The sequence below is a fragment of the Phocoena phocoena genome, chromosome 19 (assembly GCF_963924675.1).
Source record: "Phocoena phocoena chromosome 19, mPhoPho1.1, whole genome shotgun sequence".
Taxonomy (NCBI): domain Eukaryota; kingdom Metazoa; phylum Chordata; class Mammalia; order Artiodactyla; family Phocoenidae; genus Phocoena; species Phocoena phocoena.
This window is the reverse complement of record NC_089237.1, coordinates 19,149,478-19,254,314: the sequence shown is the minus strand read 5'-3', so window position 1 is coordinate 19,254,314 and position 104,837 is coordinate 19,149,478. Positions and strand designations below refer to the sequence as shown.

Here is a 104,837-nt window from a genome sequence, read left to right as displayed (position 1 = left end):
GGGTTTACAGGGTGCAGCCTTCCTCCCCACCCCACCCCCTACCCTTCCTGCAGTGACGTGAGGTGTGAAAGTACAGGCCAGGTGGGTGGGAGAGCAGCCAGGCATTCTCATCTCTTATCGAGGTTCTGCCTTAAATCTTACCAGCTTACATTGAGGGAGCCTCCAACAAGGTGTGAGGGGTGCAGCGTGCAAGTATGTTCCATTCAGTTTTGGGTCGTGCTGGAAGAGACCCTAGGGAGACAGTGTGTTTTGTTAACAATAAATGATTGGGATGAATGACGTGTTGTCACATCAGAGAAGCCATCCCGAATGGAAAAAAAGTCTTCGGCAGCTGGCTTACAGCTGCCAAAGACAGCAGAGATGTTTTTCTCCCCAGATTTATAAGCACTATTCTTGCTTCTCTGACATATAGGAAAAGTGCCTATAATATTTATATATTTCTCTTCCTCAAAAATCCCTTCCTTTCTTCTCCTTCAAACATTAATATATAGGGTAGCTTTCCTGAACCAGAAAGCAATGAGAATTATTTATTAAGTGCTAATTTATGCATAGCGTGGTGCTTGAAAACATTCAAAGAACACAGGGAATTTGCTGCAGGGTGAGAATTTTCGTCTCAGGGAAGCAGTGAGTCTGGCTGATAAACAGAAAAGTCACGAAAATAAGGGAATGGAAATGCCATCAAATCTCTTTTCCTCCTCTACCTTCAGCATGCACTCGTCTCTTATCCTAAAAATAAAAAACAAACATAAACAAACCAAAACTACAGTCTTAATTGGTTTTACCTTCCTGCCTTCCCAAGGCTGGGTCCATCCATTTTCTCCTGTTCAGATTCATTGTTTTTTAGAACTGCTGCTACATATCCCTTACCCTCAATTCAGTCCTTAAATTTCTGCAGTTAAGCCAAAAAGGTGGCTTCCTTTCTACTAAAAGAGCACTTAAAAATCACCAATAAACTCCATATTCTACCAATTATCTCTCCTTTTCTAATGTGACTTGAACTCTCCCCAGGATTTAGCACTGCTGACCAGTTTGCCCTTGAGACTCTCCCTCTTGGCCTTTGTGAGGTTGTATTATTTTTATTTACAGTCTTTCTCGTTCTGCTTGCTAACATTTTTCTTTCTTTCTTTCATAGTCTTAAAAAAACCCAACTTTTGAAACCGCTCAAAAAATAAAAACGACAACTACTAGCTTTATTGACATATAGCTCACATACCATACAATTCACCTATGTAAAGTGTACAGTTCAATGGTTTTTAGTACGAAGAGGTGGCAATCATAATCGATTTTAGAACAGTTTCATAACCCCCCAAATAAACAACCTGTCAAATAAAGAACAAATCCAGAGTTAGTAAAGAGAGACTTTATTAGAAAGGATTATTGCAGGGGAGGAAAGGGACTATGGCAGTCAGGGGAGGGGTGTCTAATGTAATAAAGAGAATGCTGTGACCATAAGATCTGCAGGTGTCTCAAGGGGTAGGCAAAAAGGGGTTTTCTTTTATAGAGAGGAGTAAGCAAGGCTAGAAAGAACGAGGATCAGGGAATGGGATGAAAGGGTGGCATGATGAGAGAGCAGAGCAGAGAACGCTTTTCCCTGAAGCCAGCCTATCCTCAGGATGGGTTGTGTGTTGGCTCAGGCTAAGAGTGGGCCAAAGGTCAGGGGCCTGGAAGGAGATAAGTTTAAGCAAAGTTTTGATAATAAGCATTTTGTTCCAAGTGATCCGTGGGGACAAGCAGTGTGTATCAGTACACAATGGCTGCATAAAATCCTATTGTATAGTTATGCTACATGTCTGTATGGACAGTTGGATTGTTTCCTTTTTTTTTTTTTTGGCTCTTATGAAAAATTCTATGAACATTCATGCTATTTTCTTTTCTATTTTTATTCATAATGCTATTTTCTTTCTTTTAAATTTTATTTATTTTTTTGGCTGCGTTGGGTCTTCGTTGTGCAGTCTTCCTCTAGTTGCAGCGAGTATGGACTACTCTTCGTTGCGGTGCACAGGCTTCTCATTGCAGTGGCTTCTCTTGCTGCAGAGCATGGGCTGTAGGCATGTGGGCTTCAGTAGTTGTGGCATGAGGGCTCAGTTGTTGTGGTTCACGGGCTTAGTCGCTCCGCGACATATGCAATCTTCCTGGACCAGGGATCAAACCGTGTCCCCTGCGTTGGCAGGTGGATTCTTTTTTTTTTATCTTTTTAAATTTTATTTATTTATTTTTGGCTTTGTTGGGTCTTCATTGCTGCGTCTGGGCCCTCTCTAGTTGCAGAGAGTGGGGGCTACTCTTTGTTGCGGTATGCAGGCTTCTCATTGTCGTGGCGTCTCTTGTTGCAGAGCATGGCCTCTAGGTGCGCGGGCTTCAGTAGTTGTGGCTCACGGGCTTTAGAGCGCAGGCTCAGTAGTTGTAGTGCATAGGCTTAGCTGCTCCGCGGCATGTGGGATCTTCCCGGACCAGGGCTCGAACCCGTGTCGCCTGCATTGACAGGCAGATTCCTAACCACTGCGCCACCAGCGAAGTCCATGTCATTTCCATTTCTTTGTCTCTAATCTCTTCCCTTCAATTCACCCGGCATGCACAGTGCTGCCTATTAATCTCCCTAAAAAGTTACTTTGATTGTTGTCTTCCCTCTGCAAAAAAAAAAAAGCCTTATGGGGAATTCCCTGGCAGTCCAGTGGTTAGGAGTTGGACCTTTCACTGCTGGGGCCAGGTTCAATCCCTGGCCGGGAACTAAGAACCCGCAAACCCTGTGGCATGGCAAAAAACCAATCACCTTCTATGGCTCCACTCAGTATAGTGGAGATTTATTCGTTTTTGGCTGCCAGATTTTGTACGATTTAATACAAGTGGATTATTATTGTTAATTCGTTCTATTCCTTTACATTAACTTCCTGCTATTCCAGTTTGCCTGATAGACCCTATTCCAAAGACATGCCATGAGCAACATCCCCTTAGACATCTCTTGCATTAGTATTTCTTTCTGTGTCTGTTTGCTCTCTTCAACTAAATTCTTATAGGCTTGGACTTTTCTGAAATCTATGCAGCACCTAGCACATTTTGATATATTCAGAAGGCACTCAGTTTAGAATTATGGCTTGAAATCAGTGAATTATAGAATGTTGGCTCAGTAAGGGATCTCAGTAGTACAATGTTCTTTCAGGATCATGAATTACCTTAGGGATCATCTGATTAAATGTTTTTCAGATGAGGAAACTAAGGCCTGAAGGGGTGGGATACATAAATGGAAACTTGCTTCAATGTGAATCATTTTAGAAAATGAATTAGTAGAGTTTAAATTATGGAATAGTATACAATTTTGAAAAGAAATTCAACTTTATTATTTCCTGCTGTGTATAATTACTCTGATCGCAGAAGTTTTCCTAGTAGAGTTAATGCTTAACCCTTCTGTGATAAACAAATAGATGGAATTTGAAATTAGAACTATCTATTTGCATGACAGCAATACTTAGCACAAATCCTTCTAAAAAAGGTTTTTTTTTTAATTTTTATTTTATATTGGAGTATCACTGATTGACAATGTTGTGTTAGTTTCAAGTGTACAGCGAAGTGATTCAGTTATACAGATATTTACATGTATCTATTCTTTTTCAAATTCTTTTTCCATTTAGGTTATTATACAATACTGAGCAGAGTTCCCTGTGCTATACAGTAGGTCCTTGTTGGTTATCTATTTTAAATACAGCAGTATGTACATGTCAATCTCAAACTCCCAAGCTATCCCTCCCCCCACCCTTCCACCCGGTAACCATAAATTTGTTCTCTAAGTCTGTTTCTGTTTTGTAAATAAGTTCATTTGTATCATTTTTTTTTAGATTCCGCATGTAAGTGATATCATATGATATTTGTCTTTCTCTCTCTGACTTACTTCACTTAGTATGATAATCTCCATGTCCATCCATGTTGTTGCAAATGGCATTATTTCATTCTTTTTACTGGCTGAGTAATATTCCACTGTATATATGTACCACATCTTATTTATCCATCGTCTGTTGATGGACATCTAGGCTGCTTCCATGTTCTGGCTATGGTAAACAGTACTGAGATGAACACCGAGGTGCATGTATCCTTTCGAACCATGTTTTTTTTCCAGATATATGCGCAGGAGTGGGATTGCTGGATTATATAGATCTATTTTTAGTTTTTTAAGGAACCTCCATATTGTTCTCCATAGTGGCTGTACCAATTTACATTCCCACCAACAGTTTAGGAGGGTTGCCTTTTCTTCACACTCTCTCCAGCATTTATTATTTGTAGACTTTTTAAATTTTATGTTATTTTTTATTTTTTTGCAGTACGCAGGCCTCTCACTGTTGTGGCCTCTCCCGTTGCGGAGCACAGGCTCCGGATGCGCAGCCTCAGCGGCCATGACTCACGGGCCCAGCCGCTCCGCGGCATGTGGGATCTTCCCGGACCGGGGCACGAACCCGTGTCCCCTGCATCGACAGGCAGACTCTCAACCACTGCGCCACCAGGGAAGCCCGTTTGCAGACTTTTTGATGATGGCCATTCTGACTGGTGCGGGGTGATATCTCATTGTAGTTTTGATTTGTATTTCTCTGATAATTAGCATTGTTGACCATCTTTTCATGTGCCTCTTGGCCATCTGTATGTCTTCTTTGGAGAAATGTCTATTTAGGTCTTCTGCCCAGGTTTAATTTTTTTAATGCGCCCAGTGTCACCTATAGGCAGAACTGATGGTAATAATGAGTTTCTCCTAAATAACTTGGAAATATAGCTATCCTTTGAGAGTTTAACAAATTTAATTAACACATAGTATGAGTATCTCCTAGACACTGGAGATAATGACTTGCTCGAGTTCAATCTGAGCTACCAGCAAGTTAAAGAAAATAAGCCTTGGGCTTCCCTGGTGGCACAGTGGTTGAGAGTCTGCCTGCCGATGCAGGGGACACGGGTTCGTGCCCCGGTCCGGGAAGATCCCACATGCCGCGGAGCGGCTAGGCCCATGAGCCATGGCCGCTGAGCCTGCGCATCCGGAGCCTATGCCCCGCAACGGGATGGGCCACAACAGTGAGAGGCCCGCGTACCGCAAAAAAAATAAATAAATAAAAAAATAAGCCTCCCTGACCATGATAACAGCAAAACTTTGTTCCAGTTCAAACTGAATTATAATAAACAGTCCACTTATCCAAAAAAGAGGAGGGCTCTTGTTAATTTAATAATTGGTTAATTGAATGTATAATCTGATTAGAATAGATTGTACATAATCTATTAGACTAGAAGAAATCCATTTTACACTACACATCTGATGAACAGAATATTTATTCACATCTGTCTCCAAATTGGTGTGATTTCAAGCAAATGACTTTCCTTCTCTTAGCTTTTCACCTCTCTCTTAGTTCTTAGTTTTTTCATCTACAAATGAAAAAAATAGGAGTATCTATTAGGATACCATATAGGATATCTGTATAGGAGTTCTAAGATTCCTTCCAGTTGTGATATTCTATGACTCTATGATTCTAATCTCTGATAACTCAGAAAGCCCTTTGGGATCTTATAGTACTTTAGAAAAAGTTCATTTTGAACATCATTAATTCAAGCAAACATTTAGCGACTAGTTACCAAGTACCTGTAAATTGCTAGTTCTAGTGCTACGAGTTGGGGACTCAAAGATGGAAAGACATGGTCTTCGCCATCAGGAGCTTATAGTGTAACATGGGAGCTAGATATGTAGCTCAACAATTACAATTTAGTGGGATAACTGCCATAAAAGGCAACATATACAAGGAGCAATGGAAGCTTAATTTCATATTTAGCTCCCATTGATATCACCTCGCACCAGTCAGGGAAAAGAGTGATTACGTTTGCATCAGGGACACAGGAGACATTTCAGAGGAGTTGAACTGTGGCTTGAAGAATGAATAGGCATTTGCTGAGCAGAAAAAGGGAGCTGGGGGTTGGGATTCTAAGCAGAGGAAAGATCTTGGTAAAGACATGAGGACGTCTGAGCCTATGGAAAATAGCTTATTGAGGCTGGAGCATGAGGTATTTGGAGGCAGAGAGGCTAAAGGTGAGGCTGAACGGGAAATGTTGTCCAATCACAGAGCATCCTGAAATCATGCTAAGTAAGAGGTCTGGACTTTATCCTCAAGGTTATAAGGCACAATTTAAGGACTTTAACCTAAAGAGGGAGAGGAACTGATTTTCATTTTAGGAAGAAAATTGATTTGAGGAAATGTAAATGATAGTTTGGAAGAGGCTGAGATTAGAAGCAGGGAGATCCGTCAGGAGGCTACTGCAGTAGTCCCAATAAGAGAAGATGATCATTTGAACTAAAGCAGTACAATGTTCATAGAGGGAAGAGGCCTGATGGGAGAACTCTATAGGAGGGAAAATCAATAGGGCTTGGTGACTGATTTCATGTAGAGAATGAAGGAAAGGGAGAAGTCTAAAATATTACAATTTTCATTAATTAGGGGTACAGATGTAGAAACTATAGAAGATTGGATTATATATGTATTAAGCCTGCGCTATTCTGTGGAAATTTATTTTTTTATTGAGGTATAGTTGATGTACAATATTATATAAGTTTCAGGTGTACTACATAGTGATTCACAATTTTTTTTCTTTCTTTTTTTTTTTTTTTGCAATATGCGGCCTCTCACTGTTGTGGCCTCTCCCGTTGCGGAGCACAGTCTCCGGACGCACAGGCTCAGCGGCCACAGCTCACGGGCCCAGCCGCTCCGCGTCATGTGGGATCTTCCCGGACCGGGGCAGGAACCCGTGTCCCCTGCATCAGCAGGCGGACTCTCAACCACTGTGCCACCAGGGAAGCCCGTGATTCACAATTTTTAAAGGTTATATCCCATGTATAGTAATTATAAAACATTGGCTAAAATGTTGGAGAGAGTGTGGAGAAAAGGGAACCCTCTTGCACTATTGGTGGGAATGTAAATTGGTACAGCCACTATGGAGAACAGTATGGAGGTTCCTTAAAAATCTAAAAATAGAACTACCATATGACCCAGCAATCCCACTACTGGGCATATACCCTGAGAAAACCATAATTCAAAAAGAGTCATGTACCACAATGTTCATTACAGCTCTATTTACAATAGCCAGGACATGGAAGCAACCTAAGTGTCCATCGACAGATAAATGGATATAGAAGATGTGGTACATATATACAATAGAATATTACTCAGCCATAAAATGAAACGAAATTGAGTTATTTATAGTGAGGTGGATGGACCTAGAGTCCATCATACAGAATGAAGTAAGTCAGAAACAGAAAAACAAATACCATATGCTAATACATATATATGGAATCTAAAAAAAAAAAAAAGTTTCGGAAGAACCTAGGGTCAGGACAGGAATAAAGACACAGACATAGAGAATGGACTTGAGGACACAGGGAGGGGGAAGGGTAAGCTGGGACGAAGTGAGAGAGTGGCATGGACATGTATACACTACCAAATGTAAAATAGATAGCTAGTGGGAAGCAGCCACATAGCACAAGGAGACCAGCTTGGTGCTTTGTGACCACTTAGAGGGGTGGGATACGGAGGGTGGGAGGGAGCCTCAAGAGGTAGGGGATATGGGGATATATGTATACGTATAGCTGATTCACTTTGTTATACAACAGAAACTAACACAACAATGTAAAGCAATTATACTTCAATAAAGATGTTAAAAAAATAGATAATAGGACTTCCCTGGTGGCGCAGTGGTTAAGAATTCGCCTACCAATGCAGGGGACACGGGTCCGAGCCCTGGTCCGGGGAGATCCCACATGCCGCGGAGCAACTAAGGCCACGGGCCACAGCTAGTGAGCCTGCACTGTAGAGCCTGCAAACCACAAGTACTGAGCCCACGAGCCACAGCTACTGAAGCCTGCTCGCCTAGAGCCCATGCTCCGCAATAAGAGAAGCCACCGCAATGAGAAGCCCGCGCTCCGCAACGAGGAGTAGCCCCCACTTGCCGCAACTAGAGAAAGCCCACACGCGGCAACGAAGACCCAACGCAGCCAAAAAGAAAAAAAAAAATTAAAGAAACAAAAAAACCCCTATTCTGTTGCACACGATAGGACCCCTCTTCCTTTAAACTTTGCAGTTGGAACAAAGTCTAAATCTATAAAACAAGACACTCTCAATAAGCACAGTAAGTGCTTAGCAGCTGTGCACATTTAGGCAAAACCATTTCATTTGTGGAATCTGGCTCTTTTCCCAGAAAACAATGTTTCTGTTTCACAATGTAACAGAACAGGAAGAGTGTGAACTCCTGTTACATGTAGATTCCTTGTGCTCCACTCAGATTTCCACATTTCCATTGTGGTCTGGTGTGAGAGTCCAGCTGTGCGTTGGTGGAGTGACTCATTTTTCCACCAAGATGCTTATTTCTTTGAATCCCAGGGGCCATTGATTGGTGTGAAAGAGCAGTCAGCACAGACTTGGTTCCTGGATCCATCATATGACTTAAGAGATATGATTTAGTTTTTTTGCATGGGCTTAAATTGAAAGAGGCAATTCAACTTTACAGATAATTCATGCTCCAAAACCTTTAGTGTTTACAAGTGGTTATGAAGAGCAGCTACTTGATACCACAAGGAAATATAAAGGAAACAGAGGCAAAATTATGTCCTTTGGGTGTTTAATAATCTCATGAAGGAAACAGATGCATAAGAAGTATAAAGATTTCCAAATGAGTAGATGATATATAGCACAAATGTAAGTAAAATATATCCATCAATGTTGAGCCCTAGAATAATAGAGTGATCAAAATGGAAAGAGGCTATCTGGAAACTTTTTTTCTGTAATTTACAAAAAAAAATTTTTTTTAATTAATTTATTTTTGGCTGCATTGAGTATTCATTGCTGCACGCAGGCTTTTCTCTAGTTGCGACAAGCGGGGGCTACTCTTCGTTGCGGTGCGCGGGCTTCTCATTGTGGTGGTTTCTCTTGTTGTGGAGCACGGGCTCTAGGCGCACGGGCTTCAGCAGTTGTGGCTCACGGGCTCTAGAGCGCAGGCTCAGTAGTTGTGGCACACAGGCTTAGTTGCTCCGCGGCATGTGGAATCTTTCCTGACCAGGGCTCTAACCCGTGTACCCTGCATTGGCAGGCGGATTCTTAACCACTGCGCCACCAGGGAAGTCCTACAAAATTTTTAAATTATTTAAAATTTACAGAAAAGTTTCTTTTAAGTACAAAAAGATTATTTTTTTCTGAACCATTTGAGAGTAAATTGGCATCCTGATGTTCCATCACCCCCCAAATACTTTAGTGTGAATTTTCTACAAACAAGGACATTCTGATACATAACCACAGTACAACCATCAAAATTAGGAAATTGATATTGATACATACCACCATCTGGTTTTCAGCAACCTATCAAATTTCATCATTTGTCCCAGTAGTGTCCTTTATAGCTTAATGATCCAATCTAAGATCACACTTTGAATTTAGTTGTCACATCTCTTTTGTCTCCTTCAATCACGAGAATAGTTCCTCATTTTCTTTGACTTTCATAACATTGATGTTTTTGAAGATTACAGGACAATTATTTTGTACAAGATTATTCAATTTGGGCTTTCTGATTTTTTTTTTTTTTCATGATTGGATTTTGGATTTTACCTTTGGCAGGAATAGCATAAAAGAGAGGCTGTGCTCTTTTCATTGTATCCTATCAGATGGTACAAAATTTTGATTTGCGTTTTGCTAGTACCGTTAACTTTGATCGGTTAAGGTGATGTCTTTCAGACTTTTCCAGTATAAAGTTACTCTTTTCTTCTTTGTCATGCGTATTTTGTAGCGTGGTATTTTGAGATTAAGTAAATATTCCATAATCCAATTTCTCAAATAGTACCAACTACCAGAACTCACCCTATATGAAATAGATAGTTTGGATAATTCTGTAACTGTAAAGAAATTTATTTTGTAGAAGTCTAAAAAAAAAAAAAAAACAAGGTAATATCCAGGTCCATATGGTTTTGGTGGAGACTCTACCAAACATATAAAGAAGAATTAACACCAATTCTACATAATCTTTCCCAGAAAGTAGAAGAGAATCCTTCCCAACCCATTTTATGAGACCAGTATAATGCTAATATAGAAAACCAGACAGGGACTTCCCTGGTGGTCCAGTGGTTAAAAACTCCCCTTCCAATGCAGGAGACGCGAGTTCAATCCCTGGTCGGGGAACTAAGATCCCACATGCCGTGGGGTAGCCAAGCCCGCACGCCACAACTAGAGAGAAACCCATGCTCCACAATGAAGAGTAGCCCCTGGACTTCCCTGGTGGCACAGTGGTTGAGAATCTGCCTGCTAACGCAGGGGACACGGGTTCGAGCCCTGGTCTGGGAAGATCCCGCATGCCGCGGAGCAACTAGGCCCGTGAGCCACAGATACTGAGCCTGTGCGTCTGGAGCCTGTGCTCCGCAGCAAGAGAGGCCGCGATAGTGAAAGGCCCGCGCACCGCGATGAAGAGTGGCCCCCGCTTGCCACAATTAGAGAAAGCCCTCGCACAGAAACGAAGACCCAACACAGCCAAAAAAGAAAAAGAAAAAAAAAAAAGAGTAGCCCCCGCTCGTCGCAACTGGAGAAAGCCTGCGTGCAGCAATGAAGACCCAACACAGCCAAATAATTAATTAATTAATTTAAAAAACATGAGGGGGAGTGGCCAAGATGGCAGAGCAGGAAGACCCTGAGTTCACCTCTTCTCATGGGTGGACCAAAATTATAACGATTTACAGAAATTCACCTCTTCTCATGGGTGGACCAAAATTATAACAATTTACAGAACAACTATTGATGAGAAAGACCAGAAGACTAGTAGAAAAGATCTTCTACAATTAAAGATATAAAGAAAGAATCACAGTGAGACAGGTAGGAGGGGCAGAGACACAGTATAGTCAAGACCCATACACCTGGGTGGGTGACCCACAAATGGGAGGATAGTTACAACTGCAGAGGTTCTCTCCAAGGAGCGAGGGGTCCAGACCCCACATTGGGCTCCCCAGTCCAGGGTTCCTGCACTGGGAAGATGAGCCCCTGGAACTTTTGGCTTTGAAGACCAACGGGGCTTACTTTTAGGAGAGCCAGAGGACTGTAGGAAATAGAGTCGCCGCTCTTAAAGGGTGCACACAAAATCTCACACCCTCTAAGACACAGGGAAGAAGCAGTAATTTGAAAGGAGCTTGGGTCAGGACCACCTGCTGATCCTGGAGAGCCTCCCAGAGAAGCAGGAGGCATCTGTAACTCACCCCGTGGACATAGACACTGGCGGCAGCCATTTTGGGAACTCATTCTCCCATGAGGACCCCAGTGCTGGCAAGATCCATTTTGGAATCCTCTCTCTAGCTAATTAGCACTAGAACCTCGACCCATCCGTCAGCGTGTCCGCACCAGTACTGGGACAACTCAGACCAAAGAGCTAGCCAGAAGAAGACATACACCCACCACCAGCAGGACAGCTTCCTTAAGACCCTGTGACCCCCAGATGCCCCAGGACCCAGCCCTGACACCGGTGGGCCGGCACTAGCCCCAGGACCAGCCACATCCACCAATGAGCAGGCACCAGCCCCAGGACCCCTGGGCCCGGGCCCCACCTACCAGTGGGCCAACACCAACTCTGGGACCCACAGGGCCCTGCAGTCAGAGACCCCAGGACCAGCTCCACACACCAGCAGGCTGGCAGTAGCCCAGTACCCCCAGGCTGATGCTCAAAGCTGCTCAAAGAACTCAGGAGGAGGACTTCCCTGATGGTTCAGTGGCTAAGACTCCAAGCTCCCAATGCAGGGGGCATGGGTTTGATCCTGGGTCAGGGGACTAGATCCCACATGCATGCCGTAACTAAGAGTTCACATGCCACAACTAAAGATCCCACACTCAGCAACGAAGATCCCACGTGCTGCAGCTAAGAACTCACACAGCCAAATAAATAAAACGAAATGAAACAAAAAGAATTCAGGAGAAGAAAGGATGAACAGAGTGAGAAGTTAGAAATTTTTAACAAAGAGAAAATATAAAGAGGAACCAAATAGAGATGACGAAAACAATAACTGAAATTTTAAAAATACGCCAGAAGGAATCAACAGTAGATTAGATAATACAGAGGAATGAATCAGCACACTAGAAGACAGAGTACTGGAAGTCACTTAAACTGAACAGAAAAAAGAATTTTTAATAAATGAGGGCAGATTAAGAGATCTCTGGGACCATAGCAAGCCTACTAACATTCACATTATAGGGGTCCCAGAAGGAGAAGAGAGAGAGAAAGGGTCAGAGAACATATTTGCTCAGCTTACTAATCATCAGGGAAATGCAAAGCAAAACCACAATGAAATATCATGTCACACCTGTGAGAATGGCTATTATCAAAAAGGCAACAGATAACAAGTGTTGGTGAGGATGTGGAGAAAAGAGAACCCTCGTGCACTGCTGGTGGAAATTTAAATGTAAATGCAGCCACTATGGAAAACAGTATGGAGATTCCTCAAAAAGTTAAAAGATAGGGACTTCCCTGGCCGTCCAGTGGTTAAGACTCCAAGCTTCCACTGCATGGGGCACAGGATCAATCTCTGGTCAAGGAAATAAGATCCCACATGCTGCGCAGTGCGGCCAAAAAAAGAAAAGGACTACCACACAATCCAGCAATTCCTCTCCTGGATATTTATCTGAAAAAAATGAAAACACTAGTTAGCAAAGATCACACCCCCGACGTTCATTGTAGCATTATTCACAATAGCCGAGATATGGAAGTGCCCATCAATAGATGAATGGATAAAGAAGATGTGATATATATATATATGTCAATCATATATGATATCTCTATATAGATATATATAGATACATAGCTCAGCCATAAAAAAGAACGAAACCTTGCCAATTTGCCACAGCATGGATGGACATAAAGGGTATTATGCTAAGTGAAATAAATCAGACAGAGAAAGACAAATACTGTATGATTTCACTGATATGTGGAATCTGAAAAACAAAACAAATGAGCAAACGTAATATAATGGAAGCAGAGTCACAGATACAGAGAACAAACAGGTGGTTTCCAGAGAGGAGGCCGGTATGGGGAGGAAAGAAATAGGTGAGGGAGATTAAGAGGAACAAACTTTCAGGTGCAAAATAAATGAGTCACGGGTATGAAATGTAGTGTGGGGAATATAGTCAGTAATGATGTGGTAGCTTTGTATGGTGACAGATCCTAACTAGACTTATCGTGGTGATGATTTTGAAATATACTAAGCTATCGAACCATTATGTTGTGTAACAGGAACTAACAGAGTGTTGTAGGTCAGTTATATTTCAAAAACAAGCAAACTTATAGAACCACAAAAATAATTTGTGGTTACCAGAGGTGGGGGCTGAAAGGAGGGGGAACTGGATGAAGGCAGTCAGAAGTATAAACTTTCAGTTATAAGATAAGTAAGTGCTAGGGATGTAATGCACAACAGGATGAATTTAGTTAACACTGCTGTATGCTATATATGAAAAAAAAAAAAAGATTGATCTTTAACTCAGCCTTGAAGGAAACACATTTGCAGAGAAGTGGTGGAATCACTACCAATGCAGGCAGAGAACAGACCAGGTTCATAGTCTGTTCACAGGCAAACACGTGCTCATCCTTTAAGACAACTCAAATTTCATCTCCTCTGTAAAGGTTTTTTGTTTTTTTTTTTTGCTGTACTCGGGCCTCTCACCGTTGTGGCCTCTCCCGTTGCGGAGCACAGGCTCCGGACGCGCAGGCTCAGCGGCCATGGCTCACGGGCCCAGCCGCTCCGCGGCATGTGGGATCTTCCCGGACCAGGGCACGAACCCGTGTCCCCTGCATCGTCAGGCGGACTCTCAACCACTGCGCAACCAGGGAAGGGAAGCCCTCCTCTGTAAAGGTTTCAAAGTATACTTAGTGATACCTTTATCAGTGCATCCATAGGACTATCTATATATTACTAATAAAATCCGTATTGTATTATAGATTATGAGCTCCTTCAGGTTAGGGCCTTGTCCAATTTCCTATATCTAGGCCTGGGTCATATCAAGCACAAAACCTTGTATTGAATGAAAGAATAGAAGAGAGGCATATAGAAGTTGACTGAAAAGCTCCTTCACTTCACTTACTTTGCAGATTTTACTCAAATGCAGTGTTGTCAATAGCTATTCATATTGCCAGAAAATTTTAAGGGCCCAAAGTATATTTTTTTCAACAGGAATAATTGTTCACTTGTATTCAGAATCTCTCAAAGTCTAAGCAAAAAGAAACTTGTAATGGGAATACAGCTCGAGGCAATATCCAACTGAAGGTTCCCTCCTGGATAACTTTCTGCTTCCCCTAAAAAAAATTTCTCCTCTGAATATGACTCCCTCATACATCCTCCCTACAAGTTTCCTGCAGGCTTCCTTCTCCACCATTCTCCCTCCTTGAAAATACCACAAAAGCCTGGTAAGCTGCTTTTATAAAACAAAAACAACTGAAGTGTAAAGCATAGCGATCTCCAGCCTTAAATAAGTACGTGATTGCAAATAACCTGCACCAGTTTGTCACAAGTTAAGAAATTCCACAGTATGGAAGTTCCTTAAAAAACTAAACATAGAACTACCATACGACACAGCAATCCCACTACCGGGCATATACCCTGAGAAAACCATAATTCAAAAAGAGTCATGTACCACAGTGTTCATTGCAGTGCTATTTACAATAGCCAGGACATGGAAGCAACCCGTGTCCATCGACAGATGAATGGACAAAGAAGATGTGGCACATATATACAACAGAATATTACTCAGCCATAAAAAGAAACGAAATTGAGTTATTTGTAGTGAGGTGGATGGAACTAGAGACTGTCATACAGAGTGAAGTCAGAAAGAGAAAAATAAATACTGTATGCTAACACTTATATATGGAATCTAAAAAAAAAAAGGTTCTGAAGAACATTGGAGCAGGACAGGAATAAAGACACAGACGTAGAGAATGGACTTGAGGACATGGAGAGGGGGAAGGGTAAACTGGGACTAAGTGAGAGAGTGGCATGGACATATATACACTACCAAATGTAAAATAGATAGCTAGTGGGAAGCAGCCACATAGCACAAGGAGACCAGCTTGGTGCTTTGTGACCACCTAGCGGGGTGGGATACGGAGGGTGGGAGGGAGCCTCAAGAGGTAGGGGATATGGGGATATATGTATACGTATAGCTGATACAGTTTGTTATACAGCAGAAACTAACACAACATTGTAAAGCAATTATACTCCAATAAAGATGTTAAAATAAATAAATAAATGAATAGAAAATAAATTCCCAGTTTTGCTTTCTTTCTTTCAAAAATATTAAGTGTAGGGGCTTTCTGGTGGGGCAGTGGTTAAGACTCCGCCTGCCAATGCAGGGGACACAGGTTCGAGCCCTGGTCCAGGAAGATCCCACATGCCATGGAGCAACTAAGCCACACGCCATGGAGCAACTAAGCCCGTGTGCCACAACTACTGAGCCTGCACTCTAGAGCCTACAAGCCACAACTACTGAACCAGCATGCCACAACTACTGAAGCCCGTGGGCCTAGAGCCCGTGCTCTACAACAGGAGAAACCACCACAATGAAGCCCACGCACCCTAAGGAACAGTAGCCCCCGCTCGCCGCAACTAGAGAAAGCCCACGCGCAGCAACGAAGACCCAACACAGCGAAAAGTAAATAAATAAATTTATTTATTTCTTAAAATTTCATTTATAAAAAAAATATATTAAGTGTATATCGAATGCCATGCACCAAGATAAGCAGTGAGAATACAAAAGTTCAAGGTGAATCTATCCCTTGACCAGTAAATCAACCAGATTCAATGAACCTACTGGAATTTTCCCATGTATTTCTTTACTACAGATCTCACCTCCTATCTCCAAGTCACTAGAAACTCAATACAGAAGCATTTGCTAGATTCTCCACTTCAGAAATCTTGAGCTAGTTTCTTGTTTACCTGGGCAAATACTTCAGGTCTAATGTCACAGAGAGGTGTCTCTGCTCTCTGACACTCAATCCTTCCCATCTCCAGTTTTCTCAATTTGATTTCTTTAAGAAGCCTCTTTCCATGGCATTCTTTTTTTTTTTTTTTTGACTCGTGAATTTGTTTTTATTTTTATTGGGCTATAGGGGATGGGTTGGGAAATATCTCTGTAATTTATGCCCTACTAGGGAAATGTCCATTCTGATTTTCCTGGGATAGCTTTCGGATCTTTTTCTTTTTCTTGGAGATGCTACTCTTGCTGGCAGCAGCCTCTTCAGGTCCATTGCTGAGAGGCTTCTCCTTGGAAGAGAATTTCCTCTTTTTCTTGGGGACCCTCTTGTTTCCTGACTCTTCAGGGTCACTATCTGGTTCCTCTTTGGGGAAAGATTTCTTCCTCTTGGTAAGACTTCCACTGCCAGCTGTCTCTTCAAGATCACTACTAACCAGCTCCTCCTTGGAAAAAGATTTCTTTTTTTTGGGTTTGGAGGAGACAGATGGGTCTTCCATTCCATTTTCCGGAGGAGCCTCCTGGGGCTTTTGCTTTTTCTTCTTTTTGGGTCTTTCACTTGTCTCCTCACATTCCTCCGGGGTCCTACTGCTGTTTTCTGAAGACGCCAGGGCAATCGCAGCCAGCCTTTTCTTTGCCTTCTTCAAGCGTTTCTTCTCCTGTTTCTCCAGCTTCCTAGTAACCTCAGCAGCTGCTTCCTCTGCCTGAACCATTGCCTCCTTCATGACATCCAGATTCTTTCGTGGAATCTCTCCAGTCTCATAGAAGGACAGCCGCTCCTCAACTTGTTCTCGAAGCTTCTCCCCAAATACACTGGTAGGTACCTCTGAGAAGCAATCAATTCGTGAGGCAATACTGCATTTTTTTTGCCAGGTATCGGGAGATGTGGCCTTTGTTCTTGGCAGCTGCTCGGCCAATGAAGGTAGAGTGGAAAATGAGTCCATATTTTGGGGTGTTGTCTTCAGGGCTCTGGAAAGTTGGTCCCTGTGCTGGACCCAGGGAATCACTCAGACACCAGGACTGGCCATCCATGGCATTCTTAACTCCCACAAGTTAAGAGGCTTTTTGCCTCGTGTGGGTCACAAGAGTCTTAAGGATTGCATAAAATGTCACATGCCTTAGTCTCATTCATATCCCCTTGTGGATGTAATCATTACCAGAGCTAAAGGAAGCTGACATTGCCTGAGCTTCAAAGGGAGCCTCAAGATCTATTATGAATAGATTTTTACTTAAAGACTTTTATTTGAAACATTGACAGGCTTTGCAAGTAAAAGCGCAGTGTTATGTTGAGGAACTCAGAGTGAAACTGCAAAAGTAATTACATGTTTCTGTGGAGACAAACTGCTAATCAGTATTTCAAGAACAATGGTCAAGGTCATGCCAGGTCACCAAAAGGTTGTGCAGGAGAAATCTCTCATCCAACACTCAAATCAGATCTTTGGTAGAATAGTTTAAGAATTAGAGTTCATTTTTATATAAAAGGGAAAAACAAAAAACTTATTTGACTGGACACATACAATCATTACACTTCACTGCTGTCACCTCAACGAATGCAGACAAGCAGAATTAACTTTTATTTATTTATTTTTATTTTTAATTTTTAAAATAAATTTATTTATTTATTTTTGGCTGTGTTGGGTCTTCGTTGCTGCGTGTGGGCTTTCTCTAGTTGCAGCAAATGGGGGCTACTCTTTGTTGCAGTGAGCGGGCTTCTCATTGCAGTGGCTTCTCTTGCTGTGGAGCACGGGCTCTAGGCACGCGGGCTTCAGCAGTTGTGGCTCGCAGGCTCTAGAGCACAGGCTCAGTAGCTGTGGCACATGGGCTTCGTTGCTTCTCGGCATGTGGGATCTTCCTGGACCAGGGGTCGAACCCGTGTCTCCTGCATTGGCAGGCGGATTCTTAACCACTGCGCCACCAGGGGAGCCCAGAATTAACTTTTAAATCAAAATTTTAGCTGCTAACTGCTTGCACTATTATGCAGAGCAACATTTCCTTCCCCAAATTGGTAAGGGAAGTGTACTGGGTTAAATAGTACTCCCCCCAAATTTATGTCCACCTGGAATAGGTGAATATGTCCTTATTTGGAAACAGTACATTTGCAGATATGGGCAAGTTAAGATGAAGTCATACTGGATTAAGGTGGGCACTGATCCAATGACTGGTGTCCTTATCAGAAGAGGGAAATGTGGATGCAGATACAGACACACAGAAGGAAAAATGCCATGTGAAGTTGAAGGCGGCCATTGGAGTGATGTATCCCTAAGCCAAAGAATGCCAAGAATTTTGCACAACCACCAGAAGCTAGGTAGAGGGAATGAAGGATTCTTCCCTAGAGCCTTTAGAAATATCATGGCCCTGTGGACACCTTGATTTCAGACTGCTGTCCTCCAGAACTATGAGAGAATAAATTTCTGTTGTTTTAGGCTACTTGGTTTGTGGTAATGCATATGGCCATTCTAGGAAATTAATACAGGAAGCATATGGCAGAAAAAGACATGAGCAAATATGTTTTTCAAAACACTTGGTTTAATTTAACACTCTCATCTAGGAATCTAAGTTGGATGAGCAAACATGAGGTGACCTTTCACTGGTGGAAATTTAGACAATTGCTGTGCATTCATTCAAACTAGAAAAGGAAGGAAGAAAAAGGAGGAAAAAACCATTTGTTTTAGTCATGTCACTACAGTGACAATTCTTGTAACTTTTTGAGACTCGGTTAGATCATTGCCTCTGTTCTCTCTTTTGTCTTGGTAGTAGAACTGATTTTTGTAACAATTGTTTAGACATTTTCACAGATGCTAAAAAATAGCTCAGTTTAGACACCCAGAATTGCATTAGAGGCTGCGCCTCATATGGAATTTCTCACGTCTTCTAGGGCTGTGTGGTAACAACCTGTTTATACTGGATCTTGTTGGACATATGCTGTACTTGTTCAAATTACAGAAAGGCATAAGCACAACTTATTTCTTCCCTAGAGAAGCATACAGGTAACTCTAGATAAAATCAACGTAAATGCCTGATTATTCTGTATCAAAATATTTTAGTCAGTTTTGGGCTAAGTTGATGTATTTGCTGACTGTGATGAAGACAACATCTGAATTTAGTTTGATATTAGTACTATTTCCGTTCTATTAGCCTTTGCCTCCTCCTCTGAACAAACTTCTATTAATCCCTTAATACCCATCGCAAATGTCATGTCTTCTTAAAGCCTCCTGCAAGGCCAAACAGGATTAATAACTCTTTTCTCTGGGCTTACATAGACTTCTACTTCAATTGCTGCTATATCATGTATGTTATATCACAGTTAGTTATTTGTCTGTCTCTCCTGATAGACTGTGAGCTCCTTGCTCCTCTTTGCATTTCCAGTTTCTAACATTATGCCTGGTATAAAGTGTGCACTTAATAGATGTTTGCTGAAGGAATGATGGATTTTTTTTTTTTTTTTTTTTTTTTTGGCTGTGTTAGGTCTTCGTTTCTGTGCAAGGGCTTTCTCTAGTTGCGGCAAGCGGGAGCCACTCTTCATCGCGGTGCGTGGGCCTCTCACTATCGTGGCCTCTCTTGTTGGGAGCACAGGCTCCAGACGCGCAGGCTCAGTAGTTGTGGCTCACGGGCCTAGTTGCTCCGAGGCATGTGGGATCTTCTCAGACCAGGGCTCGAACCTGTGTCCACTGCATTGGCAGGCAGATTCTCAACCACTGCGCCACCAGGGAAGCCCGGAATGATGGATTTTTGATGACTGAAAGCTATTTATTAAAGTACCCATCATTGGGGAATTCCCTGCTGGTCCAGCGGTAAAGACTTGGCACTTTCACCGCTGTGGATCTGGGTTTGATCCCTGATCGGGAAACTAAGATCCCGCATGCCACAGGATGAGCACCCCCCCGCCAAAAAAAGTGCTCATCATTGAAGTTAGAGTATTTTCCTTATAGGAATGTTCCAATGTAGAATAACTTTGGGAACTTTACATGGAATACAAGCATCAGCAGTATTAGTGTGCTGAACTTGATGACTCTGTAAAAGTTTTCACACACAGTTTCTGATTCTAGCTTCTGCTTGGAAACTTTCCCTCATATCTCTGTTATAAGCGTACAAGCATCTGTCATGAACTCTGTTCCCCACAGATAAGGAAGTCCATAAAACAAAGGGGACAGAAAAAATGCAGGATGTGATCATATTCCTTTTTGTCTGATAGCTGTGTTCTTTTGTTGATAGTAGATTTCTATTAGGAGGTCCCCGTTTCTTTCAGGATCATCTACCCATTCACTATTCATTCAAGAAATGGTACTTACCATTGAATGAGTAGGCTCAATGCTAGGGGAGAAAAATCAGGTAGAAACTACTACTGTGTTTGGGGGAATCCCCTGGCAGTCCAGTGGTTAGGACGCCACTCTTCTACTGCAGGGGGCACAGGTTCGATCCCTGAATGGGGAACTAAGATCCCGCATGCTGAAGGGCACGGCCAAAACAAAACAAAACCAAAAAACTCAGTGCTCTGTAGTTACCTAAAGGGAAGCAAATCCCAAACGGAGGGGATATATGTATACATATGGCTGATTCACTTTGCTGTACAGCAGAAACTGACACAGCAGTGTAAAGCAACTATACTCCAATTAAAAAAAAAAAAAGAACACACTGCCACAAGGACCTCACTACTGACCCTGTACAAACCTTCTAGGCCTCTGTACAAACCTCAGAAGACAGACTTAGGGCAGATTTATTTTTAAGCTTAATATCTATTCATACTTATTTAAAGTTTTATACTCTCTATACAAATTTTGTTCAAGAGAAAACTCAAGGGCTTCCCTGTGGCACAGTGCTTAGGAATCCCCCTGCCAATGCAGGGGACACGGGTTTGGGCCCTGGTCCGGGAAGATCCCACATGCCGCGGAGCAGCTAAGCCTGTGCGCCACAACTACTGAGCCTGTGCTCTAGACGTCGCAAGCCACAACTTCTGAGCCCGTGTGCCTAGAGTCTGTGCTCTGCAGTGAGCCCGTGCTCCACAACAAGAGAAGCTACCGCAATGAGAAGCCTGCGCACCGCAATGAACAGTAGCCCCTGTTCACCGCAGCTAGAGAAAGCCCACGCGCAGCAACGAAGACCCAACGCAGCCCAAAATAAATAAATAAATTTAAAAAAAAGAGAAAACTCAACACATAATGTTGACCAATTAGACATTCTTAGACAATTATTAGAAGAAAACATTCAACTGAAAGTGAAATTTTTACAAATTATAGAGTGGTTGCTTGATTTTTCACAATATAAATAGTAGAAATTGTTCTCAGAGATATTTTAATATCCAACTTGTGTTAATTTAGCTTGTGTTAAAGTAAACAGTGTTAGATAGAAAAAAAAAGGATGGCTTAAGCTTGGAGCCTGGGTAACTAGGAAAACAATGATGCCATTAGCAGGATTAAGGATCTCAGAGGAAGAGACGGTTTTTATTCAGTGAGAGCGCTAAGTCTTCAAAACTCGTGTCACCACCTCCCTGTAAACTTTTCTGATGTCCTCAGGTCCAATACTGAGATATAGTGTTTCGTATCTCAACAATAATAACGATGATGATGATGGCTAACAGTTTTTAAATGCAGACTGAGTGCCAAGCGTGTACTAAGTTCCTTTTCTTCCTTACAATAAACATATAAGGCAAGTACTATTATTAACTCTATTTTATAGAAGAGGAAACTAGGGCTTAGAGAGTCGTAAAGCGAGAGATATTCAATGACAGACCAAGATTTGAATTCAGGTTGGACTCAGAGACAGCACTCGTAGCAGAGTCAGAACAGTGCAATACTCAAGAGCACAAGAAATGGGGCCAAACTGGCTGAGTCTGAATCCTGCTCTGCTATTTATTAGCTGAGTGACTTTTGGCAGATTAGTGTACCTCAATTTCACCATAACATCTGTTAAATGAAGACAATAATAGTGTCTGCCTCCTAGTATTGTTGTGAGGATTAAATGAGTTCATATTTATAAAGCACTTAGAAAAGTGCCTGGCACATGGGAAGTATTAATCTCATCTCACCTTTCTCTCTCTCTCTCTCTCTCTCTCTCTCTCTTCTCTCTCATAATTGTTGGAACTTTATTTCTCACTGAGCTGTGAGCTCCTCTAGGATAGGAAGAGTGTCTGTTTCATTTTACTATCTCCAGCACCTAGCACCATGTCTCCGATATAGCAGACTGCCTCGGCAAACGTTTATTGCCTGAATGGCATTATTCAGGCAACTTGAAATTCCATTTCTGAGACTTGAAGGAATGAGGTGGATAGAAAAATAGGTATGTCTTACACATAGACATTTACGCCTGACAATAGGCAAGACTTCCAAGGAAGAGAGCATGGAGGGAAAAGAAATAGAACACTGGAGAAAGATTGATGGTGGGAAATGAAAGGAGACAGAAAAGGAGCTCCGAGAGAATATACTTTCAAGGAAGCCGTGAAAAAAGGGAATTCAAGGGCACTGATTTGAGTCCAGATGAAAGGCTGTCTTAAAGGTAAGAGTATGAAAATTTGTGGTTAGCGAGCAGCTGACCCTGAGGTTAAAAAAATAACTTTCTTTTAAGTCTCAAAGGAAGGAAATGAGTCATTGTGTAATAGTTTATAAAACTTGGCAGGCTTTCTAATGTGGGACCCTATCCGCCTTGCGGGGAAAGTTGAGAGAACTAGGGAGCAATTAAGCTCACAGGGAAAGGGAGGGCCTGGGGCTCTCCAAGGTGCTGCTTCTCAACAAAATCGTAATGAAGTCGTTATATCTTCATTCACAATGTGAGATGAAAAATGCAAATTAAACGTCAGTATTTGCCCTTTATTTCCTTTAGGCTGGTAAAGCAAGATTGATGATGTTTTTGCCAGGTAGACATAACTCCGTCATTACATTTGAATCTCAGTAGGGTTCCACCACCCACGAAGTATGAATAACCAGTTTTCTGAGTTTTCCTGATACGGTTCTGGTTATGACAAACAACTTGGGATCCCCACTCTTCCTTAAAAGAAGGGCAAGAAAAAGGAATCGACATCAATAGTTGAGAAAGGCGTTTTTATAAATAATAGGTAGATGTCACTTAACGCGTTTTTAAAAACTTATTCTTTTACAAATTTTGAGGAATAGAAAACTTTTAAGTGGTCAAACGGGCGCACAGGAATCCATCAAACAAGATTCGAAATTAACTTTCACAACACCTGGTCTAATAAGGTTCCTGACGAGGTCCGAACGCGGGTTGGAAAAGAATTTCCAGACACAAGGCAGAATGTAAGGAAGATAGAATTTATTAGAGGGAAGGGTCACTGCCAGAACAGCGGCCAACTTCCTAATAGCCTGGGAGAGTCAAGCCCGAACATGTGCTATTGATCAGTTTTTATAGCCAGAAAACAAAAGAAACGGTCCGAGGTGAAAATTCCCTTTACTGATTGGTCGAGGCCCATATACCTTCCTTCTTAGGGTGGGAGTGGGACAGGGCATATGCCTTTCATTACTTGGGACAGGTCCCGTTGCCCAGGTAGGCATCGCCCAGGTGGTCTCACAAATTTCGTAACCATCGCAACATGGTGGGGAGGGCGATTAGGAGTCCAGTAGGGGGTGTAACGCTGACACTTTTTCAGGCAGGGTGGTTCTTTGTCCTTGAAGCACCATCGTCCTTGGAGCACCACAGTTTCTCCCACTGTTAACTGGAGAAAAATAGAACCTGGACAGTTGCTGGAAGGACCGAAGCAAATACCTTTTTAAAGAGGGGTTCTCTATTCTTAAATGAATGAGCCCCCTGATCAAGGCTCCTCTACAGGATCTAGCACCTTTAGCAAGTCGTTCTCCACTCTAGGGCTCAAATAAGGAAAAAGGGTGTGTGTGTGTGTGTGCGCGCGCGCGCGCGCGCGCAGAGCAGATTGGGGCTGGAAGCCCTTTAAAGCTCCGCTCGAGCTCTCCAGTCATTTCATAATAATTTCTCTCCTTCATGCTACTTCCCTCGAGGAGGAAAAAGTTGTGAATTAATTTCTTGGGTATGAAAATAAAGAAAGCAGGCAGCCTGGCCTCAAGGATACATATTAGTGAGAAAGGATTCTGAAGGGCTCAAGGACTTAAGGCCTAGAGCACCTGCACCGCCCGCCGCACACACCCGCCCTCCCGGGGCCGGCAGCCGAGGCTGCGGGAACAAGATGGCGTCAGCACGCAGGGTCTCGCCCACGCCCCCGCGACTCCGCAATGAGGCCTCCGGCCGAGTCCTCACCCCATTGGCCAACGGCAATGAGGTCATCGTGGGGGCGGAGGCCGGCGGCAGCGCGGGGGCGGGGCTTTGCGGACGCACGCACGTCGAGGTGCTGCTGCCGGGAGCTGAGGAGGCTGCGGCGTTGGTCTGCGGCGATTGCTTTGGCGGCGGCCGGCCCGCGGCCGGAGGTGAGCTGGGGCTGTAGGTACAGCGCGGCAGGGAGCGGCCTCCGAGGGGCACAGCAAACCCTTCTAACGGCCCCCTCGGTTGTCAAAGGAATTAGCAGGGGCTTCAGGTCTCAGAGGAAATGGGGTTTCACCCCTCTTAGGGCACCCCTCCTCTGGGCAGAGAAACAGGAGGTTCACTCCCTTTTGGAGGCCCCGATCCCTTACCCCATCTAAGTGGAAGGTGGAGGAACTGAAGGTTATTGGGTAGGCTGAAGAATCGGGGGGCTTCTTAAAGGGGCTCCTCATTTGAGGATTATCCCCTTTTATTCCCCACTCCGGGAGGTAGGTGTGCCTGGGCTCAGAGAATTCCTCCTTCTCACTAGGTAGACAGGAAACGAGGCAGGTGAATTCGAACAGCTCGTTAGGAGGCGAGGACTGGATGACAGTCGTGAGGCAGGGCTCGGGAACACTTTATTTGGACTCCTCTTGCGCAGGATTACTGTTTCTTCATATTTTTTTTTTTGCGCCCCCCACGCTCCCGAAGTGCTGTGGCCTTTTTAGTTTTCTCTTTGGTTCCAGTGGGATAGAGATGTTCTAGGGAGACTTGTAATCATTAAAGAACAGAAACAGGGAGGCAACTCATTGGAGGCTGTCATTATCGGCAGCCTCTGAACTATGCTGATCTGGCATAATTTTATGTGTTTAGAGGTTGTGGAATCTATTCTTGTTGAGGATAGTGTGGGATCTGTTAACAGCTGTTCTGGATGATTCAGGTGTAGGCAGTCTTAAAGTCAAGCTACATGATCTCTTGAGAAATTCTTGCTTATATCTGAATGCGTGGTTTTGCTGCCTTGAACGTCAAATGCACAAAGGTTTTGTCATTCAGATTTCTCAAAATGTCTCCCAGGCTTCCGGAAGAATAGCTCTTCCTTTGATGCCAGTTTCACCTATCATTAGGGATGCCCTCATTTTGTTGAGTTTAGATTCTGTACAGCCTGTGCCTTACAATAGCTGATTGAGAATAAATAATTGCAGTTTCAGGACCACTGATAGCGCCAATTGTCTTTCCTACCCGGTAACGGTAAGACCGACTGAAAAGGAAATCTTTATTGGCTTATTCATGCGAAGCTTTAACAGATGGAAGAATGTAGTTAATCTTGAAGGTGGGGATAAGAAACAGAAAGCTGCGGAGGTCCAAAGCTTATTCTCTGTGACTTAAAATTGCTTTGTCATTACCATGTATTCCTGTCATGCTTGACTTGAAATTGAGCTTAATGTGTAAGCTGTTAATGTGTTTTTCTGTTTTTGTTTTTTAAGTTAATGCTTATGTGTTTTGATTCTTTTGGGAGAAAATGGTGTTTTCCGAGGAGTTTGGAAAGTTAAACCCTTTAAGGTAGCCGTAACCTTTAGGGCAGTCCTGGGACTTTGACTGTTAGAAATTAGCAGTAGAGGATAGAAAACTAGATGCAACGGAGACATGCTTTATGACAGGGTAACCGAGGTCTCTTCTGTTTGTTTCCTGATACAGGAAAAAAAAATGTCAGCTGCCTCATAATATTGTGTCCAAGGTATTTAAAGAGCTGTTTCGGATTCCCAGTTTCTGTTTTTAATCTGAACACATTCTTATGTATTGAGATGTCCCAAATTATTGTCATTCAATCCTGACGTCGACTGCAAAGGAAGTGACTGTTCATCAGGCGCTCTTTGGGAGAAGATTCAGTAACAGCCGTTGCAATTTCTCCTTTCTGTCTTTCTAAGAAGGATGTCAAAACAGTCGTTAAAGACCTGTCAGCATGGAGTGGAAGAAATGAAATGCAAAACGGAAGAGGCTTCCTGGGGTGTTGTTTGCTCTCAGTCCTCTTGATAAGTCCAAGGTCATATAATTTTCTCCTTTTGCCTTAGGTTGGAGAGAAATCCAGGTACTCAGTCGACCGGTCCTTTCTGCTGCCATGGGGGAGCTTTTCCGGAGTGAGGAGATGACACTGGCCCAGCTTTTTCTACAGTCAGAAGCTGCTTACTGTTGTGTCAGTGAATTAGGAGAACTCGGAAAGGTTCAGTTTCGTGATGTAAGTAGTTATGGGGCTGCTTCTTGATTACCGCTGAACTCTATTTTTCCTGTCATATCATGGCCAATTTGCCTTAAGACGAACGTTTTGCTTTTTATTTTCAAAAATAACATTATAGCACTGGCTTACTATTGGAAGAATGTACATTTCAAGTTGTCTTTGTAGAGATGAGAATGTTTTGTGCCAATCCTTCCATACTTTTACTAGCTACCGCTTTGAGAATAATCTTAAGCATTCTCAAGGTAATTGCTTGGGACGCAGGTGGAGGACACCAGACTAACCTGTTCAAGGCTTGCACTTTGCTTTTGGGCTCCTTAACATCCACAGTACAGTATTTTAAAAAAAGTGTCATAGCTCTTCCATACAATAGGACATATTTATTACAAAATCTGAAGCATCCAGTTACAGATGTGTAGTATATAAGTAAGCATATACTGAATGCCCATTGTTCTGAAGCATTATGCTGGGCACTTGGAGGAGATATCAGAAGAAAATGGACAGTCTAAGAATATAAAAAAAGTATGACCTATGGGGCTTGCAATCTGAAGGCACAATCTACGCTGCTGAAAGGAGGGGGCAGGTAACAGTTCCTCGTGATGCAGTCTCAAAGCTCCATGTACCTCTCATTTATAACAGTCATCATAGTCGTGATTTTCCATTCATCGGTGCGACTGGCTGATTAAAGAATCTCTCTTCTACTGTGATCTAAACACCAGGAAGACAGAGACATTCGTTATTATATCCTTAGTGCCCACATAAAAGATAATATTTGTTGGAATGAATGGATGGATGAAAGAGGAGTGGTCAGAAAGGGATGGAATTAATCAGTTTTGGCTTCCTGGAATTGGCAAGCTTTCAGGAAGTTCTCAGTCTGAGCCGAAATTGCACAAATATAATCCAGTGATGTGGTCTTATTCCCTATTCGCTTTGAACTCTTTTATATCAACTCTCTTCAAATGTTCTTCTCCCTGACGCTGGTTCCTTTTCTTACCTTTCTCAAAACTCATTGTTATCTTCCACCAACCACTCTCTTATGTTCCTTACTCCTGCCATAGGTGTCAGTGTTCCCAAAACTCTTTTCTTTGCTCTCTCTGGCTAAGCTTCTCTGTACCCACATCTTCCCTATCACTTTTTTTTTTTTTTCCTTTTGGTGATCTCATCTATCCTCAAATCTTCCATCTTTACTCAGCGAGTCCCAGATCTGTGTCTCTGGTCCTGACCTCCCAAACACCATCCCTGAATTAACAACTCTCTAAGATTTCTGTCTAACACTACATTGTAAATTAACTGTACTTCAATTAAAAAGAATAAAATAAAATAGCTCAGAAGGCCTTTGTCCCCCCATCCCACCTCCCCCCAAAAAAGATTTTTGTCATCTCTGCTTCTCAAGCTTGTTATGTCTAAATCCCAGCACCTTGCCTTTTAACAAACTATTTCTTCATCCTGACTTTCTAAAGATGAGCTAATGCATCAATATTCTTCCAGTTTTCTAGACTTGAAACCTGAATCAAACCTAAGTCATCCTTAATTTGCAATCCTTTGTCTGGTACTATGGTGTCTCCCTACCTAACACCCATTGTGTCTATTCAGTGTTCTTAACTTTTACTTATGTTGTATTTCAGTCATACAAAACATTATAGGGACTAATACAATGAATATTTATTTTAGCTCCAGACCACTACAGTAAAGTGAGTATCTCAATAAAGCGAGTCACACAAATTTTTTGGTTTCCCAGTGCATGTAAAAGTTATGTTGGGAATTCCCTGGTGGTCCAGTGGTTAGGACTCCACGCTTTCACTGCCGAGGGTACAGGTTCAATCCCTGGTCGGGGAACTAAGATTCCCACAGGTTATGTTTATACTGTAGGCTATAGACTAAACTGTAGTGTATTAAGTGTACAGTAGCATTATGTCTAAAAAAAGATGTACATATATTAATGAAAAAATAGTTTGTTGCTAAAAATTGCTAACCATCATCTGAGTCTTCAGCAAGTCGTAATCTTTTTGCAATCAAAAGATCACTGATCACCATAACAGATAAAATACTGGAAAAGTTTGAAATACTCAGAGAATTACCAAAATGTGACACAGAGACACGAAGTGAGCAAATGCTGTTGGAATAATGGTGCTGATCAACCTTCCTCAATGCAGGGTGCCACAAACCTTCAATTTGTAAAACAAAGTGATATCTGCAAAGTGCAATAATGTGAAATACAGTAAAACGAGTTGTGCCTGTAACTATGTTTCTACTATCTAATTAAGAGAAACATTCCACAAAGAATTGAAAGCTCCTGTGTATCCTTCTTCCCTGCCATTCATGTCTCTCTCCTCCCTCACAAAGGTAATCTCTACAATCTTTGCTTTTATCATTCCCTTGTTTTTTTTTCCACATTGCTGCGTATGTATGTATGTATCACTAAATAATATATAGTATAATTTTATATGTTTTAAAACTATGTATATGGTTTCATGTTGTGTGTATCCTTCAGCAAGTACTTTTTAAATTTAATGTTTGTAAGATTTAACCACGTTGATACAGATAGTGCTAGTTCATTCCTTTAAATTGCTATATAGTTATTGTAAGAATATACAGTTTATCATTTTTTCCTTTTGATGAACATTTTGGTTGATTGCAATTCTTTGCTCAACAGTGGTGCAAGGAAGATTCATATCTATGTCTTGTGGTATACATGTGTGATAGTTTCTCCAGGGCAGTGGTTCTCAAACTTTTTGGTCTAAGGACCTCTTTAGACTCTTAAAAAATTGAGGACCCCAGAGGGCTTTTATAAGAGTTACAGTTAGCGATATTATTGTACTGGAAATTAAAACTGAGAAATGTTTGAAGTATTTACTTATTAAATCATTTAAAAATTATAATAATAAACCTACTACATGTTATCATAACATTTTAATGAAAAATAGCTGTGTTTTCCAAAACAAAAAAATAGTTTCGAGAAGAGGGATATTGCTTTTACGCTTTTGAAAATCTTTTAGTGTCTGAATTAGCAGAAAGCTGGATTCTCATTTGCTTCTGCAGTCAGTCTGCTGTGATGTATCTCATGAGCCTCTGGAAAACTTCACTGAAACACTCATGAGAGAATGAGCATGAAAAAGGCAAATGATGTCCTAGTGTTACAAGAAAAGGGTATTGATTTCATGGACCTGCTGCTGCTCCAGGGATTATAACCAGGAGGCGCACTGCTGAGCATCATGTGCATCCCTAACTGTTAGATGTTATCAGAGTGAACTTCAGAGTGAATGTACCTGTTCATGCTCCCATCGCTGGCAGAAAGAAATTTGCCAGTCTGATGGTTGTGAAGTGGTATCTTGTTGTTTTAATTTGCATTTTCTAGATTAGTACATTTAGTATCTTCTTATTTGTTTATTGGACATAATGGGTTTCATTTTCCATGAATGTCTGTCTATATTATCTGCCTGTTTTTCTATTGGGTTTGCTTGTCTTCTGTATTGACTTGTAGGATTTTTTTTTCAAGTTCTTCATGTACTCTGGAAGCTAATCTTTTTTCTAATCCTCTACTGATAACTTCTTCCAGGCTGTGGCTTGTCTTTTCCCTCTGTTTTTGGTATATTTTGTCATATATATAAAGTTTATTTTTCTTTTTTTGTTATCAGTATTTTCTGTTTTCCTAAATTTTTCTTTTTTAATTTATTTTTGGCTGTGTTGAGTCTTTGTTGCTGTGCACAGGCTTTCTATAGTTGTGGTGAGCAGGGGCTACTCTTTGTTGCAGTACGCAGGCTTCTCATTGTGGTGGCTTCTCTTGGTGCAGAGCACAGGCTGTAGACGCATGGGCTTCAGTAGTTGCAGCACGTGGGCTCAGTAGTTGTGGCTCGCGGGCTCTAGAGCGCAGGCTCAGCAGTTGGGGCGCATGGGCTTAGTTGCTCTGTGGCATGTGGGATCTTCCTGGAGAGGGATGGAACCCACATCCCCTGCGTTAGCAGGTGGATTCTTAACCACTGCGCCACCAGAGAAGTCCCTCCTAAATTTTTTTTTTTTGCGGTACGCGGGCCTCTCACTGTTGTGGCCTTTCCCGTCGTGGAGCACAGGCTCCGGACGCGCAGGCTCAGCGGTCATGGCTCACGGGCCCAGCCGCTCCGCGACATGTGGGATCTTCCCGGACCGGGGCACGAACCCATGTCCCCTGCATCGGCAGGCGGACTCTCAACCACTGCGTCACCAGGGAAGCCCCCTCCTAAATTTTTATCTTGAAAAATTTCAAGCCTAAATACTCTAATGTAGATTCACCAGTTGTTAACATTTTGCTACATTTGAAATAATCTTTTTTACTGCACTGTCAGAGAGTGAACTGTTTCTTTCAAATCCTTTTCCTTTTCTTTCTCTTATTTTACTGTATCCATTGGGACCTTTAATAACATAACTTTTTTTAAATTTATTTTTTAATATTTATTTGTTTATTTTGTCTGCGCCAAGTCTCAGTCGTGGCATGCGGTGGGATCTTCCTTGTGGCATGCAGGATTTTTAGTTGTGACATGTAGGCTCATAGTTGCAGCATGCAGCCTTCTTAGTTGCGGCATGTAGACTCTTAGTTGTGGCACACATGCAGGATCCAGTTCCCCGACCAGGGATTGAACCTGGGCCCCCTGCATTGGGAGCTCGGAGTCTTACCCACTGGACCACCAGAGAAGTCCCAATAACATAACGTGTGGATGAAGAGTAAAAGCAAGCTAATACTGGTTAGGATTGTGTTTAGCTGTATGTAACTGAAAACCCAAGTGTTAGGGGTGTACTTTTCTCATGTAACATGAAGCCCAGCTTCACACTGTCATCAGTGTCCTAAGATCATTCTTTGTTTCTTTTTGGCTATCCTTGAGCATTTGGCCTTTGTCCTTATAGACGACCACCACAGCTCCCAGCATTTCTTCCATATTCTAGGCAGGAAGAAAGAAGTGCAAGGAGAAGGGGGAAGTACTTACATACGGAGGAAAACAACTTTCCCAGAAATCCTCAGCAGACTTTGCTATTTATCATTGGCCAAAATTATGGCATACTCTAGCTGCAGGGGAGTCTGGGAAATGTGGTGGTTTTCTTTTTTTTTCAGCTGGGCAGTTCCTGCCCTAAACAAAATTGGGATTATTGTTAATAAGGAAATAGGGCAAAATGCTTTGTATCTATTATGTATTATGCCTGTCTTGCTTCAAACTTTAAAGGGAATCTTTTAAATTTTTTATAATTTAAATAAGACATTCTTAATTTTTTGGAAAATTCTATTAGATTATGCAGATTCCTTTCAACTTCTGATTTTCTGAAGTTACTGTCACAAATGGTTGTGGAATTTTGTTTAGTGCCTTTCCTTATTGAGGTTGCCATGTTTTTTTCTCCTTTAATCTGTTAATTTGGTGAATTACATAGCCATATTTTTTCCTACTAATTTTTTTAACAGCTTTACTGAGATATAATTCACATACCATACAATTTATCCATTTAAAGTGTACAATTTAATGACTTTTAGTGTATTCACAGAATTGTACAACCATCACCACAATCAATTTTAGAACATTTTCATCACCCCAGTAAGAAACCCTGTAGCCATTAACAGTCCCTCCCCATTTCCTCCCAACCCCACTCCCCACCCCCAGCCCCTGGTAACCACTAATCTTCACTGCTGTTTCTGTGGATTTGCCTATTCTTGGACATTTCATGTGAGTGGAGTCATACAATATGTAGTCTTTTGTGTCTGGCTTCTTTCATTTAACGTAATGTTTTCAAGTTTCATCTATATTGTAGCATGTATCTGTACTTTTCTTTCTTATTTGTATCTTTTTTAAGTATGAAAATATGCAGCATATTAAAATGAGTGGTTTCAGTATAAGAAGTGGTTTCAGTATAGATCTAGTTGTTACTTATCTTCTATACAAAAGATATTGCCCTGTTTTTTTTTGGGTTTTTTTTTGCGGTACGTGGGCCTCTCACTGTTGTGGCCTCTCCTGTTGCGGAGTACAGGCTCTGGACGTGCAGGCTCAGTGGCCATGGCTTACAGGCCCAGCCACTCCGTGGCCTGTGGGATCTTCCCGGACCGGGGCACGAACCTGTGTCCCCTGCATCAGCAGGCGGACTCTCAACCACTGAGCCACCATGGAAGCCCTGCCCTGGGTTTTAGAGAGACAAGACATGTTTCGTTGCTCGACTTGTTCAAAATCTTCTGTGGCTTATCTGTCCCCTCATTCATTCTTCTCTTTGACATACTTCTTGTCTATTCTTCAGTCCCTTACTGTCTAACGTGTAGGATCATAAGGACAATTTACATTTTGTGAATAGATGTCATGTTGAACATTTTACATTATTACTGCAGGCATTCCTACAGCAACCTGAGAAGTAGAACCTCCTTTTGAATAGTGGAACCTACCACTCTCATTTTACAGTCTAGGAACCTGCAGCACAGATGAAAATACCCCAGGGACACACAGATTTGTATCCAGGATTGTCTGATTCCACTGCCTATGTTTTTTTCAATTGAGATATACCAAAAAAGTCACCCTTTTATAGTGTACAGTTCAGTGGTATTTAGTGCATTCACATGGTTCTGTAACCGTCACCACTATCTAATTCCGGAACATTTAATCGCCCCTGCAAAGAAACCCTGTACCCATAGCAGTCACTCCCCATCTCTCCCTTGCCCCAGCCCTTGGCAATCACTTAATCTACCACTGTCTTTCTGGATTTCCCTATTCTGGATGGACATTGTATATGAATGGAATCATATGACACATTGCCTTTTGTATCTTGCTTCTTTTGCTTAGCATATTGTTTTCAGGATTCATCCTGTTGTAGCATGTATCAGTACTCACTCCATTTTATGGCTGAATATTTTCCATTGTATGTATATACCACCTTTTGTTTATTCATTCATTAGTTGCTGAACATATTTGAGTTGTTTTCACATTTTGGCTATTGTGAATAAGGTTGCTATATAAACATTCGTGTACAAGTATTTGTTTGAGTGCCTATTTTCACTTCTTTTGGGTATATACCCAGGAGTATGTACCCGGAATTGCTGGGTCATGTGGTAATTCTAACACTTTGAAGAACCTCCACACTGCTTTCCACAGCAGCCACACCACTTTACATTCCTACCAGCAATGTATGAGGGTTCCAGTTCCTTCACATCCTCACCAACACTTGTTATTTTCCTTCCTTTTTTTTTTTTTTTTTTTAATTATAGCCATCCTAATGGGTGTGAAGTGGTATCTCACAGTGTTTGGTTTTTTTTTTGTTTGTTTTTTGTGTTACGCCTCTCACTGTTGTGGCCTCTCCCGTTGCGGAGCACAGGCTCCGGATGCGCAGGCTCAGCGGCCTTGGCTCACGGGCCTAGCCTAGCTGCTTTGCGGCATGTGGGATCTTCCCAGACCGGGCATGAACCCGTGTCCCCTGCATCTGCGGCAGGCAGACTCTCAACCACTGCGCCACCAGGGAAGCCCTCACAGTGGTTTTGATTTGCATTTCCCTCATGGCTAATGATGTGGAGCCTTTTTCATATGCTTACAGACCATTTGTATAGCTTTTTTTAAACGTAAAATCATCCTTGTAAGCCTGGGAAACTTGGTCATGAGGTGTATTCAAAAGAATTTTAGGGTTCAATTTCCTAATAATTTTATTAGGATTTTTTCATTTATATTTATAAATGATATTGGTCTGTAATTGTCCTTTCTCAAACTATTCCTATCTTATTTTGGTATAAAGATTATACTGGCCAGTCTCACTTATTGGTTGAGGAATGTTCCTTTCATTTGTCTCCTCATTGGAATAGTTTTTCTTAGCTTTGGGCTTATCTAATCTTTGAAAGAACCTATCTTTAAACCTTCTAGGCCTGGTGTTTCTAGATGGGTATATTTTAACTATTAAAATTTCTATCTGTAGTGAACTTTTTCTATTCTTATGTTTATTTATGCCTTCTCTCAGTCTTATAAAACTTTGGTCCATTTTGTCTTTTTAAATAACCATCTTTTAAGAAAAAATGATAACAAATGATAAAGAAAAATAAAAGAAAAAAGTCAGCTTTTGACTTTGTTCAGGAACTTTTATTCATTTCTGCTCTTTTTTTAAATTTTTTTAAGTCTTTTTATTGAATTTGTTACAATATTGCTTCTGTTTTATGTTTTTTGGTTTTTTGGCCCAAGGCATGTGGGATCTTAGCTCCCCAACCAGGGATCAAATCTGCACCCCCTGCATTGGAAGGCGGAGTCTTAACCGCTGGACCACCAGGGAAGTCCCAATTTCTGCTCTTTGTTGTTTTCTACTTCCTGTTATCTTTTTTTTAACTTCTTGAACACTTGACACATTAATTCTTTAGTCTTTTCTATTTGCATCTAAGTCTATAAAGTTCCCTTTAAATACCACTTTAACTGCATCCTACAAAGTTTGATCTCTAGCATTTTCTTTATCATTCCATTCTAAATATTTTAAGATATTTCAGGGAATTCCCTGGCAGTCCAGTGATTTGGACTGTGTGCTCTCACTGCCGAGGGCCTGGGTTTGATCCCCGGCTGGGGAACTAAGATCCCGCAAGCCACGTGGCATGACCACAGGAAAAAAAAAAGAGAGATTTTCATTATGACTTCTTCTTTGTGCTGTGAATTACTTAGAGCTATTTTAGAATTTCCAAATATGTTAAGTTGTATTTTTGATACGGATTTCTAACTTAATTGCATGATAGAGAACATTTTATGGTACCAATTCTATACTGAGACTTGCTGTGTGACCTATTTTGTGGTCAGTTTCTATAAATGAACTCTTGAAGAGAGAACTATTGGATGCAGTGTTAGAAAATGTGTGTGTGTGTGTTAGATTAAGCTGATTACATTGTTCAAATGTTCTCTGTCCTTTTATAATATTTGGTGGACTTGATGTATCAATAGTTTTAAAATTATATTAAAATTTCTCACTACTTAGACAGATTTGTCAGTTTTTTCTTGTAGTTCTGTTAATGTTTGTTTGAAATATTTTGAGAATGCCTTGCCCATATATTTCAGGACTTCTTACCCAAAGCAGGCCATGGTGTGGCTACAGTTGAACCTTGGCTCTTGATTATGAAACCAGTAAAGTTACCATGAGTCTTGTGGCTACTTTCACTTCAGAATGTCTTGTTTATTGAAGTGGAAATTTCTGAATGAGAGGCTGAGTAGTGCCTGCTCAGTGAAAAAAAACAAAGCAAAACAAAAACAAATAAACACTTTATTAGGGACACACAAGTTTGGAAATTTTCCTTTTCCTGGGAATTGTTCTTATTATCATTATGTAGTGATTCTCTTAATCTCTAATAATGGTTTTTACTGTAGATTCCATCTGTCTAATATTAATGTAGTACATAATACCAATAATCTTCTTGCTAGGTTCTCTGTTACCAGTCTCTCTCTCTCTCTCACAGTTCATTCTTTTTTAAAACATTTATTTATTTATTTATGGCTGCGTTGTGTCTTTTTTTTGAATTTTATTTTATTTTTTTTTAATAAATTTATTTATTTTTGGCTGTGTTGGGTCCTTGTTGCTGCGCGTGGGCTCTCCCCAGCTGTGGCAAGCGGGGGCCACTCCTCGCTGCGGTGCGTGGGCCTCCCACTGCGGTGGCCTCTCTTGTTGTGGAGCATGGGCTCTAGGCTTGTGGACTCAGTATTTGTAGCACATGGGCTCAGCAGTTGTGGCTCACGGGCTCTAGAGCGCAGGCTCAGTAGTTGTGGAGCATGGGCTCAGCTGCTCTGCGGCACATGGGATCCTCCTGGACCAGGGCTTGAACCCGTGTCCCCTGCATTGGCAGGTGGACTCTCCACCACTGCACCACCAGGGAAGCCCTATTTATTTTTTTATACAGCAGGTTCTTATTAGTCATCCAGTTTATACACATCAGTGTATACATGTCAATCCGAATCTCCCAATTCATACCACCACCACCACCACCACCCGCCGCTGCTTTTACCCCTTGGTGTCCATACGTTTGTTCTCTACTTCTGTGTCTCAATTTCTGCCCTGCAAACCAGTTCATCTGTACCATTTTTCTAGGTTCCACATATATGCGTTAATATGCGATATTTGTTTTTCTTTTTCTGACTTACTTCACTCTGTATGACAGTCTCTAGATTCATCCATGTCTCTACAAATGACCCAATTTCGTTCCTTTTTATGGCTGGGTAATATTCCATTGTATATATGTACCACAACTTCTTTATCCGTTTGTCTGTCGATGGGCATTTAGTTTGTTCCATGACCTGGCTATTGTAAATAGTGCTGCAATGAACATTGGGGTGCATGTGTCTTTTTTAATTATGGTTTTCTCAGGGTATATGCCCAGTAGTGGGATTGCTGAGTCATATGGTAACTCTAATTCTAATTCTTCGTTGCTGCGCTCAGCTTTCTCTAGTTGCGGTGAGTGGGGGCTACTCATCGTTGCTGTGCGTGGGCTTCTCATTGTGGTGGTTTCTCTTGCTGCAGAGCACAGGCTCAAGAGCGCAGGCTCAGTAGTTGTGGCTCATGGGCTTAGTTGCTCCACGGCATGTGGGATCTTCCCGGACATGGGCTCAAACCCACGTCTCCTACATTGGCAGGCAGGTTTTTAACCACTGCGCCACCAGGGAAGCCCCCCTCTTCTTTTTTATGGAGGTAAACTTTATATTCAGTGAAATGCATAGATCTTAGGAGTACAGGTTGATGATTTTGGTAAATTTATATACCCTTATAACCACCACCCAACTCAAGGTATAGAATATTTCCAGCAGCCCAGAAAGCTATCTTGTGCACACTTCTGGTCAGCCCCTACCCATCATAGGTAACCACTGTTTTGATTTCTACCATCATAGATTAGTTTTGCCTGTTCTTGAACTTCATGTAAATGAATGATACATTACAGACTCTTACGTCTGACTTCTTTCACTCAACCTTGTATTTTTGAGATTTAATCTTATTTATATATATATATCTGTAGTTGATTCTTTTTTATTACTGGATAGCATTCTATGGTACGAACATATCACAGTGTCTTTATCCAGTCTCCTGTTGATGGCATTTGGATCATTGCCAGTTTGGGTCGATTATGAATAAAGCTGCTGTAAACATTCTTTTACAAATTTCTGTGGACATGTTTTCATTCCCGTTAAGCGGGTGCCTAGCAGTAGAATGCTCAGTCATGAGGTAGGTAGATATATGTTTAACTGTATAGGAAACTGCCAGCAGTATTTTGCTTACTCTTTAATAACGTTTATCACAAAAGTTGTATTGATTGGTTTGTGTCTCTCTTCTGTGGGGCTGATAGCTCTTCAAAGCTAGGATATCTCTTATTCTTTATATTTATGCCAGTGCCTAATACAGTGTCTGGGACATATTTGGTGCTCCACAAATGTTGAGTAACTAATTCTTTCTTTGTATTGCTTTTATGGAATTTATCACATGCTCTCTTATTGGTTGATATTCATCTTCTCTATTAGTTTGCAAGCTTCTTAATGAGTAGGAACTTGTTTTATTCTTATTTGCATTTCCCAGAATATGTCACGTTGCTTTGAAAATTACTTGTGATGTATGATTGAATAAACCAGCCTATCACCTAGAAGGTGAAGACCCTGGGTCAAAAGAACAAGAGAAGTTTGCCTTCTGTCTCTTCTGATTGGGAAGAAGGAGAGAAGGAAAACCAGGCAGAGCTTCTATTATATCCATTACCCAAATGTGGGAGGTGGTTGTGCTCACTGAGACTTTTGGCCTGGGAAGAACATTTTGTGCCGCTGTGCTTTGTCTAATCTGCCTCCATTCCAGGAATATGTTGCAGCAGTGAGGGAGGGGATTTTACTTTTCATTGGTGAGACTGGTCCCAAAGCAGGTTGTGTGGATCAGTAGGAAGTTTTAATTAGTGTCGCATCATACACTGACACTAAATTAGGTTTTCACTTTGCAGGATGTGTTGCTTATGAAAGAGAGGAAATGTAGCATTTGAATACTTGGTATTCTTTTCTTATTTTGCAGTTAAATCCAGATGTGAACGTTTTCCAGCGGAAATTTGTGAATGAAGTTAGAAGATGTGAAGAAATGGATCGAAAGCTTCGTATGTGCATTTTGGCCTTGTCTGATGTTCCTCTAGTGAGCCATTTGTCTTAAATTAGAGTCCTTTTAATAAAGGAAGAAAATACGACAGGAGGAAAAGAAAAGAGGATGTAAAGATGAATTTCTTGTGCACAAGTAGACGAGTGGTGTTTGGGCTAGGTGGTGCTTAATAGAAACTTTGTTGATGACAAGGCTGCAAGCTGAAACTGGTTATTTTTTTATGGGAAGGATTTTATGGCAGTACTACACTGTAGAATTCTGAGAGGTAGAACCCAGAACACCATCAATTTTAGATGTCAGCAGAGCCGCCTTTTAAATTTTTTATTTTATTTTATTTCATTTTCCGGTACATGGGCCTCTCACTGTCGCGGCCCCTCCCGCTGCGGAGCACAGGCTCCGGAAGCGCAGGCCCAGCGGCCATGGCCCACGGGCCCAGCCGCTCCACGGCACGTGGGATCCTCCCGGATCGGGGCACGAACCCGTGTCCCCTGCATCGGCAGGCGGACTCCCAGCCACTGCACCACCAGGGAAGCCCCAGAGCCGCCTTTTAATTTGAGCTATTTATGAGGGAAGAATCTTAACATTTATTAAGGTCCTATTGAGAGTTAGGGTGTTCATATAGTTTATTTTGTTCATTCCCCACAACATTCCTTCAGGATGGGTGACTTAGTACCCATATTTAGTAAATGAAGAAACCAAAGATTAGAGCGGTTAAGTGACTTGCCCAAGAACGTCAGCTGTCATGATGGGATCAGTGTTTGAATCCAGGTTGTCTGTCTTCAAAATCCAAGATCTTGCTACTATACTGCCAGCTTTCAGTTAGCTGTTAGGTGAATTTAGTCCCCATGCTAAAAACTAAGTCAGTAGTTATCACCTGACACACTTTTCTCTTCTGCTGTTTCGGGGCCTTATTCTGTGCTTCGTTTTTTTTGTTTTTTTTAAGTCAAAACTGACCTGTTTTCAAATTTAATGATACCCATGTAGGCTGGAGTTGTCTCACTAGTGTGCTAAGTTTCAACTATTCTACTGAATCGCACTCTTCTGTAGCTCCTCTCTGCCAACAGTATCTGTGACCAGAACCGTCGTACAGTAGAAGTCACAAAGGGTAGAGAGCTGACACAGATAAGGACCAGTTTTAATATCAGAAGAGGGAAAGAAGACAGTAGTGGGATGATAAACCTGTTTGGGGTAGCTGTGCTTTAGAGACAGTAGGGTAGGAGGAAGAGGAATGTGGAGAAAAAAGGATTTATACGATCTGCCTTTTTATGTAAAAGTGTCTTTCTTAGAACGAAGCTCTTTTTAGCCAGGTTTGGGGTCTTATTATTTTTTTCCTCAAGTATTGGCAATTCCAGACATGTGCAGCTAGACATGAATGTTTCGATTCTGTCTTTCTAGGATTTGTTGAGAAAGAGATAAGGAAAGCCAACATCCCAATTATGGACACTGGTGAAAACCCGGAGGTGCCCTTCCCCCGGGACATGATTGACTTAGAGGTAAACAATTCTTCTGAGGAAGCCAGATAAGTTTCTTTCTATTTAAATGCAGAAAGTAATTTCCTGAATAGTTGGAGAGTAGAATAATTCTTGCTGTCCTTGTCTGTTGATTGCAACAGCATTGTCTATTGATTGCAAGTTTCTTGTGGATGGGACTTAAATGAATTTGCTTTTTTATGGTATAAAAAACACTGTGGTATCTCAAATACTATCACATGCGGCTAAATAAATGTTTATTGGCTTATTGAAAGTTTATTGGATCAATGTTAATTTATCCAGTAATTTATTAATCTCATAGACTAAATGAATAGCCTTTCATTAACTTTTCAATAATTATTTTATCTATCCCAAGTCCCCTGAGGAATTTGACCAAGCGTACAACAGAATCTATAGACAAAGAAAGACGATTTTAAGCCAAAAAGTTTTCATGAAGAAAATTGCCCTGGTAAAAACACAATACAGTTGTCCTTCAGTATCTGAGGGGGGTTGGTTCCAGGCCGTCCCTCGGATACCAAAATCTGCTGATGCTCAAGTCCCTTATATGAAATAGCTGTAGTATTTGCATATAACCTATGTACATCCTCCCGTATACTTTAAATCATCTCTGGATTACTTATAATACCTAATACAATGTAAATGCTATGTAAGTAGTTGTAAATACAATGTAGATGCTAGGTAAATAGTTGCTTGTGGGCAGCAGATTCAAGTTTTGCTCTTTGGAACTTTCTGGAAAATGTTTTTCCCCAAATATTTTCGAACCATGGTTAGTTGAATCTGCAGGTATGGAACCCAAGGATACGGAGGGCTGACTGTACTTGCTGTGTTGTTCAAAGATACCTTTGAACCATCTGGGTGGCGAGCGTTCTGTGGGATGGATGAATTCATCTGTCTTTCAGAGCAAGCATTTTGAGCTTCCTTTGAGTAAATTGGTTTTGTTATTGTTGTTGTTGTTTCTGTAGGCCAATTTTGAGAAGATTGAAAATGAACTGAAGGAAATCAACACAAACCAGGAAGCTCTGAAGAGAAATTTCTTGGAACTGACTGAATTAAAATTTATACTTCGCAAAACTCAGCAGTTTTTCGATGAGGTCAGACTATTGTTTCTTTTAATATTTGAGCAGCTGATATTACACCAGCACAAGTGGGCCATATTTTTATTCCAATAATTATTTTAATTTGCTAGTTTGAAAGCAGTACCATTTCTGCACCCTGTTTTATTTGAAGAAATGTCAGATTATGTTCCATTTTTCATGCAGTACACAACCAGCCATGGTTTTGTATAATTTTGCATTTTCAGCAATTTTTCATCTCAAGATGGGGAAAGGAACCCTAAAATAGTTGTATAAACATAGTTAGATGAAATTTTTACATTTTAAGGTAAGTATATGCTTAAAGTTGAAGCAACAGGAGACAGTTAGTTATACGTGAAATTATAACAAAGGTTTAATCTCCAAACCTTTTGTCGTTAAATTTTAATTTTTATCCTCTATGTTTGCTTGTCAACCTTTGAGCACATTTTTAAGTACTCCAGATTACACATCACACTTAATTTTTCAAGAGCTTTTCTTTATGTTGTTTGGAAAATTGGTAGGATGCCTGTTTGAAATTCCTGGATTTTCATATAAACTCAACTTTATTACCTTGTAGGGAAAAAATGTTAATAAGTTCCTGGGTTAAAAATGTAGGTGACTAAGTTGCCGGGTGACAGCTTGCTGAGGTGATCCCATGGAAAGGATTGGAATAAGTCTTTCAGAAGGCTTCCTTCTCCTAATTAAACCTGAGAAGGAGTCTTAGCTTTCAGCCTGGACGTGCTTTTTCTGATGGCCTAAAATATGGGTAACTCTCTTTTCAATAGGTGTCTTTGCCACCAGATTAACAACATCAGACATTTCAGAGACTGTCCCAGTCACTCTTCAGTGTACCTTCCCATAAGTTCTTTATTTCCTTTGCTCAGCAACAACAAAAATTAGCAAAGCTTTTGAAAAATAGAAGGCCCATTTTAGTTAGCATCTTATATGTCCTCAGTTTTACTTGTAATTTCTGTCTTTTGAGGAAAGAATAAGTCTCACTAGCTCTCTAGACTGGAGCAGGGGGTTGCCAACTAGCAACATCAGCCTCACCTGAGAACTTGTCAGAATGCAAATTTTCAGTCCTCACACGAGACTTTTTCAATCAGAAACTCTGAGGGTGGTGCCCAGCCTAGCAATCTGTTTTCACAAGGTGATTCTGAAGCATGCTAGTGTGAGAACCACGGGGCTAGAGAAAGTCAGCTGAAGATGTGATACATTCCTTAGTAACTAAGGATGTGACTCAGAGAAGTCATGCTAATTAAAAGGATCTGTTGGAGCCAGGGAAAGGAGAAAAGCTCACAGGAATTTAATTGCCCAGTCTTCCTGAGAATCAGGATCTGGCTACATACCAGGAGAGGGTTGGTGTGAATATTCAGTTTGCTCACTGAGTTGAGAATTTTGAGACTAATGGTAACTTCTTTCACCAGTCCCCGATATCACATTAAAGGGTGTGGGACAGTGTGAGTAACTCTTTCCAGGTGTTACAGGTCTTTTGCAACAGGCACGGCCACTTAACGCCCAATGGTTTTGATAAACAAATAATCTGGAATTCCAGCGTACTCACTGTGAAAACATTATTGTGTTTATACTCATTAATTCACAGAGCATTTGAAGAGCACCTACTGTTTGTAAAGCATAAGATGGGTAAGACATGGTCCCTATGTTCAAGGAATATGTCACTTACTCATATCAGGAAACATCCCTGAACACAGTGCCTCCCTATGCTCACAGATGTGTGCTTTTCTATACATGTCCAAGCTGCTGCCCACAGATCCAAAGTAAATCTGGCCTCAAGGTCAAAGCTCAGTTACTCTTATCATTATTTGGGACTTAATTCTTTTACCCTCTCCCCTCTTTCTTTCCCTTTTGATATAGCCTTTAGTTTACTGCTGGGATGTTGCTGAGATGTATGAAAATGTTTTTCATAACCTCCTGAGTTTAAGGATTGGGATAGGCTTCCTAGTCTAGTTCATTCTGGTAGAAATTCTGAATAAAGGCTGACAAATAGACTCCCTTAATGGAAATAGATTTTTAAACTGTTAATTTTATAATTAAAAATATAGTAAAAACAAAATAAGAGGTTATATAAAATAGATAACTAATAAGGACCTACTGTATTGCACAGGGAACTCTTCTCAGTACTCTGTAATGACCTATATGGGAAAAGAATCTTAAAAAGAGTGGATGTATGTGTGTGTATAACTGGTACACTTTGCTGTACAGCAGAAACTAACACAACATTGTAAATCAACTATACTCCAATAAAAATTTTTTAAAAAATAAGAGGAACCACTTGGAAAGATGATATAAGATTTTAAAATTGTAGCTATGGGTTTAGGAATTTTCTTTGTGATTAATAGGTCTAAACATGAAATACTCATTCTGAGAAGGCAGACATGACCTTCACACCCTATCCATTTTGCATTGTTTTCCCTCTCCTACTTGTGCAAAACATTTGTTTTTAATCTCTGGAAGTACTTTTGAGCACGAGGCCTTGGCTGTGAGCTGTTCTTCTGTTGCTTTCGTCATCAGTCCCTGTCACTCCCCTGTGAGGAGTCTTCTGGCAAGCACCACTCCTCCTTTTCTCTACTAGTGCCCAGTCAGTGTCTTGCCCGCTCTTACCATTAGCTCTTAGTCTCAGCCAGGTCCCTTTCACTACCACCTGCCCTGCCGTGGCCATACAGCGGTCTCAGGTGTCACTGCCATAATAGGAGACAAGGCCTCACAGAGCTAAGCACATCCGCACATGCGGGTGCACGCTTTACCTAATGCAAGAGATAAGGAAGCTTGGGACTCTCACATCTCAGAGATATAGAATTTCATGAGACTTTCTTCCATGCCTGAGATTATAATGTTTGCAAGTGGCCTGAAACACTACCAATTTTAAACCCTTCTTTTTAAGATAATTTGGTGAATATGATCAGTAATTTACAATAATGAGTTAGCAGAAAATGGCTAAATCAGAAGATGATTCTTTGCATCTCCAGGCATAGGGGTTATGATTGGCCAAGTGTGTAGAAAGGGAGAAGTAAACATATATTGAATATTATTTATGATTTATAATGATTAAAAATTTGATTTAGCCATTTCTTATCCAGAGCATTTAAAATGACTTGTTAATGATTATCCTTTTCTCAGTCTTCTTGCTTATGAAGAACTGTAAGAGCTGGAGAGATTTCTCTGCATCTTTTACCATAAGCACCATAACATATGAGAGCGTAAAGAAGACTGGAAAAGTAATGGTTAATGGCATGCAGATCCCTGCCTTCCTTTCCTTCTGAGTTTTCCATCCATCTGCTTTCTTTACTTTTCTTTCCCATCTGCCATCTCCTTTGGGGCTTGAGTGAATACCTTAGGTGAAGAAATATAATTTCTTTCTCAATGTAGATGGAAACGGAAGTGTTTGCTCTTGGTAATGTAGCTTGAACTGGATGTGCCGCTTATACTGAAGTGCAGAAATAGAACTACTTAAGTTCTGCTACTTCCTTTTTTCAAGGCATGGTTTTAGTATTCTGACTGGGGGAAGGGGTAAATCAGAGGGCATAGCAAGTAATTAGAAGAACCTTGGCAGTATTTTTATTAGAGAACCCAGATTAGTATTTAGATACTTGATGACATGGTTTTCAATATTGCTTTAAAGGCCCTCAGTTAGTGGTTGTGGACATCTAGTTTCTCATCAGGCACAATTATTTCATTTGACAAATTTTAACTTTCTAAGACTTAGGATTCTTAAGTATGAAATAGTGAAATTATTAATTAGAATATTATTGCAAATTTCTATTTAATTTTAATTCTGCTGGGGTTTTTTTTGTTTTTTTAATTCCCAGAGAATTCTGGATATACTCTTTGGAGTAGTCTAGTTGCTAAACACTACTTGCTGTTCCATCAGTTTTCCCCTTTAGAGCACATATGTTTGCACCGAGTCTGATCTTTATGGTTTACGTAAACCAGGTCTTGTGAACCATGTAAGGAAGTAGACAGGAGGCTTGTGGGTAGTAATCAGTTTCACTGGTTTTTGGCAAGGGACATCCTAAGAGCAAGTTGAAAGGCAGTAGTCACCTGGATCCTCAAAACAAGTTGCCTGTGGCTTGCAGTCAGCTGATCTGATTTTAAGTAGAAACAGAAAGAGCCCCCTAAACTTCCATTTGAGGGCAAGTGGTAACCTGTGCCCCCATTATCTCATCTTAAAGTTTTCTAAATCTCGTGACAGTATTTCTCTGCACTTCTGGTGTACCCAGTGCCTATCCTTCCTTTTTTTTTTTTTTTTTTTTCCCTTTTGGTTGTTGAGAGTAGATCCTGCTTCTCGAATTTACTTCCCAAACAATGGCTTTCACTTGTTTAGACTTTCAGGCTTATCATCTGGTTTATACTCAGTTCCCCACCCCCCACCCTTTGATTTTACATTTATGGTCCTATGACTTTATCAAGAGGGGTTCCCACGTGGCATTTTTTCGATAGTGGGGTTGACAGAAATAGAATCAAATTGAAATTTAGAGTGAAAATGATAGAGAAAAATTCTCCTGATTTTTTGTTTAGTTTTGCTTTTGAAAAGGAAGATTATTCTGGCTTACTTCTAGTCTTTGGTCAAATACATAGTGCATGGATATTGAAGTTGGGGAGGTCAGTCAGTGGAGAAGTCAGTTGGCCTTCATTTTTTAGGGTAGCTTCTCCTTCCTGATGAGAGGAAAGGTGGTAAGATGTATTATGAAGAGAGAGACTAGGAAATGTAGACCTACATCGGAGAAGGTCCTGCTCCTCCTTCATTTTATTGTATAAACTGTCATGGTGGAAATCATTTTAAATCTAAACAATCAAACTAGTCCACATGCTCTATATTGGCTTATTATCTCTTACTTTTTCTTCACTTCACTTGATTTAGACTGTTGGCTTAAGCTGTGTTCTCAAGAATCCTTAAACTGTAAAGCATACGTGAACTTTTTAATATTCCTAGATTCCTGGTCAGAAACTAGGACATTCAGATATGTTTTCACTTTTCCTTCCCTTTATTGATGCAATGGAGGCTCATGCCTGCCCAGCTATTGTGCTTCTTATCCTTTTGGACAAAGAAATACTCTTTAAATCTCATGGTTTGGAGCATTTTTTACAGTGGTCATGCTGAAAGTTCTCATGTTCTGAATTTTTAAGAGCATGGAAAACTTAGAAATCTGGAGATGCCCCTTCTATCTTTCTCCTGTTCAAGACAGTGACAACGCCTTGCTTTCTTCCTTAGAAAGACAGTCTCCATCTTTTGCATTCTTACCCAGAGAAAATTCTAGCTTGTAGCTGCCTGTAAAGTTGGTGTTGAACGTTTCTGCAGAGTTGCCTTGTTTTTGCTCAAAAGGAAGAAACACTTCAGCTTCTATCCATATGCAAAGGTATTTCTTGGTACTTTCATGGCTCATTCAGGGAAACATAAGAGAAAAAATGGTTTCCACCAAGTAACAGATTTATACAGGTGTTACCATCATTTAATGTTTTTTCCTTTATTCCTTATTTCTAAAACCATTTCCCCAGATGCTTTACTGGGGTAATTCTGCTTCCTTTACCTCTTGTTTCTTTCCTTTGTTTTCTTCCCCTGTTCTTTTTGTCTTCTTTTTGTAGGTATGTCTTCTCTTTTGGTGTTTTGTTTTTTTTTCATCTTTATTTTCTGAACTTATCTCCTGGTTCCTCGTTCCCTGCATGCCACTAACTATTTTCATTAGATATTAATTGATTTGTGAATTCAGGCTGAATTGCATCATCAGCAGATGGCGGATCCAGACCTGTTGGAAGAATCCTCATCCCTCTTGGAGCCAAGTGAGATGGGAAGAGGCACGCCTTTAAGACTCGGGTATGTACCACTTCAGCCCTCTGTACTCAGCGGGGTCATGTTCATTTTTGCTTTTCAGAAGAGCGGTGTTGCTGGGCATTCACTTGCTTCCAGGATGCCCTCTCTTCTGAGCCCATTGCGAAGTGTTGCTAAGTCGCTTTGCATTCGGTTACTGAGTTGTTCTGTCAACCCTCTGCTGAGTCCAGGAATCAGACTTTGGCGGCCCTTTTTTTTTGTTTTTTTTTTTTTTTTTGCGGTACGCGGGCCTCTCACTGTTGTGGCCTCTCGGCTCCGGACGCGCAGGCTCAGCGGCCATGGCTCACGAGCCCAGCCGCTCCGCGGCATGTGGGATCTTCCTGGACCGGGGCACAAACCCGCGTCCCCTGCATCAGCAGGCGGACTCTCAACCACTGTGCCACCAGGGAAGCCCCTGGCAGCCCTTTTGACATAACGATGCATATCCTCCTGTTTGGCGTCTTTGCCCCCTGCTCTCACTTTCCTCCCATACCGTGGCGTGGAATTGTTCCCAATCTGGCTCTTCTCCCCACAGCTTCGTGGCTGGTGTGATTAACCGGGAGCGCATCCCTACTTTTGAGCGCATGCTTTGGCGGGTGTGCCGGGGGAATGTGTTCCTGCGGCAGGCTGAAATCGAGAACCCCCTGGAGGATCCTGTGACTGTAAGACAAGGAAATTGCGTCTCATGGAGTAGGTCTTGTAAAGGGAGCTCAGAGCAGTAACTCAGCAGGTGCCACCTGAATCTGACCCTCCCATGGAGGAACCCTTGGGTTTACTCTGCTTTGATCTATGAATTTGAAGGACTGCTGTTTTCCTCTTTACCTCCATCACATGTGTACATACAATGTATATGTGACGTACACATATATATTTTCAAGCCTTACCCGTGTAGGTATTACTTTGATTAGAAGTGTGTTTTTTCCAGTTATTTTAAACTTTAGCTTTATATGTTTTCTTTTACTTATCTGGGACCAAAAGAAAATTAACTTTCTATGAAAATTAACTTAAAGAAAGACATCTAGTTCCAAGTCTGGTAACATCCATATGTAAAAAGAGGAGAGATTTCCTAAACTGTGATCTTTATAAGCTGATGAAACTTTAATTGGTAAAGTTTTTTGTCTCCTTGTTTGTTGGGAGTTTTAGGAACTTAGTTTAAAGATTTATATTGTACAAGATGGGAAGATCTTCCCCACCCAATGCTTTGGAAAGTAGGAATAGCTTAGCATCTTGGCATTTGACATAATGGGACAGAGTTCTTAGCATAAACCTACATTTAGAATGGTGAGTCCTAATTTCAGGGATGACAAGCAAAGAAGATTAAATGTTCTGCAAAAAATTTATTTCATTTTGGTATTAGTATTATTTAGAAACCTGGAGTTGGTTTTTATGTTCTCAAGTGTCTTTTGGGTTTCTTAAATTAGTATTCTTTTTTCTACCTAAGAAAAGAGGTTGAATTATAAGGCTTCTCAGAGTCGGTGGGTCATACAACTAGAAATGATCCTGGTAAATGGATCTTCTCCTCGGTACCGAGTAGGAGTGTGGTGACACTTAGGTTACGGTGAGTGTCTCCTTACACTGAGGAGCAGTGTTACAGTCTTACTGAAGGCTGTCCCTGGGTTGTAGAGACGTTGTAGTCAGCAATCACACCTCGTGCGGAGCTGTTCTCAGGAATATTCAGCCAAGTTCCTGGGCAACAGAAACATTTTATCAACAAATCGAGTAAGGGAGGGTCTGGATATCTACAGCAGAGCAGCTGCACAAAGAATGTACTCCAGTTTATTCCTAGAGAACTTAGGAATTTCAGACTCTTGAGCCTTACTTTCTTCGCTCCTTCACTCTTTTTCCCTCTTTATCCTTCTATAATTTTGTTTGTTTTCCTGTAATAAAAGCTCTATAGGAATAGGAGAAAATACAGGCAACCAGAGACAATCCAGTTGACACCCACTATAGCTTATTTTCCTGATCTTTCCTTCTAGCCTTTGCCTCATACTTCAGGTATAAACTTGGTATTTGGAATGGATTGCCTTCCTCCCTGCCCCCTAAGGTGTAAATGGGCATGAATCATGAGATTCTGCATCAACATTCTTCCCAACTACTCAGTCCCTTGTAGTTATTCATTCCCCTTTATCTGGAGTTTCTAAGCATGGGAATAGGCAGGAATGGCTTCATTCTCTTTCCTCTTCTATGTACTTATGTCATTTAGGCAATATAAGATTTGTTCAGTTTAAAGTTGAATTGGTAAGTAGGGCTAAATTCTTCTAAGAAGATAATCATCTTTGCATCCGTGTCAATCTCCTGGTTGAGTTGAAAAACAAGTACAGAAAGATTTTTGTGAATCAGAGATTACAGGGCAAATGTTCTTGTAGTGGAGCTTAAGAAATGGATTGAGGGTAATGGTTAAAACACACAGTTGCCATACCCTTAAAAGATTCCAGTTGTTTCTCTGTCACCAAGAAAGTAAGTTACTTAAGAAGTTTTCTTCTGGATTATAAGTCTGAATTCTTGGTTTTTGGTTTGGGGCCTAGGGAGACTACGTGCACAAGTCTGTGTTCATCATTTTCTTCCAAGGCGATCAGCTGAAAAACAGAGTCAAGAAAATCTGTGAAGGGTAAGAGGAAGGTGTCTCCCCCTAGGGTGCATCCAAGCCACCTAACTATTATTAAGCCTAGAGAATAGAGAAACACAAACCCTGTTCGTCCACCTTGACACGGTGAATATATCTTTTAATAATGTTAAGGTTATTTTAAACAATGAGAAATGGCCTAAGTTTATTTTTTTAGACTGTCAAAATCACAATTTCCTTTTCTTAGAAAAAGTAGTTAGGACTCATGATTTATAAATTCTACATTGTTCTGGGACAATGGGTCTTCATACCTAGCAGTGTACCATAGGCACTGTGCCCTTAAACTCTTCTGAAATTCTGCCCATGAGATCTTTTTTCCATGCCATTTTTCTCCAGCAATTTATAATGTAATTTGTATCACCATTTCTTTTTCTTTTTCTTTTTTTAATCTAAAGGAATTTAATAGCTACACAGAATGTTAAAACAGTTCAAATGTTGCTGCTCTATCTGTAGGCTCCTTCCCATAAATAATTATTATTAATTAGTGCATCAGTCTGAACGAATCCTGTTTGGGTCCTTCTAGTAAGTTAACATCACTTTCTGAGATTACTTAAATTGGCTACGTTAAGGAATTTCAGTGTTTCTCAGGCTGTTTCTGCACATTCCAGGTTCCGGGCCTCAATCTATCCCTGTCCTGAAACGCCACAGGAGAGGAAGGAGATGGCTTCTGGAGTTAATACCAGGATTGACGATCTCCAAATGGTACACAGAGGCCTGGAGGGAATTTGTTTTTGTGAAATACTACAGTAGAACACCATTCTTCTTCCTTGAAACACGAACAGTTAGTTTATTAGGCACCTGCAGTAGCCCAGGATACATTTCTTTTTTTTGCTATTTTTAATTCATTCCTTGAAACTTTTCCCCAGCTCCCATGGGAAATGACTTAAAAATGGCATGAATCGTCTTCAAATAAGACAGGGATGCTATGCATCTGAAATCGTTGTTGCCTAGAGTATTCAGTCCCCCTCCTCATGAGTCTGAGATCTTTTTATAGTAAAGTATGCTTAGTTAGGGAAAAAAATCAAATAACATAGAAGTACACATCAAGTCAATTCTGCCTCACACACACTGTCTCCAGAGCAGCCACTCTTAACAGCTTGGTGTGTATCTTTCTGGTCACCTTGAATCTGAACCACAGAGTCTAGCCAGTGAGTCCTGGTGTAACTCTTGTACCCAAGAAGAAACATTTACCAAATTGCAGTGTGTGTGGTTTGCACACACCATGGTTGTCACGGGGTTCTAAGTAGGGAGTCGTGATTTATGCACACATGGAAGGAAAAGGGTGCCCAGTTGGAGCTTTGTTCCCTATTGAAAGGATGTGATGATTGCCCCCTTGAAACATTAATAAGCATACTTAATCCCAAAGGCAGTTCTTTCCAGCAATGGCAAATTGTCAGAGATGCGTTGTAACTCCCATTCCAGCATCATTTCTCATCTTTCCCTCCAACCCCCTTTGTACATGACCCACCGACTTGACCTGTTGCCAGCTCCTTTCAGATACACTTACCTGTTTAACCAAGGGGAGAGTTTTTTTAGAACTGCTGGTGGGTGATAAGCCATGCTAGTACATTCTGGGTTCTAGGACTGTTCTACCCCCTCCTTATGAGGTAGGCTTGTGGTAGATTTTGAAGAGCGTGTGCAATAGTCGTTATAAATGACTAGAATCTGATTTTTAAAACACCAAACTGTGTGAAGTAAAATTTTAAAGGGGATTGAATACCAAGGGGTGAGATGTGTGGGCGTGGGCTGGTGGGGAAAGAGAAAAGCAAATAGAACATTGCTTGCAAGTTTATTTAGCATCCTTCCAGAAGTTTAAATAGTAATTGTGAAATTGTCAACAACCAGGAAAGAAAGTAGCTTTGTTCCTTTATTCTCAAGTGATACAAGAGTTTCCCTAGCATGCCATGGCTTTTTTTTTTTTTTAAAAAAAAAAAACCTCTCATGGAAGTTACTTTCTACTGCCCAAGACAGTTTCTCAGGGAGCAGTGACGACTTTTTTCCCAAACTGACTTGAAAAGCTAGCTATGATGGAGACTTGAGCTAAAATGATTAATGTATAGTTTTTTCCTCTTCAAACAAATGTGGAGCTTTAAGGTAGATTCTCATGCGCAAGTGTGAATGGTGGGGTGCTTGCCCAATTTTGGCTTAGCCCCTCTTCTGCTATAGAAATCTTAAATATTTGGTGATAAACAAGGTAGCAGAATGTAAAGTGTTCCTGGCCCTTCCTCCCACTCTATTCTTGGCAATGTGATTCCTCCGAGGGAACTCTGTACTGGTTTCCAAAGGATCAGCCTTCTTGGGGGGAAAGGAAGCCTGACAGAAGAATCAAGCCTTATCTGCTCCATGCTGACCGTGGTACGTGGCGGTGTAAATCCCCTCTAAAGGCCGTGGTGTCTCGTCCTCCTGGCAGGCAGCCTCTTTTGGCAGAGGCAGATGCTGGTGTTCAGCAGTGCCTCTGTCCCCCCAGCCCCTGAGGCTGGCTTATGTTCAGGGTGTGCTGCAGCTTGCTGTTCTTAAGTAGGGATTTGACAACTTGGTCAGCTCCTGGGCCTGTGATGCTGACTTATTTGACTCTGGGTTACAGGCTCCACATGGAAAGTCATTGCTCTTTAGTGAGCCAGATAAAAGCCAGTGACCTACATTGTTCTGCTGTGGATTTTGTGGTAAGATTAAATTTAGAGAGAAAAGCTAAAAACCATTTCCTCAGGTTTCTCTTCAGCTTGAAACTAAATAAATATGAATGTTAGTCATTGGAACTCTAATTTCTTATAATTTGGCCAAAAAAAAAAAAAAAGAGAAAATTCTAGCCAGAGGAAGAAAAAGCCCAGATCCCCACCTGCCCTTCTCAGAAAGCTGTGCCTCTTTGCCTTCATATCCTGAAATCTAAGACTGGTGTTAGAAGGATCCCTGTCTGCTCCTTTCTCTCCCAAAAGGTTCTGAATCAAACGGAGGATCACCGCCAGAGGGTTCTGCAGGCAGCTGCTAAGAACATCCGTGTCTGGTTCATCAAAGTGCGGAAGATGAAGGCCATTTACCACACTTTGAACCTATGCAATATAGACGTGACCCAGAAGTGCCTGATTGCGGAGGTCTGGTGCCCTGTCACTGACCTCGACTCCATCCAGTTTGCGCTCAGAAGGGGCACGGTGAGTCCCCCACAGCTAGCAGTGCAGCCTACAGCTAGGAAGAGAGGATCCCATCCATAGTAACATGAACCAATTACAATTTTATGGCATTTTTAGTCTCAGAGTTCTTTAATATACTCATCTTGTATCCTGACAATACATTTCGTATATGCTTATTTTTCAAATGTAGAAATTGTAGAAAAAAAGATTAAATGATTTGGTCATATACCCATGATCCTTCAGGGTAGCTCAAAATCAGAACATCAATTTCCTGATCCACTCTCTCTCTGTCCACTAGACTAGTTCCATAATATAACCCTCGCAGTTCCATTTAGTAGTTAATTAGAGCTACTGCCCTATCCAAAGCACTGATCTAGGGGCCAGGAGGTACAGAGATGTAAAAATTAGGCCTTCAAGTATCTATGACTTATTTGAAGAGGCTGATGTGCATACAACACAGTCTGTGCTAAGAGTAGTTTACGTGTGTGGAGGGAAGGAAGGCACTAACTTTTCCAACTAGGATGATCAGAAACAGCTTCAAGAAGGTGGCATTTACTCAGGGCTTTGAAGAATTGGTAAGATGTCAACTGGCAACAATGAGAAGAAAACAGTATGGACAAAGGCAGGAAATACAGTGTGACCATGTGTGGTTGGGCCAGAACAGGAATCGTCATGGGTGAGCCGAAGAGCAGGAGGCAAACCTAGGTCAGGGAGACTGGAACCTAATTGTCAAGGTGGTTTTTTTCTGTTTTGTTTTTTAAATAAATTTATTTATTTATTCATTTATTTTTTGGCTCTGTCGAGTCTTCGTTGCTGCGTGCGGGCTTTTCTCTAGTTGCGGCGAGCGGGGGCTATTCTTCGTGGCGGTGCACGGGCTTCTCATTGCAGTGGCTTCTCTTGTTGCAGAGCATGGGCTCTAGGCACGTGGGCTTCAGTACTTGTGGCACACGGGCTCAGTAGTTGTGGCTCGCGGGCTCTAGAGCTCAGGCTCAGTAGTTGTGGCACAAAGGCTTAGTTGCTCTGCGGCATGTGGGATCTTCCCGGACCAGGGCTCAAACCTGTGTCCTCTGAATTGGCAGGCGGATTCTTAACCACTGCGCCACCAGGGAAGTCCCATGAAGGGTTTTTAATACCAGGTTAGTGGGTTTATATTTTATCCCAGAGGGAGTGGAGAGACATTGGAAGGTATTTAGCAGTGAAAGGACATGATCAAAACGGTTTTAAAAGAGTAATCCAGGGACTTCCCTGGCGGTACAGTGGTTAGGACTCTTGCTTCCACAGCAAGGGGGCCGGGTTTGATTCCTGGTCAGGAAACTAAGATCCCATATCCCACATGCCTTGAGGCGTGGCCAAATAAATAAATAAATAGAATAAAATGAGTAATCCATTGATAGCCTCTGGGTTGGATTGGGGAGTAGAGAGAGTCTACAAGTAGGGGTTCAGTTAGGAGGTTATTGTAAACACAGAGCAGTAAGTGATAATGACCCCTGCAGTAAAAAGCAAATAATGATGAATTTGTGAGACACTCTGAAGGAGGTATCAATTGGTAGATTTGGTATTTAGCAATGTGCAGGAGAAGTACAAGGAGAAAAAATTAAAAATGTTTCTGAGGCATCAAAGCTGGGTGGCTGGTAGAATAATAGTTTCATTGATGGAAGTAAAAGTTCAGCAAGAGAAACTTATTGATAGGAGAAAGATGATAAGTTCAGTTTCAGTCACATTGAGGGGTTGGACAGAAATCCACATGGAAATCTCAAGCAGAAAATGGGATAGGTTCTCAAAAGAAAGGGCAACAGGAAAGAAACGGGCTGCACGAGGTTGGAAGGGCGTGAGACCTCCAAGAGAGAAAATAAGGAGCTAATAATAGTAGAACTTTGGGGGCCCTGCAGTGTTACAGGCAGGGGAGGAAGAGCCAGCAAAGAGACAGGAAAGGCATGGTTGGTAAGCAGAAGAGGTAGCTCTCCAGCATCAGGGGCTTGCATATAAGAGAAAAGACCTTTGGATCCAGTGATGAGCCAGCCACTTTGGCCAAGTGTGCTCTGCTAGACTACAAGGATTAGGGAGTTAAGAGTAGGTGGCGAGGGCTTCCCTGGTGGTGCAGTGGTTGAGAGTCCGCCTGCCGATGCAGGGGACATGGGTTCGTGCCCCAGTCCGGGAAGATCCCACATGCCGCAGAGCGGCTAGGCCCGTGAACCATGGCCGCTGAGCCTGCGCGTCCGGAGCCTGTGCTCCACAATGGGAGAGACCACAGCAGTGAGAGGCCCGCGTACAGCAAAAAAAAAAAAAAAAAAAAAAAGAGTAGGTGGCGAAGGAAGAAAGTCAGAGAATAACTTTGCTTCCTCCATAAAAGGAGAAGAGAACAATGACACTTGTAGACAGGCAGGTAAGGATGTCCCCAGAGGAGGTACCGCATTTTCTTTGGTTACATATTTTAGAATTTTTTTTTTTCATGGTGAGGATAGTTTTCCTGAGACTTCATTTAAATCTTTCATTGTAAATTTTATAGCTAGTTCCAGTTTCCCCAAAGACCGGAAAGCTTGAGATATAATTTACATAAAAGAAAATACACATATTTTATGTGTACTGTTCGATGAGTTTTGATAAATATATATGCCTGTGTAACCACCATCACAATTAGGAGGGTGACCTGATTCTGAAATATGTGCTTTATGTTTCCCAGGAACACAGTGGCTCCACTGTGCCCTCCATCCTGAACAGGATGCAGACAAACCAGACTCCCCCAACCTATAACAAAACCAACAAGTTCACATGTGGCTTTCAGAACATAGTGGATGCTTATGGAATTGGAACTTACCGAGAGATAAATCCAGGTAAAAAAGCTTGAATCTTTTCCCTCTTAGAGGTTTTATTCTTTGTTATTTCTTTCAGTGCCTCACTCTGAATGCAATTGAACACAATTGGCTTAAAACTAAAGATGTTGTCAAGGCCTCAGCTGTTGTGTATTTCCTGTGAGGAGGTGCCTGTTTGGATGCAGGGAGTGAGGTTTATCGCTGGGTGGCACCCCTTTAGGAGGTGCTTTTATAGGAGTTTTATAGGAATGAGCTCCATGGATTGGATTCCTCTCTTTGCCCTTGCGGCTGTACAGCACCTGGCTTTCTCTTGCACACCATTTGCTGGAACTGCTTTAAGCAAAAAGTTTTTTCCAAGGTAATTGATATTTTAAAATAGCTTCCCTGTTCCAGGTTAGACAGAGAAAATATAGCAATTGTTGACCATTTTAGGCACAAGGCAGATTTCTCCTCTGTTCAGAGAGTTAATGATTAAATCCAGGGTCTGAGAATTCATTTTCAGTGGGAGCCTTCTGCAGGGCCTGCTTTGCTCCAGGTTCTGGGCTTTCTCCCACTCACCCAGTGGCTTTTTTCAGCTGGTTACTATACAAGGGAGGAAAGCTGGCCTGCCCCAGGAGCAGTGTCCCAGGGGTGAGAGAAAGGAATCAAAGAACAGACCACACTGGTGCACACTAGAGACAAAACTTTGATTTCCCGTGAGGTTCTTTGTTGAAAATGCTGGCAGTAGCTGGGATGCCACCAGAGCTGCTTTGTGAGGCTGTGCACATCCTGCCGTGAAAGTTACCCCTGCGAGTCCCTCTGACCAACAGCTTGGGAATAAGTCACCTTATATTGATCTTAGATGATGGAGAGGGATGTGATATGTTCGGAATTGCTGCGGTTTTCTGTACTGGGTCTTTTTCCTTCTTTGGTTTCTTTATAGCTCCATATACCATCATCACTTTCCCTTTCCTATTTGCTGTGATGTTTGGGGACTTTGGCCACGGCATTTTGATGACCCTTTTTGCTGTATGGATGGTGTTAAGGGAGAGCCGGATCCTCTCCCAGAAGAATGAGAATGAGGTAATGTCTTGTTTGTTTTTGATAGAAACTCAGAAACATAAGATAATTTTATTATTTTCTTGATATATTTCTAATATTTTTCTTGTATAACCTTTGGCTGCTTACTATCATTGTCTCTTCATAGGGCAACACATTTATAATAATTTTGTACAGACAGAAGGATAATTCAGTCTTTCCTCTAGAATGATTGATGGAAGTGTATTTATTGTATTTTTATTTTTTTATTTATTGAGATATAGTTGATTTGCAATATTATATTAGTTTCAGGTGTACAAATAGTGATTCAAAAACTTTATAGATTATACTCCACTTATAATTATTATAAAATATTTGCTCTATTCCCTGTGCTGTACAATATATCCTTGTAGCTTATTTATTTTATACATAATAGTTTGTACCTCTTAATCCCCTACCCCTATCGTGTCCCTCCCCCCTTGCCTCTCCCCACTGGTGACCACTAGTTAATTCAAGAACGAGGTAATGTTTAAGTTACCTCTGTGTCGGTCTGAAACTATAATTTCTCAAGCATTCATTATGAAAATTATCTGGAAATCTTTGATCCATGAATTTATAGAGAAGTTATAGAGACTATTTAGAGAATAGAGAAGTTATTTTCATTTTAACACTAAAGAGGTCACATGCTGTGAAAGTAAATTTCTTGTTAGCGTTGTATTTTGGTCTTTACTTCAAGCTCTCTGACCCAGAATGGTGTAAGAGTGGTGTGAGAGGAAGGGTCTAGTACATTCTAAATAACGCTGTCACGACATTAGCTGCAGCTAATGAGTACATTTCACTGACCTTTTTCTCCTGGCTCCCAGATGTTTAGCACTGTGTTCAGCGGACGGTACATTATTCTGCTGATGGGTGTGTTCTCCATCTACACGGGCCTCATCTACAATGATTGCTTTTCCAAGTCTCTTAATATCTTCGGGTCATCCTGGAGTGTGCGGCCAATGTTTACTTTATATAATTGGACGTAAGTTGCAAAGAAGCTGAAAGTCAAAGCTTATTCCTTTCGTGTTCAGCTCTGGTTTTCCAGACAAGTGGTAAACTAACACTTCTTTAGGAAGCGGTTGACACTGTCTCTATTCCAAAAGAATGTAGTGTCTCCTCTTATTTATGCTGCAGCCTGGGAAGTGCTTTGTGATTTGTTCAGCATTGTTAAGGAACATTGATTCTTTTTGTAAGTTAAAAGCGGGTTCCCCAATTTCTCTATCTGGTCTTGTATGTGTGTTTAATTTTTCTTTTTGTTATCTCTGATCCCGTCTCACTCTCTGATGCTAATCCCTTCCCTTTTATTGAAGAGACAAAATAGCTATAGTATCAATGGTTTCTTTGGGGATCAGTTTTTGAACCCCAGTAATTTCCCTCTCTTGAATAAAAAATAAATGCAGCTTTTCTCCTAACATGATAGGGAAGAGACAGTTCGCGGAAACCCTGTCCTCCAGCTGAACCCAGCTGTCCATGGAGTTTTCGGTGGACCATATCCTTTTGGCATCGATCCAGTAAGAGCACTTCTTTTCTATATGTCTGACACCAAGTGTTTTAACTGAAACCCAGAAGTGAGAGAATGAAAATGAAGATAAATAGTTATTTGGGTTTTAGTTAACATATTTTTAGAAAACCTCAGTGTATCTGTCCAGAGCACTTTAAAGCTGCAAGAGATCCAGATGCCTTGGGGAGCCAAGTGATTTTTCCTGTACTCCTTATTTTAGATGTGGCTAATAATACTGACTCTGGGAAGATTGATTTTCAAGACTCCTTCCCAGTTTATTTTTGTTTAACTTAGTTTGGTTTTTATTTTTAGCAGATGTTTTAACAAAGAAAAATAGCTCTTTTCTATGGATTTTAGATTTCCATTCTTATCTTTACATACTTAGACAAAAAACTTATCCCGGAATTTTATTTTTTTTCAAATACTTAGGCAAGTAAAGTGTGATCAAGTCTTTTGTGTTATGTGCTTAAACAGGGGAGGCGGGGGCAGGGGTGTGTGTGGAATTTAAGCCTAAATGTTAGATTGTAAGGATTACAAAATTCCAGAGGAAAAGCAGATCATTATGGACCAGAAAGATTAAGTTTCTTGTAAAAAATGGGAATTAATCTGGCCTTTGAAAAATATTTCAAATTGTTATAGGTGAAGAGAAGTGTGTGCAAAAGCATAGACGTAGGGAGATACAAAGTTAATTATTATAGAAATTAACAGTACTGAAATGCTTACTGTAGCTCAGAGACTGTACTGAGCCCTCAGCATGTCTGATTTATGCCCAAACAATTCTGTCAGGTAGGTACTGCTATCTGTATTATACAGATAAGGAAACTAAGGCTTGGAGATACTTAATAAGATTTCATATGTGCATTTAACAGATGTTTACTGAATCCCTATTGTCTGCAAGGCATAGTGCCTGCTGGGGGAAACACGTAATTCTAACACACAGGTCCTGACTTCAAGTAACTTGGAATCTAATAATAATATTATCTCACATTTAGGTAGTGTTCTGTAGTTACAGAGTTTTTTTTTTTTGCAGACATCTCATTTGGTGCTTACAGGGTAGATGCTGAGTTTAAAGTGCCTGTGGGACACCCGGGTATAAAAGTCCATCAGGCAGTTGGAGTTGCAGAACATCAGGCAAGACTGGGGCTGCAGAGAGAACCAGCCACAAGTTGTCAGGTTAGAGGTCACCGAGGATGAGCTCTTCATGAGGAGGCCAGTTCAGAAAAAAAGATGCCGGGCTAGATGGTGGAAGACCTGGCTTATCAGGGTACAGAGTTTGCACTTTATCATAGAGATGACAGTAGGGGTTCTGGGAGGTTTTAGCACAGGGAATGACTGCCTCGGAGTCACGATTGAGGAAACATAATCTGATGGCCAAGTGGAGGCAGAACTGTCAGGAAAATTTTACAGGCATCCAAGCCTTAGGTGACAAAGCATAAGGCAATTAATGTTTAAAAATAGATGGAAGGACAGCACCACTGGGTTTCAGTCAGCAAAATACAGATTGTGGGAGCATCTACAAGATAAACGTCCCAATTTCTTCAACAAATCTTTTGTAATGAATAAAAAAGGAGAGCTGGAGGGAGAACCTATAGAGACTTAAAAGCTGTATCAAGCAATCATTGTTATAGACCTTGTCTGGACCCCACTTTGAATAAATGAATTATTTTAAAAAGTATGGATACAATTGGGGAAATTTGAATACTAACGATTCCAGGGTATTATAGAAGCATTGTTAATGCTTTGGGGTATGATAACAGTATTGTGGTCATGTTTTAAAAATGAGTTCTTACCTTTTAGAGATCCATACTGAAATATTTACAGGTAAAATGACATAGTATCTGGACTTTGCCTCAAAATAATATGGAGGTGGGGAGTGGGTTGGGGATATGATGAACACAATTGACAAGGAGTCAGTAAATAATCGTTGAAGCTGGGCCATAGGCACATGGGAGTTTGTTACGTTATTCTCTCTGCTTATGTGTATGTTTAGCATTTTCCGTAATTAAAAATACACAACTGTTTTTTAGAATAGGTGAGTATTTTTCCATTTGAGAACTCTTTGTAATGCCTTTTTGTTTTCTTGGGTTGTGACAGATTTGGAACATTGCTACCAATAAACTGACCTTCCTCAACTCTTTTAAGATGAAGATGTCTGTTATCCTTGGTATCATCCACATGATGTTTGGAGTCAGCCTGAGCCTTTTCAACCATACGTGAGTCACTCTGTTTCATCATAAGAATGCACTTAGTTCAGACAGTGCTTTTGCCTAAAGAGATCATAACACCTCTAAGGAGGGATTAATAACTCAGAACACTATTCTATGTTAAAGAAATGCTTTTATAAAAATCTCATTTGTTTGAATGAAGCTTGCTTAATATTAGTCCCTTAACAATGTAGTCATACTCAAGATCTTTAAAAAAAACCTTGTGTAATTTTCATCAAAATGAGAGTTATGTTCTTTTCCCTTGATGTGTAACTCACATAAACTTATGAACTGTGGTCTCAGAATGTACTAGATTTTCCTATCTCTTCCTCATGAGAGATTGGTAGGGGTGGTATTGGAGCTGTTCACGGTCCAAAAGTTTGGTAGTCATAGTTAATCCTGCTTGTTTCTGTTGCCTCCAGTTCTTCTGGCTTTTGCTTCTTCAAATGATATACGTAGAGTTGAGGGAGCATTAGGTAGAAAATCTAGTATACTTGGTATAGGGGTGACCCTGGGTCTGTTCACCTTTAACATTTTTTTCTCTCTTACTTTTTAGCTATTTCAAGAAGCCCCTGAATATCTACTTTGGATTTATTCCAGAAATAATCTTCATGACCTCTTTGTTTGGCTACTTGGTTATCCTTATTTTTTACAAGTGGACAGCCTATGATGCTCACACATCTGAGAAAGCACCAAGTCTTCTGATCCATTTCATAAACATGTTCCTCTTTTCCTATGGGGACTCTGGTAATTCGATGCTGTATTCTGGACAGGTGCGTCAACCCAGAGGTAGACTGTCTTAGGTGATTTTCCTAGGTCAGGAAGCCAGATGTTTCTGTGACTCTGAAAAAGCCTTAGGGACTTCCCTGGTGGTCCAGTGGTTAAGACTTTGCCTTCCAGCGCAGGGGGGTTGTGGGTTCGATGCCTGGTCGGGGAGCTAAGATCTCACATGCCTCACGACCGAAAAACCAAAACATAAAACAGAAGCAATATTGTAACAAATTCAATAAAGACTTTAAAAATTGTCCACATAAAAAAAAAAAAAAAAAATCCCCATCAGCCCACACATCCAAATCTGAATTCAGCCCATCCTCCTCCTTTGGGAGGGTGAACTGTAACTTCTGTATGCGGAAAGGGTAGAATTTATGACTCTTATCCTATGGGACAGTCCTGGGCTTTGCCACAACATCTGCTAATTATTTTGAGGAACTGGATTGTGTTATTTATTCAGAAGTCGGCAGGAAAGTACTATTTTAGAGGGAATTCGTGCCGGAGTTGGAAACTGCACATTTGATTAATGTGATGTGCCTTGTCCTTCTTACTTTGCAGAAAGGAATTCAGTGTTTCCTGGTAGTGGTTGCGCTGCTGTGTGTCCCTTGGATGCTGCTGTTTAAACCACTGGTCCTTCGCCATCAATATTTGAGGAGGAAGCATTTGGTGGGTGTATTTCTATGGCTGAAAGTTTACTAGACTTTTTCTTAAGATCAAGGCAATTCCTCATTGGATATAATGAGTTGTGCATAACCTGTATTCTCTTAAAATGCATTTGTGTTGTATCCCAGCATGAACACTAGACCTGCTGAAATGAAAAAAACCAAAACCAAGCATGTAATTGCTGCTCAGACATCCAGATTCAGCTTTGAGTAGCCCCGGTAGTGAGAACAGGTCATAAGTTTTTACCTCCTGTTCACGCTTTGCTCATGTTGTGCTCAGCAAAATCCAGGTCTGGGCCCGTCTCGATGCAGCATCAGCCAGGCAAGGCTGCAAGAGCTGCAGACAGGTGAACCCACAGGGCAACCACAGGGCTGACACTGATAGATTTTCTTTTAAAATGAGACCGTGATACTTTCACCAACCAAAACATCCGGGGCGGGGAAAGATTTGGTTTAAAGCACATTGACTTTTTTTCTTTTTAAAAAACAGCATACATACTTGTGTTTACTTAACGTACGTATGTGTGCACCTGAATTACACACACACACACACAAACTTAAGATGCCAGATGTCCATTTCTGGCTATGCGATAATGCTTACTTATTATATTGCCTGGTAAAGACCAAAAGATCGTGTTGCATGACTCATGCAGCTGTTAGATTGTTACTCCTGTTGGAGAGCAGCTGAGTTACAAGACCTGCCTTCTCCCTTTTCTGACCATCTTCATCCTTCCATGTGCCCTCATTCGTCTCCCCTTTCACTCCCTCCCTCCTTTGTTTCCTTCTCCCTTCCTCTTTTCTTCCATTCACTACCAGGAAGGGGCAACCTGTGGAGGCCCCAGTCTGCCCAACCCCAAGCCAACAGGGACTAGAGGCAGCAGCAGCTGCAACAGTGAGTGAATTAAAACCAACAAACCATCACGTTTTGTTTAAAGAGGTGGCAAACAGTGCAGCAGAATTCTTTTTAATTATATCGAGAGCATGGGACGTGTGTGCTCTTGGGAAGTATGTCCTTGTTACTCATTGAGAGGATGACAGAAAAGATTTCCACCTCTTAGGAATAGATTCTGATATCATCTTTACCATTGGTCCACTAAGTTTCCATTCAGTATGTAAGTACAGTCCTGTCTATGGAAGCAGGGCGGTTGTTGTACCCTCTCCAAGCCCCATCATCTTAATCCAAGAGGGCAGCTCTTAGACTCATCCACTTTCATGTCTGTATTTTGTGACCATGTATTGGATGGGTTTTTTTAGCATGGAGTGAGAACATCTCTGTGATTCTTGAATTGATTTCCCTGCACTTTAAAGTTCTGCTTCAGAGTGATGCTTGGACATTTGGTCCATTTTAGCTATAACTTACTCTCTTTCCAGTGGAAGATTATACGTGTCTACTTTTTTGTGAGACACTCAGAAGCCCTCATGTCCTCAGCCGTTCATTGAGACCTCCACCCTGCCATGTGTCTCGTGTGTACTCTGCATCTGGTGTAATAACCAAAGTCATCTTCTGTTTTGGTCTTTCCTTCTTTCAGTACTAACTCGTGATTCGGTAACAGCACTTCGAATGTTAAGCATTTCAATACTTGTCCTTAAAACATCTCTTGACCAAAATCTTACAATGCACTAATATCAAATTAGCCCGGTCCATTCTAGGTAATGAATCTATAATATTTTTTAAATCTCACCAGTAGTGATTACTCATATACTGTTGTGTTCTAGTAGCATCATACTCCTTTAGATAAAGGAAATATTTAGATGATGACTGTTTCCTTCATTAGGTGTTCCTGATCATTTTAACTCAGAAAATTGCTATAATTATCCTTCTAGGACTAGTCTAAAAAGGCTGATATTTTGGATCAGAAGATACTTAAATGTTGCTGCTTAAAATTATTTTCAAATGGGGACTTACTCTCTTCTTTCTAATGAGAGGGGGAAAAAAAAACCCTTAAAGCACACACTGTCCACACATTGGCGTTCTTTCCACGTGCTCTTCTTTCTGCTAGTCTCAGTTTATTTAAGGTGTGCTTCTGCTGCGTCAGTCTTGATACTTTTAAGTCTGGCATCGTCTTTTATGATAATATCCAAGTTAAAAGTCCCTGGTCTGGAAACCTGCACATTCAGAGGGACTTCTTAGCGCACTGGTTCTTTAGTGGCCAAACGTCTGTTTCTGGAGGGCAGCCCGAAGGCATCAGGATGACCATTCTACCACGGGGCTCCTAGATTCCTGACCCCAAGCACTGAGGACATGAACACTGATCTGTTTTTGTTCTGTTCTCTGTCCTCTTGGTTGTCTGTAAGCAGTGTATCACAATTTAATATTTTCTTTTCTTCTTTCTGCTGCTGTGTGTCTCATCCCCCTTCCTGTAACTCACATCCCCTCTGTTCTGAAGGGACACTTATTCGTGTCTGGCTGGGAGGTTTAACCTGTCTACCCCTCACTTCATCTGCTGATTGGGGGAAGCTTCAGAAATGGCTTTCTGCTTTAGGCCTTAAAGCCTAAAGCCTGCCTCCTCGACCCTGGGATCCATCCCAAGATACTCTGGAGTCCTCTCCTGTCACCAGCGTGGTGCAGAAAGCGCACCTGTGTTGCACCTTTAGTCCACCTTTTGTGGGTTGTCAGGTGTAACATTTGCATGACCTGGAGGTGCCAGGCGCTTCAGTGGCTCCCAGATCTGCCTACACAGCAGAATCACCTGGTGAATTTTAAATTTGTTTCTTAGGGCATTAAGACAGAGCAGACAAGTGGAGGAGAACATAAAGATTGCCTGTGATGCCATGATCCAGACAACCCCCTACTGACATTAAAGACTAAAATCAAAGCAATTGGTGCACTTGTTAGAGATGCAAATAGTACTGACTGTGGAAGCCTCCCCGTCCCCAGCCCTTCTCCCCCACCTTCTCCTCCAGGCTATTGTTAACAGGTGGGGAAGTTTGCCTTAAAATTTTTTTCTGCAGATATCAGCATATATCTATCATCTGTTGATAGAAATATGTATATGTGTATGTACATATATATTTAAAACACAAATTAGCAATTGTGTTTTAAATTGTAGCACTCTGCTGCCCCTTGATTAGGTTTTTTAAAATTTAGTGTCCTTAGAGATTGTTTCGTAGTGATACTCTTATAGTTGCCTAGCATTCCATAGAACATTCTGTTGGATGTGCTTAAATCATGTAATCATTCTCTTGTTGATGGCTCTGTTGGTTGTTCCCAGTTCTTTGCTATTCCAAATAACACAGGGAACGTCCTTGTCCTTGTATCTTGATAAAACTTCACAGGTACAGATGTTCCCAGCAGTGGACTTGCTGTCTCAAAGGGTGCATGCATTTTTTTGTGCGTGCCTTTTCTTCTTTTTTTTTTCACTTGTCATCATTTAATGAATCTCCCACCATGTGGCTTCAAGCTACCAGGACACAAGCCCCACCCACACCCTTAATCTTCTCAGCTCTTCTGCTGAAGAATTTGGCCTTCACGATGACAGCCTGCTTTGGGAGCTTTCCCTTCCCCAGAACTTTGTAGTAGCCTGATGGCACCACATCAGTGATAGGAGCAGCTCCAGTCTTGCTCTTGGTGGCATTTACCCGTGTCTGCTCACTGACCAAGGTCCACAATTTATCAAGGTTGACACTTGGGCAGAAGCTCTGGTCCCTCTTTAAGTGGTAATGCCTCATACCAACTTTCCCAAAGTATCCTGGGTGATATTTGTCGAAGTTGATCCTGTGGTGATGCATGCCACCAGCATTACCGTGGCCTCCCGGGTGCTTCCGGTGTTTGCCGATGCGGCCGTGGCTGTGGCTCACGTGGCCCCTAAGTTTCCGGGTCTTCCTTATTCTGGATGGCATGTCGGCGGCCGAGACCAAAGAGCTGTGCATGCCTTTTCCATTTTGATAGACACTCGAAATGATCATACAGTTTGTACTTGGGGAAATATTCTTTTAAATACAGATTTTCTAGGCCCCATCCCAGACCTACTAAATTTACAATTTCTGGGGGTGGTATCTGAGAATCTCTGCTTAGTGAAATGCAACTTTCAAGGTTCTGATGCAACTGGTTCTCTGACCACTGCTAGAAGAAGAGAGAGAATCTGCCCAAACCCTGAGGGTTGATGGTCGTATGCTGTGGTCATAGATGCACACCAGAGGTGAAGCTGCGAGGAGGGACCCTGGGGCAATTGACCGAAGCTGCGTGCACATTCTTCGTGCTGCTGCTCAGAGGCCATTTTGCAGGAGAGCAGTCTTTGAACTCTTGCCTTGTTTGACTCCCCTGACAGAAACCACATGAAGTGGGTCTTGGAGCTGTTTCTTCAGCTCCTTTTCACTCTATGGCAGGTTAGCACTGAGTGGTGTCTGTCAGACTTAACCCCAGTTCTGCCTGGTTTTCGTACCCAAAGAGTCCTTTTGCCTCAGCAAACCCAAACTTTTCCAAATCAGGTTGACTTAGAAATCCTGGTCCTAGGGACCCTGCTGAAAACTGCCTGGGGAGTGAGAGGCAGCAAGCAGCCAGTCAGCATCCGCCCACCTGCCTGTGGAAGGGTTGTGTTAACACTCCAGAATCCTCCATTGAAGGATAGGGTCAGGGTTGTTTTGGTTTGGTTTTGTTTTGTTTTAAGTCAGTATTCTCTAGCTACAAGCTAATGTACATTAAGCTTTTTTTTCTTCTGTGACCTGGGAAGTCCTTTGTTCCTGGGCAGAGACCCGGTACATTTCAGGGAGAGGTTGCTGGAGCTCTCGGGCTCCTGTTGAAATCTTAACAGACTTGGTTGCAGTCACCATGTCATTTGGCTCTCCTCCCTGTTAGAAAGTTTAATCTTTAGTTCCAGAAAAACTTAGGCCATTGAACTCTTTACAGATAGAGCTGCGCTTGTTAGGAGACTTTGTTCGTATTAAGCTTTACACGCAAGCAGGACTCTCAGTCGGCGTTGGCCGAGGCAAGGTTGGTGTCTCTTGGTGCAGCAGGAACTGCCTGTTGCCTCTGATCAGGATGAGGTGCTAAATGTAGTTCGGGCTGGGCCTGGGCGGTGGTAGTTGGGATGGGAACAGTGGCTTGATTTTACTTAGCTGTTCGATCAGTGGGTTTTGTTTTTGTTGTTAGAATATATGCTTTTCTGAGGTTTGTATGTACTAACCATCGCCCTTCCCCACGTCACAGAATGTCACATTAAAGCCCAGGCAAATTCTACTCTTTCTGTTCATCTGTGTAGGGAACTCTCAACTTTGGTGGGATCAGGGTGGGCAACGGACCGACAGAGGAGGATGCTGAGATTATTCAGCATGACCAGCTCTCCACCCATTCAGAGGACGCAGAGGAGGTAAGATCAGTGGTGCGGGCTTCCTCTCCTCCCACCTCGGGTCAGCCCTAGTCTCGTGTCCCTAAGTGGCCTCACTCCTGTCCGCTCCTTGAAAAACTGAAAAGACTAATACTGAGGATCGGCTTGCTTTCTGGACCTCTTAGGGCACTACAGCTTTTTCCAGTGGTCCCTGCTCTGAACTCCAGGTGTTGCCTGCAGAGCCCGCAGCAGTTTTGTTCTGTTGTCCGGCTTCCTGAGTTCCAAGCGGCCCACAGTACCCTGCACGCAGATCTCAGTTATTGACTGCTCCCCTCGGGGCCGAGGCAGAGCCGGCCCCAGCGCCCCAGCTCTTACTACCAGAAACCCAGGCCACTTACGGCGGCTCCTTCATCCCCTGCCCCTCCCCAGAATGGTTCCCGTTGGAACTTTAATCACTGGGACTTTTGAAGTCCTGTTCCACTAATGTGCTCTTGTTGCAGACATTTTATTGAGCCTTTTAAAAATGTGACTTGCCTACTTTTTAGCCAAGTTTAGTCTAGTTTAGCCAAGCTAGACTTTTCCTTAAACCACCATTGGATTTTTTAAAATCCAATCTCCTTGCCTGACCGTTGGTACCACAAAGCCTCTGAGCTGAACTTTTGAACCTCATCTATTCAGTATATTCTTTTTAAAACAAATAGAAAAGGAGTTGAGGACCCAGGGGACTGGACTTTGCAGTCTGACTGACCGCGTCTGCTATGTGTATGACTTTTAAAAAAAATTGCAAGGCTTGGGATGCCTTTCAAAAATTAAGTATCAACACTCTTGGTCCTGCTGACTTTGCTCTCCGTTTATGCTGAGGAGGCTTGCCTCCAATGTCAGACCATTTAACATTCACAGTCCCCACGCCCCCGCCCCCGCCCCCAAGAAGCAATCAGTAGCCTTGTGCTCATGACTTGTGACCTTGTGTGTGGCATGGCTTCCCACTAAGTGTAAATTTGTGTTTTCAAGCCTACCGAGGATGAAGTGGTAAGAAACAAGCTGGCTTTAGCTTCATGTTTATCTGGGGCTTCTCTTCCCGTCCTTGTGATCACTCTGCTGTCCCTGCTGCATCCTGGGGCCACACGTGACACCCATGTATTCTGCATCTCACCGGCCATTTCTAACCAGTTTGTGAACCCGTGTTCTGAAAAAGCTCATCTCCATTAACTGCATCTCACGTCAGTCACCTCTGTCTTTGTTTCATTGACTTTGCTGATCTAATGCCTTGAGAATGGCTTTAAAGGAGCTGCAAGTAATGTCTGCACTGGCATTCTTGAAGTGACTCCCCTTGGGAGTTAAATCCCATTGGCCCCTGCCTTCCTCTCCTGTGTTGTTATGTATGGTCGCTCTGCCCCGGGAATAACTGTTTCCTCCCTGCTCCTCTGAGTGCTTATGGGAAAGCTCGCCCTTCCTCCCTGTCTGAGATGCAGCCGACCTCTTCCTGCTGCCCTCATCGGCTTGATGGTGCTTGGAGTGAGAATGCTGGACGTTCGCTTGGGGTCCGCTTTACCTCCACGTGACCCAGCCGGGAGGTAGACAGTTTTCAAAAGGAGGCTTTGCCTCTCAGATGCATCCCAGAAAAAACAATCCATCTGTGTGAAAGGAGTTCATGTTATACCAGTCACACATAGAGGACAACAGAGAGTAGAAAGCAAATTGGCTAAATATTCTGGCCACAGCCAGAGTAGAAGGCCCTCTAGCTCAGCAGTAGTTCATTTAGCAATATACAAGCTTTGAACTGCGTTTCTAAAATAGGCCTTGCTGCACTGTTTGCACCTCCCCCCAAATTTCTCTCTAAAATACCCAGACCTGTGAACCTTTCCCTTTCCTGGCTCTCCCGGCCCTCCCTCGGGGGCAGTGGGATGGGAATGGGAAAAAGCTTTGCTGTTCTGTGTGAAAGCAGGCAGTTGTCAGTCTTCCGGAAGGCCGGAGAGGCTCCTTTGCTGGCATCTGGGAGCTTCTGCGTTCCTCTGGACCACTCACCTGTGCAGAGCCACAGGCTGAGCTGCCTGGAAGGTCCCTGTCAGCATAGTCCTCACGTGTAGCCACGTCCCAGGGGAGTTGACATCCAAACAAGATGGACTGGAATTCAGCCTCCCCAGTCTCTGGCCCCCCAGCTCCCTCAGAGGTTCAGTTTCCCACAGCGTCCTAAGTAGTGAGGACATTTTATCATCGTTAGGTACATACACAGTCTAGTTCTCTACAGCCAGGTTTCGATAGTTGTCTCAGTTACCTAAATACGTCACAGGTGGAAGCAGCAGTCCCTCTCCCTGGGGCATCAACAGTCCAGCTGCAAACCAGGGCCAGGCTCGTTGATTGGGAAATTTTTGAAGGCTGTAACCACTCAGTAGGGGTCAGTGGGACCTCTCCCCACTGTGTCATCTCTCTAGGTACATTCATCCAACCCATCCATTCATTCACCCTCCATGTGCCAAGCACTCTGTTTAGAGCTGCAGGAACTGAGAGAAGAAAAACAAGTCCTTGCCTTCAAGGAACTCCCAAATTTAGGACACAGTCTGTGATCAAGGTGTGCCCAGGATGCTGTGGGAGCACAGGAAGAGGGCACCTGACAAACACTGGGGTGGGGGTAGGGAAGAGGAGGCCTGGAAAGGGTTCCCTAAGGAGATTATTGCTGAGGTTAGTTTGGTCAAGCCGGCGTCTCTGTGGAGGGAGAGAGGGAGGGAATGCGGATGCATCAGTATGTATAGTTATCATGAAGATACAGAGGCCTGCGTCATCAAGGCGCATTTTGGGGATAAACAAGTATTCAGCTTGGCTGGAGCTCGGAGTCAGGAGTTGAGGGACTGGTGAGAAGTGAGGCTAGAGGTTGGCGGACACCAGCCGTAGTAGAGTGGGTAAGAAGGAGCGTCAGAGGGCAGTGAAGCTGGAAGTGACACAGCGCGTGCCATTGCTGAAATACCCTAGTGGCGGGTAGAGGGTGTATTGGGTGGGGGAGGGGCACAGTCTGAGAGGAGTCGGGAAGGAACTGGGAGGCCTGAAGGCATTTGCAGTGGAAGTTGGAAAGGAAGGGACCATTATGAGCTGAAGGAAGTAAAAGCTGCAGGCCCCAGTGCCTTCACGAATGTAGGCAGTGCGAGTGAGTGAAAAGTCAGGCTCGACTTCCAGGTTTGGGTGCCTGGGGCACTAGTAGTGACCCCCTGTTAGACATGGGACGAGGAGTAGAAGTAGGTCTTGGTGGGTCAGAGGAGAGCAATCGATGAGTTTAGTTTGGGTGGCGTCGAGTTTGAAGCACCTGTGCTGCAGCAGGAGGAGATGTGGCACAGCTGGTTGGAAACAGGCAACACGGAAATAGAGGTGTCCATTTGTAAGCCCCTCCCAGCGTGGCCGCTGAAGGCCCGCGTGGCAGTGCTACAGGAGAGACGTTAAGGGCTGAGGCAGGAACTCCAGCACTTGAGGAGGAACCAAGAAGGAGGCTGAGAAGGAGCATCCAGAGGTAGGAGGAGAGCCTTCTGAAGAGGGAGCAGGACAAGGCAGTAGTGGCGGACACCGCAGAGGCTCAGGTCACAGGATGCCTGTGAGACCTGGCTGGGAGGTAAGGGGAGCGCGCGAAGGAGGCGTGCGGAGCCGAGAGGGCGCAGGAGGTGAGGGGCAGGCGCGGTGCGGCAGCGGGGAGGTGGTAGAGAGTTAGACGGGGCGTCTGCGGCGGTTCCGGGTCAGTCGTAGCGGACTCACATGGGGCAGTGACAGACCTCTAGGCGCTTGCCTGGGTTTCTTGCTTCATTCTCGCCCCACTTAATATCTCCCCCCACTACGTAGATAAGAAAACTTACCCAAGGTTGCAAAGCAGGAAGTTGGGAATGGAGGAGAGGGAAAAGCGAGAGCAGTGCCTGGAAGGGAAGCTGTTCATGGGAGAAACTCAAGGTGGAATAAAAATGCTGCAAGGGGCTGGTTCTGAGGGAGCCCCGCACTCGCTTCTTTCTCAGAGCTCTTAGTTAAAGCCCTGTGCTCCTTGGAGCTGGGGGCCTGTCCTTCCTCAGAACGTGGGCTTTGGTGCGACGGCGAGCAGTGGTGGCAAAGAGCTCTTAACGGCGCGTTGGGGTTCCGGTGACTGTGATTACCCCTAGTTTTCAGGGTAACTAGGAGACTTGGAAGAGCCTGTTTCAGAAGAAAAGCCCAGAAATACTCTGGGTGTAGATAGTCAAAGGTGAGGGAAAATGAGGCAGAAGCCCAGAGATGGCGAGTTTGAGCTGGCCCCTCTCCCCACTGGCCATGCCTGTGAGGCCTGGGCCGTTAGCGCCTTACCAGCCAGCCCTCCTCTCCTGGCCCCATGTGATTTCTCAAGACAGTTCTTTCTGGTATCTTTAGGGAATGAAGTCATGTGAGTCTGCAAAGAAACTGGTGAAAAATAGACTCTGACCTGTGGGCAGGGCAAGCTGGGGAGGCCCACTGGGCAGTGCTCCTGGAGTCTGGTCTGGACCACGTGGGGAGGGGCGGGGAGGCCCCAGGGAGGGGAATGGCCCACCTCCTGGCCTTCAGTGGCTGTGGCCCCACCCAGAAGAGTGAGGCCCGGAAGCGTGCCTGCGGCTTCTCAAGCAGCCTGGCTTGGAGCAGCCCTAACAGGGAGCTCCCGGAAGCTCGCTCCAGCCCCTCTGCTTTATGCTGCAGATAATTTCTGATGTTGAGGCAAAAGCTGGAAGAAAGGGAGCGTGAGGAAAACAGAAACAACAATCCACGTTCCGTTTAGTCTTCATCATGCGTCCAAGTAGGAATTTGTAAAACTTTTGCTAAAACGTCCCTGTGTGATCTTTTCAGAAGTCTCAAAAGTAAAAGGAGGTTATCTTGCCGCCAAGGTGTTGTGAAAATAAGAAGTGGCTGCAGAGGTTTAGTCTTCTCCAGGCGGTTTCCAGCCTGGTGGCCTGTCCCCTGACGTACGACCCGGGGAAGAGCCCTTCCTGCCCTCCTGGCTCATTCAGAGGAGGGTGCTCCGCTCTCAGGCACCGTGAGGTGGAAGTCAGCCAGAGCAGGTGCTCCCAGACCGCTCTTACCTCAACATGCAGCCACTCCGGAGCTGACAGCCTAGTGGGGAGAAAAAGCAGATGTGTTGAGAAGAGTCTCATTAAGATGTAGTTCATTAAAATGTGATGTATTGAGGGGCATGGGGTGTCCCAGTCGGGGGCTCAGCCAGGCAGGATTTCTGGGGACGGCACGGCTGAAATCCCCACCAGGAGTTCAGCACCGGGGGCTCCAGGCCCATGTAGCCGTTCGTGCCAGCGCTCAGAGCCCTGCACATGCCCCTCCCAGCCTTATATCTTCTCTCTGGTTTCCTCCCATGACAGTTTGATTTTGGGGACACCATGGTCCACCAGGCCATCCACACCATTGAGTACTGCCTGGGCTGCATCTCCAATACCGCCTCCTACCTGCGGCTCTGGGCCCTCAGCCTCGCTCATGCACGTGAGTGTATTTCTCTCAGGTCAAAAACTATGTTTCTCCCCTTCTCCGGGCACTCCCTCAGGTGGGGGCTTACAGAGAGTGGAAATTATGTAAAGCCTCTGGAATTACTGACTCCTGAATCCAGAGGATGAGGTACAGGTGGGAGGATCAGTGCTTTGGCCAGGTTAGCTGGTAAGGTCGCAGAAAGCCAGGGGGCAAGGAAGACTGCGATTGAGGGATGGCAGAGCAAAACGCAAGGCCTGCAGCACCCCTGGCCCAGCTGAACCGGATGTCATGTCTCCCCGTTCCGCAGAGCTGTCTGAGGTGCTTTGGACCATGGTGATCCACATCGGCCTAAGCGTGAAGAGCTTGGCGGGAGGTTTGGCGCTGTTCTTCATCTTTGCCGCCTTCGCCACCCTGACTGTGGCCATCCTCCTGATCATGGAGGGCCTCTCAGCCTTCCTCCATGCGCTGCGGTTACACTGGTGAGCGGCATCGCGGGGCCGAGGGTGGGGACGTGTCCTTAGCTGCACTGAGGGCAGTTTTACTCCTGTCCAGAATGCAGAGACACTAGGAAGTATCTGCTTTCACATCCTCATACCCAAGGACGTACTTGGTAGTGAGCCTCAGGAAATGTCCACAGAAGAGCACAGCTCACTTTCACAGCTGCCAGGGAGGATTCTCTGGTGAGTGTTGTCACAGTTGCTCTCCCTGTCTTCAGCCTTCTTCAGTGCTCTTGATTATGGCTTAAAAGATCTGCTGGGGTTTTTTGTTTGCTTGGGGGTTTTTCTCACTGGCATATAACTCTCTCCTGTCTTCAGAGCAATGAAAGCAGCTCTGGAATAGGTTCTACGTCCAGGAAAGTGCTAGAGCACACTGTGCCCTCATTTCGTCCCCCTTATTCTGTCATCGTGCCAGTGTCTTTGGGTAGGACCCCTGGCAGCTCTGTGTGAGTAGGGGGATTCTTGACTCCATAGCACGCTAGCTCAGTACACGGAAGCAGCTTCTTCTGAAGGGCAGGTTTCTTTAATGTCGTTTTTGGCTCTTAGTGGCTCTGCATGGAGATAGCTCAGTCCCAGGGAGTGGGAGATCTGGGGTCTGGTCTGGAATGTGACTCCATGACCTCAAAGTAAGGTTGCCAGGTTTAGCAAATAAAATTACAGAGCACTCAGTTACGTTTGGATTTCAGATAAACAGGGAATATTTTTTTACTGTATTTCCCGAATGTCCATGGGACATACTTATACTAAAAACTGGGCATCCCGTACTTTATCTGGCTACCCTACCTCAAACCCTACATCTTCGCGTCTCCATTTCCCCCTTCACATTATGATTCTCCCTCTCTTTTGTGGTCCAGTGGCTCCGGAAGCTGTAGACCCTCTCCTCAGAGAAGCACCCCCCTCAGTGTGCACACACAGTTTTACCAGTTTAGGGGCTCACAAACTCACTGGCCCTACCTTAGGACTCCCTAGACGAGATGATCTGTGGTGTTAATGACCTCAAGGTCAGAAGAGGGCCGTGACTCTCTCTCTCCATCACTTCTCGAAACCTGAAGAAAACCAAAATCTGAACCTGAGAAACCTCTTCCCCACTCCCTTTATCTTTGATTTTTCTCCTGGCTTGGTTACAGCTGAGCCTGCTCAAAGATTCCGCCGTTTGTTGTTCTAAATTACAGAGGGGAACGTGAGGCATGTAAGGGAGAGCCGTGGCCGGGACTTAACTCTTCCCTCAAAAGCTCCCTTAGAAGAGTCCGTCCTGCTGCGTCAGTACACGGTGCTTTCGCAGGCCTGGCCCTCTCCTCCCGCCTCCCGTCCCCTCCCCGCCCAGCTGTTGTTTACTGGGAGCCAGGAGGCTGGCCACGCTACCGCTACCGGCTCTCAGCTTATCAGCGCAGGCTCGCCCCAGCACACTTCCTACCACTCAGTGCGAGGGGACGTCTGTGCTGCCAGCCTGGGGTGACTCACTTTTTCTTGCCCTCTTGGCTTCCTTTCCTATTCCCTTCCCCGCCTCCTGAGCCCTGGGCTTGAGGGAACAGTTACCACGCCACCTTGACTCCAGCCCAAGTGGGGAGCCTGTTGCATCCTCCCTGGGTGGGTGGGAGCAGCCAAGGAGCTGGAACAGACCTGTGAGAGCAGTGAGCCAGGCACCACGGAGCACGGAGGGCCGCCTGGACTCAGGCCTGTTGTCCAGAATGAGCTGAGGCGGTTGGGAGGTCTTGCTTTGCTGCCTGCAGGATTACTTCTTCCTCAGGCTCACCTGCGGCCTTCGAGTGAAGGTGTCTTCCCACGTCCTCATGAACGAGCCCAAGGAAGTGACAAGTGGCGAGAGAGCAGGCTTCAGAATCGGGTGACCCGAGTTTAAATTCCAGCTCTGCCGGTGCTGGCTGGGTGACCCTGAGGAAAGCACTTACCTCTCTGAACCTCACTTGCTCTCATGTGAAAAGAGATGATAATGTCCACGTGACAAGGTTGCTGTGATTAAGTAGGAAATGATGCACAGACCAAGTGACTGCCGCGGTGCCTGGCACACCGTAAACCTGTGTTCAGTTGCAGCTGCGGCTGCCCTGCGGAGAGGGCTGTGGCCCCTGTAAAGATCTGCTTCCAGTCCGTTAGAGAGAAGGGGGACCCCAGGGGGATGCACGTGATACCACCTGAATGCCTCGCAGATGCAGTTTGCAAGGAGTAGGCTGGTCAGACATATTGTACTTGCAGGGTGGTGGGTGGTTGCTGTTGTTTGGTAGTGGAAATACTGGGTAGAAGAGAAAAAACAGTGAAAACTCCTCTGTGCAACTTTCAGAATCCCATCACTGGGGGCCTGTTTGGAGCATCTCCCCCACCACCAGAAAGGAGTGAATGAAATTGGTGCTCATGCACCCCCTCCTGGCCTAGTGTGGACATGCCTCGAGGATTCCTGGGCCTTAGTCCAGCAGGACTGCAGGAATTCCGAGTTGAGGCCATCCTCTTGGGGGTGGGAACAGCTGGGCCCACTGAAGATGGCTGCAGGGACATTGCTGCAATTTTTCCTGGCGTCCAGCCTGGGCATCTTCATACCTGTCACTTTACCCCTGGTGTTCAGCTGGGGTTTCTTGATTCTGATGCAAGGGCTGCCCCATTACACAAGTTCTGGGTCTCTTTGGTGGGGACAAGAAGAAAAACCTGTGATTTGAAAGCAAGGATAAACCACAGGTCTGAGGTTCATGCAGGGTCATGAGGAGGCAGGTGACATCTGGAAACAGCAGTGAGCGGGTTCACGCACCCGCCTGCTAATTCTGTCTCCTCCCGAGTTACGTCTGTCTCTTTTCCTCCCACCAGCTGTGTGTATTGTGCTCGGTCTTCTTGGCTACCATAATGAGATGTCTTTTCTTCCTCAGAAAAGGCAAAGGCAGGGGTATGATTTGTGGTTTTCACTGTGGACGCCGGACTGCTATTAGCAGAAAGACCGTCGCCCCATGGCCCGTCTTCACAGCAACCTCATCCCTTCCTAGCTAACGGATTCCACGTGAACACTCACAGACTGGGGGCTAAAGGGACAGATTTGGGGACCAGTTTGTTGTAAGGAATTCAGTGGCGCCACAGCAGGACCCCGCGGGGTGGCTGCCCAGGAGAACGAGAACACCTGAAGTGTGACCTCATGGCCCCGGCACTGCTCGGAGAGGGACAGAACCATCTTTCTAGAACTGCCTCCCCTCGGTCACATCCCCACAGGCAAGGGAGGAGGCCCAGGCTCTCCCCTTCATTCACTTGAGAAGACATGGTTTCTGTCGTGGGGCAGGATCGCCCTCTCTCTCTGGACTCCCAGTTAGTCCTTCTGGGCCACTGGGTTGCCTTTTCCAGGTGCGGGAGCTGGCGGGGGTGACAGAGAACCCCCTCTGACTGCCTGAGGCTCTCCTCACATCTGCTGAACCCTGAGATGCGTTTTAGTGGCCTGGGGCGTGGCGGGGTCCATGGAGGTGCCCCGAGCAGAGCCCCTCAAGGAGGAAGAACTTGCAGGGCAGCCAGCGGGGCCCCGCTGTGCCCCGGCCCAGAGAATTTCATGTTTATCCTTTCTCAGGAAGCACCCAGCTCCCTGGCTGGGAGGGAGGAGAGGGCGGGGTGACCAACAGGGAAACTGCTTTCCAGCTTTGCGCCGGGAGGGTAGGGTGAGCACGGCTGAGAAGGGAGGCGAAGTCAGGCTGACGCTGAGATACCCAAGATGTCCCTGGTGGGGGCCACCCTAAGTCCCTCACCTCGAGCAGCAGCTGGTGGGCAAGGTGGTGTCAGGTGGTGTGTCCGAGGGACCGCCCATCTGCTCACACAGCAGAACTTATGTGCCCCCATCCCAGGCGTGTGTCCCCTGATGCAGATGAGGCAGGCAGGATGATGCCAAGAGAAGGGTGGTGATCCCTCAGGCGTTTGAGAACGTCTGCAGCTTCTCCATTCACCCAGTCTGGAGTTAGAGTTGTTTGTGTGATGAGCCAGCCAGAGGTCAGAGTTCCAGATACCTCACAGACCCCAAGGTGAGTTGCCCACCGTCTGGCTGTGCGCTGTTGAGCGGAGTGAAATACCACTGCCGTGTGCAGACACAGTGTGCCCAGCGTGGAGGACTCAGTCGTCACAGCAGCGGGCAAGGAAGCAGGAACCTGCCCCCATCCCCACCGCATTCCCCCGGAGGAGGCCTCAGGAGCTGGGACTCAGGGCTGAGTCCTGTGACTGACTGCAGTTTGAAATACCCTCTCCTGGATCCCATTTACTCTGAGCGAGGCTTGGCCGAGACACTGATGGGAATCCTCCAGGGGCCGAGAGGCTTTGGGGGCCTTGGTGTGGCCCCCAGAATGTGGGGTCGGGGAGAAGGCTGCCTGTTCTTACACCCACACAGAAAATTCTGTTCCCCTCTTCTCCCCAGCGGGTGGAGCTGGCTGCTCTGCAGTCAGCTCCTCAGCCAGCGCCCCAGGGCTGAAGGGGCCTCTGAGGACATCTCGGGGCTACCAGCAGACAGTCCTCTTCCCACTCCCTTTTCACTGATTCCTCCCTTATCTCGGAGGGAGGCCGCCCTGGCTGAAGGCTGAGTGAGGGGCATGACGGTGGAGAGCGTCTTGGCGCCCTGCTGTGCAGTCACAGTCAACCCGCTGCCTGCGGCCTGCCCCAGGGATCTGGGGCCCCCAGAGTCACACAGCCCTGAGTGGAAACTATTCCTCAGGGCAACTCTCCTTGGCTTTCTTATCCTCTGAATCATGCATTTTTCTGCCCATATTTGGTGGTGATTTGGTTGCTGGGCAGACATCCAGGGCGAACTCGCAGCCTGGCTCTGCATACAGGCGTGTGCTCCTTCCTGCCCCCTCAGAGTTTGAAGGGCCCAGGGAGAGCATCGGGGATGGATGCTGGGCTGCCGGGGAAGGGAGCTAAAGCTGTTTTTCCTTTCAGTCCCCAAGAGAAGAATTCTTTCTTAGATGCTTTTGTAGTTGGAGGATGTTTTTGCCGTTGCTTTGAGAAGGCTTCCCCTCCTAACTTCCCCCTTTCCTGGGAATTTCCTCCCCTAAGTCGAAAGCCTCCACCGTTCACTAGCAACCCTCCCTTCTCCTTCCTCCCCCTCCCCCCCCCCCAAGAAGAGAAATAAACAAGAAAACAGTGGCGCCTGCCAGGGTTCCTTGCGCTGAGCTGGTGGCTACTCACAAGCTTCCCTTGGAGGCCCGCTGTGGGCCCTGACAGGAAGGGGGTGTTGGGGGGCTCTTCCGTCGTTAGGGGCTCAGGCCGGCTGAGCGTTTCTTGCACATGGCCCTCTGCAGAGAGTTTTGCATAAACACACTCTCCGCTGAGCAGGACGGAGCAGGAACGGAAGCCAGACCAGCGCACTGGTGTGCACTCTTGCCGAGGGCAGGCCCTGGGCGTCACGAGTGGGAGGTTGTGTTAGGATTAGGGTTGTGTGTGCCATGAGCAGGCCAAGGTCTGGACTTTGTGGGCGGCAGGAGACTCGGGGAGCTTGGGGTTGGGTCATCTTTCTGGCCCAGCTGTGGAGTCCCAAAAGGTTTCTGTGGAATGATGAGTCTCCTCTTCTCTTTCTCCAGGGTGGAATTCCAGAATAAATTCTACAGCGGGACGGGTTTCAAGTTCCTACCCTTCTCCTTCGAGCACATCCGAGAAGGGAAGCTTGACGAATAAGCCCCTCAGGGGGGCTGTGCGCCCTCTGCCCTCCGCTCCCTCCACGGTGATTAGCTGTGCTCCACTTGCCGTTGGTTGTGATCCCTGCCACCCTTCCCCCAGCCACCTGTGAGTCATTTAGATAGACCCAGCCCTTCCTGGGTCCCCCGCCACCTCCAGCTTTGTGTGTTGTAGTGCAGTGGTTTTTCTGGAGAGAAGCGGGCCCGAGCGGTCACTCAAACCCACTCCCACTGGGCACCCTCCTTGCCCTTCCAGCCTCTGTCCAGCCCTTCCTCTGCCCCCTGGTGGTGAAGCAGTTTATGCATTTACACAGGAGCCCAGAGCGCTTGGAGGGAGCGCCTTCGCTGTCCGCACCCAGACTTTGAGCCCCTGCTCCTGCCACTCTCCTTCCTGGTTGGGGATGGGGTGCTCTTGAACACTCCCCACTCTTGGATTAGCAGGGGTGGGTCCAGGAAGGTGGTGTTTCTGTCCTCTGCCCACCCCCTCTGGTCTTCAGTGTGCTCGTTCATCAGGAATTCAGCTGGACCCAACTGTGCCAGCGTGCGTGCTTCTCCCTGGCAGCCCCAAGGGCCCCTGGATACCCTGCACCACCTTCCTGACCCCCACCCTGAACTCACACCCTTTCCTCCTCCTTCCCAGAATGCCCCTTTAGCACCCAGCATAACATACACAGCAGGGTGGACCCAAAGCAGAGGTCCTGGCTGGCTCCTCTGGTGGCTGCTTCTCGGGCCATGTGTGGGCCACAAGCACGCCCTCGGGGCAGAGGGTCCAAGTCCATGCTTTCCTGGTGCAGACCCGGAGACCTTTCCCCACCCCCAATCACGAGTCTTGAGTGCGGAACTGCAGTCGTCAGGGCTGGTTCTGCCTGCAGACCTGCCTTGCTCTGCCCACCGGCGCCCCTCCCCACTTCCACACCAACCCCAAGTGGAGCAGGTGGGTCCTGGGCAGGGAAAGTCAATGTCATTCACCTTTTGCTGATTGGAGGCAGCTGGCAGGGCCGCCAGTGCGTGCAGTTGTGAGAGCTGCGTGGCCCTGCCCTGTCGGGGCTGGTGGGGAGCACCCCCAAAGGGCCACCGCCCCTGTCGCCCCCACGCCAGGACGTGGGTCTTGGGGCCTTCTAATCATGCGTTGGCACAGCAGCCCTGGCCGCCTCAGCTAAATCGATCCCCGCGCCTTCAGTGGGCGAGAGGACCCCCTCAATTGTCCGGCCCCTTCCCACCCCACCCCTACCCCCTGCTTAGCGCTGTTCACTGGACCCTCCCAGGCTGGGCCGCCCGCCCCAGCTTCACCGCGCAGTAGCCGTGTGACCCGACCCAGCCCTTGTGCAGAGCCCCCTTCCGTCAGGTCCCTGTGGTTTACATGATGATCTTTGCTCTGTTTACGGCAGGGGTTTGAAGCAGAGTTCTTTATCAGGAACCCTGCCCAAGGCCCTTCTGTTCAGACATTCCCGTGGGGAATAAAGTGTGTTTGACTCTGTCAGGGAGGCTGCTTGTCTGCGTGCCTACAGCCCCTAGCCCCTGCGTCACTCGAGGCTCAGCCCTCCTGAGCCCACCTAGTATCCTTACACCTGCCACTTCCCTCTGCCAGCATTTCTGCTTTTTCCTCTGATCAAAGACCGCAGTTGCAGTGGCCCTGGCCAGGCATTTAGTTTGTGAAATTCTCACCTTATCTCAGGTTTCCCAAGGGCTTTCCCACTCCCTGAGCCCCACTCCCTGAGCCAAGGCAGCTTTTCAGACACTACCCATGTGGGGGAGGGGACATGGGGACCCATCTCCGTCCCACTTTTTGCACCACATATGCAAACAGCCAGGGGAAGCAGGGACCTGGACGTCTGCCCACCCTCCTCTCCCTGTTCTGTGAGCGTGCTCTCCAAGGCTCAGCAGCCTGGCTATTTTGAGCCCTGATTGCCTTTGGCCTTGGTGTAGGCCGAGGCTCAGAGTAGGGTTGGTTCCTGAGGGCAGCTGGAAAATTCGAGGTGCTGAGGCAGGCAGCCCAAGAGCTCAGCGGGCTGTCCTGGCAGGCGGGGTGGGCCAGGGCGGGCGCCTTCCCCCTCCTCACTGCCATGTAAGGTGACCACATTCTTTCTCAGCCCTCCCTCTCCATTCCTCCCTCTTGGGGCCTCCAGGGCAGGGGCTGCCCAGGAATGTTAACAGCAGGCTACCAACTGCTGCTCCAGGAGGGGCAGGAACACCCTGTTCATTCCATGCTCCTCAAACCCTCTCCTCCCTGACAGGCCACCTTCCCTGGAGCAGCCCTGGGTACAACACCCAGCATCCACTCCTCAAAAAGTTGAGGGTGGACATTCAGGTAAATGAGCCCTTTTAACCTCTTCTCTGTTACTGACTCAGATAGATAACTAGGAATCAATGGACTAGAATTGAGAGTTCAGAAACAAACCCTAACATGTATAGTCGACTGATTTTCCACACAGGGGCCAAGATGATTCACTGGGGAAAAAACAGTCTTCAACAGATGGTGTTAGTACAACCGGGTACCCACATGGAAACAAACAAATTTGGACTGCTATCCGCTATATACAAAAATTAACTCAAAATGGATCATAGACCTAAACATAAGAGAAGTCTTAGAGGAAATCATAGGAGTACATCTTCCTGACCCTGGCTTAGGCAGTGGTTTTTAGATATGATGTCAGAAGCATGAGTGATAAAAGAGAAGATAAAAGATAAGTTCGGTTTTAGCAAAATTAAAAACTTTTGTGCTTTGAAGGACAGGATCAAGACTCCCCTCACACTGGAAGAAAATATTTGCAAAGCATGTATCTAATAAGGAACTTGTATCTGGAATATATACAAAACTTTTACAACTCAGTAATAAAGACAAATGCCTCAACTTTTAAAAGGACAAAGGATTTGAACAGGCATTTCTCCAAAGAAAACACGAATAGCCAGTAAGTCCATGAAAAGGTATGCAGCATCATTAGTCATTAGGAAAATGCAAATCAAAACCACGAGGAGACACCACATCACACCCACTAAGAAGGGAATACTTTTAAAAAGACAATTACAAGTGTAGGGAATTCCCTGGTGGTGCAGTGGTTAAGAATCCACCTGCCAATGCAGGGGACATGGGTTTGAGCCCTGGTCCGGGAAGATCCCACATGCCACAGAGCAACTAAGCCCATGCACCACAACTACTGAGCCTGCCCTCTAGAGCCCACGAGGCACAACTACTGAGCCCGTGTGCCACAGCTACTGAAGCCCACACACCTAGAGCCCGTGCTCCACAACAAGAGAAGCCACCACAATGAGAAGCCCGTGCACCACAACCCGTGCACAGCAACGAAGACCCAACGCAGCCAAAGATAAATTTAAAAAAAAAAAAAATCACAAGTGTTGACAAGGATGTGAAGAAACTGGAACCCCCATCCACTGCTGGTGGAAATGTAAAATGGTGCAGCAGCTTTGGAAAGCAGCCTGGCAGTTTCTCAAAATGTTAAACGTAGGATTAACTTAGGACCCAGCAATTTGCCTTCTAGATATCTACTCAAGAAAAATGAAAAAATGTGCACACAAACTTGTGCACAAGTGTTCGTAGCGGCATTATTCATAATAGCCCTAAATGGAAACAACCCAAACGTTTATCAGCTGATGAGTGGGTAAACAAAAGGCAGTATATCCATACCATGGGTATTATTCTACAATAAAAAGGAATGATGTACTGATACACGCTGCAACAAGAATGGACCTCAGACACAAGGCCACATAATGTATAATTCCATTTATGTGAAATGTCTAGAATGGGCATATCTGTAGAGACAGAAAGCAGATGGGTGGTTGCCTAGGACCAGCTGCTGGATGGGGTTGGGGGCAGGGTTTCTTCTGGGGGATGATGAAACGTAAAATTAGATTATGGTGACAGTTGCACAACTCTGTGGCCATACTAAAGAATGATTGAGTTGTACACTTTAAACTGGTAAACTTTCTGGTATAGATCAATAAAATGGGGCTGGGGAGGGAGGACTAGGACCTGCCCGGGAAGAAATTCCCCCCTAGCCTGGATGAGAAGACCTGGGCCATTGGGTCACTGGCTAAGCTGAGCTTCCAGGATCTAGGGCCTTGGGCTGCCTCCAGCCCAGCCAGCTAAAGATGGGACCAACTGGGAACTGAGCCCTGGAGGGTGTGGGAATTCCCAGGAGCCCTGGGGTGGGGGTGGGGAACAGGATGGCTCCATTGCTCCTATTTTTAAGACTCTTGGCCTTTACCCTGATCCCCTTCTGTGGAATCCCTGGACCCCAGGCATCTGCTTAGTGAATCTGTGCCCCCAACCAGCGAATGCTTCCCATCCTAGAACCAATGTGGAGAGGGTGACTTTGGGCCTGCTCAGTATTATAAAGATAGGGACAATTCCATCACCACCTTCTGAACTGCCCCCCCCTCCTGTCCTGTCCCTCACTGGGGACCTGGGCAGGACTGTGTCTCTTTCTACCCAGGAGCCCTGGGTGGAAAGGGCATTGGAGCTCCCCTCAGATCTGAGCCTGTTTGCCTGCCATTCCCTCTCCAGCCTACCCAAGGCAAGGCGTAGGCTGCTCCCTGGTGGCCAGACAGGGAAGGACTCATTCCTCCCCACAGGTAAGATGGGTGGGATCCTAGCAGGGCTGTGACAGGCAGGCAACTGGATTGGCAGGGCAGAGGGACAAGGGATCTGGAGGGATTCTGGGGTGCATAGACAGAGGGGAGGCTGGCAGGAACGAAAGAGATGAGATAGGAGCGGGGAGAAAAAGTAATAAAATGTATCACGTGGTAAAAGGATCAAACAGTACAAAAGGCCCTAATATAAAAGTGAGTCTTCGGCTCCAGCGTCCCAGTACCTTATCCAAAGCGAGCACTATTTACATAGCCTTAAACACACACACACACACACACACACACACACACACACACACACAAATGGGACGTACTTTTACCCAGTGATTTGACATCTCTTTCTTTTTCTTTTTTTAAAGAAGATGTTGGGGGTAGGAGTTTATTAATTAATTAATTTATTTTTGCTGTGTTGGGTCTTCGTTTCTGTGCGAGGGCTTTCTCTAGTTGTGGCAAGCGGGGGCCACTCTTCATCGCGGTGCGCGGGCCTCTCACTATCGCGGCCTCTCGTTGCGGAGCACAGGCTCCAGACGCGCAGGCTCAGTAGTTGTAGCTCACGGGTCTAGTTGCTCCGCGGCATGTGGGAACCTCCCAGACCAGGGCTCGAACCCATGTCCCCTGCGTTAGCAGGCAGATTATCAACCACTGTGCCACCAGGGAAGCCCCTGACATCTCTTTTCTAATAAACTCAATATTTAGCTGGTTTTTAAAAATATTTTTATTTATTTATTTAGGCTGCATTGGGTCTTAGTTGAGGCACATGGTATCTTCGTTGCGGCATGTTTAGTTGCGGCATGCAGGCTCTTAGTTGCAGCATGCGTGCAGGGTCTAGCTCCCTGACCAGGGATCGAACCTGGTCGAACTACCCTGCATTGGGAGAGCGGAGTCTCACCCACTGGACCACCAGGGAAGTCCTGGTTTGACCTTTTTTTTTTTTTGGTACGCGGGCCTCTCACTGTTGTGGCCTCTCCCGTTGCGGAGCACAGGCTCCGGACGCGCAGGCTCAGCGGCCATGGCTCACGGGCCCAGCCGCTCCGCGGCATGTGGGATCTTCCCGGACCGGGGCACGAACCCGCGTCCCCTGCATCGGCAGGCGGACTCTCAACCACTGCGCCACCAGGGAAGCCCCTGATTTGACATCTTTTTAAATTTTTTTTTTTTTTTTTTTGGCCGTGCGGCTTAGTGAGATCTTAGTCCCCCGAATTGAACCCCGGGCCCTCGGCAGTGAAAGCACTGAGTCTTAACCACTGGACTACCAGGGAATTCCCTGACCTCTTTTTAAAAAGTACACTTTGCAGAACATTCCGAATCAGCACCAACACATCTTCCTCACTTTTCTATTTTTTTTTAGCAAATGCTTGGTATTTCATCCTATTGATGCAACTTAATTTCTTCAACCAGCCCCCCTATTGTCCTCAGAGTTCCCAGCTTGGTGGGGAAGACGAGAAAGACAGTGTGACACACCTGGAGTAATCGGTGACACTCTTGCCAAGCATCCATGAGCTCAGGCTGTGAATGTGCTACCAACCCCCCGGGATGGTGTCCCCAACCTGCTGCCCCTGCCAGCATCCGTCTGCCATTCTGGATGAATCCAGACCCCACAGAGAGGCACCCTGAGCCTGACGGTGGACCTGCAGCCCAATTCCCCCAAGCAATGTGTTCCTTAAGATCCAAATTGCTGGTAAAACAGGTCCTGGGAGGAGGAGAGTCTGACAAATCTCACCTGAAGCTAGAGGTGTTTGGAAGGGGGTGTTGGAGGGAGTGTAGAGAGGCCTGGGGGGCTACAAGCTATAGCTCCATGAGGACCCATCTCTCTGGGCAGGTCTAGGAGCTGCTCTCTGGGAAAAGCTGAGAGCCTTCTGATATTGGGAACTGGGTGGAACAGGGCTGCACCTCCTGAACTAGCTGCTTGCTGAGCTGGGAACAAGGCAGGGGGCACTGCAGCTTGAGTCTGCAGCTGGGGGCAGGGGGCAGAGGGGCAGAGCAAGCTCAGTGGACTCCCATGTTCTCTTTCAGTCCAGGCTCTGGATTTCCTGGATTGGCAACCCTCCTCTGACCCCTTCTCTGTCTCTAAGCAGCTGCACTCAGGCCTGACAACCTGGAAAAATCTACACCTGCCTCCAAAAGGACTCAGAATCCCTTTAGAAAGTTCAGTCTTTATAAAAGGGCCCACCACTCCTGGCCATCACACAGCCCCACTCAAACCCTCCCTGCTGGTAAGCAGACTGAAAAGTTGCATCTCTTGGGCGATAGTGGCAAAAACACTTATCTGAGAGTTAAGAGTTCCTGGTTCTAGTCCCAGACCTGCTGTCTTACTGGTCACTGATCTTTGCAGAGTCACTTCCTATCTCTGGCCCTCAGTTTCCCAGGATGTAAAATGAAGATAACTCCCATCCTGTTCAGCTGCTGCTACCGCTTACAGATCACATGAGAGCCCTTGTCACACCCACTAGGCCCTGCCCCATGGCCAGTCCAGGCTCACATGGTGCATCCCTCCTCCAGCTTCCTGACCTTTTAGTTCCTCAGATCTGCTCAGCTCTTTCTTTACCCTTCCTGGGTCTTCATATATGCATTTTTTTCTTCACAGAATGGTATTCCCCTCCCTCTTCTCCTGGACAATCCCAACTTAATTCGGATTAAATGTCACTTCCTTTTGGAAGCCTTTGGCTGGGGACCGTGCACAGCATCACAAGTACAGTGGACCCCTGAACAACATGTGTTTGAACTGCCGGGTCCAAACCGAATTTTTTTCCATAAATACGTGCTACAATACTGCATGGTCCGCGGATGCGGTACCCTGGATACAGGAGGGCTGACTGTAAAGTTATATTTTGGCTGCCAGAGGGTCGGCCCTCCTAACACACATGCAAAGTTTAAGGGTCAACTGCATAATGTAAATCTTTGTTTATATAAGTACTTGGTTTGTAGGTCTCCCCGGAAGAGGGGTGGCAGTGCCTGGTACAAAATCAACTTCAAATACTTATTGGGTGGTAAGATGGACGGAAGGAAAGTGATCTGCATGTGAAAGCGCGCTGTATCTGAAGGCAGTTGTGAAGGACTACGAGTCACATCCGGCCCCGGACTTTTGAAGTCACCAGGGTCACGCGCTCTTGCACCACGTGTGATCAGAAAACACCCTCAGGAGCTGGTGTGGAACCCGGAAGCTGGTCTCTCAGCCGCCGGCCGGTGCTTTACCTTCAGTTCCGCGTGACCTGAGGCCCTCAGCTGATTGGACGCGGCCGTCACGCCCCTGGTCCCGAGTCCCCATTGGTGCCCAGCGGGCTGAGACCGGTGGACCATGGAGACCGTGGCGATGGCCGCGGCTCTGGGGTTCTTGCTCCTGACCGCGGCGGGGGGCTCGGCCGGGGACGAGGCCCGGGAGGCGGCGGCCGTAAGGGAGCTGCTGGTCCGGCTTCTGGGACCCGGGCCGGCGGCCGCCTTCTCTGTGTCGGTGGAGCGCGCCCTGGCGGCCGAGTCCGGCCTGGACACCTACCGCCTGAGCGGCGGCGGCGTCGGAGCGCGGGTGCGGGTGCTCGGCTCCACTGGCGTGGCCGCCGCCGCGGGGCTGCACCGCTACCTGCGCGACTTCTGCGGCTGCCACGTGGCCTGGTCGGGCTCTCAGCTGCGCTTGCCGCAGCCGCTGCCCGTGGTGCCGGAGGAACTGACCGAGGCCACGCCCAACAGGTACCGCGGCCGGACCTCGACCCTCGGCTCCCTTGCAGCTCCCCGCCGCTTCCACCCACCCGGGCGCCAGCCCAAGCTGAAATCCCCGCCCTCCCCACTCTCAGCGCCGGGCTGCCAGGAAGCGCTGGCCTTAGGGTCGCACGACCTGGCTTCAGACCCCAGGTCTGATTCTAAAAGCCTTGTATCTTTGAGCAGGTCACTTAGCCTCTCTGAGCCTCGGCTGGCTCATCTGAAAAATGGAAATAATGTCATCTACCGTGCAGTGGTGCCGCTTTGATTGTGAGGATTTGCACGGTGCGGGGTGTAGAATTTGTGGTGCATAATCGGCGATCGGTAAATGCCATTACTTTCCTCCCCCACCCCTCTCTTTGAAGGTGCTTACTGAGGAATGACCCCCAGCCCTGTCACAGGCCTCTGTTCTAGCGTTTGCCCCACTACACCGAGGTGATGCATTCACACAGCTGCCTCCCCATTAGACTGTGGGGAGAGGGATCCCCCCCCTTCAGGACAGGGGCCAACTTTGCCATATGGCACTTACACGCTGTACACAGAGTAGGAATGAAAACGGAATATGCTCTCCCAAATATCTGGGAGGCTAGGGAGCTGAGTGCTGGGCGCAGGTGGGTGGGCACCTTCGGAAGCTCAAGCTCCACCTGGAGTGGATCCGGGAGTGAAGCAGTAGAGTTCACGTCTGGAGCCATGTCTTTCTGGGTTAGATCTAGGTGGTGTGGAGAGCTGTTCCAGGACCGGGACGCCCTCCAAGTTCTTCCCCAGGCTGTGGACCCTCAGGGGTGAGGGACATTATCTTTGCCCCCAGGGCCACGCCCCAGCTCACGCCCCTGCCTGCAGGTACCGCTATTACCAGAACGTGTGCACACAAAGCTACTCCTTCGTGTGGTGGGACTGGGCCCGTTGGGAGCAGGAGATTGACTGGATGGCGCTGAACGGCATCAACCTGGCGCTGGCCTGGAGCGGCCAGGAGGCCATCTGGCAGCAGGTGCGTGCCCACCACACCCCAGGCATCCCGCCTCCCCCACATCAACGCAGTATCTGGCACACAGAGAATAGGGCTCCAGAACTGTTGGTAGCAGGAGTGATGGCTCCAGCCTCCCAGCTTCCATGGTTGAGACAAACACACAGGAGCACTTACCCAGGGCTGGACCCCAGCACCCTACTGTAAACACTCTAAGAAGCCGGCCTCCCCTCTCTCCCCACCCTCACGTGGGTCAGTCAGCTGCCTCTGTGGATTCTGTCTCATTAGCAGCTCTTGATCTGCTTTGTCTTCTCCATCCTTACCCATGACCCCAGTTCAGGCTCTCATCCCCTCTGCCTGGACCCCAGTCTGCCAGAGCCTCTGAACAGCATCAGCCAAAAACTAACGCAGGAGGCTGCGAATAAGAAGAGTTTATTCGGGGTCTTTACTGATTGCGGGCTCGGGTAATCCTGAAAGAGCGTTCTGAGGAAGAAAAAGGGCTCATTTTTTTTTTAAGCCATGAGATTGTTAAAAATTGCCTCGTGAGAACTGTGACTGACTCTGACATAAGCTGGAAAATCTTTGTTCATAAGGAATTGAGAGTTATTTTAGGGTAAGAGTCCAATAAGTATCTTGAATTTCTAGCAGGCTCTTTGGATAACTTGATCAGATCAAAAGGTCAGATTCCATCCAGTCTGAGACGTGAAAAGTTACACTGCCTTAATGGCCTCCCGGCCGTGAGAGCTTGGAGAGCTCTCTAAGCAATATTTTCCTTTCAAAGCAAGACTCCTAACTCTCCAGGTTCCACCAGAGTGTCCTTTCTGAATTGCAAATCTGGTGGAGACCTTCCACTGTTAACGCACTCAAGAGCTCCCCATTGCCTTCAGGCTTTGCCCGGCCTGGGAGCTTCCATACCTGAGCCCTGAGCGCTCTGGCTACACCTGGGGCTGCTTAAGCTCCCTCACCCATCATTCTAGCCCTCCTTGCTCCATGAAGCCTTCTAAGGCCCCTTCCACATCTTGGGGAGAACCCCTTTGTGCCTCACCTCACCCATGCAACAAGGGTGACATTCGCAAACTCACCTGGTCACGGATCTGTTTCTCCCAGACTTCGGGCTCCTCGCAGGCAGGGATCGGATTTTGTCTTAGTAACCGTAGGGTACAGCCCAGAGAAGAGATGAATGTGCGTATGTTGAGTGAATGGGTCAATGAATAGAGATAAATGATTTACACGTGTGGGGCTCTCCCTCCTCCTCAGGTGTATCTGGCCTTGGGCCTGACCCAGACAGAGATCGATGAGTACTTCACTGGTCCTGCCTTCCTGGCCTGGGGGCGCATGGGCAACCTGCACACCTGGAGTGGCCCCCTGCCCCCCTCCTGGCACCTCAAACAGGTTTACCTGCAGGTAAAAGGATGGGGAAGGGAAGGAGCAGAATTGGTGCTGGACAGGTACAGGCCTGGGGTTGGGGGTGGTGTTCGGCCCACCCCGGGGCCCTTAACTGAATGGTGGGGACTCCGTGTGCGCTGAGAGAGTGAGGGCCTCCCGCCTCGGGGGGCCGTGCTCACTGCCGCCCCTCCCGTTCCTCGCAGCATCGGATCCTTGACCGGATGCGCTCGTTTGGCATGATCCCCGTGTTGCCAGCGTTCGCAGGGCACGTCCCCAAGGCTCTCACAAGGTGAGGTCCCCCCTCACCCTCCATTCAGCTCAGAGAATTTATATTCCCCTGCCAGGCACGAGTCAAAGAAAAATAAGCTCTAGATGTAGGCCTGCGCTTGATTCCTGGCTCTGTTACTGACTAGCCACATGACCTCGGACAGATGACGTGCCTGCTCTGTGCCTCAGTTTCCTCACTTGTAAAATGTATCTATGACTTGGCAGGAGTCTTAGCAGACGGCAGCTCTTAGTGATGGTAGGGGTGCACTGATCTCCTCTGTCCTTCCTGCCCCTCTGTTCCTCTGTGCTACCCGCCCATCCTCTCCTGCGGCTGGCAAAATTCTTCAGGGCCCGGCTGAGGCCTCCCCTCCTTCAGGAAGCCTTGCAGGGGGGCCCCCGGCATTGGTTACCACCTCCCTCATACACATGAGCACCTGGTTCCCACCACCGTCAGCGCTCAGCACACGTGGCCGGCCTCACTGGCCACTCCTTGGCCTCCCCAACTGGACAGCAGGAACCTCATTCGTACATTCAGCCAACGTTTGTCAGGCTATCCGGGGCTGCCCGACCAGGCCCTGTGCTGGGGCCTGGGGATGCAGCCACAAAGGTGCACAGAGGCCCCGCCCCCAGCGGGAGCTACGTGGCCAGGGGGATACAATACAGTGATAAGGGCAGGGATATATGTGGGCCCAATTCTCCGTCGAGGTCACTTCTGCTTGGGGAAGGGAGGGTGCAGCAAGGGCTCAGAGCAGAGGTGATGTCATTTGTTTCAGCCAGTGGGAGGGGGAGAGACAGCAAAAGCTTTCCAGACAGGTGAAAGTTAAAGGATGTCGAGGAGAAGCCAGATGCATAAGCGGGGAGGGAGGAGGAGAGGGCTCCAGGCACAGGGCACAGTATGTGCAAAGGCACAGAGGCATGAATGACCCAGGAACTGCAGAAGTTGGTGAGGCTGGAGATGACTACTGGTCAGCCTCCGGTAAACGTCTGAACTGTCACACACACACACACACACACACTCCCTCCCAACTAGGGTGTTCCCTCAGGCCAATATCACCCAGATGGGCAGGTGGGGACATTTCAACTGCTCCTACTCCTGCTCCTTCCTCCTGGCTCCGGAAGACCCCCTATTCCCCATGGTGGGGAGCCTCTTCCTGCGGGAGCTGACCAAAGAGTTTGGCACGGATCACATCTATGGGGCCGATACTTTCAACGAGATGCAGCCACCGTCCTCGGAGCCCTCCTACCTGGCTGCAGCCACCGCCGCTGTCTACCAGGCCATGATTGCAGGTTCGGTGCCAGGGGAGGTCAGAAAGGGAAGACCCCCCCCCCCGCCCCGAGACCCTCAGGGAGATGGGGCTGGCAGAGGTCAGTGGGGGGTGGGAGGCGGGACTGGGAATAATAACACCTCACTGTGACACACAGCACTTTACAGTTTACCAAGCACTTCTACACACACACACCATCTTATTGAATCACACTGTGTCTGAGAGGTGAGCTCTGGAGCCCGATACCCTGCTCCAGCGCAGGCAGTGCCACTTCCTGCCTGTGAGACTTGCAATGAATCACCTCCCCGCCAGTGCCCCCCAGTGCCTCAGCTGCTTCATCTGCAAAATGGGCTACCTCATAAGCAGAATCACGCCTGGCCCAGAGTAAAGTGTCATTAAGTGCTAGCTATTGAAAATATTTTATTTGGTCTCTACCTCCATGCTGAAGTAGGTAACACAGGCCAGAGGTTAGGGGATGTGCCCCAAGCTGGTAGGTGCCCTTCTAGATGCACAAATGTGAACCCAGCTCTCCTTCCTGCCACTTACAGGGGAAGGGCAGAGAGGGGCCAGGTCAGGAGTGGCTTGGGGAGGCCTCTGTGTCAGCCAGGAAGGAGCATATGGGCTCAGGCTTTGCACAGCAATGCTCCTGGTGTGACCCGGGACGGACCGGCAGCATCAGAATCACCCTGGGGCCTGTCAGATGTGCAAATTCTCAGCACCTCCCCTACCTCCTGAATCGGAATGCCTGGGGCTGGGGGCCAGCCTTCTGGGTAATTCTGATGCTCTGTAAAGCTTTATAGCGCTACCCTGGCACTCCCAGTGGGAGGAAGAGGAGATGGGGAGGACTTGTGTTGTGGAATGCCCTTCTGGCTGCGGTGGGGTGGGGTGGGGTGGGTTTCAGGGGAAGGAGTGTCCTGTGATAGAGTCATTTAACTTCTCTGGACCTCTGTTTCCTCATCTGTACAATGGGGTGAATGCTCTCCTGCCCCCTCTCCTCTTACCACCCTCTTTTCTGTCCCCACTGTCCCACCACAGTGGACCCTGACGCCATATGGCTGCTCCAAGGCTGGCTCTTCCAGCACCAGCCCGAGTTCTGGGGGCCCACCCAGGTGGGGGCCGTGCTGGGGGCCGTGCCGCGTGGCCGCCTCCTGGTTCTGGACCTGTTTGCTGAGAGCCAGCCCGTGTACGTCCGCACAGCCTCCTTCCAGGGCCAGCCCTTTATCTGGTGCATGCTGCATAACTTCGGGGGCAACCACGGCTTGTTTGGGGCCCTGGAGTCTGTGAACCGAGGCCCCACAGCCGCCCGCCTCTTCCCCAACTCCACCATGGTAGGCACGGGCATGACCCCTGAGGGCATCGGCCAGAACGAGGTGGTCTACGCCCTCATGGCTGAGCTGGGCTGGCGGAAGGGCCCAGTGGCAGATTTGGGGGCCTGGGTGACGGGCTTTGCAGCCCGGCGGTACGGGGTCTCCCATGGGGACGCAGAGGCAGCGTGGAGGCTGCTTCTCAGGAGTGTCTACAACTGCTCTGGCGAGGGCTGCAGTGGACACAATCGCAGCCCGCTGGTCAGGCGGCCATCCCTGCAGATGGTTACCGATGTCTGGTACAACCGATCGGATGTACTGGAAGCGTGGCGGCTGCTGCTGACAGCCACGCCTACCCTGGCCTCCAGCCCGGCCTTCTGCTACGACCTGGTGGATGTCACTCGCCAGGCAGTCCAGGAGCTGGTCAGCTTGTACTACGAAGAGGTGAGGACCGCCTATCTGAACAAGGAGCTGGTTCCCCTGATGAGGGCAGGAGGCGTCCTGGCCTATGAGCTCCTGCCCGCGCTGGACAAGGTGCTGGCTAGTGACAGCCACTTCCTGCTGGGCAGCTGGCTGGAGCAGGCCCGGGTGGCTGCCGTCAGTGAGACTGAGGCCCGCTTCTATGAGCAGAACAGCCGCTACCAGCTGACCCTGTGGGGGCCAGAGGGCAACATCCTAGACTACGCCAACAAACAGCTGGCGGGACTGGTGGCCGACTACTACGCCCCCCGCTGGCGGCTCTTCACGGAGACCCTGGTCGAGAGCCTGGTCCAAGGCATCCCCTTCCAACAGCACCAGTTTGACAAGAATGCCTTCCAGCTGGAACAGACCTTCGTCCTCAGCACAAAGAGGTATCCTAGCCAGCCCCAAGGAGACACAGTGGACCTGGCCAAGAAGCTCTTCCTCAAATATTACCCCCGGTGGGTGGCTGGCGCCTTGTGACAGATTAAGCACCCTTGGGCCATGTTTTCCTCAAATTCCAGGCCTGGGCAGGTTCCCAGGGCCTGGGGCTAGGCAAGCATCACAGGAGTTCCCCAGGCCTGGGTGAAGGAATTCATGCTGATGGGATCAAGCATGGAAGGTTTGGAGGGAGCCGAGCCGCCTTCCTCCACCACCCCAAATGTGGGATTAAAGTACTGTTTTAATACAACTTAATAAACTGATGGACCTGTGTGTCAGAATGTCAATGCCATGATGCCGGGGAGGACTCCGGGCTATAGCATGGACACTGGTCAGGTCAGGTCTCCCTGTCCCCTTACCTCAGCTTCCTCGGGTGTTTTGTTTGATTCCATCAGTTTTGTTGGTCATATATCCAGAATTCATTATATAAATCTTTCAAAATAACTAGATATTACAAGAATATCTACAATTCAGCTCTGATTGCGCAAATACTTGACACAGGAAACCTTTCTTACAAATAATTATTTTTCTTATAAGAATACTTTAGGGCTTCCCTGGTGGCGCAGTGGTTGAGAGTCCGCCTGCCGATGCAGGGGACGCGGGTTCGTGCCTCGGTCCGGGAAGATCCCACATGCCGCGGAGCGGCTGGGCCCGTGAGCCATGGCCGCTGAGCCTGCGCGTCCGGAGCCTGCGCTCCGCAGCGGGAGAGGCCACAACAGTGAGAGGCCCGCGTACCGCCAAAAAAAAAGAATACTTTAGTACAACACTGCTATATTTAAAATGAATAACCAACGAGGACCTACCATATAGCACAGGGAACTCTGCTCAATGTTATGTGGCCGCCTGGATGGGAGGGAGGTTTGAGGGAGAATGGATACGTGCATATGTACGGCTGAGTCACTTCGCCGTGCACCTGAAACTGTCACAACATCGTTAGTCGGCTGTGCTCCAATATGGAGTTCAACGGTTTTTAAAAAGAGTACTTTAGTACAGAAAACAAGTCTCTGTATATCTTACAGCAAATTTTATGCAGTGTTTTTTACCAGTTCAACCATCATTGCAGGTTTCCTATCATAGCACATGCATCGCATCCCACAAACCAAATTATAATCTGCTGCTTCTCATTGTCATCTACCACTGAGTCACATTGTTAAGAGTTTTTAGGCTGCTTCTTCTAATCTTTCCTGATCTGAAAGAATTCATGTATTCAGGCTAGAAGAGGTAATTTAAACAACATTCCTTCTAAATCTAACTTGTATTGGGTTAATCGCTGTGCTCGGTGAAGCATCTTTCCACTTTTCTCTTAGGCTAGACTGGCTAGCAGTCCACCCCTGCTGTATCAAGCAGAAGGGATAAAGTCCTAATATTCCTCAACGTTTCTAAACTGCAAAAACAAAACCCTAGAAACAAGAGTTAAATACAAATATTTAGAAAGCTAAAACATGTGCTAACGATGAGAAGTAGAGAATACTTTCAGATTTGAGGTCTCTCCTAGGTTGAAGAAGACATAAAAGAAAGTAGAAGGATGTGGCAGTAGTTTTATATTGATAAAATATTGAAAAACTGAAAAAAGGAATCACTTAGGTCAGTGGTGTGGTGCTTCCACAGTGCCAGGAGATACAGGATCTTAGACTCTGTGGCTAGCTGAACTATTTGACATTCTTTGGATGCTGTGACTTTAAAATAGCCTAATAAATACCTTGGTCAGAACAAGTAATCATTTAGGCCAGGGTGACTTTACAGGATACTGACCATGTTTCCCTGAAGAGACAGGACACCTCCCCAGGGGAAACATTTAGTATTCGCTCCATTCCTTCAGTTACTGAGAAGTATGTCCAGTTAGCAAAAGCCTGTCTTACTTTGCAGGTAGCATGCATTAAAACCAAGAGCCTGGCAGCCGTCGAGTTCCTGAGTGCTCAGCTCCGATTATCCAATATTCTTTTTTTAAATTAATTAATTTGCGGCACGCCGCAAGTGGGGGCTACTCCTTGTTGCAGTGCGCGGGCTTCTCATTGCGGTGGCTTCCCTTGTTGCGGAGCATGGGTTCTAGGCGCACGGGCTTCAGTAGTTGTGGCGCGTGGGCTCAGTCATTGTGGCACGCGAGCTGTAGAGCGCAGGCTCAGTAGCTGTGGCTCACGGCCTTTGTTGCTCCGCGGCACGTGGGATCTTCCCAGACCAGGGCTCGAACCTGTGTCCCCTGCATTGGCAGGAGGATTCTTAACCACTGCGCTACCAGGGAAGCCCCCCCTCAGTTTTAAACTAACCCCTGACCTTTGAACTGAGAACGCTCTTCCAAAACATTTACTTTCACACCCTCAGCAACAAACTTTGGCAACTATAATTGTCCCTGTGGGACAGAGGCTTGCCAGGCAAAGATCTGCCCAGGGCGCTCAGTGCCCACATGGGAGCCCACACCTCCTGTTTGCAAAGCTTCACCCTCCCTCTGACTAGCAACTTAAAGAAGGGGTGTTCTAAGGGGTGGCCTCATCTCTGCCTTGACCTAGAGAAGGTTGGGGAGAGAAGGCCAGGGATTCGCAGTAGGTCTCAGCCTTGAGATTGTGCTGTAGACATAACAAGGGGTGGGGACCCGCGCAGGCAGAGGCGGGGCGAAGCAGGTGATATCCATCCCAGAGACCAGCGCCCAGCATTCCCGGGGCCTCTCCCTACGCAGCACAGCTCCATGGACCGCACCGTGGTGCTCATCACTGGCTGTTCCTCCGGCATTGGCCTACACCTGGCCCTGCGCCTGGCGTCCGACCCATCCCAGGGCTTCAAAGGTACATGAGGGGACTGGGGTGGAGAGACCAGCTCCTTCCTCGTCCAAGGGGGCCTAGGTAGGGTTGTAAGCCCGAAATTCAGAGCCTCGTCCTCTCCCTGAACCTCCAGTGTACGCCACGCTGAGGGACCTGATGGCACAGGGCCCACTTTGGGAGGCCGCCCGGTCCCGAGGGTGCCCTCCCGGCTCCCTGGAGATGTTGCAGCTGGATGTGAGGGACGCAGATTCCATAGCCGCTGCCCGGGCACGCGTGACCGAGGGCCGCGTGGACGTGCTGGGTGAGTCTCCCTGCAAAACTAGTGCAGGAGCCTTCCTCACCCTGCGTCCAAACCAAGACGTCCCGAGGCCCAGGGAGCACGAGGGGACAGGCCGGGAGGAGGGCCGTGCGTGAGGCGAGCGGAGTTCGGTCTCTCTCCCCGCAGTATGTAACGCAGGCCGGGGCCTGGTGGGGCCGCTGGAGGCACACGAGGAGGGCGCCGTGGGCTCCGTGCTGGATGTGAACCTGACCGGTACCGTGCGGATGCTGCAGGCCTTCCTGCCGGACATGAAGCGGCGACGCTCGGGACGCATATTGGTGACCGGGAGCGTGGGAGGCTTGATGGGTGAGTGGAAGCCGGGGAAGAAGCAGAGGCGCGCAGGAGGCGGGGCTCAACGGGAGAGTCGGGGGGTCTAATAAAAGAGGTGGGACCTGGTGAAACTGCCCCGGGCCCCTCCCGCTCCCCGCGGCTCCCCTCCGCGACGCGCCTCAGCAGCCTCCTCTCGCCTCCAAGCTCTTCCCTTCAACGCCGTTTACTGCGCCAGCAAGTTTGCAATTGAGGGTTTGTGCGAGAGTCTGGCGATTCTGCTGCAGCCCTTCGGGGTCCAGTGAGTCACCGCCCCGCCCCCGGGACCCTCTGAACACTGACTTTGGGAACCCCAGCACCCTGTTTTGTTGGAATCGCTCTCAGGCGTTCTCCCTGGCCCCTCCTTAGTGCGGCGCCCGTTTGTTGTGTGCCAGACACAGTACCGGGCGTTTGGCGCCTGCCCTCTCACGCCACCTGCCGACCTAGCTGGTGAGGCGTCGGTATTGTTAGTGGGAAGCTCAGGCCCAGAGAGGTTCGGTGACTGGCCCAAGGTCACACAGCTGTTAAGGGACCCAGCCAGGGTGGCATAATGACGCCAGAGCCTCTCTCACACACTCTCCAAGGGACGTGGGGGCTCTTTTCCGGCAGTAAACCGCTTTCAAATGCTCGGGTTACCGAAGCGCCCGCCAGCCGGGCGCAGCCCCTCTCCGGCCCTCCCTCCCGGACTCCCATTCGCCCCCGCCCACCCGCCGCTCTCCCGCCGGCAGCTTGAGTCTCATCGAGTGCGGCCCGGTGCACACCGCCTTCCCCGAGAAGCTGGAGGGCGGCCTGGGCGGGGTGCTGGACCGCGCGGACGCCGAGACCCGCGGCCTCTTCTCCCGCTACCTGAGCCACTCCGAGCAGATCTTTCTTGAGGCGGGACAGGACCCGGAGGACGTGACCGAGGTGAGCGCCGGGCCGGACTGCGGGAGCGGGGGCAGCGCTGCGGTTCCCCAGCCCAGCCCCGGCCAGCGCGCCTCCTCCCGCCGCTGCAGGTCTTCCTCCAGGCGCTGCGCGCCCCGCGCCCGGCCCTGCGCTACTTCACCACCGAGCGCTTCCTGCCCCTGATACAGCTGCGCTTCTCCGACCCCAGCGGCTGCAGTTACGTCGCTGCTGCGCACCAAGCAGTGTTCGGCGACCAGGCCGCCGAGGGCTCAGACGGCGCCGGGGCGGAGGCCGGAGCCGGAGAACCGGGGGCACCTGAGCTCGGAGCTCCTCTTGCCGCCCCGAAATAAAGGCCTGGTTCGCCGCTGTCTCCCGCGCTCTCCTTTGCGGCCCCGGGTTGTGCGGTCTGGGGATGAAAAGGGGCTTTTCACTGCACCGCACTTGTGTGATCACTGGCGCGCGCGGCGGGTGGATGATCAGGAAAGAAGGTGTTAGCCCGGGTTATACCTACGGAAACCGAGGTCCAGAAAGGGAAGGAGCTAGCCCAAGGTCACGCCTCAAGTGCGCCTCAGGGCAGGGAGAGTGGTCCCTGGATTCCCGAGGGGTGTCTGCAGCAGTAGGAGTTAGGTGGACTTGGGTGCGGGGACAGTCGGCTTGTGACTTGGCTCCCACGAGTCCTGGGACCTTAGGCAACGTCCTACCCTCTCCGAGTCCATTCTCTTACCCGCAAAACGGGTATAATACCTATGTCGTGGATTGTGATAAGAATTAATTGAGATAATGCCCAAAAGTGCTGGCATAGAAGTCTTAATAGCAGGCCCTATTATTATTACTACTAGTGGTATTACTATTGTAACTGTGTTCCCATGTGGAAGCCAGATGTGTAAGGAAGAAACAAGGCTAAATGAGCCCAAAGGAGACAGCCCCACTCACCCCTCTCCTTGCCCCCTGCCGTAAGACAACACTCAGCAGGAGAGATGCCCCCTCGCCCAGAAGCTGCCTCTCACCAGGAGGTCAAGCCGAAGCTCCACATCTGCCCTGTGGTCCACGTCCTCCTTCCGGAAGCCAGCAAAAGGAGCTGGAGCGGCAGCAGCCACTTAAAGGGCCTGCAGGGTTGCAGAGCCAATCTCCCTCTAACTTCCTCTGAGGTTGGGTGCCGGAAGAGGGGTGGAGGTAGAGACTAGGTGAGGAGGTTGCAGGCCGAGGAAAGCAGTAGGGGTGCCGCAGGAGGGGCTTAGTAAAGAACATACATTAGCAGACTCATCAGGTACACAACACTCTGGGTAATGGCACAGGTGCCTCCTTGTGTGGCAGTAATCATGTCCGAAGCCATCCTATTTTGGAGGACAGCTTTCTCATTAGAGACCTAAGGATGGGCTTTGTTGGTTATCATTTAAGGCTTGCTGGATGCAGTTAGTTAGTAAGGGCACCTGTGTGTGCTGTAACATCCCCCAGGCCAATGGAGGGAAACAAGACAGCGGCCAAATGACTGCAACAGTGGAAAACAGAACGTGTACATACCATACATGTTGGCTGGGGAGGCAACACTGTCAGATGTGAGGATGGGGGCGGGGGCAGGGGCCGCGTGGCGGAATATGCCAGACCAGACCTTCACCTTCTCCCCTCTTTTTTTTTTGGCCACATGGCTTGTGGAACCTTAATTCCTCAACCAAGGATGGAACCCATGCCCTCAGCAGTGAAAGCTCAAAGTCCTAACCACTGGACCACCAGGGAATTCCCACCTTCTCCCCTCTGTTAATGGTGCATCTTCCATTCCAAGTGTAGCGTGTTTCAACTCCGATGCGTGGCCCCCAGACTCCTTTGGCAGTTGCTTTGGGCATTGTTTAGAACACATAGGTCATGATTTACTGCATTAACCAAGTCACCATATTTCAAGGGCAATCAGGTATCCTTGGCAATATGCCATCCCACCCAGGCTTTACAGTGGCTGTTTTTTCAATGCACCCAATCTGCTGTATCTACTGAAGGGTCCGTTTGCTAGGGCTTGTACCCTGGCTAGGGCATCAGCTTTCTGATTGCCAGGGGATGTCAGTGCCTTATGAGCCAGGATGTGGAAGACAGTGAGGGCTGCCTCAGACTCTTGCGGATGAACTCAAATGTCTTTTCACACATCTTGTACAAGGGCTGATTTCTTTTTTTTTTTTTTAATTTATTTAATTTATTTTTGGCTGCACTGGGTCTTCATTGCTGTGCGTGGGCTTTCTCTAGTTGTGGCGAGCGGGGGCTACTCTTCGTTGCGGTGCACGGGCTTCTCATCGTGGTGGCTTCTCTTGTTGTGGAGCACAGGCTCTAGGCACGCGGGCTTCGGTAGTTGTGGCTTGCGGGCTCTAGAGCGCAGGCTCAGTAGTTGTGGCACACGGGGCTTAGTTGCTCCACAGCATGTGGGATCTTCCCGGACCAGGACTTGAACCTGTGTCCCTTGCATTGGTGGGCGGATTCTTAACCACTGTGCCACCAGGGAAGCCCAAGGGCCGTTTTCTGATCATCCATCTCTCAGCTTCCCTTTATCCAAGCCATAGGGTTAATCCCTTTAGAACAGCCCAACTGTTCTGAGTTCAGCCCATTGGCTGCTGCAGTTCGTTCCTGTTTCCAGCCAGATGGTGTCAGTGTTGGGCAGAATAGCAAATGCAGTCCATGTGGGTGGATTGCCCCGACTAGACCCAACTGTATACCAGGCATCAGCGGGGATCCCTGCCCCCACCCCGCCTCTCTACAGGCTGCAGAGGACACCCCAGGTATAGAGGCAGGGGAATTTGGAGGATCTACATACTCTTCAGGGCCTAGTAGCACTTGAATTTCTAGAGACAGTGGGCTGGCAGGCAGGGTGCCCCTCTGTTGCAAATGGGCCACTTAGTCAACGTGGGGGTTGAGCCATGGCAGAGGTGGGCCCATAGAACATAGTCTCAACCCCACCCTTGATAGGAAGGGACGTTCTTACCATGATATGCTGTTCTTTCGTGAGAGGCTATAGCTGGTGGGGTGTTCTGTGTACACTGCAAGGAGCTGTTGCTCTATGAGGGGTACATTGAGGTTTCTGTCCCCCCCCCCCCAGAGCTGGGACAAAAATCCTAAGGGTGCTCTCCTCTCCTGTTGTCTCTGCCACAGTGTGTTCCGAAGTCACAGACACATCTAACTTAAACGGTTGCCCTGCTTGGGAGGTGCCCAGAGCTGCGATCAGCTTCACTAGTACTTTTTCCATCTCAAAGGCAGCTTGCTGCCCTGATCCCCAGTTCCACGTGTGCCTTCTCTTCATCAGGCGGCATAAGGGATGGAGGCACTGTGCCAGGTGGGGAATAAAAGTCCCCCCAAACCCCAAAATCCCTGCAAAGGCTTGCACCTCTTTCTTTTATATATATATTTATTTATTTACTTACTTATTTTTGGCTGCGTTGGGTCTTCGTTGCTGCATGGGGGCTTTCTCTAGTTGTGGTGAGTAGGGGCTACTCTTCGTTGCGGTGCGCGGGCTTCTCATTGCGGTGGCTTCTCTTGTTGTGGAGCATGAGCTCTAGGCACGCAGGCTTCAGTAGTTGTGGCACGTGGGCTCAGTAGTTGTGGCTTGTGGGCTCTAGAGCGCAGGCTCAGTAGTAGTGGCACACGGGCTTAGTTGTTCCGCGGCATGTGGGATCTTCCCGGACCAGGGCTCGAACCCGTGTCCCCTGCATTGGCAGGCGGACTCTTAACCACTGCACCACCGGGGGAGTTCTGCTTGCACCTCTTTCATATTCTTAGGGGTTGGATAGGCTTGTACCTTATCAACCACAGCTTCTGGAACAATGCATGTCTTACCCCACCAAACAACTCCCCAAAACTTTACAGGGGTGCCTGGGCCTTGAATTTTCTGAGGGCTCACCACCCATCCTCGTCCTCACAGATGTTCCAGCAAAGTCTGCAGAAGGTCCCGCAGCAGAGGCAAGTCTTCACACGTTAACATCATCTCATCAGTGTAATGAGCCCATTTTACTGATGTGGGGAAGGAGAATAGAGACAGGTCTTGGGCTACCATCCCATGACATGTGGTGGGGCTGTGCAGGTGGCCTTGAGGAAGCACTTGAAAGGTCCATTGTTGCTCCTCTCACATGAAGGCAAATTGATGTTGTGACTCAGTGGCCAGGTGTAGACTGAAAAAAGCATTCGTTAAGTCAGGTAGCGCATGGTACGTTCCTAGGATGGCGGCCAAGGTACTGAAGGCGGTGGCACTGTTGGGCACAGACACATGGATGGGGCTTGTTCAACTCTCCGTAGTCCACGGTTATCCGCCATGAGCCCTCTGGCTTTTTAACCAGCCATACCAGGCTGTTGAACGTACTATGGGCAGAACGTACCATTCCCACTCAGTGCAGTTCTGGGATAGTTTCTTCTATTCCCTTAAGCCCCACCCACCCAGGCAATTTATATTGTTTGACAGTTTCCACTCTTCCCCGGGGGTGGCAGGCTTACGGTTCCCAATTGGTGTTCCCCTCATCACTGGTCTGATTACTCTAACCCAGAGGCAGATTCGCAGACATAGGTTTGCAGAGCTTGACCTTGTAGGGTATCAATGCCCACTATGTTCTCTGGTATTAGTGATAAAAACTCTCATATCCTCTCTAGAAAAATGGTACAGATGAACCGGTCTTCAGGGCAGAAATAGAGACACAGATGTAGAGCACAAACATATGGACACCAAGGGGGGAAAGTGGCGGGGGTGTGGTGGTGGTGGGATGAATTGGGAGATTAGGACTGACATATATACACTAATATATATAAAATGGATAACTAGTAAGAACCTGCTGTATAAAAAATAAAATAAAATAAAATTCAAAAAACAAATCTCATATTCTAGGGGTGTGGAGGGGCAAGGAGAACGCCCAATTTGCTGTGTGAAAAGGACTTTCCTGACCGTAACCATTTGTGCTCTATAATTCAGTGGCGCTGAGGGGGCCAGAAAACTTCTGAGGGTGACCGTGTATTACAGTACATCCGGGGAAATTCCCTGGCGGTTCAGTGGTTAGGACTCGGTGCTTTCACTGCTGTGGCCCGGGTTCAATCCCTGGTCGTGGAACTAATATCCGGCAAGCTGTGCGGCACAGCCAAAAAAAAAAAAAAGGAAGGAAGAAAAAGATATTAGAGCACATCTGGCTCCAGTATTCACCAGAGCTGTACTTTTTTTTTTAATATTTATTTATTTATTTGGCTGCACCAGGTCTTAGTTGTGGTACGCGGGGTCTAGCTCCCTGACCAGGGATCGAACCTGGGCCCCCTGCATTGGGAGCGTGGAGTCTTAATCACGGGACCACAGGGAAGTCGCCAGAGCTGTCACCTTTTGTTTATTTCTGGAAGATCAACCAGTAGTGAGCTCCACAGAAGGCCTCCGATTGCCTCCAGTGGGCCTCACCTGGAAGCAGTCTTGGCCTGCCTCCTATAACCTGGGCACGTGGGAGGCACCCACCTCAAACAGGAGAATCCCTGAGGCCTCTGCTGGAGCGGGCAGGGCATCAGGGATGGTAGGGCCAAGTGGGCAGTTCTGAAGTGTTAGGCAGGTTTTAAGGCTTCCCACAGGCCAACCAACACAGCACTGGATGGCCGATGTATCTTTTCAGTTGCGTTCCAAAGCAGCAATGAAGTCAAACCACGTTTGTTTCTGGGTTACTTTTACCAAACCCTTTACAGCCATTCAGGATAGCCTTTTGGCTTTTTGAGTTCCCTCTCTGTCTTGGGTCTTTCCTGCAGGCCAGTATGTAACTGTTCCTGGGATTTGTTGGTTTCCTCTAGATCAGCAATGGATTGCCCAACATCACAAATGTCTTGTCCCACAACTGGGCTCAGCGTGGTTATTACTGTCCCATACCAGGTGGTGGGGGCAGTCTGGAGTATCTTGGCTTTCATTCCTGCAGTGAATGTGGCCTGATCAGGCCCTTCAAAGATAGGAGCATAGATGGCCTGTCTCACTCCCAACTCCCTAAGGAGTTGTTGCACCTCCTCTATAGATTTCCAGGGTCCCACATGCCCAGGGAAACCCCTCGTATTGGGACAAGCCTCCCTGCAGGTTAGAATAATCCAATCTATAAGGGAGTGAGGACCTCGAGCCACCAAGTCCTATGCAGATGCTTCAGGAGGGCCGGCTGTGTGGTGACGTTGCTCATTTTCTCTGCCTCCTGCCCAGCCAGGGAAATCATCCCCACGCCCCCCCAATCCCATAGCCATACTAACCATGCTTGGATACTTTCCCTGGCCTTTTGCTGGAATTCGGCAGCTGTATCACTAATCTCAGTGGACGTTTATTCTCTCATCGTGAACGTTTCCTGAATGGGGGCTGCCCTGCTGGCTGGGATGGTCATCACCTGGTTTTCGTTTTCTTCTGCATAGGGGTCCTATGGCATGGGGTGTTTCATGTGTTTTACTGTCAGTCACCACAACCCCCCCGCCCTTCACTTTCCTGGGGATTCCACCTCTTAGCATCCAGTCAGGCTTTGTCAAAAGCGTTTGGACCTTAATTTGAGGCAGCTCTCGAGCTCCTAGCTTTGTAAACCGCACAGTAATGTCTCCAACTTACCATCCCACTCCCCCACCCTGCCTGCCAGCCCCGAAGTGAGCAGAACAGTGGACAATGCACGTCCTTCTCTAACCTCAGCTCTTCTTCCAGCTTTTCAACTTGAGTTTCAGCCTCTAGTTAGGCATCAGTGGCCAGCGACCTGCCCACAGCAGTGGCCAGCCCACCCTGCAGACATTCATCTCCCGTCTTAGCCGCGGTGCGCCCGGCACAGTTCCTCAAACAAGCACATTAGACCAGCCTGCGTTTCCCAAGATTTCCCATGCAGGTGCCTCTTTCCCAAGGCCCATTTCTTCGGTCTCCTGGCAGGCCTGCCAATGTTGATTTGTAAACTGGCCCCATACACAGAGGGCAAAGAGAGACTGAAGAAAGAGACAGCCACTCCAGATTGGTAGGTGGCAGGTTTAATAAGCAAGGGAACTTACATACGAGGCTTGTCCTGGGCAGTGCTAGAAGAGTAGATCTCTGCACCTGCACACCAGAATCTTCAAGTTTCTACAGAGGCCTTAACTGGGTTCAGTCATGTAATTCATCCAGCTGGTCGCAACAACACATTGCCCTCTCAAGTCTGCGTCCTTGAAACAGCTCCCACTGCGGGAGTTGTGGGCAGGCTACATTCCAAGGACACGGGAGGGGTGAGCAGCCTCTGACTGCCTGTGTCCAGCTCAAGGGTCAACTGGCAGTCACATCATTCAGATAACCTCCTCCAACAATGTCTAAGTAGGCATGTGAGACTGTGTGTCCAGATGTTTCAGGGAATTTCCTGACCGTCTTTGCGGTTTGCTTCTTCAACTGGTCCTCTCTTTAAAACCCAACTTAAGATGTCTTTGCAAGAATCCTGGTCTCAAGGCCTTTGTGGCACTAAAACTCTTCCATCCTTGACTCCAGGACCAAATGCCAGAGGCTTTACGCTTTGGGAGACCTCTTTAGGAATACAAACCCCACAAAATTAAGTATGAAAGTGAGCATTTATTTAGTTTGGGAAAATAAACTACAACACATTACTGTAGTGGAATCCTGGAGATTGGTTTCCCTCCCTTTTTAGATCGTCCTGGATAATTTACCCGAAATGTTTCCTGATGGCAACCTGGCTTTGTCCTCCCACGGAGATTTCCAGTTCCAGCCTCTCCAGCACTCATTAGCTTCACGGTAAACCCTCGGCACTAAGTCCCACCCCTCTCCCCCCCCCCCACCCCCGCCGCCCCCTTTTCTCCCGT

General features: G+C 46.3%; 4 protein-coding genes and 1 pseudogene across 20 annotated transcripts; 3 read left to right on the top strand and 2 right to left on the bottom strand.

Moving 5' to 3' along the window:
- Positions 1–16,144: 16,144 nt before the first annotated feature.
- LOC136139053 (nucleolar protein 56 pseudogene) lies at positions 16,145–16,702 on the bottom strand (annotated as a pseudogene).
- A 7,591-nt stretch (positions 16,703–24,293) lies between these two features.
- ATP6V0A1 (ATPase H+ transporting V0 subunit a1) lies at positions 24,294–79,901 on the top strand. Of its 17 annotated transcripts, none has more exons than XM_065896480.1 (22): positions 24,294–24,358; positions 26,240–26,403; positions 38,377–38,455; positions 39,850–39,947; positions 40,907–41,035; positions 46,765–46,847; positions 47,377–47,503; positions 49,367–49,449; positions 50,073–50,166; positions 52,398–52,610; positions 55,270–55,420; positions 56,322–56,461; positions 57,280–57,437; positions 57,876–57,966; positions 60,051–60,169; positions 60,717–60,933; positions 61,490–61,597; positions 66,792–66,899; positions 67,869–67,886; positions 72,197–72,314; positions 72,607–72,778; positions 78,334–78,896. In XM_065896480.1, exons 2-22 carry the CDS (start codon positions 26,287–26,289, stop codon positions 78,425–78,427), a joined length of 2,517 nt encoding a protein of 838 aa, XP_065752552.1. In that variant the 5' UTR covers positions 24,294–24,358; positions 26,240–26,286; the 3' UTR covers positions 78,428–78,896. The 17 variants fall into 17 exon arrangements, with proteins under 17 accessions (XP_065752552.1, XP_065752553.1, XP_065752549.1 ...); XM_065896477.1 differs by lacking the exon at positions 24,294–24,358 and adding an exon at positions 62,414–62,485 and having other exon boundaries at positions 26,287–26,403; positions 78,334–78,427; XM_065896476.1 differs by lacking the exon at positions 24,294–24,358 and adding an exon at positions 62,414–62,485 and having other exon boundaries at positions 26,287–26,403; positions 46,744–46,847; positions 78,334–78,427.
- On the bottom strand, positions 64,990–65,433 carry LOC136138007 (large ribosomal subunit protein uL15-like). The gene has a single exon (XM_065896494.1). It carries the CDS (start codon positions 65,431–65,433, stop codon positions 64,990–64,992), a length of 444 nt encoding a protein of 147 aa, XP_065752566.1.
- A 6,425-nt stretch (positions 79,902–86,326) lies between the features above and the next one.
- NAGLU (N-acetyl-alpha-glucosaminidase) lies at positions 86,327–93,078 on the top strand. The gene is made up of 6 exons (XM_065897685.1): positions 86,327–86,712; positions 87,562–87,709; positions 88,943–89,089; positions 89,275–89,360; positions 90,369–90,625; positions 91,639–93,078. The coding sequence occupies exons 1-6, from the start codon at positions 86,327–86,329 to the stop codon at positions 92,847–92,849; spliced, it is 2,235 nt and encodes a 744-aa protein (XP_065753757.1). The 3' UTR covers positions 92,850–93,078.
- A 2,405-nt stretch (positions 93,079–95,483) lies between these two features.
- Positions 95,484–97,855, top strand: HSD17B1 (hydroxysteroid 17-beta dehydrogenase 1). Its single transcript, XM_065897027.1, has 6 exons — positions 95,484–95,584; positions 95,694–95,861; positions 96,006–96,185; positions 96,354–96,447; positions 96,914–97,091; positions 97,181–97,855. The coding sequence occupies exons 1-6, from the start codon at positions 95,488–95,490 to the stop codon at positions 97,418–97,420; spliced, it is 957 nt and encodes a 318-aa protein (XP_065753099.1). The 5' UTR covers positions 95,484–95,487; the 3' UTR covers positions 97,421–97,855.
- The last annotated feature ends 6,982 nt before the right edge of the window (positions 97,856–104,837 follow it).

What these genes read in the sequence shown, in the direction of transcription:
- HSD17B1 (XM_065897027.1), top strand. Translation starts at nt 95,488, where the DNA reads ATGGACCGCACCGTGGTGCTCATCACTGGCTGTTCCTCCGGCATTGGC. An exon ending in GGGCCGCGTGGACGTGCTGG is followed by an intron (nt 95,862 to 96,005) that starts GTGAGTCTCCCT and finishes CTCTCCCCGCAG; the next exon opens with TATGTAACGCAGGCCGGGGC. An exon ending in ACCCGGAGGACGTGACCGAG is followed by an intron (nt 97,092 to 97,180) that starts GTGAGCGCCGGG and finishes CCGCCGCTGCAG; the next exon opens with GTCTTCCTCCAGGCGCTGCG.
- LOC136138007 (XM_065896494.1), bottom strand. Translation starts at nt 65,433, where the DNA reads ATGCCATCCAGAATAAGGAAGACCCGGAAACTTAGGGGCCACGTGAGC.
- ATP6V0A1 (XM_065896476.1), top strand. Translation starts at nt 26,287, where the DNA reads ATGGGGGAGCTTTTCCGGAGTGAGGAGATGACACTGGCCCAGCTTTTT. An exon ending in GGCACGCCTTTAAGACTCGG is followed by an intron (nt 46,848 to 47,376) that starts GTATGTACCACT and finishes TTCTCCCCACAG; the next exon opens with CTTCGTGGCTGGTGTGATTA. An exon ending in CATGCGCTGCGGTTACACTG is followed by an intron (nt 72,779 to 78,333) that starts GTGAGCGGCATC and finishes CTCTTTCTCCAG; the next exon opens with GGTGGAATTCCAGAATAAAT.
- NAGLU (XM_065897685.1), top strand. Translation starts at nt 86,327, where the DNA reads ATGGAGACCGTGGCGATGGCCGCGGCTCTGGGGTTCTTGCTCCTGACC. An exon ending in ACCGAGGCCACGCCCAACAG is followed by an intron (nt 86,713 to 87,561) that starts GTACCGCGGCCG and finishes CCCTGCCTGCAG; the next exon opens with GTACCGCTATTACCAGAACG. An exon ending in GTCCCCAAGGCTCTCACAAG is followed by an intron (nt 89,361 to 90,368) that starts GTGAGGTCCCCC and finishes CCTCCCAACTAG; the next exon opens with GGTGTTCCCTCAGGCCAATA.